The sequence below is a fragment of the Anguilla anguilla genome, chromosome 9 (genome assembly GCF_013347855.1).
Source record: "Anguilla anguilla isolate fAngAng1 chromosome 9, fAngAng1.pri, whole genome shotgun sequence".
NCBI classification, from domain to species: Eukaryota; Metazoa; Chordata; class Actinopteri; order Anguilliformes; family Anguillidae; genus Anguilla; species Anguilla anguilla.
In genome coordinates, this window is record NC_049209.1 from 4,816,699 (window position 1) to 4,960,877 (window position 144,179).

Here is a 144,179-nt window from a genome sequence, read left to right on the forward strand (position 1 = left end):
CGCTTCCGTGTGGCACAGAAGACCGTTTTTTTTTCTTCTCCCAGTTCAGAAGCGTAGCAAAAACCTTATTCAAAACAAGCGGGCCAAATATCTGTCTGCGCGCCGCGTTCGCCTCGGATGCATGTTCTTCCCTCTGACTGCCTTTGTCTAATCGCTCTCAAAAACAGATGTGTTAAAAACAACACATAACGTGTAGTTTAAAAAAAAAAAAAAAACACCTCCGTGTTCAGTTAAGGACAAACACATTTTATGTGACTGTCTGTGTTAAATAGTCTCCCTTTGTAATACATATACTGTATATTTGTAAGGCAAAAGTAGTAACTTTGACGCAAAATGTGTTGAAAGTAACAGGAAAAAGTAGTAACACAAAAAGAGTGCTGGATATCAATACATCCTTTTTTACAGTGCAGTTCAACCATGCAGGCTCCAGTTTCCCAGCTCCAATTTAAAGGCTCCCATGAATCACTCTCTGTCATGAGTAATGACCAGAGGTGGAACTGTTTTGAGTCACTGCGGTCACTGAACTGCGATTGCATCTAAACGAGGTTGCAGGTTCCATTCTCAGACACGGGGGCACAGCCACCGTATCCTTGAGCGAGATGCCTAACCCGGTCCAGCTTCCATAAATGCCCAGCTCTAGGAAAAGGGGTTACGTGTAATGGGTGTACCCCTGGGCGGGAGCGTTAGCCGAGCGGCGTAATAAATAATGCAAAGGGGAATGTGGTGTCGATGGGAGCGTTCTGCAACGTGTATATCTCCACCGCGCTCCCCCCCTGGAAAACCACGTCCACCATCGCTCATTCTCTGGGAAAACCTTCTGCTTTTTACTTTTTGCATTTCATCTTTCATCTTTAAATAAGCCATGAATGATGAATTATGAAGTATCGCGCTTTCGATTTTAAAAGGGTGCGGTAGTGGGCGAGAACGAAGTGAAGCCTGGGGAGGGAGGGGGCGGGGGAGGGGGCGGGGGAGGGGAGAGGAGGGTAGGGGACAGGAAGCGGTGTCAGACGAACACATTGAGACCAAAGTAATCAAGGCCAGATGACTGATGGCTTTCGGCATATTGAGCTGTCCTCATGTGCCCTCAATTTCACGGCCATCTTACGTAGGGGGGGGGGGGGGGGGAATGCTGGGGGCGGGGGATACACGACTGTAGGGCGAGACGTTGCACTGCACACTTCATAGTTTCCACTGGGCCTGCGCCTTAAACAGACACAACCGTGTGCAGTACTGACCAGAACTGTGGCAGTTGCTTTAGCTCAGTTCCAACTATCAGCACCGAAAACCAAAAGCCATAGGACTCTTCGGACCATTTGTATCCTTCCACTGTTACTTTTGGCAAACAGACACAGATACTTGTCAATCAAATATAGATCTATCTATCTATCTATCTATCTATCTATCTATCTATCTATCTATCTATATTGAGGGTGTTGTGTGTTCACTAACCGGGGGATAATTGCAAATGAGTGGGTGAGGGATGTGAATTGTAAAATGGAACATTATTAAAACAGAACGTACTCTTTAACCACGTGTGATTTCTTTGATCACAAATCTAAAATTGTGGAGTACAGAGGAAAATCAAGAATAAATATGATTTTGTCCCTAACGTTATGGAGCTCACTGCATATACGCACATACGTATTTTATAGTATATAATAAATATCAATTTCTATAGCTTTTCCATAGCTCTTTTCCCTCTAAACACTGGACACTGAAAGCAGGATTTGATTAGCTCACGAAGAGCAGGTTGTAGCACCACCTAATTAGATACTTGCTTATTTGTTGAGGCAATTTGATGAAGTTATTAGAGAATATTAGGTGTGCCTGGTTTGATGGGGAATTAGAATGCATTGCGGGGGATGTTCACAACCCATTTCCCAGTGAAAGCAGCTGGCCCGGCGTCGTATTCAAATCAACAATTTTCTCTCATTTGAGAAACTCTGGAAGAATTATGCACAGAGAGGCCCACTGCAGACACTCCAAATATTAGCACAAGTGCAAAATGAGGGGACGCTTTGCATTGAATACACATCATTAACGGCAATCAGGGAGGGAAGATTAACCGTTTCCAGTAATGAGAGAAAAACGATCTTCGGTCAACGCTAGGCGATTTAAAAAAAAAAACAAAATGGAGGAGACGCTTTCGTTCCATTAAGGGTGCGCGCGCCAAGTAGCAGCGGTCGCCGTGCCTTTGAAATGCACTGCCCTTCGGATCCTATTCCATAAAAAAACAAGAAGAAGAAGAAGAAATAACTAAAAAAACAAGAAGAAGAAGAAATAACTAAAAAAACAAGAAGAAGAAATAACTGAACAGGCAGAACCTGCACTTTACACAAAAAAGGGAACATAAGCCGTCCTGTGGTAATGAGGACGAAGATGGTGATGACGACAAAGATGATGATGCTGATGATGAAGGCAATGGTGATGAAGAAGATGATGAATGATGAAGACTATGATAATGAAGAAGAAGAAGATGATGATGATGCTGTTGATGACAATGAAGATGATGATGACGATTACGATGACAATGGCGATGATGATGATGGTATTGGTAATGATAATGATCACGACGATGAAGATGATTGTGATGATGACACCGGTGCACTTGGACGCTGTGAGCGGGAAAGAGTTGGGCTGTAGGAGAGGCTCAGAGAGAGGGAGAGAGTGGGAGAGGGCTGTAGGAGAGGCTCGGAGAGAGGGAGAGAGTGGGAGAGGGCTGTAGGAGAGGCTCGGAGAGAGGGAGAGAGTGGGAGAGGGCTGTAGGAGAGGCTCGGAGAGAGGGAGAGAGTGGGAGAGGGCTGTAGGAGAGGCTCGGAGAGAGGGAGAGAGTGGGGGAGGGCTGTAGGAGAGGCTCGGAGAGAGTGGGAGAGAGTGGGACAGGGCTGTGGGAGAGGTTGGAAGAGAGAGGGAGAGAGCTGTAGGGAGGAGTGGGAGAGGGCTGTGGCCCACAGGGGAGGTGCAGTTTTAACCCAAGCACTGCGATGTGTGCAGGAAAGAAGCCTCTGATCTCACATCCACTCTCAGTTCGGTCATATAGTTCCTTAAACTGATCGCACATCCTCTCTCTGTTTAGTCATACAGTTCCTTAAACTGATCTCACATCCTCTCTCTGTTCGGTCATACAGTTCCTTAAACTGATCTCACATCCTCTCTCTGTTCGGTCATACAGTTCCTTAAACTGATCTCACATCCTCTCTCTGTTCGGTCATACAGTTCCTTAAACTGATCTCACATCCTCTCTCTGTTCGGTCATACAGTTTCTTAAAAGCTCTGTAAAGGTTGGCCAAGTTGGCATCAAACAGCAACTTGGACTTGCCTGCAAAACAAATTTAAAACAAAAAATACACCTACAGTAGCTGCAGAGTGTAGGTTCACTTTAAGTAAAACTAGGAACATTTGTAATTCGCTTCAGTGAATGACTAATATTTAGTGCGTCACTTACTTAAGCCCTCCTTTTGAAAAAAATCCCTGAATTTAACACTTTTTTTTATTTTGATTTTGCCTCTGGCAGTGAGAGAGGTCAGGATGGTAACATTGCACACATGACTGATGGTGATGTGGCAGGACCTGCAAAAACAGCTCCATGATACCAAGAACATTCAGAACCCCAAACCCCCCCATCCCCTGTCCCCCATCCCTCATCCTCCACCCACTCTCCCCCCTCCCCTCCAGATCCTGAGACGCTTGTCAAGCTGTGGACTGAAGACTGTTCTCTTTTATTAACGCCGGGTCAGGCTTCAGTGTTTGAACCCTGTATTCTTTTATTTATCCTTTATGACCCTGACAGTAGTTTCACTGGGGGTGAGGGGGAGGTGGGGGGGGGGGGGAATTCAGAGGAAACCTGACCTTTCTTTCTTGGAAGAGTAAATCACTTTGAGCTCTTCTGTCACACGCCCATGATGAGAAACAGGGACGGCGTCTCTCCGTGTCGAGGGGGGGGGGGGGGGGGGGGGGAAGGCATACAGAGAGAAAAATAGGCAGGGCGGTACATTCTGCCGGTCATATTCCACACTTATCCCGACCGCCTGCTTCCGCGTCGCAGCGTCGAGCTGCGGGGGCGTAGCCGCCTCTTTTCTCGTCCGAGGGGTGACGCGTCGCGCTGAAACGGAGATGCCAAAATATTCGGGGCGGCTTACGTAACCGCCGTCCGCGCCGAAATATCCCGCGCGGTTCGTCGCCCGCGACAGCACGCGCACCCCGCACCCCGCACCCCGCACCCCCGCTCGCTCCTCCTCTTCAACCGCAGCGCGTCCCGGAGCCGCGGTTACTCACGCGATAAAACGCAGATCTTCAAGGTTTACGTTTGTGTTTACGAGGCAGAAATTGATACCCAGTTTCCTCGGTGCGCATATACGATAAAATGAAAATCTGTCTCCCCGGTGGCATATTCAGCCGGAGCGATTTATTTATTTTTTTTTTCTTAGCGTATTACATCACATTAGATTACAGTCACCTGGCGGAAGCTTTTATCCAGAGTGATGTACGGCTGAGAGGAACATCGGCGTTACTCACAAGAATACAAAAATGTCAGGGCAGCCCGCGCAGAGACCTTTCGAGGGGCATGCGCTCGGAGCGGGAGGAAGGACACGCCGACCTAGAAAAAATGTTTTACCACACTCGGCTAATGCAGAAAACATATTTTACCAAAACGAATTAACGAAAAGTAGTGACAGCGGCTATAATAACACCAATGTCTTTTTTGTTTAAAAAAAAAAAAACAAATCAAAGGGGCACATTGGGTACTTGGGGCAGTTGCTCGGGCACCCCGAGCCTTCTTCCCCCCTCTGTGGTATCACCAAGAGGGGGCACATCTTCCTGGTACTGGTTACCGTTTGCATTCAGGGTTGATTTAAAAAAATCATAATGATTTCGCTTTTAAAGCTCTCCGCGGTTTGGCGCCTCAGTACGTATCGGAGCTTCTGTCTCCTTACAGGACCAATTGGCCCCCGAGGACATCAGACAGATCACCGCTGGCTGTTCCCGACGCCAGGCTGGAGACGAGCGAGGATCATACTCTCTCAGCTAAGGCCCCAGGGCTCTGGAACAGTCTCCCTCCGGACACTAGAACAGCTGAGACAGTGTCGTCTTTTTAAAACCGAACAGAAGACACATCTTCACGGGCCAGCTTTTCATGTCTTTTAATTAAATTTACTCTCTGTAGGCAAATTGTTTATAGATTAGCTTTTTAATTGTCTCTTCATGTCTTTTCTGTTTTCCTTTTTGTCACTATCTGCATATTAAAAAACTGCTTTATTATTTATACATTGCTTCAACTTTTTCATGTTCCTAATTTTTGATGTTTTGCTCATTGTTTGTGAAAACACCTTGTGCTTTTTGCTTGAAAGGTGCTATATAAATAAATAATAATTAAAAAAAAGCACAGAGACTCATTTATAATTAAGAACTGTAAATGTTAACCTAACAAACAGCAATTTGTGTAGTAGCTAAAGAAAATACCACCATAACATAGTATAACTATAATATTATCCAAAATGGAATCCAAGGAAAGAGGTAACAGTGGTTATCTGAAGGGGGTCAGGGAAGCCGTGGTGGCATTTGCGGGCAGTCGAGTTTGAATCCCACCTACAGCAGTATCGACTTTGGCCCGCAGTGCTTCAGGATGACAGAAAACTTCACACAAAAGAAGATGTTAGGGGTTTAACACGTGAACTTGGGTTCATTTTTTGTGTAAATAGACTAAAACTCAACCCTCAACAGCTTGTTCCTTTTCACTTATAATTGTGTCTGATATCCTTTCAAAAAACGATTTTGTGGCAAATTAAGTGATTTTTTTTTACAACCTCTGAAGGTTACAGTAAGTAAAAAGCCAACACAAGCATAATAATTGGCCTATCAAGATGGCAAAAGCAGACATGTTGAACTCAATGAGTACACCCAAGGGTCTCAGGAAAATAGTGACTGGAAAAAAAATTGAAACCAAAAGGTTTTAACGATTTTTAAAGTATGTATTTGTCATGGAAACACAAATGAGGACTAACATGGCAGTAGTCCGTTTGCGGACATTAAACAAACTTTTTATTTTAACAACTGTTTATCCCTGAATTTCTTTTACTTAAAAAAAAAAAAATCTAATCAAAGGGGTACATTGGGCACTTGGGGCAGTTGGAACAACATACCACTGAGATTGACAAATCTGAGCAACAGTGTCAGACGTGATCCAACCTCCCGAACATCATCAGCCATCACTTTATTAACTCCTGTTTGTTAAACTCAAATCTGCCGCTGCTGGCCATTCGCTGGCATGACTACGAGCTGTGAAAACGCTGAAAAACACGTGCAAGAAGCGAACTACGCGCCACTACGTGCCGTCTGACATTCAACCGCTCCTCCCGCGGCGGGAGTACACGCGTTTGTACGTGTTTGTGAACTTCATTTGCGAGCTTAATTGAGAAACGGATTTCTCAATTATCCCCGATGCAGGCGACCGCGGCTTCAGAACGGGATTAGCATAAAAACAGGAGAATGCATATGCATGCAACCTAACAATTATCAACACGCTAATGCTATAGTTGTATATTTGGTTAAATGGTTAGGGAGGCGGGGGGGAGAACTTCATACAGCTTGGTGTAGGAAATGTAATATCAAAATACAACACAGGCCAAAAGTATTGGGACACCTCTTGTTAACATTACTGCCCATCAGCTGGACCCTTTTGACAGTCTGCTGAGCACTGCACCTGAAGTCTTCTTCGCAGTTTCTCACTGGAAATAACCCTGCCACAATATGTTTACTTAGCCCCGCACGGCTAAGCCTGCCTCCTCCTTCTTTGCCATATTACCTGCAACATCAGTGCCAATTTTACTTCCACTACAGGCTGAAGGGATTAGGCTACTTGGGGTTTAAAAAAAAAACCAAAGGTAGATAAGATTTCCCTTAATTTAAATTTTCTCAGATTAACAATTCTGTGTTTGGTCCATCCCATAATTGACACTTGGCTCCACATATCAACAATTGCAATCCCACCATAGAAAAAGAAGCTGATTTCTAAGCTGATTTCTTATACATATCCTATAGAAGCCAGTCTTCTATTCTTTTTATAGCAGACCTTTGCCTGAACGAGTAGGCAGATATGGAAAATACATATATATATATGTAAAAAATATAATTTAAAGCAGTGATGGTGATGTCAGGAGGTCCTCTTGCACAGCTGAGAAGAATGGGTGTTAGAGGTGGAGAAGAGTGCTGATGCCCTTCAGAAAGTACGTTTCTATAATAATAAATAAAAAAACTGCTCGATGTAGGATGCGATGTTCCGAAGAAACGGCAAACAGAGTCATTATTCCCCGTGCATTCTCCAGTCTCGCGCCATTTTGTCGAATCAAGCCAATCTGCGCAATTAGAGCCCGGCCATTTTGGGCTCGGGATGTGGAGCGGTGCAGCGGCCTGAGCCAGAGGATTTAACCCCCCAGCTCAGGTCACGCTTCTGTCTTTATTTAAACCCTGGCGGGAACCGCTGTCTGCTCTATTCGTGGTAATCAATTGACATTGCGGCAGGGAGGTGGGGGGGTGGGGGGGTCGGGGGGGGGGGGGGGGGCCCGGGCGGTCTTTCAGATGGCACGTCCATCTAAGGAATTAGTCCTTGGTGCGCCGACGTGGCCCGGAATCAAACACTGACCATTCCAGCCGGAGAGAGAGGGAGAGAGGCGCATGTGTCTTACTGGTGACAACCGGTCACCTGACCTTCGGTTGGAAGGAGTCCGTTGAGGGATGACTGGGCCGACCTAGACCCCGCCCCAAAATTTCGCTGCACAGAGCGATGTTGGGGCGTCCTGCTGTGGACGCAGTGAAGGCTCAAACAGTCCACGGCTGGGCTACAGGGCCCAAACCAGGGCGTGAGATTAGAATGCTCTCAACTGAACATTCTAATGATGATGTCACAATCACTGCTGGTGATTGGAAGCGGTGGAGTTCTAGAACACTGGCTCACAATTTAGAGGGTTAATTGCTTTGCTTGGGCTTGATTTACTGAAGCAGAGTCAATACTGTACACTGCACACCACAGTACAATATCGACAGAAAACATTGAATATTTACCATGAAATGCCCACAGGCATAGGCAACCCCCTTTAATAAGCTATCTTTTCATGAGATAAATACTGTATTTTGATATTTTGTATACAGAAGCCATATACGTGGTTATAAATGTAAAAAAAACATGCTATTTTCAAGCTTATTACATTTGTGTCCACGATGTAAGGAATGGGGTCAGTCCATTAATCTTTTCATGTATTAAAAATGTACAATACCACAAATATACTGTATTTCATATGAACATTTATGTAAACACTGATGTCTACAAATACCTAGCTAGATTAAGAAAAAGACACATTGTACAATGCGTAACATGTACATTGACTGACTGACTGACTGACCGTGATGATCATTCAAGCTGACAACGAGCCAATCAGAGGAGGATTGGCTCGCCCCTCGAGCCTGGTTCCCTCCAAGGTTTCTTCCTGTCTGTTACCAGGGAGTTTTTCCTCGCCACTGTTGCCTTAGTCCTGCTCCTGTGGCGGTTTAGCCAGGGTTGTCTGCGAAGCGTATTTGTGAACATTGTTTGCGAAATAAATAAATACATAAAAACGATTTTGATTTGTTTTGATACTTTCTTACTATAGAAAGTCGCTAAACAAAAATTTGCATCACAATGGTTTCTGAATGATACAAATATCAACAACTCCTGCTGAGTCAATTTTAACATATTCTACTTAGCTAAAAGCTCCCAACTAGTTGTTCAAGATATAGATGAAAGAGGGAGAAAACCACTACTGTCTCGACTTAAACATGGTTCTTCGGATACAGCATGCGGCGCCAGCAGCTGAATTCACTCCTCGGTCTGAATTTCGAAAATACAGCCCTTGATCCATATGTCAGATATGACATGCTTCATCAGGGATTTTACATATCAACTGTACAGTATGCATGTGGGATGTCAGCGTGAAAAAATGTTATGTGAAATGAAAAAATGTGACCGTGCATGTGTGAGATAATGCGTTACTACACACACAAGCCAAGTGCGTCTCATATCAATAATAATAATAATAATAATAATAATAATAATAATAATAAAATGGATCGCGTCTAGAAAACTACAAAGGATGCCACGTTTCCCTTTTTTCACCTGGGTTTTCAACAGGGAGTTTGCAGACCCCCTGGGGGTCCTTGAAGGCATTGTAGGGTCCCCTGGGCAGACTGGACATGCAATGAGACTATATACAGTTCTTGAAAATCTTTTGCAAAAATATAAATAAATTTAAAAAAAAATATATAACCCTTTTTAACTTACGATGGGGGTCCCCTGGATGCCTTTGAGTCTGGGTTGGGGGCCCCAGGGCCAGCAAACCCCTGATGTAGAGGAGCGTATTGATTTTTTTGTGGTCGGTGGCTCTGAGGGCCGGGGTTGGCTGTTCTCCGGGCCATATTTCGCCGGGCCGAAGGGGAACTCAAAGTCACGCGCTGCTTTCCGCGGGGGGGGGGGGGGGGGGGGGCGGACACATTAGCGCCCCCTCCTCCCATCTCATTTGCACCTCGGTTCGGCCCCCAGCGGGGCGACCGTGCCACCCTGCCGCTTGGCAGCGAAGGGCGCGGCGTGGGCCCGTGGCCGATGCCCGGGGAGCAACAGCGGGCACGGACAGGATGGAGGCCGACGGGGGCCTGCGGGATCGAAGCCACGGGCCAGTCACATGACCCGCTCGCGTCTGCGTGCACGCTCCAACGCACACACACGACGTTCGGCCCGATGCTCTCTCACACACATGTCCACGGCCTCACATTGTGCACAGACATGCACAGGTGCACACACACAAACGCCGATTCTAATATGACAATTGTATGCGCGCGCGCGCACACAAACACACACACACACTCACACACACGCACGCACGCACAGACAGACATGCAAGGAATTCCCTTGTGTCATTACGAAAAACCATGAAATTTCAATGAAGATCACATAACAAGGAATTAGTACTGTAACAGACTCCTTATTAATAGAAAAAAAATCGCAAAAATAATTGGTTTCCTTGGTTAGTTAATAATGTGAATTTAATTCATTTCGAGACATGAGGTCCATCATAACATGAATGAGGGAAAAAAAAAAAAACAGTATTTTTCTAACGCCATTAAAGTATTACTTCATAATAACTCTGTTCCTAGGATACATGTTTCCAAGCAACACAAACGAAAAACAATTTGAGAAAATGCACTGAGAGATTTAATTGTTACTGCAGGGCTTTTCACAAAAGATCTTAGTCAATTGCTTACACTGGCGAACACATTATTTTGATATTGTTGACATAGAAAATTAAACAATTTGGGAAAGACTGAGACATTTCTGCGTTTTTGGGATCATGAACGCCACGTACACAAAAAAACCTGCCGCACACACAAAAACACGTCTTCAAAAAAGAACTTGTAAGTGTATGCTACACTTTTCACATGCTTTTTAGGAGGGGGGGGGTGTGCGGAAGTGCGAAGAACAGCACAAGTAGAGATGGGGGGGATGTTGCAATAACAGTATTCTCCCATTATTCTCACATGAAAGGCTCCTTCTTACTTTTCATCCCTTTTTACACTCCTGCCTGACAAAAATCCCGGTAAAGTGGTATTTTGGTCAATTTTGAGCTCTCTCTCGCTCGAATAATTACCCGGAGAAATTTACGAAGAAGAGCGGCCCTCTTAGGACATCTGTACATTTTCTCCCCCGCCCACCACCCCCCGACTCCTGGCTGAGTCTAAATAATGCATTTCCATTTAACCACGGAACCGCACGCACCTCCTCCCCGTCCGCGCTAACACTTCCACACATTACCGCTCCTTTACAGAACATGTGTCTCCATGGTTATACGCCCGCTATTGTCGTTGTTGTTGTTGTTGCTGCCGCTGCGATGTACAGGCTCGGATCCCCGCGAACCCGTTCTCCGGCTGGCCTCGATGACCCCCCTCGCCCCCTTCCACCCCCCCCCCCCTCCCTGCGATGTTCCAGCTGCGGCTGGGGTCCGAGGCGCATTAATCCGGAGGCCATACTGTTAGCGAGTTGTTCGGCGCGTTCGCCGCAAGAAACTCGAAGCCACTTGAACCGGAACGATCGCATCAGACCCCTGTTGCGGCGAGGGGGGGGGGGGGGGGCGGGCATGTTCAACGCATTACAATGCAATGCAAATCAGTAAAAAATAAATAAATAAATAAACCTAAAATATTGCATTAAACGGGTGCTAAATTATTATTAAAAAAAAAAAAAAAAACAGCCAATGAAGTTCTTTTACAGCATTAAAACGTATGCTCCGGAAAGAAGGCTATCCTCTAAGGTCCTTCTTCAGCGGGCTACACAAAGCGTCCATTCTCGCGAAGACCTTGTTAAGAGCCGAGCATGAAAGTAAATCAATTCTGAAAGCAATAACAAGGCCCGAATCGGAGCGCGCTGTACCCCTCTTCCCTTTGAAACCGCGCTCGCGCCGTCGTCAGAAATGTGACTCAGAGGGAGAAGAAAGAACGGGGGGATGGATTTGCATGCGGCAGAAAGGACGGAACCCGCGTCCGGGGGGGGGGGGGGGTGGGGGGGGGGGGGTTTTCTTTTGGTGAGACCTCATCCTGAGACCCATCAGGAAAAAGAAAAAAAAAAAAAAAAAAGTAAATTATTTTGACATAATACGCAAGTGGTCTTGGAAGTCGCCGAAACACGTTGCACTGAAAACATTTTCAGAATTATTATTATTTTATTTGATTTTTTTTTTTGTGAATGTCCCTCAGTATAGCGTAGGTTTCTGCACAGTGCAGTTCTGGAGATTAAGACTGGAGACTCATGGGGCGGGGGGGGGGGGGGGGTAATTAATTGCTGAGTCTTAGGAGGATATTAAAATGTTACCAAGAACCCATATGCACAGCACGAGAAGAAAGACAACACACCGCACTGTACCGTGACAGATATCTCATTCTGTCTCTTTACAACCTTCTACAACGTACACAGCTCACAGTGCAATCCCCCCATTACCCAAATTAGGGATTGATGCTCACCTTTTCGTCAGCTAATCAGGGAGGGGTCCATTAAAGTGGCCTCAGCAAGGGTGAGTAAGGTCATTACGGTTCTTAAATAACAAACAGGGGTTATTTGAGGGAGATGGGCTAACCCTGATTTCAGAGGGGCCGGAGGGCGTATGGAGCATGTAAACTACAAGCTGGGAAAATCCCGTCTAAGCCAGCTTGTATAGGGCCTAAGTATGGGCTTAAAGCACAGACATAGGCCTCCCAACACAGTTCCCCTGTCAGGTCCTAACTAGGATAGAACAGAAGCAGAAAGGAGAAAGGCTTCTTTCTGTGTTAATATACCAGGGAGCGAAATCTCAAAGGTTTCCTGTCTGTGTCCAGGGGGTCTCTCTCTCTCTCTCTGTAATAGACGGAGTGATGAAATGAAAGACTATGGTTAATGGTAAATGGTAAATGGACTGCATTTATATAGTGCTTTTATCCAAAGCGCTTTACAATTGATGCCTCTCATTCGCCAGAGCAGTTAGGGGTTAGGTGTCTTGCTCAAGGACACTTCGACACGCCCAGGGCGGGGTTTGAACCGCCAACCCTCCGACTGCCAGACAATCGGCCTTACCTCCTGAGCTATGTCGCCCCGACGATTGAGGGGAAAGATGCCCTGATTCTGGATTCATTTGAATGACAAGAATAGACCTCCTCCATGTTGGGTTATATGCTCTGTACAAAACATTCTTTAAAAGAGTGATGTCACAATAGGGGGAGTTTGTGTGCCATAAATGGGCGGGGCTATCGTATGCCATCGGCGACCTGACGGTTTGACCTAGTCGTCGTATTTTTCCTGCGCAGAACCAAGCCTTACTATTTGTCCAGACAATCGGTGATTGACAGGTCATTGTAGCTCCACTCATTCCGGGGTTTATGAAACCCCACTTTCCCTCTCTGCTTCAACGGTAATGAGGAAAAGTACAAACGTGAAAAAATGCAGATGATTCAGATCAAAGAGTGATGACTGAGGGGCCAAAAATTTGTACAAAATGTTACCACTTATTTGCTCAGTATGCTGGCAATTCCTTAACCAAATCGACCTTAAAAAAAAAAACCTCACATTTTATCCCTTATTCTCAGCTGTCCATCTCCACATATTTATGAGACACATTTGGGTTAGGTATCTGACTTAAGGGTACTAATGCAATGGCTCCATTGGGAGACTGAGACCCCATCTAGCTCATGCGCCATTGCTCTGTCGGTGAAGTCCTCCCTTGCTGGATGTGTTGGACTCACAGTCTCTCCCAGAGTTCCCCATGGGGGGGCCACATCATTATGCGTCCAACGACCGGGACTAATCTGCAATCAGCGTTAACCGAGGCAATAAAAACAAACTCCCCAAACGACGTCGGGGGGCGGGCGCGAACCGATGCTGCCGCGAAAACGAACCGCCCCGCCGTCAAAAAAGCGTTAAACCGCCTCTCGCTCAGCCGGGCGCGTTATGCCCGCGGATAGGCAGCGTAGACGCGGGCACGCTGAGCGGGGCCCCTCTGAGCTCCACGGGCGAGAAGCTGGCGATGCTAGCGATGCTAGTGATGCTAGCGATGCCAGCTATGCCAGTGATGCTAGCGATGCCAGCGACGCCAGTGATGCTAGCGATGCCAGCGACGCCAGCGATGCTAGCGACGCCTGCGATGCTGACGGTACTAGCGATGCTAGCGATGCCAGCAATGCTAACGATGCCAGGGATGATAGCGATGCTAGCGATGATAGCGATGATAGCGATGCCAGCGATGATAGCGATGCTAGTGATGCTAGCGATGCTATCGATGATAGCGATGCTAGCGGTGCCAGCGATGCTAGCGATGATAGCGATGCTAGCGATGCTAGTGATGGCGGCGATGCTAGCAATGCTAGCGATGATAGCGATGCCAGCGATGCTAGCGATGATAGCGATGCTAGCAATGATAGCGATGCCAGCGGTATGCCGCAGCACGAGCGCTCCGCAGTGGGTGAGCGGACCCGTGCAGACTCCCCCTGTCGAGCGCTCGTGCGTCTGCGCGTCTGTGTGGCGCGAACACGCCGAGAAGCAGCACTCATTTATCTGCACGAGCTCGACGCCCTCTGCCCTGCCCTGCTCTGCTCCCCGAAGCTGTTCTTGTCTCGCCTAGTGGCCAAACGAGGTACTGCAGCCCACCGCGGCGGGAGCCGCTGAGCCGTGCGCCGGGGGCCAGCGCTCGCCGAGCGGGTCCTAAAGGGGCCGTTTCCTCCAGCCTCAGGCCCCGATGAGATCCCCACAGAAGAGGAGGAGGGACGGAGCGCCACCGCGCGCGACTAAACGGCGGCCTGGCGTGCGGCGGCTTGACCCCTCGCCCGGATCGCGGCGGCCGCGCGGCAGATTGTCCTCGTTAACCCTGATCAGCGTCACACGCTCCGCCCCCTCCGCACACACACCCCCACCCCCCCCCCCCCCCGGGCCAGGGGTTGGGCTGAATTTTTTCTTTTTTTTTTTTTTTTTTGGCCACGGCGGTTCATTGGGTTCCGAATTGAGAAAAAGAGTCCGGTAATGAACGCGGCAATTAGCCTAATGAAGTGCGGGAGCAGCAGGAGCGCCACTCAGCGCACAAGTGACGGGCGGGGCGGTGAATATTCATGAGCCTCGGCCCGGCCCGCGTCTAATGGCCCGCGGGGTGAATACCAATCGCAGCATTTGCAGCGAGCCGCCGCTCCCGACGTGCCCGCGGCGCTAATCGATTTTATTGGCGCTATTATTTAAGGTTGGCTTCTCTCGCCCATGCAACACCTGGCGTGCTGCTTGCGAAAAAGGCCCCAGCCCCCCCCACCCCAGCAACGCCCCTCCCCCCCCCCACACACACACACACAAGCTGATGCCATACATCGAGCAGACCGCGCACGCAGTAATACGTCAACATCTTATTTTTGAAAAAAAAAAAAAAAAAAAAAAAAGAAATAGCGGAAAAAAAACCCCTTCAAAAACGCGATGAGAAGGCCGGCGTTCTTCCCTCGCCGTGACTCAACGGTCGCTGGACTGCAGGCGGGAAGCCGGCGTGGGCGCACGGGGAGACGCGACAGCACCCAGCCGCAGCCACGGCCAATCAGATCGCTTCCACCGCCGCGCTCCCGCTCCAGATTCGAGACGCCCCGGGGGCCTGTGGGGGAGGAGAGAGACGGACGCAAAAAACCAGAAGACGAGGACGAGGAGGAGGAGGAGGAGGAAGAAGAAGAGGAGGAGGAGGGCAGGAGACGAAGAGCTGGAGAGCGAACACACAAAACCTTAACTGAACCGCGATCGTCTTTTCAATGAGTCAACGCTCGGGGGAGGAGTTTGCGTCGGCCCTGGCGCGGGATTGGCCCTGGCGGTTTGTTTCCCACCGAGCAGCGAGCTCGCGGAGGCGCCGCTGCTCGCCGAGCGACGAAATGAGAAAAAAGGGGGTGTTGACTTTGGTCTGCGGCCCCCCCAAACCCCCCCGCCCCCCGCCCCCCGCCCCCCCCCATGCGAGACCGAGAAGGAAACGCTGGCTACGGAGGGCAGGAAGATAAACAAGCGGCCCGGCTGCGGATCGCCGCGGCGATGTCCAGCGTTCCTATATCACCGGAGCGGTAATTGTGCGGATGTTGACGGCGGGCTGTGGCATAATTCCTGAACCCTGCGACAGCGCTGCCATAAATTGCGCAGCGCAGAGGAATGAAAGATGATGTTAGCCTCGCGGTGCCAATTGGAAAAGTGGCCGCAGACTGTAGGACGTGCGCGCCCCCCCCCCAACAACCCGACCGCCCGCCCCAGCACCCCACGCACTAATGCAATGTCCTTCAGCCATTAGATTCAATAATGAATAAGTTTAACAACATTCAACATACTGCATCATAATGAGAAATCCGGATTAACTCTGTGTGTGCTATCACAAATACGCTCCTCTACGAACCAGTGTGTGCTATCACAAATACACTCCTCTATGAACCACTGTGTGCTATCACAAATACACTCCTCTATGAACCACTGTGTGCTATCACAAATACGCTCCTCTATGAACCACTCAGTCACTGCGCATCTTCTGCTGTGATCTGATGACGCATCTCTTCAGACTACCTGGACTAACTATCACCACTCTGCGGGGGCACTCACAATCTAGGAGCACTCTTATCACTTGTACCCTTCTACCTAGGCACTTTTCCTGTCATGCATGTACCTCCATCCGGCACTTACAATCCATATGTAACAATCGCTGCTGGTTATTGTGGGAAGAAAAAAAAAAATCAGTGTTCTAAACGGAGAACACCGGTGTTCTAGAGCACTGACTTGGAATTTTGAAGAAGAAAAAAAACATTCCAGATTCCACTCCTCAAAGGGTTAAGGCAACAAGACAAATGCGTGCAAAAAAATGACAAAGGAAAGTGCAGTAAGACTCGTTTGCAGTGTCACATTGCCGTCCCGCGTGAAACACGTACAGACTGAGCAAGCCGTCGATTTTTTAACATTTTTATTTTAAAATCCCCTCGCTGCTTTCCAGGCCAGAACGAAATTTTTAGGAATTTTTTTTTTGGTCATAGAATTCCTGCCGGAGCCTTCGATTACGCAACAGGCTTTTCGTCTGAGAACCCGTCCCCCGGCCCGCTCTCGCCCGAGCGCGACCCATTCCCAGCTCAACAGCGCCATCTACGGGCCGGCCTCGTTCGCACACCCCGACGGCGGCACTGAAGGGCCTCGCAAACAGCACTGAGGTGACGGGCGTCTGTGTCCGCAGGCCCCCCGTGTCAAACTGACCGATACCTCCCACCTGCTTTAAACGAGGAGGCGGGCTGCACAGGACAAACTCTGACGAGGGCAAACAGCCTTCCCCTTCACCCATCTCTTCCGCTCGGGAGAAAGCGGGGAGATTATTTTTTTTTTACTAAGCCAGCCCAGATGTCGGACATCTGGCGCCGCGCATCGGTGCCATGGCTCGCCACGGGCAGATGCGATAGGGACGTGCCATCATGTGACCGCTGACCACCGTCCAATAGGAGGCCTCGAGAGCGAGTGCCAATGGGACAAAATGGCCTCCTGGTCTTTGAGAAGACCGTACACGGCCCACCCTGTGTTACCACGTGTTCGGTACTGCAGGTCTCCCTCACACTGAACAGACCTTTCACCGACCTGCACCACCGGGACAAAAAGCCTCATCACAATTCACCTCGGAACTTTCCGGAACTTTACTCTTTTTTGGGTGTGCACGCGTTTGTGTCTGAGGCAAATATCTTGGGGTGTTGAGGGCAAACCACAGGACACCCCCCACCCCCACCCCCCTGCCCCCCCGATACCCCACAAACAGCACCTTTCTGCCCCAGACCCCTCCAGGTTTAAACCAGGCCATGACCTCACTAGTCAGTCTCGGGACAGCGGCGAGAACACGTGAGACAGCGGCGGATGGCGGTGATGGCAGTTTTTCCTTGCCACTGTTGCTTTAGGCTTGCTTCTGCGCGGGTTTAGGCCAGGGCTGCCTGTGAAGCGTAGCGTGACAATTGCGCAACATAAATCAATTTTGATTTGATTTGACACATCCCGTATATCGGTATGTCCGTCAGTAAATATACCAAATGGCTCATTTTAGATACGCTCATAAAGGGTCCAGTACTCCAGACAGTAGACTTCGCCGACTGTGGCTGTGGTAGACCTTCTGCCACATCGGGGGACATCAACAACAGATTTAACATGCCAAATGCTCTGAGCAATGGCGCCCTCTGCTGGTCAGTGAACGCATGACAGCACCACTCGGTGGGGGGAACCGTGCTCCAGTTTAACGCATCCCCAAAGCTCCAGATCGCTAACGGCGCCGCATCTGCTTCTGATCACTGCAAGACGTGGCCTTAATATGACTATAAATGGAAAAGGAAGCTGCAAAGTATGCGGGCAACAATAAAAGAATCACGAATTAAAATGATGCCGAACACATGAACCTATTTATACGCACGCGCGTGCACGCACCCACACGCACCTCAGATATTACTGCCCCAACTTATTTCAAATTTCAAGGTATTTGAGAACAATTTTCAGGACTTTTAAGACAAATCATACAAATATATTTGTAATACAAATATATATATATATATATTTGTGTGTATACAATAAGCTCCATGTTTGGGGATTTTTTCTTGATTTGGCTCCGCACTCCAGCATTTTAGATTTGTAAACAAACAAATCAGGTGGTTAAAGTGCAGATTTTCTGCTTCTATGAACAATATTTTCATGCACTCTCGTTTCCCTGTTTAGAAATGACACGGCCTATTACAGGGCACCATTCAGGTTTTTTTTTTTTTGGTTTTTTTTTAATCTTCAAAAGAAAGAGTCACGCTATAAATCACTTGCAGCACTGAACACGAGAACATTTATGCAAACGACAGTTAACTACAAACCGCTAATAACCTCACAGGCTATTACACGTCGGCTGCGAGCGGTTCTTCGCTGAGTCATGTCCTCGCACTGAGCACGGGGCTGGCGTTAGGAGTTCAGAGACAAATTCACACTCGACTGTTGGCATTTGCTTTTTTTTATTTCTATAAAAGTCCAGAACACACACATCACAAGTCTCTGAAAAACGTTTTTTTTGTTTTTTGTTTTTTAAGGTGGAGCGGGGCTGCCCTCCTCTTCGTGAGTGCGCCTCCCCTCCCTCAGGAACGGTCTGAGATTCTACCCGGTCTCCCACGGGGCACTCTCGCGATAAGACCGGCCCTCACCGACCGACCTGCTTTCCACAACACAAAACCTGCGTGCGCGGAGAGCGGAAAACACCCACACCGCTCAGCCCGCCGACCCTGCGCTGCTCTCGCGAAGCGTGAGGAGAACTCCTGCTCCTGAGCTTTCCAACCAACCCAGCTTGTTGTGGAGTTTTTTTTCTTTTTTTTTCTTCTTCTTCCAAATCGAGCCTCAGGAGTCGAATCTGGAGCTTCCAGCGGAAACTCAGCCGCTGAGCAGGACCGATTCTCACGACACAAACACACACACACACCCTTCCTCTGGGGATCTTGTTAGCGCGGTGAAAGGGATCATGGGATATTGGAGGATAAATGCTGGAACGCTTGGCTATAATTCAATGGGAGCCTAGAACTGAACATGTGACGAAGGCGTGAGGACATCTCTACTGTGATCAGCCACTGGCCCTTCTGTACAGAGGACCCCTCTGGTGCGTGTAGTAAAATCAGACAAAAATCCATGCTAAAAACGACCAAGAACGTGTCTTCACAATGTGTCTCTTTAATACAAACTCAAAGTGAGGTCGTACAGTTCGCTCCCTGTGTGTGAGCAGCCCGATCCTCTCCACCTCCAGTAAACTAACACACACACGCATGCACACAAATGTACACACACACGCGCACGCACACACATGTACATGTGTGCGCACACAAACGCGCGCACACACAAATGCACACACACACACACGGACACACAAATGTACACACACACGCACACGCACACGCACACACAAACACGCGCACACAAATGCACACAGACACCCGCACACACACGCGCACACACATGCACACACACACATGCACACACAGGTCTCATCCTACCAGGCTAAGGCGGATAAACTCCAGAGAAATGAGGGACACTGTAAAAGGAATGTTCATTTGAAACATTGAGCATGAACACTGAAGGAAAGGAGTATAAAGAAATTAGAATTTGGTTAATTTGTTTTGGGTTGTTTCGCTTCTTGCGGAACATTCCAGGTCATGCTAAACCCCAAATGAGAGAAACAGCTGTCAAACATGACTATTTGCTTCGACAGTAAATAGAACAAAACTTGTTATCCTGCAATGTTAACAAATTCTCAAAATTAACTCAACGGCCAATTTCGTCTAACCACCACAAGAAGCTGTCTTATTAAATATTTTAGGGTCTTGTGCACGGGCTACCAATTTCAGATTCTGATACAACTATGAGCTGGAATTACTTTTTGGAAAACAAAAAGAAAAAAAAACGCCAGGAATGACTAAAAGATAAAGCACTACGTTGGCGAGAGTGAACACCACCCCTGGATCTCCAGATGTACACAGCACAGGTGGAAACCATTACCGCAGGCCACATCGCTCCAAGCGGACATAATTATACAGTAACGTACGCTTTCATACTGTACGTGCGATACGGCGGAGTTCACTCTGACGTTGTGTTACGTTGTGTTGTGTTGTGTTACGTTGGGCCCCAGAAACACCAGGGAAAGTTCGTGACGTTGGAGCGGCCAGAAAAGCTGGAATGTGTGGGACAGTTTTGGTGCCCTCCCCCCTCATTTTAGGGGTGGTGGAGTGGAGTGGAGTAGGGTGGGGTGGGGTGGGGGTGGGGGCACACCTGCTCTTCCTGTCCTACAGTTTAACCGTGTCTGTGGGTCTGTGGGCTGTTTCCCGGTCCTGGTCCCGGTCCCGGTCCTGGTCCTGGTCCTGGTCCCCACCCCCGCGCCCCCTGCCCCCCCCTCAGAAGACGGAGATGAGGGCGAACACCCCGTACAGGAGGGCGCAGGGGTACGCCACCAGCAGCTGCTGCCCGTCCATGGCCAGGGCCGAGATGAAGATCTTGGACGCCGATTGGCTGCACCAGCCGATGATGAGGGCTGTGAGGACTATTCCCAGCATGCCTCTGGAACACAGGGGGGAGTGGGGGGGGGGGGCAAGGGGTGTTAACACCACGACTCGCTGAGGATCCACACGGCACACTTCTACAGTTCATACCGAAGCCCTTACTGGGGAAATGGAGTGCATGGGAGGGAGTGACTGAGGTCCAGGCCTGGTTTATACCTGGGGGGTCCAGTCTTACCTGAAAAGGGCCGGTGTGGGTGCAGGTTTCTGTTCTAGCCCAGCACTACCACACCTGATTCTACTCACTGAGGTCATGACTGAAGACCATGATTAGTTAAACACTAGAATCCGGTGTCTCAGAGTTGGGCTAAAACAGAAACCTGCACCCACACCGGCCCTTTTCGGATAAGACTGGACCCCCCCAGGTCTAAACCAGGCAGAGACCTCAGTGAATCCCTCCCAGGCACCATTTCCCCAGTTAGAAGGACTTTCAGAGCAAGCCACTAAAAATCAACCCCATAAACTGAAGCAACAGCAGGCATAAAAAAATACATCCTTATATATTTTTAATACAATTTTCTTCCCCATGACAAAGCCTGTTCCGTCCGTTTGCCCGTACAGACCGTAATGAATAAAAAGCCTGCTCGATTCGCCCGGCGTTTCAGATCAATCCGGGGAGCATTTCAGCCTCATTTCCCCTTATTGGTGATGTCATTCCCGCAGAGTTCCGCGCTAATATCACCTTAGACACCGTTGCCAAAGAAACATCATCGGGAAACGGAGCCGTCTCACGCCGCTGAAGTCCCTGCCTTGAACGGCCAACCATAACGCTCTTTCAGAGTCACATGGTACACATAATCTTATACATGCTGGGGATGCTTAATTAGTGAACTCACCACTCCCTGGCACCCCTCGTGTACCCAGGTGCGTCTATTGTCTCCATTACTAAATGATTCAGGCGCTAATCCTCAAAATGGAGGAAACGATGAATAAAAGTAACGGAACAGCACGTGGAACCTGAGCTGGTTAAGCCGGCCCGGATCCTGCCGGAGAGGGGGAGGGAAGAGGGGGGGGGGCGGGGGACGGGGGGGGGGGCGAGTACTCACTGCAGGGAGAAGACCACGCCGAAGCTGGAGAGGAGGATCATGGGAAGCAGGCAGTAGCCCAGCACGCTGGCCACGCAGCCGAAGGACACGCCCGTCATGCTCATCAGGTTCAGCAGGCAGTACATGCCCAGGCAGCCCATGACACTGATACCGTACACATAGCCAAACTGGATCTTCCCCGCCTGGGACAGACGCGCACACACACACACACACACACACAAACAGACGGACAGAAACACAATTTAATTTTTTTAAATATTTCCAACTTTTACCCCCATTTTCTTTATTTTAACTGCATTTTATGGTTTCATCATTTTTTAGTATTTCCCTCCTTCATAATAATAATAACAACACTAATAATAACAGAACATTAAGTAATATATTGTCAAAACAGTCACACAAACTTCCACATGCACGTCTCTTCTTAGTGTACGCTACACAATGCTAACCGGACTGGAGAAACACCACTGGCACTTCCTGTGCTTTCAGGCTACAATTGGACACCAGCACACTTCCTGTGCTTTCAGGCTACGATTGGACACTGGCACTTCCTGTGCTTTCAGGCTACGATTGGACACTGGCACTTCCTGTGCTTTAAGGCTACGATTGGACACTGGCACTTCCTGTGCTTTCAGGCTACGATTGGACAGCTGATCAGAAACGACAAACTGGATGATGATCCTGGCCAATCACAAACCAGCGGCTGCAGAGCAGATTTAACAGGCGCTAATGAGATGAGACAGTACGCCCGACCGGAGATTTCAAACCGTCCTGTAGCGTCCACCAACCCTCCATGACATTTTAATTATAAATATATAACTCCTCAGGAATAATTTCTCCTCCGCAAAAGTCAAATTCCTGTTTCATACCTTTTGCGAGAAGTCTCACCAGTTCGCTAGCAATGCCTCCTGCATGCTGACACTGCTAGGCTAGACAGTAAATAACATTAAGCTAACCAGTTCAAAAGAAAATTGTATATCACCATCTAAAACGAAAAAAAAAAATTATTTACTCTATTTTTTTAAAACAGAACCGGGAAATATGCTGAAGCTTTTCCGTGACTTTCCAGGAGACTCTGCTGAAGGACTCTCGGGGCCTGTGGGGGCTCGGTAAAGCTCTCCCTGCTCGACACCGACGCTCTGTGACACACGGCTCCCAGCGGACATAATTAAAGCGCTCGAACCGTCCGCCGCGCGGCTCGGGCTGCGGGGGGGCAGCCGGGGCGCTGAGGGCCCGGCACCTCCGTGTCCCCGCTTCCGCTCAGCCGCCAAAGTGACCTTCCGCGTCTTTTAATGAACTACGGTGATTCAGCGCGAAGTAGCCAGCGTTAGCCTGTCCCTGTGCGTCTTTAATGAACTACGGTGATTCAGCGCAAAGTAGCGAGCGTTAGCCTGTCCCTATGCGTCTTTAATGAACTACGGTGATTCAGCGCGAAGTAGCCAGCGTTAGCCTGTCCCTATGCGTCTTTAATGAACTACGGTGATTCAGCGCAAAATAGCCAGCGTTAGCCTGTCCCTATGCGTCTTTAATGAACTACGGTGATTCAGCGCAAAATAGCCAGCGTTAGCCTGTCCCTATGCGTCTTTAATGAACTACGGTGATTCAGCGCAAAATAGCCAGCGTTAGCCTGTCCCTATGCGTCTTTAATGAACTACGGTGATTCAGCGCGAAGTAGCGAGCGTTAGCCTGTCCCTGTGTGTCTTTAATGAACTACGGTGATTCAGCGCGAAATAGCCAGCGTTAGCCTGTCCCAATGCGTCATTAATGGACATGATTCAGCGCAAAGTAGCGAGCGTTAGCCTGTCCCTGTGTGTCTTTAATGAACGTGATTCAGCGCAAAGTAGCCAGCGTTAGCCTGTCCCTATGTGTCTTTAATGAGCGGGATTCAGCGCAAAGTAGCGTGCATTAGCCTGTCCCTATGTGTCTTTAATGAACGTGATTCAGAGCAAAGTAGCGTGCATTAGCCTGTCCCTATGTGTCTTTAATGAACGTGATTCAGAGCAAAGTAGCGAGCGTTAGCCTACGCCTGTGCATTTTTTAAAGGGCGCCCAAACGCATTCGCTCTCAAAACCTTGCTTAGCAGTAGTCTTTGGCACTTTTTTTATTTATTTATTTATTTTTATTTTTTTTACCTTCCCTGGTGCATCTGTGGCAATTACAGCATGTAAAGCCTGTAATTTATTTTCTTTAGTGTTTTATGTAAAAACCCTGTTCTGACGCCATTTTCAGAGCACAAAGTGGCGGCTTTCTCGCCCCTGGCGACGGTTTTCTTGGGCCCGACAACGGCTTTCCCGCCCCAACAATGGTGGGTTTCTCGCCCCGGCAGCGGCTCCGCCCCTCCCTCCTCCCCCCCCCCCCCCCGGTGGCGGGTTTCGCGGCAGTGGCGGTAAACGCAGCGTACCAGCAGCAGCGTGGCTCCGAAGGCCAGGCAGAAGACCATGGGCCCCGCCAGGTCCGTCTCCGTCATGATGCTGCCGTCCGCCGCCTTCAGGGGGTGCAGCACCGTCAGCGTCTTCTGCCAGATGTGGTCAAAGTTGATCCCCAACTCTGCCCCGGGGGGGAAAAAAAAAAAAAAAACACATCTGACCAAACACTCCTGAGACACGCCCACCACCCGTCATAATACTGTGTACGTGCTGACAAGTCATTAACTTATTTCAGAGACTGGAACAGGAAAGGAGAAATTTACACACACACGTACGGAGGACGGAGTGTGGCACAGTGGGTAAGGAACTGGGCTTGTAACCGAAAGGTTGCAGGTTCGATTCCCGGGTAAGGACACTGCCGTTGTACCCTTGAGCAAGGTACTTAACCTGCATTGCTTCAGTATATATCCAGCTGTATAAATGGATACAATGTAAAATGCTATGTAAAAAATTGTGTAAGTCGCTCTGGATAAGAGCGTCTGCTAAATGCATGTAATGTAACACACATGCACACGTACACGTATGCACGCACACACATACACGTGCACAGACACACACAGACACACACACACACACACATAAAGCAAACCCACTTACTAGCGCATGAGGCCATGACAGTTCCAGACAGAACTTGTTTCATTTACCCCTAGCGTGAGATTTGCATTTGACTTGCTCTTTGGATTAATGCACGAGCGTCTGAATCCTGGAATGTGTGCTCCAGTCCTCCAGTTCTCTCCATCTAATGATGCCTTTCCCTCATGCTGACATCATCTCAAGACACCACTGTTCGTGAAATATCAGCAAGTCGAGCCGCCACAAAGTTTCTCAAAGTTAGCGCAGTTCCAGCCATGCCCCACAGTAACCCCTCTGCTTCCAAAGTCATCGGCGTCTCCTCCCGCAGCCCTGCTAGCTATAATTACAGCCACCCAGACCAAACTTTTTTTTTTTTTTTTAAATAAATGAACCAGTGTCATTTGCTTAATTACTGGAGGTGCCATACCCCGTGTCATAGCCTCTGCTTTGTGTGTATACACGAGGTGCCCCGTTCACCCAGGGGATTCCACTGCGCGCTCGCTATCCGCATTAATGCACCTCAGATTACTAAAGCACTGGACGTGAAATTGAGTTAAAGCCTCACTGAATATTCAACGCGGTTACTGAACACATTTCACCCTGGATAGTGTGGAATCAGCAGTTAAAAGAACTGGGCTCGACAGGTCTGAGGCCTAACCTCACCCTGACCCATGCAAATGCCTACAGCTGCACATACGACTAGCATGTACGGTGAAATTAGCATTAGCGTTCATCATCCCGGACGGGTCCAACGGAGTCCACAGAGCAAACACGCAGAGCAAATAAGCCAGGCAAATGAACAGGCCGACTCAGTGCAGTTCAGGGATACGTGATTATAATGGGCTTGGATGAGAAAGGCCTTTCAATCTCATGAGAGGGACCTTTCAAAGCTCTTTTGACTCTGAATGGAATGAATGAGGTCCCATGGTGCATTCTGAATAGGGAACGGAAGAGTTCAACGCACGTCATGTTAATGTTAATATCAAAGGTCATTTTATTACGCTGTACCTGTGCAGTTGAGAAGAGAAGCCAATGCCTCTGATCCATCTGCCCACAGCACACACACACACACTCACACTCATATACACAAACACCCACACACACACACACAGACACCCACACACACTCACACTCATATACACAAACACCCACACACACACACACACACAGACACCCACACACACTCACACTCATATACGCAAACACCCACACACACACACACCCAGACACCCACACACACTCACACTCATATACACAAACACCCACACACACACACAAACAGACACTCGCACTCACACACAAATATGGGGTGCGCACAAATTTAAGTAGGTCTGCCTCTCTCATGGGGGATGGGGATTTTGAGGCTAAGTCCTGCTTCAACTCAGGGCAGGCGAGATACAAACTGTCCAAAAACACTGCTGTCCCTGTTCCACTTATTTGCCATTAGAGAAGCGAGAGCAAGTTTTCATCAGCCCCAAAATGGATGACACTAGCTAACACCAGCTAAGAGTGACTCACCAATCTGAACCAATCAAAGTGCTTTGCAGCAGAGTGTAGCATTTTGATTGGTTAAAGAAAGACAAATGTTCATTATTACCTAACTCCGCTAAACTAATTATCACCCCCCCCCCTAAAAAAAAAATACAGTGCTCCTTACCCTCCAGCAGGGGGGGCTCCTCGTCAAAGCTGCTGCCGTAGACGGACTGGGTGGAGGCGGGGGTGAAGGCCGGCGTGGGCTGGTAGATCTGTCCCGTGTAAGGCTGCTGGGGCGGTATCATCCCTGGGGGGGGCGCAGCGTACCCCCCTTGCTGGGCGTACTCATACTGGTTGTAGGGCCTGGGGGGAGGAGACTGCATTCAGCACAGCTGTGTGGCTGCGCCACACTGTACTGGGTGCGCTAATGTGATAGCCTCTGTCACCAGTTACTGCACGTCAGACATGGAAAGATCCAGGGTACAGAAAGTAGAAGTCCTGCCATGTGTTTCTTCTACCCATAGAAGGATTATTAGTTGTTCTACCTCCTGGCTAAAGGACTGTGCTAATTTAGCAAATCCAGGTTATTAGAAAAAAATACTGGGGAAGACTTTTAACATCCTGAACCTGGATTTCTAACTCCGCTGCACATATCCTCTGCAGGACTCAAATGACCAAAAATCCCCTTATTTGCCCTAGCTTATTTACCTCACCCACCCTGGGGCAACATTAAACCAGCACGCCAAACTACTGTCACCGGAATTTTAAAGTGTGGCATGCCAGCGTGCAGCTTAAGAGCAGAAATATCTGTGGTGTAAACCAGTCTGCAATGACACTGGCGATTAAGCGAACTGGAGAATGTGGTGTGTTCAGCCCACCCTGCGCATGGTTTGTATGTAATGTAATGTTTGTTCACAATCAATGCACAGGTCCCTTTGTAACACACTGTACAGAAATCTAGTGGTCTGTGCACCTATGCTTTGTACGTTGTACTCCAGAAAAGCAGACTGACAAAAGAGAAAACGCGTACTTGTTGTAGGGATCTTCAGCGTTACTGTAGCCATACGCGGCTTGCCCTTGGTCATCTATGCTGTAGCTGGTCTGGTAGAAGTCTGTGTTGATGTTGTCAAAGCCTGACATTGCAGAGCCTGGAAGAAGAGAGAGTAAATCAGAGGCAGAACTTCTCCGGTGTCTCTCAATCAATCTCATATCAATGGACTGCTCTTACGTTAAGAGAAAGTATGACAGAAACGTTGTCAAGAAAAGCAACCAAAACTGGAGGAAGTGGGGGAATCAATTCCTATTAAAACGGATCTGTGGCTCTCGACTAGAAACCACGGGCGCTTGCTAGCTAACGGTACGCAGTAAAGCAAGGAAACCAGAAGTAGTGTTTCTAGAATTTCATATTACTGAGTACAGCATAGCCAACTGGCTTACTTGCATCAAATACCATAACCTGCATCAAATTCTTATCTAGCTGCACAAGCTATTACAAGGTAGACTCAACAGCTAGTTTGCTGGTCAGATATATAGGTACACAAACAAATAACGTTTTGTTTGTGTCATTCAGTAATTAGCTAGCTAAATCAGTTTCAGTGGGTGGTTTTACTTGGAATGCTCAGCAGTAATGAATATTTGCATTGTGGTAACAAAATGAGAAAACGTGACAGTATTGGCCAGTTAAAACGTTGTAACGGTATAACATATGACATATTGCCTGATCTCGTTCACGTTAGTTATTATAGTGGTTAGCAAGCTGTGCTAGTTTAGCTAGCGGGATAATCAGCCATTACAGTTAAGTAGACAGCTAGCTTAGCATTGTGGAACAACGTAAAAGAGAAATACCACATATTAAGATTTCAAAATAAATAAAAGGCAAATACACGTGTAATTACCAACGTGACACGATATCTAGTAAGCCATTACGCGACAATTCTGTAAGATTTCTTACCCGTCTAGACCGTTCCTCTTTACAGTACCAACCTACACTTCCAGCTTCTCTGCTACGTGTCAACAGAAAGTAAAAAGTACTGCTTCCGGATCATACACGTAAACGTCCAATGTAGGCGGGGCATGAAACTGGTGTGTACGTAGCTACATCAAAAAGTATACCCTGATACCAGCGATCTCCATTTAAGTACGTTTGCTAGTTATTTGAACACTGAATTGTAAATTTGAGTCAACGACTAAGACAGTCCAACTGGTTACCATTTTTCATGCATGTAAACACCGCCGGCTAACTCACTTCTGTTGTGGAAAATTCAGAATTTTCATAACGTAACTTCTTTAGCATTCGTTGTTAAGTTAATCGTCCTTGCCATTATTAGCAAAGGCATAAAAACAGTTATTTGCATAAGAAAATAGCGCACCAAATACAAAGAAATCTACGTTCCAACACTACTGCGCATGCGGTATGATCCTCAAAATGGCTTCAACGTTGCCCTGAATGGCTCTCCGTTTGGGTGTAGGTTTGAATGGACTTTCTTATGGGGAAACAGCGTCCTCTAAAGTTTCGTTTAATAATGGACTAGGACGAAAGGAGGAACAAATAATAACTGCAGCAGACAAAAACGCAAACATCAACGGAATTACTTCAGTCGTAATGTCTTTAAAGCTTAAACGAATCAATACATGCAGAATAATGAGTTCTTCTTGTTGTGCAGACTGTTGTGTTTAATAATCGACTACAATTAAAGGAGGAATAGATAATGTTATTAACAACAAATACGAAAACATCAAACTACTTCAATCTTGTCTTTAAAGCTTAAATCAATTTATTAATGCAGAATAATACATTTTTTGTGCAAAGTGTCGTATTTAAGAATGGACTAGAATGAAAAGAGGGATAAATAATGTTATTAACAACAAACACAAACTAACAAACAACCAAACATAAATGGAATTACTTCAAAATTATTATCTATAAACCTTAAGTGAGTTTATAAATTCAGAATAATACTTTTTGTGCTAACTGTAATTCTAGCAATGGTTATCACTTGGCTTGTTGTAATTCCTTTTTTTCACATTAAACTTTTTTTTCATTCTTTTCGACAAGATATCGGAATGTATCTCAGCCCGGTATCGGGAACAGCAAGGAAAGGTAACGTATTTTGAGAATATAAAAGGATAGTGGAGAAAATGACCGGCAGTGATTAAATGAAGGAGAACAACTTTTATTTCGTTATGTGGAAAAAAGCATACATAAAAATGTAACTAGGCCTTTCTGACGACATGTAATGAGGACATGCTTCCCCAATCAATTAGATGCATCCCACAGCTGCTGTAGCGACACATGAGCCAGGAGCAGAGTCACGCACAGATGCTCTGAGATTTGGGACACTGTGGAATCGTTGGCTTCATATTCTGCGCGTCCTATATGTGAAAAATGAGGAACTTAGTCGATTATCTATTTTTAGAAACACAGTGGCCATGCAAAAAATATTGATGATGATCCTTAAGCACTTAAATAAAAGTGTGTGTTAATTTAATAGATGCTACTGAACTGCTTAAACAGCTATACTGTGTCCCTGACCTGGACGTCATTTCAAATTTATGCTGAAGTTCAAGAGTCTGGTGACTTGAATCGATGCTATGTGCATTCCAATCCCACGCTCTTAGAAATGCACTTTCCCTGTGGAATAAAATAAAGCTTGAATTACCTTTGTACATAATGAGCAGAAACTTCCTAGAACCTGCTTTAAAGATAATCTTGACTCAGATATTCCAACCGGGGGTGGGGTGGGGGGCGGACTTGATAGCAATATCACAAATAGAGTCCGGATGTTTTGGTGTCAGGTGCCTCTAAAAATATATCCCTGTTGGGATTCAATTGCATTGGGCTGGAGGAGGTGTGTGTGTGTGTACGTTTGGATGTCTACGCATATATGTGTGTGTTTGTGTGTGTGTATAGGTGTGTGTATGCGTGTGTGTGTTTGAATGTCTATGCATGCATGTGTGTGTTTGTGTGTGTGTAAAGGTGTATGTATATGTGTCTGTGTGTGTTTGGATGTCTATGTGTAAAGGTGTATGTATATGTGTCTGTGTGTGTTTGGATGTCTATGCATGCATGTGTGTGTTTTTGTGTGTATGAGGGTACACATACATACACACCGTCGTACACACACACACACACACACACACACACATCCACATGCACACACCCGTACACACACGCACACGCACACTTGCATACACACACCCGTACACACTCACACACACACACACACACACAGTGCACAACCGGACGACCCCTCCAGCGGCACACACATTTAAGATGTTGTTTCTAGGTCTACACATATGGAAAATTCAGAAAGGCAAAATGAACCTGGTTCACAATTCAAAAGCAATTCATCAGTCTCTGACATGATCCATTTATTTATTTATTTATTTAGCGATGAAAGATACAGTAATTCAATCAGATACACCTCGGAGGATTCTTATTACACACACTCTTGTCTAATTTCCCCACCAAAGCGGTTTGAACCCCTCAGCACGTTTAAACTTCTCGTACACGGTTCTCCCTTTAACCGCGTAATGAAATAAAATTGAAATCTGTCAGAGAATACCGCAAATCTAGGTCATTGAATTGCCATGCAGATATAATTACGCGCAGCGAAAGTGTTTGATTTAATGCTGTATTGCTGTGAGGGAGGAGTGGATTACACAGCCTTTTTACACCTACTCATCCTCTTTTCCTCGGCATAGGAGTCGCATTTTTATTAGACAGCACAGTGTGAAAATATGGCAGCGTTGACTCGTTAGACAACGTTCTTTTAATGAAGGAACGCAGCACCAGGCAACGGAACGCCGATCAACTAATAAAAGGCAATTAGCTGCTATTTATAAAGAACCTTTGTTCCGAGCATTTTTCTCAGAAAGACATAAGGGTGAAAAAATAAGTAATTAGTGATAATGGCGAGACCAAGATAAATAAATAAATAAATAAATCAGCGGTCTGTGGCAGTGAACTTTTCCTGACAGTCTCCGCCTCCCGTCTATTTGGCTGAAATCATCGCGAAGGCAATGTACCATCTAACGTCCGGGTCTCCCTCGCGCTCCGCTTTCTCGAAATAACGGCCCGCCGGCGTCGAGAAAAAATAATTAAAGCATTACTATCGCTGTGGGTGAGTTTTCCCTTTGACCGAATCACAGCTCGCAGCCACGGAACTCCGCTGTGAGACAGCCCAGTCTCAATTAGACATCCCCGTCATGGGCAAATGTCGCGTTGGCTTAACGGCGAACAATTCATCCGTGTGGCCAAAAGCAGTTTCTTCGGTTTCTGAGAAACCGAATATTAAGGCCACACGATTGAAGCTGTCATAGGTTATAACCCCATCATTTGTTTGCCAGTAAATTAGGCCTATGTTGTGTTGTGCACTGGGAGAGGTGGGTTAGAACACATAACAAATTTCTCTTAGATATTAGACAAAATCTCGGCAGCTGTGATACAGTTGGTAAATTCTGCATATGCCATGAGCCCCTCGCACAGGTGCATATTCCTTAACATTGGAAGCCAGCCAACAGAAAATTAGACTTGTTAATATTCAGTTACAGAGACTTCCACACGGCGTGCACGACTGAGTCTATCTGGAGAATATCAGGGATCGAAAAGCATCTTGTGGAAAAATAAATCACAGGAGATGAAAAAAAAAAAAAAATTACGCCTTTAGCACCGATGGCAACAAATCCCCAGTGTTAAAGTTCCCATGCCTTCTCCCTCAGCGCGAGCAACACGCGCAGGTGCTTAGCAACACCTTACCAACACAATGAACCAAATTACCAGGGACAGCGCGGCCACATCCATGTTGTGACAGGCTTTTTCTAAACAACGCGAACCATTCTGTAACGCAGAAAGGAGCACAGATACAGCAGGGGGAAGAGGAGGGAGATTACTGGGGTAAATACCCTGCTATTTGTCTGATAAAGCAGGGCCCGTTTAAAATAAATAAATAAATAAATATTTTCTTACACACGCAAGGAAAAAAAAGTGTTACAAAAGCCGAATATCCACAACATCCCCAGTGCTTGTATCTGGCAGCGCGTAATAGACATGAAAAAAGCTAACCCCCAAGAAGTATATCTTCTTTTAATGCAGAAATCTGGTCCAGATCAAATATGGGACGCGCTAAGGTTAACTGCGGCCAGGAGTCACATGACGATGGCATGATTTTAATTAACAGAGTACACCGCAATTCATTACTAAACAGCTCCTCCTCCGTTGATCAGGCGTTGGATCACGTGATCTGCCTGTGCCGGTCGTTTTTCGCTCACGTTGCCCGGCTGAGGAGTGAACAGAAATGACAACTGGCGGCACACATTTTGGAGGTGGCAAGTGCTAGAGTGCATGCACCCTTCGCGACTGGCCAATGACATGGCTGTAATGGCTTTTTCATTTTCCAAACGGGTGAATGAAAAAGAACAGTGATAATGTCAATAATCTATATCCATCGTACCCACAATACCCTGAGCAATCAGAACCAAGGTCACTATACTATGAAATGATCGCAAAACCTTCTGCAGATTATATGTTTGACAAGGCCTTGGTAATTTCAAAGCAAATCATATAGACATTTGGAGATTTGTCCTCACCTGGTGTGTCAATGCAATAATCATATATTTTAAACTGTATCGTGAATACATGGTACACTGCAATTCCTGTGTTTCCCTCACCTTAGGTTTTCATTTTTCATTTTTCAAGGTCTTTACCTATTCTGTATTAGAGATATTGATAAATCACTTGATCAGAACAGTGTTTATAACGGAAAATTGGAAGACAAGTTTTGCTTAGCAATGCAATATCATAAAAAATGAAATTGGTCTAAAGTTCATGAAAATGTATTACAATAGATTGGGTACATATTAGCACCAGAATAAACTAAAATAAGCAACAACACAGGCATTCAGTAAAATGGGGTGAATTTTCCCTTTAATAGATCCATAGCTCTGCTGTTTATTGACAATGGCAAGGATAATGACAAGAAACCACTGCATACAAGACCCTTTCAAAGTGCAAAGGAGCAAGGGTGAACTTTGACCTGAAATGACCTAGTCAGCATTTCCTACAAAATCGCAGAGCCATGTGACATTCAGATGCTGCGCTTTTTAGCGTGCGGCTTACTGTACATTTAGAACATGATATGAAGTTTCAGTGCTCTGCATTAATAATTAACAAACAAATCTGTAACCGGAGATACGGAACACAGAATGCAGCGTTCCTGTGGAGCACGAGCGCGTGTACGCTGTGGCGAAACCTGGTACAGCCGAACGGGAGAACCTTATCGGCCATTCATCAAATATGTCAAATGTGCGTGTAATAAATTACCCGGGTTCTGGTTTTCAGATTCCCCGGTCTCACGGGACGCAATCAGACAGAGCCCTAAGCCCCTTCGAATCTTTCATCTTCTTGAAGTTCAGCAACAGGAAAAATAATGAATAAAATATTTTTTAAAAAACAGAGTGACTGACCCAGGTGCACAAGCTTTATGGCATAAAATCCATGAATAAAACACATTACCTGCAGAGGCGCAAAGTTCAGGGGTCAGAAAGTACACTACATGGCCAGAAGCATGTGGACACCTGACATCCAACATCTCATTCAAAATTATGGGCATTAATATGGAGTTGGTCAACCCTTTGCTGCTACTGTATAACAAACTCCACTCTTCTGGGAAGGCTTTAAACTAGATGCTGGAGCATTGCTGCAGGGATTTGCTTCCATTCAGCCAGAAGAGCATTAGCGAGGTCGGGCACTGATTGGGCGATTAGGCCTGGCTCACAGTTGGCTTTCCAATTGACCCCAAAGGTGTTGGGTGAGGTTGAGGTCAGGGCTCTGTGCGGGCCAGTCAAGTTCTTCCACACCATTTTCGGCAAAAACATTTATAGATGGACCTTGTTGTGTGCCCGGAGGCACTGTCATGCTGAAACAGGAAAGCGCCTTCCCCAAACTGTGGGGGAAGCACAGAATCTTCCAGAATGTGATTGTAAGCTGCAGCATTAAGAACTAAGGGGCCTAGCTTAAACCACAAAAAAACAGCCCCAGATCAAGGGGTGTCCAGATGCTTTTAGTCACATAGTGTAAAGCTCCTGCCATGCGTCTCCCTCCACCCATGAACTCAATCAGCTGAATTCACTCATTAGTTACACCCCCCTGGCTGAAGAATTGTGGTAATTAGCAAATCCCTGGAGATTGGAACAAAATACTGGGGATGACTTTTACTTTCCGAAACTGGATTTTACTACCGCTGATTGCCAGTGGACAGAGTTATATACAACGTGGTATCTGATTGCTCAAATTTGAAGTGGACAAGACAAATCAGTGAGGCAGCCACAGCACGGTATTTTTACTCTGTATGAGGCGGGACGAGGCGAGAACAGGCTGTACCGCCAATCTGGAAACGTCAAATAGCAACAGGTTGTTGAAATCTACGATATTAATAATCGTAAGTTCCAGCAAAGTTGTGATAGAATGAGGAGAAAAAAAAAAAGCATTAGCAGGATTGGCTGCGAGCAATTTTCTGTGGCAAAGCACGTTTGACCGTCCAAAATGTTTTTAAGAAATATTGGCAAGAGAGTATTTTACACTCTATCAAGCCTGGCCTCGAATCCCCCATGGGCTCCTGTTTCTAGTACTGGTAATCTATTCAGTTCATTAACAGCCCTGTGTGGGGAAAAAAAACAAAAAACAAAAACACTTCCTTGTAAGTGCGAAATTAGCCATTGGCAATATTTACCATCTGGGCATCCGCTAGTACTTTACACTAATTTCTGAGTTCTCCTGTTGTTATGCTGATGGATCAGTTCACAAAAAAAAGAACCCCAAGAGAGAAGGTAGCCCAGCAAGGTGCCTCACACTCACAGGCAGGTATGAGCAAGGTGCCTCACACTCACAGGCAGGTACGAGCAAGGTGCCTCACAGGCAGGTATGAGCAAGGTGCCTCACACTCACAGGCAGGTATGAGCAAGGTGCCTCACACTCACAGGCAGGTACGAGCAAGGTGCCTCACACTCACAGGCAGGTATGAGCAAGGTGCCTCACACTCACAGGCAGGTACGAGCAAGGTGCCTCACAGGCAGGTGAGTGACACGGTTCGCCGCCGTGTTCCCTTCAGCCGACGCGCATTGGGAAAGGGACTCTGTTATAGGCCACGGGCTTGAATGAGAGAGAAGCAGAGGCGCTGGAAAACCCGTCCAATCCCGTGGGGCGGGAGAGCAGAGCGCGTAGCTCCAGCGCCGTGGCAACCACGCGTCACCTGGCGCCGCCGCCGCCGCCGCCGCCGGCGTTGGAAAACCTCGAGGGGCGAACTTGTTCCATGTTGACTTTCGGCTCCGTACGAGCACCTTATAGTCACTGTGGCCCAAAGGGGTGGGTGGGGGGGGGGGGTGGGGTGTGGAATACAGAGCATGCAACGCCCACCAGGGAGGCCTTGGGTACGTTCGCTGAGACCCAACAATACAGAGGACTGTCCCACTCAGAGCACCCACAGGTGCAGCCTGGGATAGTTCCAGGGGACACCCAGGAGGCCGTCCCGTCGAATCACACCAAGCGGCCAGATTTACGTCCATAGAACTCGCAGCCCAAAATCGCGGGCTGACGAGGGTGCGCTGGTGCGTTCGCCGAAATTAACGTCTTATTTACTGAGGCTACAGCTGATTACGCAATCAGACAGTGTAATAGTGGAATGTTGCAAGGAGCTTGACTATTGCCGGGATGGAATGGGAACGTTGTGGGGAAAGTTCTAGGTCATTCTGCAATGGGACAGGTTCTACTGCCCCCCCCCCCCCCCCACCTTTCAACCCTGAGGTCAGATAACAGATGGATAAAAAAATAAAAAAATAAATAAACAAGCATGATGAAAGATCAGTATTGCTCAGAGCTGCCTCACACGACTCAATGTCAAACTGGTGAACTGGTTTTGATCAGGTAGTGGGGAACTGACCTTTGCACAGTGCATCTCCAAAGAGACACAAGAGAGAGAGATTGGTCTGCAGAGCAAAAGCTTTAGTGCCGAACACCAATTAGGCTCATAAAACAAGAATGCAACAGCTAACAAACTGTGGAGACATGATTTTCCTGTATGAAGCCACACATATAAATAAAAAAATGGAATGTTGGATATAAACAGGAAGAGTTAACCATTGTGATGTCATCAATAAAGCACAAACACTGTAGAACGCAAGGCCGTTCTTTTTACGGAATGTTTATGAACGCTTGCAACAACAGAACACAGTCATGTGTCAGCAGGAATTCACCAAGTCTGCCAGTGAACTTTGAACCCCTGAACACAGTGTGAAGAGAGACTGAGTGCGCAGGGCAATGGCCGCCTCTGACAAATTAATCATGCCGAATGTTTCGACTGTCAAAGGCAGCCAAATGTCTCGCAGAATGTCAGACTGCCCTCCGGCAATATTCGTCGATAGCGGAGAAAAACAGCAGCCACTACGGCGAGAGCTCTGGACCTGTTCTTCCGTTCAGCTCTCCGCGTTACCATCGCTCTATATTTCAGCGGGAGTGCCTTAATTATAGGCTATCGCGCTCAGCTCGCAGTCGTCCGTTTAGCCAGTTACACGGCCGGACGGTTTTTCTCGAAGCGATTTTGGTGAGCGACGGTCGCCAAAGTGTGCGGAAAAAAATCCTGGGATTCGCAGCAAACGCCGACACATACAAGGCCCGTCGCCCCCCCCCCCCCCCCCCGCGGCGCAGCGATCGCCCCTGTTTACCCCTCATTTTTTTTAGGGCCACGGTCCCGCAGAGCTCCGGGTCGCGCCCCACCAGCGAAGGGCCACTGATGTGGCCACGTGGGAGGAACCGCGGGACGGCGGCCCGCCTCTTAATAACCGGAGCGCGGTTGGCACGGAAACAAGCGCTCCGATGCCTTTACCCGTCTGGATTCGTCGCTTAGCGCAGCTCCGAGATTCCGCCTGCCAGCCCCTTAATGTGCGCCGGGCTCCATGTTAAAGCTGCTCAGCTCCGAGGAGGGGGGGGGGAGAGAGAGAGAGAGAGAGAGAGATGAAGAGAGGGGGAGAGAGGAAGAGAGAGAGAGAGAGGGAGAGAGGGAGAAAGGAAGAGAGAGAGAGAGAGAGAGAGAGAGGGAGGGGGGAGAGAGAGATAGAGAGAGAGATGAAGAGAGGGGGAGAGAGGAAGAGAGAGAGAGAGGGAGAGAGGGAGAAAGGAAGAGAGAGAGAGAGAGAGAGGGAGGGGGGAGAGAGAGATAGAGAGAGAGAGAGAGAGGGAGAGGGAGAGGGGGGAGAGAGATAGAGAGAGAGGGAGAGAGAGAATGAGTGAGAGAGAGAGGGAGAGAGGGGGGGAGAGAGAGCGAGGGGGAGGGAGAGAAAGGGGGAGAGAGATAGAGAGATGGGGGAGAGAGATAGAGAGAGAGAGGAAGAGAGAGAGAGAGAGAGGGAGAGAGATAGAGAGAGAGAGAGGGAGAGGGAGGGAGAGAAAGGGGGGGGGAGAGAGAGAGAGAGAGAGAGAGAGAGAGAGAGAGAGAGAGACAGACAGGTCTACTTTAGCCGGAAAATCTCCACCCAGAGTCTACAGAGTGGGTCTAATGCAACATTAAGGAAATTATGATCCGTTGCGGCTAATAGACTTTCCATAACATTCTTCCAGCGAACGCTGATGGGCTTTTATCACGATCGCCCGAGACTACAAAAAAGCATTTTAGCTTTTTGTGTTTGTTTGGGTTTTTTTTTATTTTTTCAAAAAAGGAAAAATATGAAAGTGATTCAATTTCCTGATTTCAATAGACTCAACCTACTATAACAAACAAAAACAAAACTGTTGACCTGCTCTCTAAGACAAAAACACACAAGGACCGCCAGCGCCAGTTAAATTAATGAGCTTAGTGTAAACTGGGGCAGTGGACTGCTGCCGCTCGAGTGTGCTTCTAGAGCGGCATGTAATCTGTATTACAAGCATTAAAGACTGCATACGTTGCTATAGAAACCCATTACAGGCATTCATGACTAAACAGAATTGGACAGCGTGAGGCCCTATGGCTGGAGACAAATCAACACATAGTAGGTTTCTCAAGTGTCAATCATACGTAACTGCTCATGGCCGGAGGTATCCCAACACAGTGTGCACTCACTCTGTCCATACTTCATCTCATGTACACTTTATCCATCCTCTCAGTGGGACCACGACCACCATCATCATCATCATCATCATCATTTGCATCACTATCATCATCATCACCACTACCACCACCATCATCATAATCATCAGCAACATCATCATCACCACCACCATCTTCATCATTCTCATCATCACCACTACCACCACCACCACCATCATCATAATTATCACCACCACCACCATCATCATAATCATCAGAAACATCATCATCATCACCACTATCACCATCATTACCACCACCACCATTATCACCAAAATTATCATAACCATCATCATCTATAAATGATATGTGAGCTACACTAGATTCTCTGTCCAAGAAATAAATAATAAGATGCACAGCCTTAGCAGACTCTTAATTCTTTATTCAGGTCAAAAGATGTCATATTTGTATTTAGAAAGGTCCAAGCCTTGCCTTATAAGGCCAGAGTAAGTCATGTGTGGTCTCGGGGGGTGGGCAGGGGGGGAGGCCAGGGCAGACACAGCAGTCCTAAATCCTCTAAAGCTCCCGTATATCAGCACACAACTGCCAATCAGTCCGTTCTGAAAGCACATCCAGACCAATGGCTTTCATCAGGCCTGGCAAAGAGAGATGGAACCAAAAAAAAAAAAAACCCTGCCAGTTCTTTCATCTACAACTCCAGTGCCCCTTCATTGATATCCCCCAGTGATTTCCCCCCAGCAATCTGAATAGCGTCCAAGCAGTTATGGCACACGCTGCCTTCGCGGTTAAGCAGCTGCAAGAAGTCACAGCGGAGAGGGGGAGTTCATGAAACAAAAAAAAAAATAGATGGAGCTGTCACAGGCCGGCAGCGTGCCTCTGATTTCAGTCAAACTCTTTTGAAGCAAGCCGACGGTTGGCGGCTCGTTGAAGCTCCACTCATTACAAGGTTCATTAAATCTCCGTCTCCGATTTCCGGGTCTAGGGCTGCCAGTTTTTTTTTTCGAGAAATGGAATGAGTCCTCACATGGCGGGCTCCGCGCAGAGCCGAGCGGACGGGCCTGCCCACGCGTCCTCCCATGAGCGATTAGACTCCAGGACCGAAAAGCTCTGGAGAGAGCCGGGAATGTGGGGGACGTTCCCCTTCGCCTTGTGATTCCATTAGCGCTCGGCGCGGCCGCGGCTTCCGACGCTGCGGTCATTATTTCTGAGTCCGTGGTCGCGCTGACAAGCCTCGGGGAAAAAAAAAGAAATAAAAAAAAAAAAGAAACGCGCAGCCCCGGAACAGAGAGGTCCGTTCTGTCGAGCAGAAACACAAGGAGCCCGGACTCGCTCCGCACAATTTTCACATTCTCGCAGAAGACGCTTAATTCGTTTCTCCGAACGTTCCGAACCCCTTTAGGAGAATAATATGCGCCCCGAGATAGCTCGCCGCGGTACGATTTGAAGCTTAAACGGTTGCAGGGAAGGTTATCGTAAACATGAGACAATAACTGCAGCGAGACTCCACGAGATATACATAATGCAATTAACCTCTAATTAACCTGCAATAAACTTAAAAGCGGTGGCTGCCAATCAACATCCTCGGTCTCGCGTTCAGCTACTTGTTTAATAACTTCTTTGGTCGATCGCGCCCATGGCACACGAAAGTATGGGGGGGCGGGGGGATGTCGGAAACAATCCGTGTTCCTTTAACAGGCAGCACGTGCGCAAAAACCGCATGCATGTATTTATGATTACAGCTGTGGCCTACTTACAAAGGACTGCACGGAGACGTATGCATCTGTGCATTCTGTGCTCAATGGAAGTTAGAGACGGACAAGGTGCAAACTAGTGAAATGTTATCAAAATGGGAATCGAGCTTACTGTGTCTTCATGACTGCGTCAAGTTTAAGAGTTAAGAGGAGGAATTGTTCTGATATGTATATATCATTATCTACAGACATTAACATTATATAACATTATTCGGGTTATTCTGAATTTTTTCAGTTGCTATTTAATAGTAATTTAAATGCAGTCATGTAGCAGAAGCAAGACTTACATTAGGTTTAGGTATAAAGTTAGTAGGCCTACTTTCTCATTTATTCAAATGGAGGGGGATAACAGGGATGAAGCCATCTCGGACCATGTTATGAAATACATAATTCACTCATTCCTTTGAGGCAAAGATCTATACTCCACTGGAGACAGAGGATGCGATCCACTCTGGTGTGAAGCTTCTCACAAACGTGGAGACATTTTCTCTGCCTACTGCCGTGACTGTGGTGTGACAGCAATTACTAACTGTTACAAATGAGGTGTTTGATAGTTTGTCACATCATTGAATAACAGGCAGAGCTGCCTCCTGCCATTTATTTAAACCAAGAAACCACAGTTCAGTCCAGTTTAACATTGTACCCTTTCTTCTTTCTGATAGATAGATAGATAGATAGATGGAGCGAGCTACATAATGTTTGGGAAAAAGACATGTTTTTTTTTCTTTCTACTTGATTTGGTTCTGTCACAATTTTGTATTTGTAACCAAACAATTCACATGTGGTTAAAGTGCAGATTTCTCAGCTTTTATTGAAAGCTTTTAAAATACATTTTGGTTTCACCATCAAAAAATCACTGTTGAGTGTTGATTCTAGACTTTTGATTGCCTGTAGAGTCTGTTAAAGGCTTTTGTCAACACGAGGACAAGAGTTGTGCCAATGAAAGCCATTATAAGACTGATAAATAATAATAAACAAAAACAGTCAGAGACATAGGCCAAAACTTAGGCCTTCCAAAATCAGCTGTTTGAACATCATTAAGAAGAAAAAGAGCACTGGTGAGCTCAGTAATCACAAAGGGCCTGGTAGGCCAAGGAAGACCTCTGCAGCTGATGGCTGACGAATTCTCACCATAACGAAGACAAACCACCAACAGCCTGGCCGACAGATCGGAAACACTTTTCAGGACGCAGGCGTGGATGAGTCAGCAACTACTGTCCGCAGAAGACTTCACAAGCAGAACTACAGAGGCTACATCGTTTTTGCGGCTAACTACCACTAGTTAGCCACAAAAACAGGATGGCCAGTTTACTGTTTGCTAAGAAGAGTGTAAAAAAAAGTGCCTGCAGAGTTCTGGAAAAAGGTCTTGTTGACAGATGAGAACAAGAATCCCTTGTATCAGAGTGATGCAAAGTATGGAGGCCAAAAGGAACTGTCCAAGATCAAAAGCACCCCCCCCCCCTCTGTGAAACATGGTAGTGGGGGTGTTATGGTTTTGAGCAAGGAGATGGGGGGACTATGTATAAAAAAGCCTGTCATTTTGACACGGTCAAACCAAAATGTACATAAACACCCTTAAATGAAAGCTTAAATAAAGCCAGACATAATAAGGCTTTTTGAAGCGAATTACATAGAAAAACAAGAACTATGACAGAGAGAAAAATTAATGTGACATTTCAGACACCCAGCCTTCTATTGGTAAATATTTCTCAAAGCATTATTTTTCATAGCCGTAGTGACAGTTTAATAATAGAGATTGATATACACATTATGTGAGATGAGCTTGCACTGATTACCAGAGTACAGCGCAATGACCTTTGCAGAAGAGAAGAACAAATTACAGCATTTACAGTTAAATTCATTTCGCAGTCATCTACAGCAAATATGTCTGCATGAAATAAACAATACGGGCAGTGAGCTATATTCTATGGCCAAAATTGAAAAAAGAAAAAAGACTGGAACCGTACGCAATGGTCAGACGAGTGTAAAAGTGAGCTTTTTGCCCTTGCATTTGCACCAGCAGAGGCGTCAGAAGAAGAAGGACACTGATGTTGAAAAGGACAGCGCACTTCACACTTCAGAAGATGACTCAGTAGTGTTATCCTCGTAAAGGAAGGGTGGACAACGTGCTAAAAACATGAAACATTACAGATACGGTTAAATTTGTAAATTTATTTTAGCAAAAAATAATATGATTTTCCAAAATTTTTTAAACATACAGTATAGGTGATTACCTATTCAAGAAGGCACTGTTTATTATATATACTACATATTTTAAGAATTTGCTTAAGAAATACACAATGATTGCTTAGACACACAATGACCATGACAAAATCATTTATGTCGAATCAGGTACCACTGTATAATCACAACACTCAGTGGTTCAGTGCTTGCAAAATCCCCACTCCATCTCACTTCAACACATGGGGTGATACATGACGAAGTCAGGAATGTTTCCCTTTCATAGAGACTAACGCCCACCTCAAGACGCATTGGTAATGCCGGGCGACATAATTGGCGGCATAATTGACGACGCAATTACGCGCACGTTGCCACGCTTACGGCCAATGGAACTGTCAATTCAGGAGAGCGGCATCAGGAAGTGACGTCAGCCCGCCGCTTTGGAGAGTCTAACTAGCACAGACAAGAGTTGGGGGAAGTGCAACCTCGGTGTATCTGAAAAGGCAAACTTAGGCGATGTCATTGGCCCGCGGGGGTCACCCTCTCTTGGGCATGGCTCTACATCCAATTGTGTGTCACCCTCTGGGGTTGCTGGCATAGTCCAGTTATGAGTACAGTGCCTTAACAGGATGAGCCACCCAGCAGTACCAAGGATATTTAATTCTAACACTAAACATTACTCAGTAATGACTCATCTTTCTCCATGTTTACCACGCTGGATATGCATTTGACTTTCTTCCAGATTATACAGAAATGAGCATTCCATACACAATTGTAACGAAACAGTAATACTAGATACCATTGTTAAATGCGGATGGAGGGAATAATAATAATACTAATAATCATAATAATAATAAGAAGATGAAGAAGAAGAAGATGATGAAGAAGAATAAATTTATGCAGTTTAAAAGTACCTTGGCACCCTCACAACTTAAAAATGTACGACCAACGATTTAGCAGGTTGAGCGAATTCGCTGTCCATGGTGCTGGAACTAGGGTGCTGCGGTCAGCTAAGCGGAAGAGCAACGGTAACCAAAACATATGCACACGCTTCTGATAGTGCATTGCTGAATTCGCGGTCATATAGCAAGATAACTATATTTTCTGCAATAATTTTACATTGAACCATAAATTACCTATCATAAAAAAGTAGGTATATTAGCTTATCTTGTTAACGTATATCTCGTCTCACACGTAATATTAGGGCCTGAACTGAGTTGAGTATACAGGATTAGACCTGTTACTTATGAAACGACATTCTATTATATTTGTTTAAAAAAAAGAAAAAAAAAGAAAAAACATATTTAACGCGACCCCCTCTTCATTTTGCAAACCAACACCATGAAAAGACAGTCTTACATAATGGTGCAATACAGAATACGCCTGTGGGCGTATGGTGTGAATGTAATAAGACAAACGATCAACTCCTTACTGCTGTTCATAAAATGGGCGCCAGTTAGACTAACTTAAAGGAAGAAACTTATTACTGGACGTCTGAACGTTAAATATAAGAAGGGGCACAGCGTTAAATATGGCAAAGTAAACAGGTAAACAGTGTGTGAAGTTCTTAAGGGACGCTATCTGCGCAGACAGACGTTGTGCATTTTTTACATGGTCTTTTCCTTTAAGATGATGTAAGCCTATATTCCCAGGATGGCTCCCCTGCACCGTCTAAGCAGCATCAGCAGAGACGTTTTTACGCGGTACCACCCTGTTCGAAAAGCAGCCGGAGCGTCCGCGCAGCTCCTTCTACAGTCGTGGCCGTTCACCCGCGCGACGGCGTGCACACCTGTCAATTTCATTCGTGCTTCAGACCACGAACGGCACAGGCTGCACCCTGAGAATTGTCACAGATGGAGGATAGGTGAAGTCGTATTATTATTTTTTCTCTCGCTTGGGAACAGGTGAAGGAGGTGTCCTACATAAGCTGGAGATTTATTCTTGGTGAGCCGCGTTAATGGTCTCTCTTTTGAAGTTATCGCGGACCGCGTTAAAATATATAATTCACTCGCTCATCTACTTCAAAGAAGTTGGAAATTATCCGCAGGAGATACAGCGCTCTGTTTTTTTATGGACTGCTGACGCCGTTGTAAACTTGGGTGTTTTTTTCCCAGAGAAGGGATAATGTTAAGAGAAAAGTGTTTTTGAATTTATTGTACAGAGGTTCTTATCGAAATACCTCCAGCTCTTGAGGTATTTGAACCGAACAAACACTGGACTGAAATTTGACGTTTTCTAGCAACCTACAGTAAGTTGATATCTGGCTGCAGAGTACTGTCATATATCTACGATATTTTCACTCGCTATTTTAATAGTGAAATCGATGCAGGGCAGTCGAACTGTGTTTGCACGGATATATGCATTTTATACATCCACATATTTTCACACATCCATGCATGAACACATTCTGAAATAACCCACACATGTATATTTATCAACTCTGCAGCTGTCGTTTTCATAGATAAAATAAGGGTTTTCATTTTGTACAACTAATCGCGTCTAAAAGTCGGTTTTATTTGCGGGTAGCTGGATGTTTTTTTTCCCCCTTTATGTATTACAGTAATGTTTATAAGTGGATTCTTTCACAGTCGCGTTTCGTTTCCTCTGACATAGCCTATCCGTGACAATTTATTTCGTTTACAGAAAATAAAGCGCTAGAGGGGAGGGGAAAAAAACAACAACTTTTGGGCCCAAATCAAGATTTCTGTGCATACCACGGCTCGAGGATTTGTGTATGCATGACTGAAACGATGGCACTGAGTGGGAACTGCAGGACTTACCCGCCGACCAAAGAGCAAGGGTCTGTACAGAATTCTTTCCCTGACGTTATAGAATTAAATGTAGGGGGTCAAGTTTATTACACGCGCCACGCCACCCTAATTAGCACCCCGAATTCCCTGCTGGGAAGAATATTCTCCCCTAAAAAGGATGCCACTAATGACCTGGCGCGGGACCCCAAGGGACGATACTTTATCGACAGGGACGGGTTTTTATTTCGCTACGTACTGGACTACCTCAGAGACAAGCAGGTCGTGCTGCCCGACCACTTCCCAGAGAAAGGGAGGCTAAAAAAAGAAGCGGAATACTTCCAACTGCCGGAATTGGTCAAAATTTTAACTCCGGAGGACTTGAAACAAAGTCCGGACGACTATTACCACAGTGATTTCGACGACGCTTCCCAGGGCAGCGATCAGCGGATGTGCCCGCCGTCGTCATTAGTGCCAGCGAGCAGGAAGTATGGGTTCATCACGGTCGGGTACCGGGGCTCGTGCACCATGGGCAGAGAGAGTCAGACCGACGCAAAATTTCGAAGGGTACCCAGAATTTTGATTTGCGGAAGGATTGCCCTCGCGAAAGAAGTTTTCGGGGAGACCTTGAACGAGAGCCGAGATCCGGACAGGACACCCGAGAGATACACGTCCCGGTTCTACCTCAAGTTCAAACACCTGGAGAGAGCTTTTGACATGCTGTCGGAGTGTGGATTCCAGATGGTTGCCTGCAACTCGTCGGTCACCGCGTCCTTCGTCAATCAATACACAGAGGACAAGATCTGGTCCAGCTACACGGAATACGTCTTCTACCGTAAGTCAGCTTTCCTTTAAAAAAAATTCAGAAATCAATAAATATTTTGCTTGTGCGTTTTAATAATTTGAAGTGGAAAACAAATAATAATAATAGTTGTTATTATTATCCAGAAGTGACTTATGTAATCTTCTGCGTCTCTATGCTTAAATAGTGCCAGGACCAGTATTGATTGACTCAAAGGTTGTTTCTGTATTCACCACTAGGAGGCACACTTGGTATGTCCGTTATTCCACTTGAATTTTGGTTTTAAAGCTGTTCAGACATGACTGGGACGACGCCATCCTCACTATTTTTTTGTTGTTGACATTATGTAGGTTACTTGTGATTGTCTGCCAAAATTACGCACAGTTGGAAATGATTGTGTGAAATTCAGAAGATTATGACCAACAGAGTTGCTAGTTGTGACATAGACTGCTGCATTTTGTTTTTATTACGAGCTTATTCTGCTCTACAGTACTGGAACTGTGACCAGTCATCGATTCTTTTTATAATTATTCTCATATTACACTATGACCACACCTAATAATCAACACAACTTTGCATTAACAAAACCACATTACTGCAGTGTCTGAGTAAATAGTTTTGTTGCTTGGATGGTTGTTCATGGTTTTCTTACTGAATATTAACAGCCATATATATATATATTTAAACTTAAAATGTTGATTCCATGTGCTGACACATGCTTTTCAAGGCGTTGGAATGTACACTGCCAGGTATGGTCACATCAAGCCAATTGGGTTCAAGACAAATGTTTTCATAGGCAGGACATCATGCATGCATTATGCCATGCACAAACAACAAGCAAGCACTGCACTACACAATAGTCCTGTAATGACACAAATCAACAAGAGGAGGACTGCAAAGGCTCATGGGAAAAGTAGTTTCAGGGGGCGGTTTTGGATGTCCACGCCCAAAATAATAAAACATTGTTTATGCTCAGTCCGGGCACTCAAACTGCTCAAGTAAGGTAAGACTCAAGTTTTATGGACGTGAAGCAGTTAACTGTGCAAGCAAACTGACTACAGCTTGTCATAGTGTGGTTTAACCCTTATTGTTCCTGACTCACGACCAAACCAACGTTTGCAAAATGTCCCACAAAGGTAGTGCATGTTAGATTTGGCTTCGATTTGAAAGATCGTCGACAGTCTTATCCCACGGATAACCATAATACCGTACAGTGCTTTTCTGTCATTGATCACTGACTCCAAGGTTCAGTGCTTTACTATGAAAAAGTAGAGCAGTTTATCATGTAAAATTCTGTAATATGTAATGGAATATGCATTGGAACACAGATGAGGACATATTTTCATAAAACTATTAGAAAAGCATTCTTTTGTTAACTGGGGAAAAAAAGAAATCAAGATATATTCTATTTTATAGCAGATCCAAAAGCCAGTTAACTTGTGTTGAAAGTCTGTTATTGCTACCCCAATCAGAGACATGAGCAGGGTATTGGAACGATCGCACATTGGGCCCCACCTCCCAAAGAAAAAATAAATAAATCATATGTTCTGATACTTTTTGAGGGCCCCTGTCAGTCAGGACCCTTGGAATCGTCCAACCCCCGCAACCCCCTCCCCTCCCCTCCCCTCCCCTTTACGCCCGCCCATCTCCCAACCCTGGCATACAGAACCGTCGTCTTGGGGCTGATAACCGGTTGCTGCATTTTCTATTTGTTTGTCAGCGCTGTGGTCCAGTGAAGCTGTTCTTCTCAATCGGGTTTAGCGATCTCACTTGTGCAGAAGTTTGCGGTTGAGGGGGCGGTTGATGGGGGTAAAAGGGGGCGGGGTGGTGGTGGTGGTGGCGGTGGTGGGGGGGGGGGAGGCAACGGAGAGCTACGTTCTCCTCGGTTTCCACGATTTCTGCTCCTGTGGGAGCGGTTCTCCGCACTCACTTGACTCCATCTGTTCCCGCAGCCGGTTTAAAAGCGGGAGCTCCACCCTGGAAGGCCCGTTTCCTGGCTGCCTGAGCGCGGGCGTCAGCAGCCCACGCCTTAGCCGCCGCCTCCGTGCTAGCCCGGGATGATGGCTTTTATAATGGGCCTCGTAATGTTTTATGGTGCAACAAAATGGCGCAAGCTCAAGAGCTGACAGTTGATAATTCGTGTTCGTTCCCTGTGTGTTTCCCCAGACGAAAGGCAAAAAAAAAAAAAGGGAAGCACCTCATAAAAATGAATTGCAAAAGATTTGTCCTCCCTGATTTTTCGTGTGGAAAAATAAAATAAAATAAAGGGCTAGCAAGTCACGCGCTAGTAAAAAAAAAGGAAAAGAAAAAAAGTAGGGATATTTCTTTCCCTCTCACGGCTCCACTCGGTGCAGAATGTCAAGGTGATTTGATGCATGGGCTGTTTTTCCAAAGATAGTGTTGAAATTGGGTTTTGACTAAGGTAGGCGAATAGTGCCTCTGTCAGGGACTTGGGAGACACTTCTCAGCAGCCGTTTGTTCTTTCCGTGGAGTGGAACCAAGTCCCTGTCACCCGCATGTTTCTTAGAAAGTATTGTTACAGTATGCAAAAAAAAGCTTTTCAAAAACACCGCAATATCGCCATTCACGCCCTATTCTGAAAGTACGAGCACACAAAGCGTTCATGTTTTCATGAAACATCCTCAGAGTCAGGAGAGATGTCATATATTACTGATTGCCACCACTTTTTAAAATAAATCTTTTATTCCCCCTAGAACCAGGAAACGACAGGCACAAGCCTGCCTTGTGTTTGCCATCCACAACTTTTTTCCCCACGACCCGCTGGTAATGTAGCAGTTCGGTAACGTAGCCTTACCGGGTTCTTTTCAAGCTTGCAGATGGACCACGCAAATGCACATCCGTGATCTGTTGGTAAACCGAGGAAGGCGTGAGTAATTTAGCACGCGACTTCAATTACTGTTTACTTTCAACTGGTGCTCGATATGCTGGTGCAATAACATGGATTCTGAGTCGCGGGGATAACAAAGTTTGGCGCGCGGCGCCCCTCCTCATTAGCCCCCTCGTTTGGCTGTCTGCTGTCGCACATGAGATGCGCGCGCTGCACCATATGGGCAATTAAAAAGCACTTTGTCGGTGATTCCAAAATGGACCCTTGTGTGAAACCTAAAGAGACAACAGTCGGTGGGTCAGGGCGGGGCGCCGGGAGCTGGGGAGGAGGTAGAATCACAGTTCGTTAATGATTCGCTCTCCGTTAAATGATCTTAAAACATAAATAAATAAATAAATAAATAAATAATACTTTTTTTTTTACACGAACCGGTTTATGAGCAGGCAGTTTTCTGGCGATAGCGTTATTAATTTACCAGAACGCCTTGGTGTTTATTTCTGCTGGATATCTAAACCGGAACCTCTCTGCCTTGCTCGTGCACGAACCAGATAAACACCCACAGTATAACGCACACTCCCGTTCTATGCTTCATAGACCTGCGACTCTAATAGGCGGCGTGCGTTCGCCCCAATATCCCCCATTTATGCGTTTGAGCGCGTGGGGAGGTAGGACTGTAAACTCGACGGGAGTAACTGGATTGTAAAAATAAAACTCAGGCTTGACAAAGTGATCTCATCCCGAACGCTACATAAAACTACTCGAAAACAAATTCCAACAAAGCGGTGCTGTTCCTAATTTATTTATTTATTTATTTATTTAGCACCATCTTGTTCAGCACTGACTTTGAAAAGCAGATCGCACAACAAACCTCTGGAAGAGAAAGAAGTTTAAATGTGTTGTTTAATGAGGTTTAGGGCACCTGATTAAGTCACAGACGAAAGTGACAGGTACTTGTTTTCCCGCCATTAGCCTGTTTGCTTTGCCCCCGGTAGAGAACATAAATTTCCTGCTGCAAGGCTTCAGCGCTCTCCTCTCAGCATCTGTTGGGGACTACAAATCCCAGGAGTCAAATTTATTTGCAATTTGTTGCTTGGTTAGAATGGATTGATAATTAATCATTCGTAGTGACAGTCAGAAGACTGGGTCCCCGTGTGCGGTAAATCGTGTCATCATCGCTTACCAAATAAGAGTGAGCCCCAAATCGCTGCCTCCTCCTCCTCCTCCTCCTCCTGCGCTCCACGCCAAAGTATTTGCATGAAATTATTTGGGACAACATTCCATCATGGCGGATGCTGCCCTCACGTGTGGGGTTGGAAATTCATGCCTGAAAAATGGCCCCAGGATGTGTTTTAATGCGTAAATGTCCAGCCATTACACATATATAGTTACCATTGTATGGTGAGGTTGGGGGTGCGGGGGGGTATTAGTGTGGCTCCAATACTGGTGTCCTGACTGTAGAAGGTTAAAGGTCACAGTGTGGCAACCCAGTATGACACATGGTCTGTGTTTTTTTTTTTTTTGCAAGCTTCTCTAAATCTCCTCCCGGACAAAGATCTGCTCAGAGATATGGTGAAAAAAAAAAAAAAAACACTTTTCTTTTCCTTGAGAGAACTAAATTACCTTAAGGAAAAGACATGGACAGATCTTTGGCATGGATTGGATATTGTTGCATAGAGAATCTGATAGGGACATCTGCTCAGAGTAGATCATTAAAAAAAAACAATGCACGGCTTGCCTAAATTTCATCAAACCTAAAAAAAAAGGAAAAAAAAAGAGATGTCACCACCCAAGCCCCCCCCCCCCCTTCTCTTATTAACCTGATCTGCTTAATTGGCAGTGAGCAGTGACAGGTCTAACACTACAGTCAACGCGAGCAGCTGCTTCCCCAGTTTAGGGCACCAGGGGACCTGCCGCCCAGCCCGGAGACCGCGTTACCCAGGGTGCCACGGTCACGAACGCGGAAGTGCGTCGGGCGCCACCGAGGTCTCCGTCTGTCGCCCGCGGCGATCGCTCTTTCCGCAAACCGGGCAGTGTTCCGGGAGAAAAACCCCTCTCTGACTCGGTAATGCACGGAATGCAAACTTCCTGTTTTTTTTTTTTTCCCGACGACCAATCTATTTTAATATTTTAGGCCCTTATCACTTAAGTCTCACCAGGGGCCGGGTGCATTTGAAAAAAGGGCAAAGCACTTCGTGCTCGCGGAGTATGGGAAGAGGTGCATCATGGGAGAACCGATAATGGTGCAAAGATTTCAGGGGAGGAAGGCTGAGCGCAGAACTACCACATTAAGGTCTGATCTGCGTTTGGGTATTCAAAACAATGCGAAAAGAAAAAAAAAATATCATGCATTAAAATTCAACTGGTGCATCTAAAGAAGTCTGAAAATGGAAGTCACCCTCAGTAAGCGTATGGACGTCCATTTTTCTAATAAATAATACCTAATACTGTTCTTTACATTGGCGAGCTGACATACCTATGTAGGGCAAGCTGCTTTTTTTTTTTGTAATGTATACGGTCCATTTATATAACGGAGTATGTAACAGAGTATTTATGGAAGCCATTCAGGTTAGGTACCTTGCTCAAGGGTGCATTAGCTGCGCCCAACCTACGGATAAACCCTGCTGTTTGCAGACCTGTATCAGGAGGTACCTCCCCTGAAAGCACTCCTCTCTGTCCCCACTCAACCACAGCGTGCAACTAACGACGAATAACAAAAAGAAAGCACTTTAAGCACAGTGCTGATAGGCATCATTTGTAAAAAAAAAATGACCTCAGACCTCAGGCACTCAGATGCGTCTTTTAAAATATAAAAAATGGACAAAGAAAAAAAAAAAAACACTTCTGGTTAAATGTAGCTTTGTCGGACCATTATCTTCATCAACTTACATTCGTGAGCGGATCTGAATCGCGGGACAGATTGGAAGCCCGTGCATATAATGGTCTCCTGCAGGAATGCTGAAATTCACAGGTGGCGGTACGCATGGAGACCTCCCGTCCGTGCGAACAACACTGATCTGTCTGCTAGTGTTGGCTTGGAGCCATGCCTGCACAGAAAGGGGGAGAGGTGGGGAGGGGGGGGGGGGGTGGGAGGGGGAAGGGGGGGGGAGGGGGTAATGGGAAAGCTTTCAGGGGCCCTGTTACTAGATAGGGCCCAAGAGAGGGACAGCAATATTGGGAAGGTGTGTGTGGGTCCACGTTTGCAATTTGCCATGTGCCAACCCCCCCCCCCCCACCCCACCAGTCCCGTCTCCATTCTGCAATAAAAACCACTGCCCCCTCCAGCTTGCTATGATAACTATGATCATGTTAAGCCCAGTGCCGAGTCTGAAACAGCTTGCTTGCCTACTGTTGAGCATACAGGTTGAATACAACTTGCATACTCAATAGTGGGCAAGTAAGCTGTTTCAGACATGGCCCAGGTCATACTTAAGTCATTAATTATCTCAAGGCACTTACTGCTGAAAGTAATGATAACCCTGTCTTCCTGGTCACATGTCTAAAGCAACATAGCATTCCAAAGCTTGCAAGCCGATCATTCCTCCTGCTATAGGTGACATGTTCCCTGGCAATCCCCGCCCACCTCGTTTCCCCAGATCCCAACCATCAAAGAAAAATGTGTTTTCACTTTTTCCTCTAAGCTTGTACTAAATAAAAAGTCGATAATGTGTTGCAGAAAGTGTTTGCCTTGTAAAAAAAAAAAGCGGCACAGTGTTTGGCTTGGCAACGATTTCTGGTTTTTGGCTGTTAAAACTGAGGTCGTGTCAGGTGACATCTGAGGAAATATATATATATATATACTGTATATATATATATATATATATATTTGTTTTTTTTCTGAAGACCTGCAGGATGTTAATGGGGTCTGCTCCAGAGGGTGTTTAATTGACTGCGTTCGCGCGGCCATTGTTTCCGCTAAGCGGGATACGGCGCCGCTGTCTGTTCCGCTATTTCCCGCTATTGTTTCTAGCGCGTCGCGGCGGAATGGGCGCTGTAGAGCGGGCCCATTAGGGAAGACGGAGCAGATCCCATTATCTTTCAGAGGAAATCTGTGCGGCACGCCTCGCGCGGGAAAAATGAAGCGCGTCCGGGAAGAGATTACCCTCCCCCCCCACCCCCCCCCGCCCCCCCCGCCCCCCTCTGCTCACGTTCAGAAGTTTATTTAAATGGGTCGTTTTTTTTTTTGCTTATCGTACGGCCGCATTAAGGGATTTAGGCCTGTGAAGGAACATTAGCGGCATCGGAGGGGAGGGGGGGGGGGGGGGGTGGGGGGTGGAGGGACCAGGAGATTTGGTCGCAGCACTTGGATGGGGCGTTCTGGGGCGTGTGTATCGGGGCACGATGATGACGGTGTTGAAGGTTGTGATCTGACTGTTGATCCCAGGGTCCAATCAGGTCTTAGCTGAAAAGGGCTTGTGTGGGTGCAGGTTTTTGTCTTAGCTCAACAGGGTATCAAGGTGAATTGATGTTGATACTTGATTGAAGATCATGACTAGTTAATTAGTTGCATCAGGTGTCATAGTGATGGGCTAAAACAAAAAAAACCTGCACCCACATCAGCCCTTTTCAGAGAAGATTGGACACCCCTGGTCACGACCATGGACTGCAGCACACGTGGAGGGGTAACAGAACACAGTGACCAACCACCCCGCAGACAGGACTGCCATCGGACTGGAAAGCGAGCTCGTTCATCAAAACTCAGAGCGCTCAGATCTAATTTAATGCTGCAGTCAGGAGGAAGGGGAATGGATGTCAGATTCCAAGGTTTCAAGGATTCCAAGTTAAAAATAAAAAAAAATAAAAAAAAACTAGAAATACCGCCTCGCGGGTGTATGCCTCTGCCAAGACAAAAACGTGTTTTGTGAGGTCACAGTGACCTTGACCTTTGATCTTTGACCACCAAAATCTAATCAGTTCATCCTTGAGTCCAAGTGGACGTTTGTGCCAAATTTGAAGAAATTCCCTCAAGGCGTTCCTGAGATATCGCGTTCACGAGAATGGGACGGACGGATGGACGGACAGACAACCCGAAAACATAATGCCTCCAGCCACGGCTGTGCCTTCGCGGAGGCATAAAAAAGACGCTGAAAGTGCATGTCCATATTGCAGGGCCAGAGAGGGAAGAAACGCGGCCCACCTGGAACCTTTTTATCCCGGAGAAAACCACTGTAAAATTCATGGAGGTTTTATGGTGCTGAATTTCGGGAAGGTTTGCGGTCCTCGGTCTCCTTTCCCCCAGCTGGTGAAGTCTCCCCCTCCGACAGCGTCCCGCAACCTCTTCCCTCTCTTACATCATCGTGCCGGAGCGCGTTTTTACAGCCTCCGTCCTGGAATCTCATCTCCGCGCCCTCGTCGAGTGGGTGGCCATGGTTTGTAGAGCTCACGTGTACTCCTCCACATTTCCTCACTTTGATAAAAAACATATTGACGTATAGAATATGGAATTTCTGCAATTTCATCCTGTGCATTCTGTATCCAGACCTAAAGGCTGCCTCCTGGGGCATATGGCAATAATGTGATGAGGTTTGAAACACACTCTTTTTTTTGGGGGGGGGGGGGGGGGGGCGTTGGTATGCAGAGTACTGCTACAAGGGTGGGGGAGGGGGTGTATGGTATACGTTGGTATGCAGAGGGGCGGAGCGAAGGGGCGGAGCAAAGCCTGCAGATGGAAAAAAAAAAAAAGAAAAAAAAAAGAAAAAGCAGCTCCATCATGGCCGAGTCCTCATTCCTGCCAATTAGCGGCTTTCGCAGGCTGAGCTTCCTGTCAGCGTTGTTACGGTTACGGCCCCTTGCTTCGGCGGATCTGATATTTCATCATGCGGCTCCACCACTTCCAGCTCATCAGCGCGGAGATGCGCTCGCGCGGAACACGTGATTATTAGAAGATGAAAATACGAACGTGGAAAAAAAAAACAAACAAAAAAACTGTGGGAAATATAAATAAATGCTCGCTCGGAATTGTCGTCGGTTCCATTGCGAAAGTGTGTTCAGCAGGGAGTGAGTTTAAACCTCTAGACCATTAAAAAAAAAAACTAGACAGCTAATCCTGATTTTGCAGACTTGGATAGCTGTTCAAGTTGTAGTGCAGCTCTGTGGTCCAGAGGTTCAAACCTGAGGTTTAAAACTCCAGCTAAGCACGCTGTACTCGACCATATGAGCCTTATCCGAAGTTCTCGATATAATTAATCTGTCAGGGGCCGTTGCGCAGATGAACAACCGATACACAGAAACAAAATGATTTTGGAGTGAACTGTATGTCTACACATAAAGTGCACTGAAGTCATAAGATGAAAAGTGCTACAGTGTGTGAGCACCATTCAATAGTGGATGGGGACACATAATATATAGGCCTTTGTATTAGTTTCCAGGCTTTAGGCTTTTTGTAGATTTCACCTTAAAAATCCCTGCAGGTGTTTCTCTGCTGCAGTGGAATTGTCTTTCCTTTTGAGAAGGGCTGCATGCTTGGCTAATTTTTAGAGGGAAGTTAAGAACCGGCTCAGACACTTTAATGGGCATTAAGGCCCGTTGGCTTCCGGGGGGGGGGAGGTGGGGGGCGGGGGGTGGTGGGCTGGGGGGGGGGGGGGGGGGGGGGTTTGGTTACTTGATGCCGCGTGGAGGACAGAAATTACCTGCGGCAAATTCTCCGGGGCTGTCACCACCGCGAGGAGCGACATCGCTGTCGCTCCCCGCGACCCGAAAATTTCCGCGGCGCTGTCAGAGGTGGGACACCTCGCCCCCCCCCCCCGTTCCTCCCGTTGCTAACAAGCGAGGGGGGGGGAGGGGGGGTGCTGCCGCGAGACAGGACTAGCGCCGCTACCTGATAATGGATTGCTTTTTACAACCGGGGGGAAAAACTGAGAGCGAGCGATTGCGGTTTGCGAGGGTAATCATGCGTTGTACAGGTTTCCCTTAATTACCACAGCCCGCCCTTCGTAACCAAAACCGCAAAGCGAAGGGAACGAAATTGAATTAAAATCATATCTAAAAGCCAGAACGTTAATAATAATAAAAAGAGGTCGCTCTTTCGGAAAAAAAAAAAAAAACAGCAGGAGAAGGCCCAACCCAGGATCCGTCTGTACGATTGTGAGAATGTACGCCATGCCTGAGCGAATCACTTAACGCCGCCCATTTTGTCTCTGAAGTTTCTGATAGCCTTTTGTGTTTTTTTTTGCCTGCCTCGTTTTAATTGCCTTGCCTCTAATATTAGCGTGGAATGAAATCATGTAGGCTGGGTTTCGCGGAGGGATGTATAACAGGAACACAGCTCGGGACGAGGAGCGCGCTGGCTGCGCTTCCTGAGAGCACACGGGTGCTTGCATGTGCCCGTGCATGTGTGCGTGAGAGAGAGAGAGAGAGAGAGAGAGAGAGAGAGAGAGGGAGAGAGAGAGAGAGAGAGAGAGAGAGAGAGAGAGAGAGAGAGAGAGAGAGAGAGAGAGACAGAGAGAGAGAGAGAGAGAGAGAGAGAGAGAGAATGCATGAGAGAGATAGACAGAGAGAGAGAGAGAGAGAGAGAGAGAGAGAGAAAGGGGGGGAGAGAGAGAGAGAGAGAGAGAGAGAGAGAGAGAGAGAGAGAGAGGGAGAGAGAGAGAGAGGGAGAGAGAGAGAGAGAGAGAATGCATGAGAGAGAGAGACAGAGAGAGAGAGAGAGAGAGAGAGAGAGAGAGAGAAAGGGGGGGGAGAGAGAGAGAGAGAGAGAGAGAGAGAGAGAGAGAGAGAATGCACGAGAGAGAGAGAGAATGTGTGCATGTGCTGTAGAGCTATGGCACTGAACTAGTTTCTCTGCATTTGAAACAAAAAAAAGGTCTAATTCGAAAATTCAGTTTGTCACCAGATATGGAAAAAAAAGAGGCAAAGATTGGACTCCTAGCTGGTTGACAGAAACCTCACTTTCCTCTCATCAGAGCTTACACCTTTTTCCGAGTGTTCCCCCGAAGTGGGACTCCGCGGTCAAAGAGCGGTCAGTGGAAAGGAACAGAGGAGAGCACCGTGTGGGACCCAGCACTGTGTGGGACCCAGAACCACGTGGGACCCAGAACCGTGTGGGACCCAGAACCTTGTGGGACCCAGAACCTCGTGTCTGCGGTTCAGTGGAAAGGGCTTTGGGGGGAATTGAGCTGTGACTGGTTGACAAGGGTCACATGTCCCTGGTGGATTTAATGAAAAAAAAACAAAACTTTTTTTATTTAATTCTGACAAACCGGATCTGAAGTGGACGGGGTGGGGAGACGGGTTCCTCTGTGTGGGGAGTTCTCGCCACCAAGTCAGCCGTGTCGAGGCGGAACAACAAGCCCTCAGCACAGCATAGTGTGTTAGCAGCTGCACTCCCTGTATATTTCTCTCCAGGGCTACAGTAGTACCACAGGCCTGGAGTTACAGTAGCTCTACGCGTCTGTGCTGAGAGCGGCGCTACCGTTCTGCTCGATCATTTACATGAGTGGGCGGCAGTGTAGCGTAATGGTGATAAGGAACTGGAACTGGTTTTGTAAAGGAAAGGTTGCAGGTTTGATACCCAGGCACGATGCTGGCTTTGTATCCTTGATGAAGGTACTTAACCTTTGCTTCAGTGTTTATCCTGCTGTATAAATGGATGCTGTGTAAAAAAAAATGTAAAAGCTGCATAAGGGTAAGAGCAACCACATACATATCTGTAAGCCTGTGTCTATGCTGTATATTGTCTGTGCTGTGCATTGTCTGTGTCTGTGCTGTATACTGTCTGTGCCTGTGTTATATATTATCTGTGTCTGTGCTGTATATTATTTGTGTCTGTGCTGCATATTGTCTGTGTCTGTGCTGTATACTCTCTGGGTCTGTGCTGTATATTGTCTGTGTCTGTGCTGTACATTGTCTGTGTCTGTGCTGTATATTGTCTGTTTATGTGCTTTATATTGTTGGTGTCTGTGCTTTATATTGTCTGTGTCTGTGCTGTATATTGTCTGTTTCTGTGCACTATATTGTCTGTGTCTGTGCTGTATATTGTCTGTGTCTACTGTACATTGTCTCTGTCTGTGCTGTACATTGTCTATGTCTCTGCTGTATATCGTCTGTGTCTGTGCTGTATATTGTCTGTGTCCGTGCTTGTCTGTGTCTGTGCTGCGTATTGTCTGTGTCTCTGCTGTGTGTTTACACTGTGCCCTCCTCACACTCGGTCGAGAGCGCTGAAGAGAACGCCATTACGCGTAATGGTGCTCATCACACTCAAAGTCACGGTGTCATAAACATGGACGGATACACAGCGAAGGCTCTGTTGTGCTAAATCTGCAGTCAGACTGCCTGCCTGCCCTAAACTGTCGTGTTGCCAATCTCTGCCTTCAAGCAACTGCAAAATGTACGCTTCTGTTTGGCAAATGAAGATAGTGTAGGAGGAGAGTGCTTATGTGCATCACCTGCAATGTAATAGAACTATTTGATCATTGACTCCCCGTTTATTAAAGCTACAGTATCAGAATTTTTTTTTTCCCTGATGTGCATTGGAATATCTCAGATATGAAGGTAAAGCAATGAAACTGAAATAATTGGTTTTTGCTCCATCCAGTCACCAAAAATCGTCTTCTTTGTTTACAATGCAGTTTTTCAGAGTCTCGGAGAATGTACTGTATGATGTAACGCCCAGCAGCATATACAAAGAGCATATCCTTAACTCTATACACCTTCTTCCCTTTGTTTATCATCCATTTCATATTTCGCAGTTTCCAGCCTGGCTGCTGTGTGTCTGTGATCCGCCGTTTCTCTCTCTGTCCTGCGCAGCACTGACATTGTGGGCCGTCTGTGGGCTGCCGACAGCCAGCTCTCTCGCAGAGGAGAATGTATCTGAGCTCCATCTAGGTTGTTATGAATAATAAACAGCCGATGGGACCGTAACGCACCGGTCTGAAACACACAGCTGAGTTTCTCATACGGTCACAGGCCTTTGTGAAAGTGGAATTTAGGACTTTATGATGAAACCGTGATGAAAATGTTCGAGATGAGGGTCAAAAATGTGACTGTTTGCGCAGGCCGTTAAGTAAAGATGTTATGAGTTTCACTTGCCAACCAGCAAAGGATAGACAGTGACTCTCTGGGGGTTCCTTTAATGAAGGAAATCAGGCTTTTAAGGTGCTGTCTTGATCTAAAAGAAGAAAATACGTAATTTATTTTGAATGATTTTACCTTTTATTTTTTAATTTTATATATTTTTGGCTTATCGAACATAGCCACAAAAAAAAAACGTGTGTACTTGTGAGACTATTAAACCAATGTTAAGTGCCTTAGAAATTGGGTGTCGGGTGCTATGTCAAGCTAAAGCATTAGCGCTCGGAGCAGCGATGCACCCAGTGATCCGTATGGTGTCCAAGTCCAAGTGTGGACTGTGGCAGGGATGTCTGTGGCCGGCTGCCCCCGCGTGCTGACCCAGGGAGGGAGGGGCTCGGTTGCCAGGAGCATCCCGAGCTCACCTGGCCTAGAGATCGAAAGCTGGCCGAACTGGAAATCTGCGCCCCGCTTGTGTCCACTGAACATGAAGCGCAGCTCTCCCCCACAGCGACTCTCACACTCGCCAGCTGGTGGGTTGCAGTGTGAAAACATATCAGACGACGGCAGCTCGCTCTTCAGAACCGTGCCCAAACCTCTCTGCGCTCTCCCACATTTGTGGAGGATGGGGTGCAGTAGTGAGATTAGCCTTTGAATACGGCTGAGCATAAAAAACTGTAGAGTGGAGGGTGGGGGTGGGGAGGGGGGTGGAATTAGGTTTAACAAGAAATTAGCAAAACAGGAAACTGTGGAGTGGGCCTTTGAAGAGTAGGTTTGTTTTGGAATGTTTTATTTTCCAAATAGTCAATGTTCTAGAACTCCATCGCTTTCAGTCACCAGCAGTGATTGTGACATCAGCGTTAGAATGTTCAGTTAAGAACAATCTCATCATTTGTGATGTCACACCTTGAAGGGTTAAAATGGAAAAGGAGTGCCTGAGGACATTGTGTTTGCCAGAGAAGTGACAAAGCTGTTTGTTTTCCTTAGCGCTCAAAACCTGTCACATCCATCACTCAACCATATCCCCTTCCCTTCCCTCCATGTCCCCTTCCCTCCCCCCATATCCCCTTCCCTCCCGGCCTGGTCTTACTGTAATTCCAGGGTGCTGTGGAGCTCCTGAAAGCCCCTGTGGAAGAGACGGTTCATCTCGCCTCATCACGCTTGTGTTGAGATCTGGTTGCCTGGGGTGTGTGTGGGCGGGGGGACGGTGGGGGGGGGGGGGGGGGGTGTTTGGAGGGTGCCCAGGGGACCGGGGCGGACTAATGCACCTCTCCATAGCAGCAGACAGAGAGAGAGAGAGAGAAAGAGAGAGAGAGCTGGGGAGAGATGGAGAGAGAGAGAGAGATAGAGAGAGAGAGAGAGATAGAGAGAGATGGAGAGAGAGAGAGAGAGATTGAGATGGAGAGAGAGAGAGAGAGAGAGCTGGAGAAAGATGGAGAGAGAGAGAGAGAGCTGGAGAGAGGTGAAGAGAGAGAGGGAGAGAGAGAGAGCTGGAGAGAGATGGCGAGAGAGAGAGAGAGCTGGAGAGAGATGGAGAGAGAGAGGGAGAGAGAGAGAGAGAGACTCCCAGCCGTCTGACTCCATCGATGCCGCTGATTCCTCCTGACACCAAGAGAGGGCGCCGCGTTTGTCGTTCATCAATCCAGAGAGGAAACCGTCGCTGTGTTTTTGCGTGGGGTGGGGGTGGGGGGCGGGATTTGCGGGCGGGGCGAGCGGGCAGTTGGGCGGGAGCCGGCCCAGCGGCAGGGCGGAGGGCGGCGCAGTTTATCCACAGTTTCCGGAATGTTCCGCCGCTCCTCAGGGACAGGGCGGAGCTTTCTCCCGCACCACGGCGGCGTCTGACCAACGCACGCTTCCCGCCGCTGACGGGCCGCGGAATCCGAACTGACGTTTCAAGTCGCGTCCGCCGAGCGGAGCCGGGCTGTGGGTGAGGTCGAGGTCCTTCGCAGTACGGGTGTGACGTCAGAGCGCGTTTTTTGGGTGGACGTCTGTCCTATGATCTCTTAGCCCCTCCGCTTAATAAACAGAAAGAAAGACTGAACACACACACACACACATGCACACACACACATACACACACATGCTCACATGCACACACGCACACGCACGCACGCACACACACACAAACGTACACACTACACACACACACACAAACATACACACTACACACACACACGCACAAACGTACACACTACACACACACACACACACTACTCTGTGTACACATGCCGCTCTGGACAGAGGCCACCCATTGGTTGAGATGCCTCAGTGATGAGGCTTTACCCATCTGCCCTCCCTGGCCACGTTCCGTTCTGCTGTTGTTCCAGGGCTGTGATTGGCAGCTCAGCAGTGTGTAAGTAGACTGCTGTCTCCTGATTGCATTGATTGTCTGGGCCCCTGAGATGACTTCCTGTAAACTCATTTCAGTCTTCATTTTAGCTTCCGAAAAAAAAAAAAAAAGAAGAAGGAAAGAAATAATCCAGCTCACGTGTTTTCTCTTTTGCTGTACTGTGGATTATAGATTAATTTGCTTGCATTGGTAAACAGTGTGGCCGACAAGATAAATAATTACTGTTTTTTGATATTTATATTTTGCCCAGGGGTGTTGCAGGTTTGAACACAGGGTGGGGCACACATGTGTTAATAGAGGGCGCTATTGAGCAAGAGGCTTCAGTTCTGTCTTTCCCTAGTGAAACACCTGCGGAGTGAATGGAGGCCTCTGAAATATGCGTTAATGATACATGTCAAAATACTCAATAATAATTATTAGATACGTTAGCCTTCTGGTTTTTATTTTCTACTTGAACCTGTTTTTATTTTTATAGATTTTAACCCCCTCCCCTGTCCAGTTTGGGGATACCCTTTCATATTCATTGGCCCGTCCCATTATTTGTACCCATGTCCCGCTGTGGCACTCAATTTAGGAGGGCTCACCTGGCAACCCACTAGTCAGTTACACCCCTCTGTACGGGACCTCCAGCCACAGTCAGGATTCAACACCAAATAACACAAAATGGCGTCTGTTCATCGCCCAGACGAGTGCCGCACACTGTCTGTGGTGGTTGAGGCGAACATCTCCCCCTTCGATGAAAAAGCCCTTTGAGATCCTGAGGACAAAGGACACGATATAATGACTCTATCCATTTCTCTGTAATACAAGGGATATCAGGCTCTCTTCCCACAGTAATTTCTCATATTTGCACCTAAAGCACGGCGTAATAAAAAGCTCTTTGTCACTTTGTCAACAAGTTTTTTAAACTGTAACGCGTGAGATCCATCGTGAGTCGAGCGTGCGGAATAAACATTGCACTTAACTGTCACAATCTTATGATGTAACATACGTACGTCCTGTCTATTTATTTGTTTTAAATCTTGCCGAGCCTAAGCTAAGCCCACACGGCATGTATCAAAGAGATATGATAAATGTTGTCGAAATGGACGACTTATCCCACTGTAAAAAACAATGTTGGAAAAAAAACAAACAATAACAATGTCAGTCCTTCCAACGCCTCAGTTCTGTTCGGGCTCTGTTCTTTGCCTTTTCACTGCAAAAAAATCTAATTATTTCTGTCTGTGTTGCGGCGAGAAGACAATAGCTTGGCTCGTCATAATGTGCAGGCTAGCGCAGTATGTGGCCATTTGCTGAAAAAGCCTCATTTTGCCCTTTTAGTGTTATTGAAGCTGCAGTGTAACAAAAAGCTCATTTACAGATAAAGGTTTTGCAACCGTCAGCACAGCGGCCACTAGTCCATTACTCTGAACTCTACTCTGATTTCACACTGAATTACCAGTCCAACTATTTTAACATCAACACGCGTAATTAAAGCATCTCTTAAGACACTTCGTGTGTTGACATACTGTAGATAGGCTGGCAATTCAAATCATTAATCATTTATAATTAACAATGTCAATAACGTAATGCATTTTTTTGCTGTATTTTTTTGAATTACATAACCGTATTTTTTTCTCGTGGAACACGACAAACCGCTACGTTTACCGCCAGGGTTCTCAAATCGACTGAGCCGTCGCAGATTCTCCCCGCATTCGTGCGGGAATGAGCAGCCGGGGGGACGCTGACCTTTCCCTAAAACCGCGTCGACTTGAACAACACGCAGCTTTAATTAAAAACGGCGCGACAGACTCCCTCCCCCCGTGATGAATATTTATATTGGTGTGAAGGAATTATTTTTTTGTTTCTCCCACTGCAAGTGTTTTAGAGGACTTTTTTTTTTAATGTTGCCATTTATGTTGGCTGCGTAATGATATTGGCTTCTTTGATTTGGGTGTTAAAAATCAGTCTGGTTACCTTGGATACCCACTCTTGGCTTCCAACAGCTCGAAACAGAGACATGTAGCCCGAAGGAAGCGAAATTCTGACACACAGATGGCCGTTAATGTACAATATCCACAGGGGGCAGTGGTAGGCGAATTTGATGATGTTGAGCAGCATACCTCCAGCCGTTGTTTTATTTGAATCAGTTTGGAAGTCGCCGGGCGCAAGTCAATTCCGTGCGTCGTTGCTTGAGAACCCCGGGTCTTCATGTTTGAATATTCTAACTGTAGTTCGTTACAAGAGTGCTTTTTTTGATTAGAGGGTCCAGCAGGGTTTTAAATATTTTGGTATTGTCAGATATTCAATTCTTCATAAATTAAACATTGCATTAATTCTTTAAATGGGAAACAGCAATGCCACAAATGCTTGCTGTTGTAATATTTTTGTTAATTACAAAAAATGACATGCTTATTTCTTCTCTGCACCGTGGCTCAATAAAATATCTAATATTTTAAGTTCATTACATTACACTGGCAGATGCTTCAAAACACAGGTTGATCAGGTGCAATTCTCATTACAGTATGTAACAGTTATCCATAGTCATGAACCATCAAATCCAGTTCACACAGTAAGAATAGGCTGGGTCAGAAGGTTATGACAAGTCAAACTAGGACGAGGCATGAAGGCAGATGGCATATGACAAAGCTATGACATCAAGATGAGGATACAAGTGCACACACTGAGTGCCTTCAGAGTAGTCTGTTAGCACAGTATGTTGCCACAGTATCAGCCTTAGCTGTGCTCAGTCAGTAGCTATGCCTGTGTGGCTCAGCTGTGCTAAGTCAGTAGCCATGCCTGTGTGGCTCAGCTGTGCTCAGTCAGTAGCCATGTCTGTATGGCTCAGCTGTGCTAAGTCAGTAGCCATGTCTGTATGGCTCAGCTGTGCTAAGTCAGTAGCCATGTCTGTATGGCTCAGCTGTGCTAAGTCAGTAGCCATGCCTGTGTGGCTCAGCTGTGCTAAGTCAGTAGCCATGTCTGTATGGCTCAGCTGTGCTAAGTCAGTAGCCATGCCTGTGTGGCTCAGCTGTGCTAAGTCAGTAGCCATGTCTGTATGGCTCAGCTGTGCTAAGTCAGTAGCCATGCCTGTGTGGCTCAGCTGTGCTAAGTCAGTAGCCATGTCTGTATGGCTCAGCTGTGCTCAGTCAGTAGCCATGTCTGTATGGCTCAGCTGTGCTAAGTCAGTAGCCATGTCTGTATGGCTCAGCTGTGCTAAGTCAGTAGCCATGCCTGTGTCACTCAGCTGTGCTAAGTCAGTAGCCATGCCTGTATGGCTCAGCTGTGCTAAGTCAGTAGCCATGCCTGTGTCACTCAGCTGTGCTCAGTCAGTAGCCATGTCTGTATGGCTCAGCTGTGCTAAGTCAGTAGCCATGTCTGTATGGCTCAGCTGTGCTAAGTCAGTAGCCATGTCTGTATGGCTCAGCTGTGCTAAGTCAGTAGCCATGCCTGTGTCACTCAGCTGTGCTAAGTCAGTAGTCATGCCTGTGTGGCTCAGCTGTGCTAAGTCAGTAGCCATGTCTGTATGGCTCAGCTGTGCTCAGTCAGTAGCCATGCCTGCGTGCACTGTGATGTTCTTAGCAAACAGCAGCGAAATTGAAACACGAGCTCAACCCGTCCATTAGCGGATTCTTCGCCCCAGTCCAAACCGCCATTCAATTTTTTTTTTTTAAACTGCAGAGTCAGCACATAAACCTCTATAGATCCTCAGCCTTGCCAATGCTAGCTGCAACGTGTATATAATGGGATTGTTAAGACAGGCTGTGGCAGTCCGACCAATTTAAAACTCTCCAGGCCCATCATCCTATAAAGCAGGGGAATTCAATTCTCTGCCCCAGCTTGGAGTGGAAACGCACATTATTTTACTGACCTGCGTACTACTGATAAACTTTGCCCGTGAGGAAAGTTATTATCTAATTGATGCTTGTTTTGTGCACAAAGTTGTAACCAAACATTGACACATTATGTATTTAAGCACTTTAAAAATACAAAATCTTCTGAACACATCACTTGCTAATTGTGTAATTTTTTCGGTAAATGAAATTATTCAACTGTTGAATTTTGATGTATTTTAATGACGTCTGATCTGCACTAGAGATTCTGTTTAATGTGGATGGACTAAATGTTGCTGCACTCTGCTGCATTCTGTTTAATGTGGCAGAACCCTGTTTAATTATGTTTTTTCCTGCTTTATTGTTTTTTTCACGTGTCTCTGGCTCAAACGTGTTTTGTGTGAGGTCATCAGCGTTGTCTCTACAGTGTTCTGTGTGAGGTCATCAGCGTTGTGTCTACAGTGTTCTGTGTGAGGTCATCAGTCATCATTGTGTCTATGCTCAGCTGCTGTAGCTGGCACAGGTATGAACAGGTAGTGCATCCACCTGAGGAGTCTCTGCTGTATTAGCGGTGAGATGGGGGGGGTTTCTGCTCACTGAATCCACCCCTCCCCTGGTGATGCTATAGTTGATATGGCATCAGCCCCCAGGTTGGTTATTACTGGCAGGATCTGAATTCACAGAAATCTAAAATCTGAGCCGAAGGCCCAGCCCTGCACTATGCACCAGGGCCTGCAGAGCCGCCCCCCTGGAGTCCTCCATATCTATTACTTATAAGCAGGAAAAATAAACCGGCATCTTGACCCAGCATATCTCACTCTCTACGAGAGAGGACAGATCACACAGACGAATTCACACGTTTGGTGCTAAAGAGCGGTCATTGCCATGGCGATGATGTCAGGATCTAAAACAAGGAACGAAAGAAGCACGCGGAGACGAATGGCGGACTAGCACGAGCGCTCCCGGAGGCTCAGAATCGCAAATTAAAAAAAAAAAGCTTTTATGAGCAACGTCATCTGCGTGAGGTTCTGGCGAATTTCCAGCTGTCTTTAGGAGCTAATCCGTATGCTCACTGAGGGTGGAGAACCGTTGAGCGCTCGCAGGAATTAATTAGGGAGCGATATCAACGGCGCATCACGTGTTCGACCGGTGATTAATTAGTTTACAGCGACTCCCAAATCAACCGCTCTTCTCCGCGATTCCGTCTCGTTTCGCGGGTTTTGTTCACGGAGTTAGGGCGTAATGGTTTTAAAAAATCGGCAATGTGGGACACACGCACGCCGTTTGATGCGCTGTGTGAGAATTTAAATTCTTTTAATCCTTCTTTATTTAACATGGGAAAGTCCACTGAGAACACGTTTCTCTTTTTCAAGGATGCCCGGGGAAGAAATGCCAGAAAGAACAGTTGTAAGTGGGGAGGGAGAGAGAGAGAGAGAGAGAGAGTGAGAAAACAGGGGTAAAGCTCCTGGAGGGGGGGCGGGGGGGGGGGGGGGGGGGGGTTAAGGGCCTTGCTCAAGGTCCGAATGGAACAGCTCTTTCTAATTTAAATGCAAAGCAGGGAATTTGATGCCTGTTCACTGGTGGGGAATTTAATGCCAGTGTGTACTGGAACACCCCTTGCCCTGTCTGCTGCTCTCAATAAAAAGTCATCGGCTTGGATTGTGGTCATATTAAAGAGCAATAAAGCAAATGTGCGGGAAATAAATTTCAGGCTTCACAGAAGAAGGCAGTCGAGAGGGCAACTGCTCTATTGACGTCAACGGTGAAAACATAGATATAAACAAAAGAATTAATTTGTATTTCGTTAGTGACATTAATTTTTGTTTGGATAAGATACGAGTGTTTTTACAGATAAGTGCCACGTTGAAAAAATATTGGGCTTTGGAAATTTCCATACCGGATGTAAGAGGACAAGTGGATCAATAATCCTCAGCAATGCGCCCAATAACTTCAACATTGGAACTTAAATATTATGAAATTTATCAGTACATTAGCATGTAAATATTATGAAATTTATCAGTACATTAGCATGTGTACTAGATATTATTCATAGTAGCAAAATATTATTTAGCAATATCCATCATTCCAATAGTAACATGCAAGCATCTAGGCAAATTTGAATACAGCCACCACACGCTATTAGCTTTTGGAAAAGGAGGTTAGCCTATATTTACTGTATAGTTACTAATCTGTAGACAAAATTACAAACTTCATAAGCTACAACAGCAGCTAGATTAAATGAGTACACAATGTACTTATGTGCTTGAGTTTGTATCGTTTAGTGCAAATAGATCGCAATTCATGTAAAGGGATAAGTGGGGTTTCATGTTCAGTTTTATTTGTCATTCGCCTATACATGAAGAAACTGTGTGCAGCTGAATGCAGTGGCACTCCTCTAGGGCCACGGTACGAAAGAATGACACTGCAGGTACACAAAACAACAATAACAATAATAATAATAATAATAATGTTGATAATAATAAACTTTATTTATATAGCACCTTTCATATCATAAAATGCAGCTCAGGGTGCTTTACAAGAGAAACAACAGAAATCAGTACCACAGGTATTGAGATAAGATAAAAATAGAAATAAAATAAACTGATAATGATAATAGCAGAAATGACGTAAATTAAAAATAAAAATAACAGCACAATACACACAACATAAACAATGACATAATGTGAGTGGAGTTCCCCGAGCGTCTGTAATAAAAAAGTGCTTGTGCACATTTACATAAAAGTAGACATGATAAATAAGTAAAACCCAGTCAAGCTTGTGAAACGGGAAAGATTGAGTAAAAGACAGTCGGGTGTTTAAATTCAATTTCATCATCGGGGCACACCAGTTAACTTGTGGCACAGGCTTTGTTGCTGCAGTGAATCACTGAAAGAATCGGGCCTGAATGAATCCCAGCTGCATGTTGGTCCTGGGTCATTTGCATGCCAAAGTGCAACTGAATGAATCGGTGAACGAATCAGAGAACGAATCTTTATAGTGAAACGAATCAAACGACTCTGAGTCACCGAAAGCAACTGAAATGTCCATCTTATTTACGGAGTCAGCGTCTAGTCCTATGCTTGCTAGATGATACTTAGCTATTATCAACGTACCTCGGGTACCTATAGGATTAAATAGCCTATAGTTAAAGTTAGCCGCTGTTACCATGACGCTGTTCCCTTTTCATTGCTTCCATCTGATTCTTTCTCTTCTATGGCTCCGGAGCCTCAGGTGCATCTCAGGTGTATCTTTTTTATTTTTATTGCAACCGACAGCACAGCATCTACTCACCACATCTTATTTCCCCCACCACACAAGTCAAAGAATGGAATCCTGCGGTTTGGTTCCTTCTCCCAGGGTCTGGGAGCAAAGTTGTCTGGACCACCCACTTCCTCCACAGTGTGTCACTCAGCAGGAGCAGGCAGTAAATTCAAAACTCAAGTTACAGGTAAGGGAATGTGTTTGTGCGACATTACAAAACAAACAAACAAACAAACAAACAAACAAACAAACTAACTAACTAACTAACTAACTAAGTAACTGACTGACTGACTGACTGACTAACCAACTAGAAACCTGACATATTAATATTGCCATTTCAAGCCCTATATCTGTGCCTCCTTGTAGTGTGGGTGTAAGCATGATAGAATATATGGCTCTTGGGATGAAGACCAGAGGCTCAGGTGCCCTACAGTGGACAGAAATGAATTGCCAGTTCTCCGGAGGATATGGTGGAGCTGACTTATGTACCTTGGACTGTAAAGTGAAAAAAAATTCTATAATACAGTCCTTTGGGCTCAATGGATCAAACGACTGGCATTGGTTTTACATTAAAGATTTGGGAAAGAAGAAAGTTTACAGGGACAGTTGTGTACGGTGCACAATGTGCTGTCAATGCAAGGAGCTCAACGGCTCAAACTGAGCATGAGCTGAACCCGGTAATATGCTTACCATGGACTGCGGCATAGGGGTGGGAAGGTGGGGGGAGGGTTTTTTTTTTCGTGTTTTTGGCATTTATAGCAATCTTCCCCTTTGAAGGCTCTGCAAACTGGAGCACACACGCACTGTTTGGAGGTCGACGAATCAGCACACAGCGGCACACCCGAAGAAAACATGATTTGAAGTCCATGAAAAAACACACACAAGTAATTATCACATCACTCTTGGTTTTTTTGGTGGAAAGCCAGTTATGCTCCAAATCCAATTAAAACAGGAAATACTGCCATCTGTGGGAGCTCAGAGCTCTGTCCCCGTCTCTAAGAAGCTCTTCTCGCTGCTAGCCACACACAGATGCACACACACGTGAGCAGACACACACACACACACACAGGAACACACGCCCGCACACATACATACACACACCCGCACAGGTGCACACACACGTGCCCGAACACACACACACAAATGCACACATGCACATGCACACTCACCCAAACACACACACACGTGAACACTCACAGACACACACACATAAACGCACACACACACACACCTTTGTGATGTGCAACAGAAAAAAGGTTTTTGGAGGTCTTATCATTTTAGATGCGCAAAGAAAAAAGTAGATCATAATTTCGCAGAAACATTTCTGCCCCTTAATCTCCTGAATTTAATATACATGAAATCAATCAATAAAAGGTCAAAATGAAATATGCACCGTGACCTCATTGCAGACCTTAGGATGTCATGTTTTCCCCCAAACAAGGCCTAAATTTGATATACTTTTAAGATTGAGGTATTTATTGCTGTTTATTTTAACCACAGAATTCGGTGAGCACATCAGGACAGGCACTTTCAAAATGATCTACTGTAAGGGTGAACACATGAAGGTTATATCCAAGCATTAACAAGAGACCTGTGGCAACAAGACTGAGAATTTGTTAAAGACATAAAACGCCACTTCTCCCAAGGACAAGGAACACGCACCTTTCCCACACAAGCTGGCTAACCTGAGGCACAGTGATCTCCTTGGTGGTTATACGGTTAGACATATAATATGTCTTATCCCTTATTACAATCTGGTGTAAAGTAATCTAAAATTGATTTACTTCTCTTGCGCCTGAGATTAATCTCTGCCTCCGGCTCTCAACCCTGGGTCCAGCTGTTTCTGGTGCCTTTCTCCCGCAAAAAGCCAAAACAAGACGCATCCTCTTCCTTACCTCAGGGCAAAGCAGTGCTGCAAGGAATTGAACTCGCAACCCCTCTGCCATGTGCCCCTCTCTATACACTGTCAAGATCTGTATGTTGTTTCTTATGTTTATTGTGGCAGAAACCCAATCAAATATAGCTTTATTATTGTTTTTAAAATATTATTATTATTATTATTATTATTATACATATGTACATTACGAATCGTACCTTTTTAAAATTATGTCATGCTTGACAGAACCAGTTTTATGATTTGCCGTTGTAATCCAGTTCCCATCAAGAAGAAAATCTCACAGGCATCGCATATAATGATTTTGCAATTAACTATTAGGAGCTCAGGGCTCAAGCAAAACACAGCCCTACATGCAGAGATGATTGATTGTGAAATTGTAAAGACAATGACAAGTTGCTGAGAGCTTGAATGCTCACATGTGTACATGTACGTTTAGTATTGAATGCTCCTCCAACCTATGTCATTTGACCGCTGTTGTAAATTGTGTGCGTGCGCGTGTGTGTGTGTGCGTGTGCATGTGCATGTGTGTGTTCACATATACAGCTGCGTTAAGGGAAGAGATACAGTGCAATGCACTTGGTTTATGGACTAATTAAAGGGGCATTCGTCCAGCATTACACAAGGCCCATTTCCCGTCGGTTCGATATTTCCCCAGGACCTCAGGCGTTTGCAGTGTCGAGCTGATTGTGGGTTCTCTCTGTTGGTTGATGGGAAGATTGGTTGACAAATTGCCTCAACCCCCCATGATGCAATTTGTCTCTGGTGGGCATTCCTTTGAAGAAAAAAGGAGGTAAATAAAGGAAAAAAAAAAAAACCCAATTGAATGGAATTCAGTAAAGATGGTAGACCTCCTGGGAGACATAGATCCTTCACTCAGCACGTATCTGTTTTTTTATTTCGTTCACCTTCCTCCCTTTGCCACTATCCCCTCTTATTTGTTTTTCTTTTTCAAGTGATGCTCCTTGGAACACCGCTTAGAAACGCGTGGTGATTTCATTTGCCCCTCTTGTTTGAGAGCATGATGTTTTAACGGGTGAAACCAGTGAACTTTTAGACCTTCAGGGGCACAGTTATGTCTGTAGACCAGTGCTGTGTGTAACATGGTTTGGGTTCTGTTGCCATGCTGATGTGCATGTGATCAATGAACTTGACTTGACTTGACCACTTGACCAATGAACAGACAGGGCAGCTCAGAGGTCCATCAGAGAATGGAAATCAAGGATATCTCCTTCTCTGTTAGCTCGCTGGGTAGTGCGTCTGCCTGTGATAGTTTTGGGGTGGCAGTGTAGCACAATGGGTAAGGAACTGGGCTTATAATCTAAAGGACACAGTTTTGATTCTCGGGTGGGACATTGCTGTTTGTGCCCGTGCGCACGGTACTTAACCTGCGTTGCTTCAGCGTATATCCAGCTGTATAAATGGATACAATGTAAAATGCTATGTAAAAGTTGCGTAAGTCGCTCTGGATAAGAGCGTCTGCTAAACGCCCGTAATGCAATGTAATGTGTATTGTGGAAGGTCTTATTATAATCTGCGCACGCCATGCCAATGGGGTGTCAAATGTGCAACACACCCCTGTGCAGAAAAGCTCCAATCTTTTTATTCTGTGTCAGCATGCAGTCGCTCACAAAATGGTTCTGTGCAGTTAATGGGTGACGCTGAGGGAACAATTCTGGGGTTGGTTCAAAGAGCCATTAAAATAATAGTCGGCGCTGTTTCTCATTGTATTTGGCCACTGAAATTATGATCATTATAGTTCATTACCGTTGCCATGGCACTGAAAACACATGCTAAACCGAAGCAATGAAAGGTCCACATTCAGAATGGTGCCTATTTGTGCCACAAGTGCTGCATTTACAGTTTGTGTTTTAACAGTTTCCCCCCTATTTTCTCCAATTGCGGCAACTGCCACTGTAGCTTATTCTTCTGCCTAGTTGGCTTTGCAGAGGTTACATTACATTACATTACATTACAGGTTAGGTCAGAATAGTGTTCACTGTGTGAACTGTGTTCTTGGCTAGAAATAGCTGTACAAAATAAGTATTGTACCTTACTGAACCTGTGTTTAGCAGTTGTCTATGACCATGAAATGCACTTTTTGTACGTCGCTTTGGATAAAAGCGTCTGCCAAGTAAATGTAATGTAATGCCACTGTGCAGGTGAACAATGTGTACTCTCCAATTTGACCACCTTTGAGTCGGTTTATGTCGTACACCCTGGTGGAAATCCAGGCTACCAGCCTAAGATGGAATCGAGCTGGAGCGCGCTTCTGCTCCAGCCGGGTACCATCTGGAATTTGGTGATGGTCTTTTCGTCTGCACCAAGCCGACCCACCAGCTGGACACGGTCTTGCCAGCGTGGTTGCCATCTCAACCGTCTCCAAGACAGCTTCAAACAAGCTGGAGCAGCTTATAACCAGCTGGACCATCTTAAAATCAGGCTGGAACCAAACAACTGGTTATGCAGCAGAATTGGATCAGGTAGCGTCAAGTGGTGAAGTGAAGGATGCTTGACCTCTGCATCCCCCCATTGTCCATTCTCTTTCTAAGAGATCCATCCACTATCAAGGCACCTACACACTTCAAAGCTTTCATATTAGTATGCTTAACCAAGAGGGATATATTACCGAATTGGAAAGACAGAACAAACTTATCCATAACCCTTCTGGCTCAACTTACTTATGAAACTAATCTCAGTAGTTAAGAAGAATGATAAAACATACTGGGATTCCTGGTCTCCATTTCTGAGAGAGATGATTCCTCTCCATGTATGTTTCCAACATGTGCACAATAATCACCATAAAGACAGTAATACAGTGCATTTAAATGTACAATGCACTATACAGCACAACATGCAATCCCCTGTCATATATTAAGTGCACTATATGACAAAAAGGTATCTGGACACCCCTTGGTCTGGGGCTGTTTTTCATGGTTTGCGCTCAGTGTCTTAGTTCCAGTGAAGGTAAATCTTAATGCAATGACATTTTAGATAATTCTGTGCTTCCAACTTTGTGGGAACAGTTTGGGGAAGGCCCATTCCTGTTTCAGCATGACGATGCCCCCAGGCACACAATGAAGTCCATATATAAATGTTTTTTTGTTGAGATCAGCATGGAAGAACTTGACTGGCCTGCAAAGAGCACTGACCTCAACTCCCTCCAACACGTTTGGGATCAACTGAAAAGCCAACTGCGAGCCAGGCCTAATCGCCCAATCAGTGCCCAAGCTCACTAATGCTCTTCTGGCTGAATGGAAGCAAATCCCTGCAGCAATGCTCCTACACCTAGTATAAAGCCTTCTCAGAAGAGGTGAGGTTGTTCTACTGCAAGTGGTGGATAACCTCCATAATAATGCCCATAATTTTGAATGAGATGTTGGATGTCAGGTGTCCACATGCTTTTGGCCATGTAGTTTATGTATGCATGTATGTATGTATGTGTGCTTGCATGTACTGTCTAATTCAAAGAGATGCAAGTTAGACTTCTTGGTGGGGCAGTAACAGGGTGTTGCTGTAAAAGAGCATGCATGCTCAGTCAGCCTACCCTGTATAAATAAAGGTTAATAAATAAAATAAATATGGTTAAAGTAGTAATTGAAAAGTGGTGGCGAGAGCTGTTCGGGGTGCTGAAAACAGTAATTGAACGAGCTGCAATTTATAAACTTCTGTGTTAAATATGTCTGCAGTTTAATTCAGCCTGGCAATTTAATTAATTTTTGGAAACTCTTGTCACACACTTTTCATGCTCATTTTGAACACCGAGGAGAGACGGTTGCCTGAGAGACCGCTTGTGTATGAAGAGCTCTTGCGGGACTCAGTGCCGAACTGGAGATTTGTTTATTTAAAAAAAAATTTTTTTTTTTTTAAATGCCATCGCTGGGGCTGTGCCGATCTGACTGACATTCAATTTTCTTTCGGTGCCGAGTTTGTCACTTCAGCTTGCGCCCAGCTTCTGGACGGACGCAAAAAAGCTACCCCGCGTATCCCGGCATAGCGCCTACAACTTTTCATCTCAAAGGAATGCTGCCAGCCTCCATTTTAAAAGGGCAGACAGGCTTCCAGAATGTTCCCTATACAATTACCCTGACCCACAGTTTACTCTACTGCAGGGCCCGGCTGCTGTTATCGACAGCAATTAAAGGGCCAGTAATGCAGCGGACCGGCTCGTATCTGACACCAGCCCTCCGCTGAGAGACAGCTCAAATGCCACGTGGCATGATGGTTCTGCTTCTTTTATTGCTCCTCCATCTCCCTCTCCTTTTCCATCTGCTTCTATGCCTTATTTTTCTTCTTCTTCTACTTTTTTCCTTCTTCTTCTTCTTCTACTTTTTTCCTTCTTCTTCTTCTTCTTCTTCTTCTACTTTTTTCCTTCTTCTTCTTCTTCTACTTTTTTCCTTCTTCTTCTTCTTCTTCTACTTTTTTCCTTCTTCTTCTACTTCTTCTTCTTCTTCTTCTACTTTTTTCCTTTTTCTTCTTCTTCTTCTACTTCTTCTTATACTTCTTCTTATACTTCTTCTTCTACTTTTTCCCTTCTACTTCTTCTTCTTCTTCTTTATCTCCTCATTATCATTTTCATGGAGAGGCAACCTAAAACAGAACTCAACTGCCAAATGGAATGATGGTTCTTCTTCTGCTTCTTCTTCTTATTATTATTATTATTCTTCTTCTTCTCATTATCATTATCACTGAGAGACAACATAAAACAGGAACCAAGGTTAGCTGCGCAGGTGAATTTATTTCACAGTCCAATTAAAAAAATTGCAATACTGAGGGTAGATGCCCCCTCAGGGGCACATGTAGGGGCATTGGGGGAGGGGGGGGGGGTGAAGAGTTCAGGAAGGAAAGCCAGGATTCAGGGCTTCATAGGCTTGCTCAAACAAACTGCCCTTGCCTGGGGCAGATTGCTGACTAACTGGAGGCTGGCCCTGGCTTAATTGCCCAGAGCTGGCAGTGGACATCAGTGATGCCTCACTCCCAGTGATTGAATATACAATATATAAACATCTACATGCCCATATACAGAGGGAGGGAGAAAGAGGAGAGAGAGTGTGTGTGGAAGACAGAGAGGGAGAGAGAGAGTCAGACAGAAAGAGGTAGAGAGAGAAGAGAGAGTACGTGCGTTGGAGAGAGAGAGAGAGAGAGGAGAGAAAGAGAGAGTCAGACATAAAGAGAGAGATGAGAGAGTGTGTGTGTGGGAGAGAGAGAGAGAGGAGAGAGAGAGTCAGACATAAAGAGAGAGAGGGAGAGAAGAGAGAGAGAGACAGAGAGAGAGAAGGCAGTGTGTGTGTGTGTGGGAGAGAGAGGAGAGAGTCTCAAACAGAAAGAGAGAGGGAGAGAGCAAGAGAGAGAGAGAGAGAGAGGGAGAGAGGGAGAGAGAGAGAGAGAGAGAGAGAGGGAGAGAGAGAGGGAGAGAGAGAGAGAGAGAGAGAGAGAGAGATACGCATGCTGCATCTGCTGGAAATCATTTACGGAGCTGGAGCTTCTTAATTCTGCCGCCCCGCTGACCTCATTTTCCTGCGTAAACTCCTTTTCTCTTCAAAGGAGCTTCAGACGAGGGGAGAGCGCATAACACATAACGCATAACACGAGCGCACATAAATATAAATATCAGCGTGTTTATTCAAAGAAACCAGACAGAAGATGCAGTGGGTGTTCATTTCTCCCTCTGGTCTTTGCCGTATTCACTGAAATCCCGACCGGCGCTTAAAATATATATATATATATATTTTACATTACATTACATTTATTTTGCAGTTGCTTTTATCCAAAGCGACATGCAATAAGTGCATACCGAAGGTCATTGGAACAACTACAAAACACAGGCCCAATAAGGTACATTAACTCATTATGTAACAGTTATTCATAGTCATGAACACATTAAGTCCAGTTGAACTAGGAGGCATGGCAGCAAGCTACAGCATCAAGATAACGATACAAGTGCAATATACGTGCTGGACGGAGGTACATACAACATGAAAGTGGTACAGGAGGTACAAAATTTTTCAGTTAAGTGCCTTTTTGGAAGCCTTATTCAGGGTAATAAATTATAAACTATAAGCAGCCATACAAATGAAAAAGCCCATCATAACTGAATATGAATATTGGTTATTCAGCGTTCACACCATAAATTAAAACCTGTAATTTAAATGGAGCGACTAACCTGCTCACAATGAAGCATTGATTCCTGTGTGGGGCACTACTGTTGCACCCCTGAGGCACCCCTGTTGCCCACATTGCCTCCCAGCTGTAAAAAAACCGGGGATATGTACAATATAAGCCACACAAATCATTCTGAAAATGTGATGTCAATAACAAAAATAAGTACATCCCGACTCGTTGTCTTCAGTAAAAATTAATAGGTTACTCAATCAATTGGACAAAACTGTAGGTTTTTCTCCATGTAAATTATTGCCTGGGCCAAATCCTACCCATTAAAGTAGGCTACATCTGGTATAAATTATTTAGGAATACTTATTTCTCCAGGGCTGGTCTGTCAGTGGCAACAGCAATGGATACACACAGGAAGATGGAACATGTACCTTCATGTATTTCATTTTCCCAACTGTGCACTGGCTAATATTCTAAGTATAACATGAAATAATAATAATAATAATAATAATAATAAAAAGAAGAAGAAGATGAAAAATAATAAAAAGAATAAGAAGAAATGAATAAGACACATAACACACAAGCCATTACTGTACTGTAACTTTGAAATAACATTGGAAAGATGATACAATGTTGGACAATCAAATCTATCACGCTTTATAAATGAACAAACAAGTTACTCTGAAACTCTTGTCTTTCAACTTTCTGTGATGAAGGCAGGCGTTGCCTTGAAACTGCACAGGCGAAAGAAGAAGAAGAAGAAGATGAAGAAGACTAAAAAGAAGGAGAAGAAGAAAAAGAAAAGGCATTTTGCCTTAGCGGGGATGAGGATCATTTCTGGTCTCCGGAGGTTGTTATTTACGAGCAACGTTCCCCCGGAGCTGACCCACCCTTTCGCCTTTCCATCTCGCCGAGCTCGGCCACATCGATCTGAATTTATGAATCTCCTCTCGCCGAGTCACCTCCCCATTAAGAAGCAGCAGCCTTCTTCTTCTTCTTCTCCTCCTCCTCAGCCGAGCGCTGAGCCAGTGTAATTACCCGCAGAACTCCGCAGCAAAAATGGGCGTGTGTGCACCCCGGCAGTTAGCGCCCGGGAAACCTGGAGACCACGCAAAACTTCGCGTCCGTTAATAACTAACAGAAAGTTTTTTTAATTCTGCGGTACTGAGGCCTGGGCTGTTTCTGAACATGTATTTTGAGATGCTTTATTTTTTGTTGTTGTTGTAGTCTGCCGTTAAAACCTGACAAACTCCAATATCCAGCACTCGCTGTAGTGCTTAACTTGAGGAATTAAATTAGGCAAGTGTTCATTTTTTGGTTTATTTCTCTTTTTGAATAAATGAATGAATGAAATGAATGAACTTTGTCAAAATTTTTTGTGGCTGCTTACCTTGTAATACAGGATTTAAAAATGGGAAAATCATTGTAGTTAAGGGCAAAACACAACAAAACAGCCTTTGACAACCGTCCATCCGTCCATCCATTATCTATACCTGCTTATAATGGGCAGGGTCACAGGGGGTGCTGGAGCCTATCCCAGCATGCATTGGGCAAGAGGCAGGAATACACCCTGGACACTCACACACTCATACCCGTGGGTAATTTCGAGTCTCCAATTAGCCTACCCTAGTCATGTGGACTGTGGGAGGAAACCCACACAGACACGGGGGAGAACATGCGAACCGAACCACGCCGAAATTCGAACCCAGGACCTTTCTAGCCGTGAGATGTCCCCTTGACAACCGAAAGGGGGTTATATATATAGCTCTCGGTGCAGAGAAACTGTACTGTCCCATAGCCAGAGCTTGCTCAGCCTGAGCTTGTTTATTTGCTTCAGAGCAAAAAAAAAAAAACATAGCGTGCTTGAAGGGCGCTGTTGTTATGTCATGCTTGTGGAAGCCAAGCTCCTGTAATTGCCTTCTGGAAATCCCAAGGAAGTGGACCACACGAACCATGAAACATGAGACAAAATCCATACGGACCGGCCGGATCATCCGTGTGTGCGGCGAGAGCAAACGCAGGCCCAGGGCCATTCGCTGGAGCCACCGGCTCAGTTACACTGGCAGGCAACCTGTCCTCCCTGCATTCCAGCTCCAGTGGAAAATCCGGCTCCAGAGAGTAAAAAGTCCTCCCCGGGATTTTGTTCCCGTCGCCTGGATTAGCGCAGTTCTTCAGCCAGGAGGCTGGAGCTAATTAGCGAAATCAACCGGCTGGAGGCAAAAACTGGGCTGGACTTTTACTTTTATGACCCCCTCGGACTTTCCACCACTGGTAACCGGACAACTTGGGTGTGGGGGTGTTTTAACATGTTTTATGGTTTTTTTTTTCCCCCCCCTCTCTCCTCATTTAGGAGTCCCCAAATGGGCCTTTTTAAAATTTCTACCGTTCTACTTCCACCCATAGTCTACCCTACTAACAAGGGTCTGCTTTACACCACTCTGGTGATCCAGTATTACCATGACGATCCTATTTATAGGAGAGCTGTATCACTCCCTGTAGAAACCTAGCAACCTGTTGGCATGAGGTGCATTCTTGGGAGTAGGTGCCAATATGTAAAAGAATACAGGCTGATTTAAACCCTCCTTGCACCTTATCGAATGGTGCTATTGATGTCCAACTGTCGAGGTATGGCCTTCGCCAAGTTTCGAACCCGAGGCTAAAGAGCTCACTCGGCATTTGCGATTAGTACCTTTTCTTACAGAACCACACATAAGCCAGCGAGAGTTTTATTTATGTATTTGATAGGGGCAGTGGGCAGCCACTTCTGACTGTCCCAGAATTACCTGTCAAGGTAAATTTCTTTCATTGTCCCTGGGCAGGTAACAGTAAAATACAGTGAGCATAGAATGTCAACGTTAAAAGACAGACAAACGTACGAATGATTCACCATTATTAGTAAAGAATAACAATAAAAAAGCAAAAGGAAGTAGCGCAGTACTTACTACTTACAGCAAATCAATAGATGATTGATGTTCACCATGACTGATTTGATTTAAGCCATGATGTACTGCCAACTGTGGCGCCAGTTCTGCAGCCATTTCCTCTTCCTGCTAATCGCACTTCCTGCTATTACCCGCTCGCCAATAGTAGAACCGGACCTCCGGGATGGCGGTGGCGGTGGCCTGTTATTTTGAGTAGATCCGTAAGTAGGCCTCTGCGTGTTTTGGAAGTTCCCCTCCTGGCATTCTCGTGCCCTGTTATTGGCAGTTGTGTGGCAAACGTGGGTATTACTCTAGGAATGAGTAAGAAGTACGTCTCCCGGTTGGATGGGAGGGAAATGCTTTTTTTTTTTTTTTTGTTTTACAATCGGAAGCCAGAGCTTGGAATTACGGTTTTTTGCCAGAGCTCGGAAAAGGCCCACTGCGACATTCCGAGCTCCCGGTGTTCAGAAGACTTGCGTCTGAACCAAATTACACCAGAATTAACCATGAACAAACATGCAGATTTGAAAGGTTTTTCTTTTTCTTTTATCATCAAAAAAAAAGCTCAGAAGCACATTCCCTCTTTGCATGCGTATCATCAAAGTGCCGGAATGTTTGTTCTTCAGACATTTTTTTTCCGGCTCTTTTCACTGCACGGCTTTGGAATAATGTGCCTCGAAAGACAGACACGTTACTCCCGGGCATCAAAGGGGAGGCGAGTTCCGGGAGAGCAAAGACCTGCAGCTGTGATGCTGCTCTGGTCTGGTGCATAAGGAACCCCACAAAGAAACCAGAAGCCCCATTAACCCTTTAAAGCGTAACATCACAAACATGCGATTAGAATGTCCTTAACTGAACATTCTGTTGCTGACGTAACAATCGCCGCTGGCGACTGAAAGCAGTGGAGTTCTAGAAGTCTGACTTGGAATTCCAGAAATCATTCGTACCCCTTCAAAGGGTTAAAGCAGTTCATAACGCTGAGCTCGCATGCGGTAACTGAATTAGCTTTGCAGACAATGACGCCAGTAATGGTGGGGATGTGGAAAGATGATATGCCCAGGGACTGGATGAGCTGTGAGCCTCGATTCACAAAGAGCCAGTTTTTGTGGTATAGGGGGACAAGAACCTTGGAGATAACTTTACTCCAGACTATGCCATGAATGAAAACCCATGTCACGTGTGTCTATACCACGTCATGGACCAAGATACATAATGTACATAGGTGACAATAAAAAAATGTTCGAATAGTACCCGCACACTGCTAGTCCTCCAGAATCAAATGTAAATATTTTACTGTGCAGAATCACTCCCAGAATTCTGCATATAGTGAACTATTTTCTTGGAGACTATGATGATATACATTAGATATTCTAGTGGTATATTCTTCACAATTTAGCCATATAAATATGTCAAAAGAAAATTGTTTCCTTCCATAGTAGTATACAGAGGTTGGTTAAGGCTGTTACCCTTTCCCTCACACAGGTCTTTTTACAAAACATTCTTCGTATTTAACAGAGGCCAGGGAACAATACAACAACAGTGTGAATGCATTTCATTTCCCCGAAACAGATCAGGCCACGCTCTTAAACCTGACACTAAAGAAAACATTTGCTCAGGCAAACATTTCAATTATCGGTGTCCAAACTGGAAACAGAAATTCGCACCCTCTGAAGAGTAGATGTTTTGGAATGTTTTCATTTGGTTGTTTTTCCAGCATTATCGGCCAGGGTTCTAGAACCCCATCGCTTTCGGTTGCCAGTAGTGATTGTTACATCAGCAGTGTAGAATGGTCAAGTTGAGAACATTCCAATCGCGTACCATACGGTGGGATCTCACACCTTACCTCACAAAGGGTTAACGGAATGTTCTCGTCACGTCGCTTGCTGTGTGGTACAGCACATAAAACACACTTACGGTACGCTCCTAACCCAATTGGGTAATTGCACTGACAATTGAAGCTCCGCCCCCCTACCCCCCCCCCCCCCCCCCCAATAGCCCCCGCTTCCTCCCTCAGCCTGCCTCTGAGGCCGAAATCATGTGGAACCTGCTAAAAGCCCCTGACTCACATCCCCTCGCCCGCTGCCCCCGAAAGTTTTCGCGATGCTATTATTGGCGATGGCCACTCCCAGCCACTGGCGAGCCGCGCTCTGGCCTACTCCGCGAATCAATCGGAAAAAGCGACGGATCAAGAGCCTGGAATTCTGGCTCCGTGGGAAAAAAAAGATCCTCCTCTCTCCGCTTACCACACATCGGGGAGAAAAGCGGATTGAATTTCTCGGAAAGGCGAAAAAGGGGGCTGGCCCGATTCTGCTCTCTGGCTCTCCAGGATTAGCCAATTAGAAGCTGTTAGGCTTCCATTATTGCGGTCAGCAGAGACCGGGCTGCTGCTTCCTGTGAAAAGGGAATCCTTTTTCATGCGTGCATGCGGGCACACACACACACACTCATGCACACACACACACACACACACATGCATGCACACACGCACGCACGCACGCACAGACACACACTCACACAAGCACACACATGCATGCACAAACAGACACACACTCACACACACACACAAACAGTCTTGCGCAGAATTGTTCGTATTCACGTCTCCAAGCTGTTGATTTCTTCCCAAATCCCCTCGCTAAGATTTGTCCGCCTCCTTTTGAAGTGAAATTGATTCTCCTCTTGCGTTGGGGTTGTGAGCTCAGCGACCTTTTGCAGTTCTGTTTTACTGGGGCCTGCCTGAGGTTGTCTGTGCCTTTAGTGACTGAAGCTACGCCTTATCCGTTCTTTCATCGATGCTGCATGTGCTGTCATTTGCTGCATCTGCCCTGATTTTCATGCTGTCATCCATTCGCCCTCTCAGCTTCACTACAGCTGGTTTATTGTTTTCATGCGTACTGTGCATTCGCAATGTGCTGGATATTTGGGTGGCGGTGTAGTATAATGGGTATGGAGCTAGCCTTGTAACCTAAAGGTCCCAGGTTCGATTCCCAGGTAGGACACAGCCATTGTACCCTTGAGCAAGGTACTTAACCTGCATTGCTTCAGTATATATCCAGCTGTATAAATGGATGCTATGTAAAAAGTTGTGTAAGTCACTCTGGATAAGAGTGTCTGCTAAATTCCTTGTAATGTAATATTGACCGGATGGCTACATTTCTCACGCTTAGGCAAATCTCAGGCAATGCACCTGGAGCCCCTGTTGTCTAGCATACAGCCTGATGGGAGCTACGGGTGGGAGGGGAAGACGATGTGAAACGACCAGCGATACAAAACACGTTGAGCCGTTTAACAAGTGTTTGCTTGTATCTGAATCTGTAATGCGGTGGCCCATAGCCATGAACAAGATAAACGCGCTGATGCATTCTGCTGAAGAACACAGCTCTGTGGCCTGGGACGTCTGTGCTGTACGCTGTAGCTTTTTTTGGTGCAGCGATTACCATTGCAGTGAACACTTGTAAACGAAACATTGCAGACTCAGCTCCCCAGATGTGAATGTTCGCTGCCATGCCATTGCCAAAAAATAGCCCTTAACTCTCACAAACAAGCAATCAGAATGTTCTTAAACGAACATTCTGCAGTAATAGTGATGTAACAATCACTGCTGGTAAATGAAAGCAGTGGAGTTCTAGAACACTGATTTCGAATTTGGGGGGACGACGACAAAACATTCCAAAAAAGTGTTATCTTCAAAGGGTTAATCTGAAGTGCCCCAGCGAGCAGTCAGCTGGGCAAGCTTCTCGGAATGTGCCCGCGCGGATCCAGAGAAGGGGCCTCTGTCTGCCAAGCAAACAGGCAGAGCAGCAACGGCGCGATGAGTTCTCGCACCGCGCGTACAAAAAACTCAGCACAGGAAACTGACTCAGACGCACAGATGCGCTCGGAACAGTCCGATCCGACAGCGCCGTGGCCCGGACTCGCCGCCTCACCGACTGGCAGAAAATTCCGTTTTTTTTTCGCGTGCGACAGTTCAATTTGCGTCGAGCGCTGGAGAGAAGACCCCCCCCCCCGCTTCGTAAAAATTGATTGCGGGACGTGGGGATGTGGGAAAACGGTGGGCCTTCCCGCTGGTAATGAATGAGGTAATGCAATAATGCCGGAGTGACCTGCAGCGACGTGCAGCGCGCGTATCGATACGCTCGCTCGTGTTCCTGGACCCGCCTGATTGTACAGTAACGTGATGCCATGACAACCAGAGATCAAAGCATCGCTCGCGGCAGCCGTTCAATGGCCACTCCGTAAGAAGCACCCTTGACCTTTGGAAAATCCCGTAACCGGGCATCTATAGAGAACTAGAAGCACTCACGTGCCTGACGTGGGTATTTATAGTGAAGAAACACATACTTCAGCGAGTCGTAATGCGATTGGAAAAAATGACATCCGCATGCCCTGGCGCCGACCTTTCTCAGAGGTGGAAAATCCAGTTTCAGAAAGTGAATGTCTACCTCCTCAGTATTTTTTGTTCCAATCGCCTGGATTTGCTAAATTAGCACAGTTCTTCAGCCAGGAGGTAGAGCTAATTAGTGAAATCAGCTGGGCTGAGTCCATGGGTGGAAGAAACAAATGCCAGGACTTTTACTTTCTGACCCCTGGACTTTTTCCGACAGTTTTTTTTTTCCTTCTTTCGTTTGACGGGTCGAGGTTTTGCGTTTCGGCGACTCGCGCGAAGGCTCGGCGGCCGAAATCATGTGACTGTGTCCCTCAGCTCGCCGTGTCCCCCCGTTTTTTTTTTGTCTGAAACGCCCGCTTTCAAATGCCAGGACAAACGCAGGCGACCGCGAGGGACGGCGAGCGCGCCACCAGCCCGCCTCCGGACCCTGTCGCTGGCACAATAGCCAAAATGTCAGCCGCGGATTTCCGAGTCTCTTTCTCCCCTCTTTTTAAAAAAATTTTGGTCTGGAAAAAAAAAGCCGCTTTGTTGAACTCAAACAAAAACCGGTTTTAGACCAGAAGATTGAGGCCGCCACCGCTGACTTGCTTGCTTTTGAGAAAACTGTTCAAACTATTTTTTTGGGTGGGGAGGGGAGGGGGGGGGGGGGGGGGGGGGGGGGGGGTCATGTTCCAAAGGGGTGAAAGAGCGAAATGAAGAAGCGTCTGTAGTGTTGGAATCTCTGCTCAGACATTCCGGGGACAGTTATGAGAGGTTCGCGATTATGAATTATGGGAAGAGGACATTGGAGTGACAGGCGTGACACAGTTATGAAGCATATTAGACTAAATAAAGATCACCTCACTCATGCTGATGGCTGCAAATGCAAATCCTGTTTTAATCAACCAGATTATGTCTGTACAAGCTTAATTTTGGGAGAACATGCATCAATTTTTCTTCTTCTTGTTATTATTATTATTTTAGCTTTTTTATTATGTTTAAAACTATTGTACATCAGAATTGCCCTGCGATGGACTGGTGCACTGTCCCAAGGTGTAGTCCTGCCCCTTGCCCAATGCATGCTGGCATAGGGTCTGTGACCCTGACCAGGAATAAGCAGGTATAGATAATGGATGGATGGATAGATGTCCATGAGGATCACAGAGCTGTGTTTTAATGCCCTTGTCTTAGCGGCGTTGCTGAAAGGTAGACAAGGTTATGCTTCTGACGGGAGGAGTTAAACTGACTCAGCGTCAGAGTAAGCCCCTCTGCTGGATAGCCTCATACACAGAGAGACCTCCTTCACCACACTCTTCACAGTCTACCTGCACCAGCCCTCTCCTATAGTCCTGACTTTATTAAAAGCATCATTTATCTTATTTTCTGCCACTCGCGCATAACATCCATGCCAACTAGTCACGCTCATTAAAACATTCCTGATGACAGGATGCTCCTAATTTGTCAATGAAATTACATGGGTGCGATCCTTAAATAGTTTTAATTATCGTTCTTATTTTTTCCCACAAACTTTTTTTTTTTTAATATAATTTTCTTAAAAATGAAGGCTACTTGCCCACTATGCTCAAAACCAGCTTGGTACATTTAACTATAATGAGGGACTCCAAACTGACTGCGACTCGTGCTCCAAGAAAGCAAAATCACAGTTACATGTTTTGGCATCTCCGACGATGGCTTGAAAGCTAAAATGCTTGTTTACTTGCTTTGCACTAATAAATAAATAAGGAAATGAAGAAGTTTAAAGTGCTTTTCTCTCCAGTTTCGAGCGCCCAATAGTTTCTGCAGTGCCCGTGAGGAGGACCACGGTCTCTCCAAAAGCCTGGGGCTGGGCTCCACCACTGCGCGTGTGAGGTCAGATACTTGGCGTCTTGTAGCTGTGATTCGTTAATCGCATTTGGGAGGCGGATCATTAATCCATGATTATAATTACACAGGGTGTGAAATGTGGATTGCGTGATCTCACTGTGTGTGAGAGAGAGAGAGAGCTGACGGTGACAGTTTGTTTACTCATTCTTCAAGTCTCTGCATAATTACCATAGCTTTGGTTATTAATTTGTGTCCCCTGTATGGGGACATGAGTCCCTGGACTTAATCTCGAGAACCATATATTCTACTATGCTGAAATGTATGCTGCGAGGGGACATTCAATAAAAATAATATGATATTTATGAAAATATTTTAACTGTAACATGTTTTGTCGTCTTATACACTTGTATTACGTAAAAAAAAAAAAAAAACTTGAACTTTATTTTCTGTTGGGTCTCAGGAGTGATGGGTCAAAATGACAGAACGCTATTGGGCAGAGGTAACACTAGACCGGTGTTGTTTCAGCTGTAATTGGTATTAATGAATTCTGCAAATGCCCTTACCCCGAGTGACATACAGAGTGTTAAAAAATTACAGCGTGGAATAAAAATGAAAAGTAAGCAATTGAAATATGTCCTAGTAAAAACTACCTTAACGGAAATGCAAAGCACAGAGCCGCCTTGGAGAAATCAAGCATCGATCCCAGGATGGAGCAACTCAGGTACAAGTCATTATTAGTAGTTTTTGGCAATCGGTATTTAAAAAAAAAAAAAAAAAAAAAAAAACACTACCAAAAGCAACATTGGTTGAGTGTATTTGAGGTCTCAAACAAACTGTCCTTGTGCAGGGAAAAGCCGAGAAAGATAACACATTCACCCTCAAGAGACCCAGTCTGACGCCTTCACATGCTAAAACGCCTCAGTTCTGACCTTAATTCTGTAAGTTTTTACCTTTCTTTACCTCCTTACACCAAAAGGTTTAGAAAAATGACTGGAAACAGGAAGAGGCTAACAGTAATCTGTTTACGCAGAAGCTGTCTGCCTCCTCGATTTTCAGCTCAGCAACCGCCACTGACCAAAAAAATAATTAACATAAATGAAGTAATTAATTGATGGACAACCTTCCGGACGTTGTTGCCGTCCGACGCGAGCAGCATTTTCGGCTCTCTGTGGCCGCCGTCTTCCGTTTGATGTCAAGCTAAAGCGGTTGCCCCCGGAAACGCCACCGCTGGGGCGTCGGCGGCGGGCTCCCGCCGGTTCCCCCGCTGGGGATTTGGGATGTGCTAAGCCCCCCCGGTATCAGAGGTCTCCAGCTCCCGAAAAAAACACACACACACACGCACACACATACACACACACCGGCTTTGCGGTTCATCCCAGCTGAGCAAAAGCATGCCTTGCATTCATAACAAAAGCCCTCTCAGAAACCTCTGACTGTGTAGGTGGAGGAGAGGCGGGGGGGGGGGCAGCGATTAAGGGGGCGGGTCCGTCCTCCCGTAGCCTGTGTGGGCTGTTAGGACGACTTCCACCCCCCTCTGTCAGGGAGGCCCGTCCGCGGACTGCTAACGAGATGAAGGTCAGATTAAAAGACTGATGAGATTCTGAGGAGGCCGAATCTTTGCTCTCTCTCTCTCTCTCTCTCTCTCTGTCTCTCTCTATTTAAATTTCAACGTGCTTTATTGGCATGACAAATATAGGCACTTGTGTTGCAAAAGCAGACAATGAATGCTAGACCATGAATTAGTTATTTGCAAAAAAAATAAATAAATAAATAAACAGGCCAAGCCTATGACAAACATTTCTGTCTCTCTTTCTCCCTCTCTCTTTTTTTGAAAGTCAGCTAAATGTGAAACAAGCTGCCAGCATAAATGCCAACAACTCCCGGCACTTTGTTGGCGTCGCTGTAAAAAAGAAAAGAAAGAAAAGAAAAGAGAAGAAATCGGCCTCCATTTCACAGTTGAAACATTTTTGTCCTCTATTTCATGCCATTTTCTAGAAGGGAAGATTCTGTCGTCAGTTTGATGTGAAAGTGGGCAAAATGTTTTTTTTTTATGCATTGTGTAATGTTTTGTTATGACCATGTTTTGTAGACACTGGCAGACTGTTCTAGTGGAACTGCACAGCTTGAGAAGATTTATTTATCATAACCTGGGCAACCATTATCCTCATTTTTATGGATGTTTTTGATTGTCATTTCCATAAATGTCACCGCTCATGTCAACACTACACAACAAAAGGCCACATCTGCGTATTTAGATTTATACTCAAAACATGAACACACGGTTGCATTTTCTTTTTCCCCCAGAATATTTTATCTGGTGGAAATGGAATTCAGTGACAATGTCAGCATGGCTTTAAAAATTATTATTTATTTTTTTTGCCAAGGATTACATGGTTTGGTGACATGTCCTGATTTGGTATTTTATCACTGTCTGTTATTGACTGCCACTGTGTTGTGGAGATGGTATCATGAAGTCGGTTCTCTCTCTGGTATTTCTGATCTGATAAATTAGGGCCTAGATTTGTTTGGAATATCAGACTGGCGTTTTCCTTCCCCTGGGTGTACAGTATCACCACCAGCAATGGTTATAGGCCTAGTGCATTTCCACACTCTTCTTCAGGTAGGGACTGAAGCAATGGTTTCTTCCCTACCGTGGAAGCGCGCGATCACGACGGATGAGCCACTAGACGTCGTGCATCATTAACTCTGTCTGGTCTCGCCTGATGGATACAGGGCACTTTTCACAGACAGGAAGCGCGCTGCTTGTTATGAAACACATGCGTGGAGAGGTTGCCACTCTCCAGATCTGCCACCGCGAAGCAGCACTGTAAGCCCCCCCCCCCCCCCCCCCCCCCGGCAGGTGCTAGGATTTGGGGTTGGTTGAAAAAAAGAAAGAAAGAAAGCGAGAAATGTTCAGATCAGCACCGAAAGCCTCGCGGACGAGCGCTGTGACTAACGCCGGAAGCCGTTGCCTTTTTCGGCGTCTGCCGTAAGCCGGGAAAGGAGAACATAAAGCCGCGGCACAGACGGCTTCAAAGCCTGCGTGAAATCTTTTTTTTTTTTTTTTTTCCCTCTGAGTTCTTTTGATGCAAACTACGCACAACGGGACAAAAATAGAACGAGAGCAATCCTATTTTAGATGTTTTATAATTGACCCAAACTTTGCATAAAAAAAACGTGGTACCAGCTGAATACACAAAGACAAGGAAAACACATTTGGGAAATGGCACACGCAATATGAAGTTCAGAAGTGGACTGCTGCCAGAAAGTAAGGCAAGCGGAAGTCAAACCTGCAGCTAATTACTCCCTCTGTACACTGGATTAGTTTTTTTTTTTTTTTTTTGGCACCGAGGTCTCGTCCTCCTTGTTATAATTTATTATTATTACTGTTTTATGGATCTGGGAGCAGAATGACATGTCAGTCACGTTCAAACAAGACTCTCTCTTTTTGATTGACTTTGTTAATAGGATTATACTGCTGCTCGCTGTATTTTCAAATGCACATTGTGTCAATACTATTTCTGGAGGGAGTTCGCTTGGGTTCAGTTCCCATGTGGGGTTCTGACATTCTCATTAACGGCAAAGATATTAATCATAATTACTTAAGTAATCACGCAGTTGTCATCGGTGTCAAAATGACTGGTTACAAATGGGATGCTATTTTTTAAAAAAAAGTTTACTTGGATACGGTTATCAACTTAATGTGCCTCATAATAACAGCCTAAAAAAATGTTTTCCACACTTACAGAGGATGGCCTGTATAGTGTGGAACAGATTTTTTCCCCAGTGATTATTACATTTTCCCATTTCGAAAAACAGCTTTACGGTCGTGTTGCCTTCGCGGACGGCCGTAATCATGTTGCTTCAGTGCTTCGCCCGGTCTCCGCACCTCTAAACATAACTCATATTCTACCCGGCGAGGTAAATAACCACCCAAACAAAACAGACCTTGAGATGAAATTGGAAAGGTAATTCAGGCCGCCACAGTGACAGCATCAGATGAAATTATTTCGCAGAGCGAGGGCGGGAAAAAAAAAAAGAAACGGCCGGCAAAATGGAAACATTATTTTCTGTATTTTCCCCTCATTTAGGCTCCCTAAAAACAGACCGAAAAGAAGAGCCGTGTAATATTCTGCTATGTGCGGAACGACGGTAATAATGCGTATCGCTGTTGTTTGCCATTTTGTGATTTGCCTTGAGGTCAGGGATAATTTGCAACTCAGTCAACGGGAAGATTATGCCAAACAACGCGCAGCTATCAAAAAATGCCGTGATGGGCCCTGCGTTACGGCGAACAATCTCTAATATCCGAGACGCGCGGGGGAAGCTTCAGGTGGGTCTGCAATAGTAAGGTGGAAATAATTGCGCAATTTACTCTAATGTGTCCAATTTGGACATCGCTAACATGAATAATTATGATTTACATGCCGAGCAGTACCCTTTTGTGGGAATAAAATGCTTGCATCTCGTATCTTATGCATATTCAATAATTCATTTATTCAGCTCAATCAAGTGAGGAACTAAAATACCTCCCTTATATGCGAGGCTGTGTGGATTTTGGCATCGGTCCCAGTTTACCCCGCCTTGGGGTTTGTGATAAGGCTGGCACCTGTTCAACTCTACTCCAGACTCCTCTTTCCTGTGAGGGAAATATCTGATGCGCAATGCAAGTGGAACGGATTCTGGACAGGCTTTTATTGCGGTTCAAAATTTTATTGGCTTTCATGCTCAAAAATTTGGAATAAAAATAGGAGAGTGGCATTGGGAACTGAAAAAAAATATGCATTTGCGTTAATGCATGCATACTCATTGGGTGCTGAACAGCCAAGAATCTCATAATGACAAAGCAAAAAAAAACAAAACAAACAAACAAAAAAACAAACAAACAAATGGCTGTGGCTTTATCTGCAACCGCAAACCACACAGTGCACTCGCGTGCATGTTTCCTTCAGATGCCATTTGGAAGTACGAACTTGTTGAGAATGAAACTCTTGACTTTGGGGAATGGGAAAATTAATAATAATAATTAATAAAAAATACAATGTGGCGATAATTTTCTGCGACTCACCATGGGAGCCGGTGACGGAAAGCAATTACTGGGAATAACTTGCGTGGTGTTTTAAAATACCGTATTTAAAATAATTTTATTCATCCCCATGGCTGTTGTTATATTCTACGTATCCATGTGTGTCTGTTGTTAACTCGGCTGCAAGTAATTTTCCCCTCAGGCATGGGGAAAAAATGAGTTTAATTGAATATCACTACTTATTTAAGAAATTTTTATATGCATATTAATATAATGACACCGACCCACATCAGTTGCCCAAGGGTTGAAGAAAGCAGATACCCATCTTGGTACCCAGCAACATTTATGGGCACAGGTGCTAATACAGAAAAATAAATAAATAATAATGAAAACAGATATCAGATGATTATGAAATATGATTTAGTTCAGGCGCTTAAGGGTAGGTTATGGCAATGGGGCAAAATGCAACCAACCACAATTATGTCAGAGAAATACACTCTGTTCATATAAGAGTAATAAGCACTGTTCACATAAGAGGAATAAGCTTTGTTCACATCACAGTAATTAGCTCTGTTCATATAAGAGGAATAAGGGAAATACGTTCTGTTCATATAAGAGTAGTAAGCTCTGTTCTTATAAGAGGAATAGAGGAATTCCTCCTCTTACAGAAACCACAGGTAAGGTTTTGGGCAGCCTGTCAGTTTTGGGCCACTTTAGCCACTGTGACCGGCCGCTCGGCAGTTTTATCACGTAGTTTGGGTCCTCGGCCGAACGCGGCGCAACTGCATATCACGCCCGAGACATGGCCCCGTCGAGGTCGAGCCGTGGCGGTGTTCTGGCAGCCTGGACCCGGACGGGTTCATCGCCGCCATTCCACAGCGGTATGTGGGCCGAACCCAGGCGGTAAGCGCTGGGCCAGCGCTGGGCCGTCGCTGGGCCATCGCTCAGTTGCGACAGTATCTGGGACACCCTTAGATGTACTATGACAGCCTCTAATATGAACGTGAGGTGCTCGATCTTTACTCGATTATCAAATGGTGGCCCCAGCCTAAAGGCCCAGAGCGCCCCAGTCTCACAGTGTGTTGCAACTACTACTAAAAAAAAAAGAAAGAAACATTATTCCAGTCCTTCCTTAGCCCCTCCTCATCAGTCAGAAAGCGCGTTTCTTTGTCCAGGGAAATTATACCCGCTACGCTACGCTACGCGCTCAGTTTTTTTATTTACTCTGCTTTGACTGGGGAAGGGCGCTGGGAATCGCCGGGGGGCCCGCGCCCTCGTTCCCTCCCCTCGTTATCCGAGCGCGACTTCTCCTCCTCGTCCTCGTCCGCGGACGACACGCGCGAGAGCGACTTCTGATTCGGTGGGGGGGTGGGGGGGGCTGATTGTGATGGGGCGGGTAGCGTCTGGTCCTCCGCGACAGGGGGCCGCGTCTCTTTATACACGCCTGACAAATCTGTCTCGGGGGGGGGGGGGGGGGGGGGGGGGGGGGGGGGGGGGACACTCCACACACACACACACACACCCACACACACACACGCACACACACACTCACACACACACACACAGCCTTGGACCGTGAGCTGTCAAATCCCTGGCAAGTAATGTTTCGCTGTGCTGTTGAGCATATTACCCCATGCAAGGATAGTGTGGATTATAATAATAATAATAATAATGCTAATAATAATAACAACAACAACAGCAACAACAATTATTATAATTAGTATTAGTATTATTATGGTGATGATGATGATAGTGATGATGATAGAGTGATTATTATCATTTTTAAAACTTATTAGTACATGATGTTACATTAGATTATTTGATACGAAATGTATTCATAGTGACGTAAAATGCAGGAGATATATGGGAAAGGACAGGCAGCGTGGAGAAATGAAATGCGATATGAAATCCGTAGCATTGTCTCTCGATTAGACGGATATTGGTAATGACAGTTTAGAAACGTGCGACTGTCAAGTAACTCATTTCCTGTGGCTTGCATCATACTTGTGGTGTGATCTTAGGATACGCTTTTGTCACCGGTCAAAATTCGGTCACAGGCTGTATCGCTTGTAGTTAACAACCAAAAAAGAACTTTACAGAACTATAATTATTTATTCTGAGTGAATGCCCCTCAAGTAGATTTTTTAATTCAGGTTGCAAAACAAAACCAGCAGGTTTAAAGTTTAATTCTGTTCTGGTCTAGCCAAATGTGACTAATTGGGTGAAAGCTTTTTTTTAAAAGACATTATAGTGCACAATAATTTGGTTTGCTGTTTAGCAGTCTGTTCTGCTGGGAGGGTTGGGAAATCTGATGAACCATGTGATCAGAGACCAAGGAAACGTGAGGAAGTCTGGATGGGCACCATGCATGCAATACTTTAATAAGAAGATTGGAGAGGATATCATTGGGGGGGCGGGGGGGGGGGGGGGGGGGATAGCTCAAAATTACTTTGGCACAGAATTGAAACCTGCCGTGAATTCCGTCGAACGCGCACCTCGCCCGTTCCCTGTTTGGACGCCAGGTTTCCTCTGGCAGGTCGGGTGGAGAACAGGATCAGATCAGACTCACGTCGCTCGATTTTGGGAGCCCACGGGGCTACACCGCGACAGAGGAGCGGGGGGGTAGATACGATCCGGGGTGTCGGAGCTGATGCATCATGGCCGCTGCAGTTGCACTGGGTGGTGTGGAGTCTGGAGATTTGTGTTATTGGACACGTGTCGGATGACGAGACTCTGGTCAGTGCGCCCCCTTGTGACAGCTTTTGCAGTGGCGGCTCAGGGTCTGTCACTGAAACTGTGCGGGCTTACTGTGTTCAGCAGGGCTAGCAGACACTATCTAACAGATTGAAGAAAGAAAAGAATTAAAGCTGTATGCAACCTTGCCGCTTGCGCACACTTTTCAGTTTTTCATAAGGTCTGTAAAACCGATGTATTTTTGCACTGGATTTGTTGCAATGCGTTTATGTTTCATACTAAGGGTCTTTTCTGCGAGTAGGTACTGCATTCATGTTCTGCTGCTTGGGAAAACTTGGTAATTTATAATGCAATAATGCTCGACGGATTTAACCTTGTGAAATGGGCAGATTCTTTCAGATTCCAAAATGTCAAATGCCATGTCAAAGTCATTGTCATGCAAAGGCAGTTTAGAAAGGCAGAATGTGCCTCCAGAGGAGCAGTTAGGCAGCCCCACTAGCGAGATGCTACATTATGTACCCCAGGCAGGTTTTGAGTCCAATTTTTTTTCAAATTTAAAAAAGCTTTCAGATCTTGAGGCAAGCACTTTGACAATGGCATTTACATGATTGGTATCTGTACCTCTCATGGCGTCTGCTTTTTCCACGTGAAATGTACCTCTGCAAGTTGCTCTGGCTAAAAGCACCTGCTAAATGACTCCTCGGTTGTAAATAGCATTTATTCCATTAAGACATTAACGTTTCAAGGTCGCTATTTCCGATAAATAATGAATTACCTGCTTAATGCAGCTTTGCTTGTGCTTAAATGGAAGCTGATCGTGGAAGACAGACCAGACCTGCTGGGGCTTATGGGTAAAATGTCCAAACTGCTTAATGAGGCTGCAGTCAGCTCAGTCAATGTGTCATCATCACCCTTATCGACTCTTTTTCTCTTATGAACTCTCTTTCCCTTATGAACTCTCATTCCATTATGAACTCTTTTTCCCTTAAGATCTGTCTCTCCCTTTCTCTGTCAATCTATCAAATTAGTTTGATAAACTAAACATCAGCAGGCTGTTTACATGTAATCCATGTCTGGAAAAGTGTACAGATTCAAGATGACGAGATTGTCTTTGTTGAGTCTGAGACAGAACTCAAATCTAGATGCTACAACTGACAAAACGACGAGCTGCTGTTTGCCGAAAGGTAACGTGGATGAGAGGCTACGCTTTCAGAAGAGAGGGTTCCGAAGGGCGTCTCAGTGTCTCCATAGAGGAACCCTGTCTAGCTCAAGGGTTCTTTGTTGGTCGAAATGGTTCAGTTTGGCAGCTTTTGCACTTTTATCAGCTACCATACAGGGTTCCAGGAAGAACTAACAAGGGGTCCCCTATGGAGACAAGACCATGAACCGTTTTTTTTTTCAGAAAGAGAAGCTTGTGAGAAATGGTCTTTATCTGAAGTCCCACTGTTGTCTGTCAGGACAGGCACAGTGTTGCTTGTAGGCTTCAGGGAAGGAGGGCAGTCTGTCCCTGTCATAATTAAGGTACAGTTTAGTGCCAATTTAGTGGTAAAGGTTAAAGACTACACCTCTTAGTTTAGATTCATGATTACTGTATATGGACCAATCACTAAATCACATTACATTACAGGCATTTAGGGGACGCTCTTATCCAGAGCGACTTACAGAAAGGTACAATGGCAGTGTCCCAACCGGGAATCGAACCTGTGACCTTTAGGTTACAAGACCAGATTCCTTACCCATTATACTACACTGCTGCCCCACATATCACTGCATGCCAGCAGTAAACTTCTGTACCCTTCCTAGTTTTCTAAACAAGGGATACTGCCAAACCGAAATCCCACATGCCCTTCCAGTCGAAAAAAACATTCCTTTTGAACTGAGTCGATGCGGGCAACACACGCACAGGCGCGATTTGGGTGGTCCGTTCCCGGTTCCTTAATGGGGGCTCGGCGTGCCGAAATTAGCCGAGATTGCTTTGGATTCCTCTGATCTTTCTGAGACGCGCGCGTCTTAATTACCTGCTTCGTTTGCATAGAGCGCTCGCGCGTTTTTCGAGGTGTGGCAGCGGGCCGCTATTTTTTTGAATTTATGGTTACGGATCTTCAAAATCCTCAAAGCCACTCGTGTTTCCTGCACAATGTGGGCTTATTATAATGGGCCCTCTGGGAACGCCGGCTCTGATTTATGAGTTCCTTTCAGCTCTCTTTGAAATTCGCCGGCGTTTGATAGGGAGACAGGCTGACGGCGGGGGGTGGGGGGGGGGGGGGGGGGCGTTGGCGCATCGTCACACACGTGGGCTGTGTGCTAGCAAACCGACCCCCGTCTCGATTTCCGTAGGGTTGCAAAGGGAAGGGCCCTGTGCCAAGCGCTGCTGTAAAGCGATGCCTAGACGAGCTGACATCTCTGTCTTCTCTGGGAGAATAGGGGAGGTCACCCCATGTGAAATCCACCTCTCGTGTGTCTCTTAAAGGATTCGGTCCTTTTGATGGGGATTGGGGGAAGAGGGGTGGGGGGGGGGAGGTCGGGTACCGCTACAGAGAGACAGAAGTGTCGCACATGCTATTCTAATTGAAATGAAAATCCGGGAGGACTTGATGTCACAGGGATCTTTCGTAAGTGTCCGCGTCTCAGCGTGTGAAGTGCGCTGACTTACGAATCGTTCGCCTCAGTTAGACAACAACTGCAGAGTGATCGCACATCCAACTGACAAAAAAAAACAAAAAAGAGAAAAGGTTGCAAAAATGTAGACGTTTTGGAACGGGCTAGTCGCGGAAGTGCACCTCTGTGCCACTCTGTGGGCCATTTCCACGCTGCTGGTTGGACGAATCCGATCACGTCTACGAACCCCGAGAAGCAGCGGTGGGGGGAATTTGGGTCAGGGCCCAGCTGCTGATAAGGGAATTTTGGTGTAAATGTGTCCTCTTTTTAGGGATCGCTTCGTTGCGCAGTGAAGAACCTGTCCCCCCCCCACCATCCACCCCGCCTCCCCCTCCCCCCCTCCACCACCTCTCCTCCCTGGTTCCCCTCTCACGGCGTGTGTTGGTTTTCCTTAATGAATCCACCGCTGCTTCGCTTGATCACTTCGGCGGCTGGCTAATTGCCTTTCTGCGCAAGCGGCGGCTGCCGGGACTAATTGGCCAGATTCGTTTCGGGCGGTATGACATCACTGTACCCTCAGCCGAGGACGATTTCGCGAAAGAGGACACGAAGAGAAAAAAACGATTAAAAAAAAAAAAAAAAAAGGAAAGCCTCTCATTTCAGTTGAGGGCAATGGGGTTAGGTACATATTTTTATAGCTACGACCCCCAACGTGACCTCTCAGTCAGCTGACCATCTTGAGCGTTGACCTCAGGGGTGGGAGTGCGGTCGAGGGAAGGGAATGCTGGGATAGATTTTCTGCCACGGCGCAATCAGCCGCACTCCAGGAACCCTCCTCCGCTGCCCGTGTTAGGAACAGCTGCTCTATTGTAATGAAGCGAAAACCTCGTCAGTCGGCAAAGCCCGGTCAGTCGCTCAGAGTTTCGGCGAGGGTCTCGCGGCGCTCTCTTTGTTTTGTTTTTCTCTGCTTTTGTTCTCCTGCCCAGCTCCTGTCAGATTTATTTTATTTTATTTATTTATTTAGTTATTTACTTTATCGCAGTTCGCTATCTATCGTCGGTGTGGCGGGAAAAAACGGTCTGTCAGGCGGAAAGCGGTCCGCCGGTAAAACGGATAAAGGGTCTAAACAGGAAGTGGAGCAGAACGCCTGGCCGGTTAAGTGCAGCTGGTGCATGCTGGGAGCGGCGGGCGAGCATTTTGAAAGCGGGGTTTGCGTGTGGTCCTCGAGGCGGGGGGGAGAGCGGGGGAGCGGGGGAGCGGGGGCCAGACGGAGATAACGGTCTGACAGATCTCTCGTATCAAGCGGCTGACCGAGCCTCAGACCCCTGGTCAGGCCTTGTTAGCGGAACGCTGGGCCGGCCAATCACACGGCTCGGGGAGAGAGAGACAGAGTTACCCTTCATCTCGCGAATGTTAGCTCGCCCCCTTTTGTGATGTCGACAGGGCGTTTTTTGAGCAGTTTTTTTAACGGTTTCGTTTTGTTAACGGTTTTTAACAAAGATCCTCTGATTCTGGTTCTGTCGGAACGGGTCTCAGGTGGGACTCCTGCTATACGGACCCAATTAAGGACCCAATTGCACGCGAGCTCTTTTTGTAGTTCTCAGTGCTCCCTTTATTTATTTATTTATTTATGATGTTTTATTATTATTATTATTATTATTATTATTTAACCTCAGCAGTGCTGTAAGTGATATCTCCGGAGCAGATATTTGTATTTGCCAGTCCGTCGCTCTCCCGGGAGCCGCGCGCGCATCGGAGAAACGTTCATGCGATCAAACACGGGATTGATGCGCCGGGCGCCTTAGGGCAGTACATCAAATCTTACCCCCCCCCCCCCCACCCCATCCCCCCCCCCCCCCACACATGCACCCCTCTTGCTCCACCCCGGCGCGTTATCGTCTCTCGAAAGTGGATTACGCAGATTTACCCGGCGACAGGACCATGGGAGTGGATCGCTTACGCGGCGGGAAGTTTACACAAGGGGGGGGGGGGGTGCGCGGAGTCTTAAGCCGACCTCAAGGGGTCTCCCCGGGAGGAACGCTTTCATGGGTTTAGTGCTCTCGCAAAAAAAAAAAAAAAAAATGTCCTCCTTTTCTTCATGGGAATGAATAGGCTGTAGAAGGACTCTCGTGGGACAGGGGATCGCACTTAATGAAATATCGCGCCAGATTCCAGCAGTAGCTGCGCGGGAGCCTTCGGGGGGCTTGCTGTAGTACGGCGGTAATGAAGGGAAATCTCGCAGGATTGCGGCAAAATCGATACGACCCCCCCCCCCGCTCGGGCTCGGAGGCAAATACCGGGAAGCGATTCGGCACGTCCGCTCCCTCAGAAGGTGGGGCGGCAGTGTAGTATAGTGGGTAAGGAGCTGGTCTCGTAACCTAAAGGTCACAGGTTCGATTCCCAGGTAGGACACTGCCATTGTACCCTTGAGCAAGGTAGTTAACCTGCTTCGCTTCGGTATATATCCAGCGGTATAAATAGTATAAATAAAGATTTGTAAGTCGCTTTGGATAAGAGCATCTGCAAAATGGCTGTAATGTAATGTAATGTAGATGTACAAAGAGGAATCAGCTTCTGAGCTGACAGTATTTTCTGCTTCATTTGTGTGCGGATTGTGGTCAGCAGCAATTTGTTAGCAGAATGAATGTTAATATGAGGGCTCTCCCCCCCCCACCCCCCCATAGAGGGTATGTAATGTAATTAACTATGTGTATAATGCATTACTGCAAAGCCCTAATTAGACTACAGAGGGACGTACAGTATGAGTGGTCTGGTAGGATGACATTCAAACTATAGAGAAATAATTAACACGGTTTAATGTGTGGCGCAAGGTTGACAGGATGACAGTTTGGCATGCAATTATATCATCTTTACTTGTGGTCACTATTCATTATCATATTCATTGTTCGCGTGGACACATTAGTTGGCCAGTTCATAAGTGACTGAACAGCTGTCCTTAATGGCAGCGATTAACATATTTATTTGTGTCATTTCTCACTTCTTGGACTCTCTGTGCATCTAATGCAGGCCCTTCATGCACCCTAATGGGCATTCGCTTACAACAAAAAAAAAGTTTATAAAAGCACACGTCTTTCTTAAAAGATTTTATCCGTAGCTATATCCCAGGTAGTGTGCTTTCACTTTACTTTCCAGAAGTAAACTCAGATTATGGTTTAAAATGCTTGAAGTCTACCGATCTAGTATATTAAAGCTTAGAAGTAGTTCATAAATGCCCTAAAAGTTCTGAAATAGTTCCAGGAAGTACTTTAAGTATACTTAAAAAGGGCCAATTTAGTTTTATAAATGTATGTGATGCTCTTAAATAAAGAATGTCAAAAGTGGAGGGACCGTTTCCCAAACCCCAATGCTCAATGCTGAAAGATAATAACGCATCATTTGTTAGTTTTAAAGAAGTGCCATGTCACTATTATTTAAATGCGAGAATAATGTGAAAAGTTACTTTGTTTACCATATTCACTGTGAAGTTCTGTCCTTCAAAGTCATCATGGTTTCTCCCCAGCACTCATAAGGACCAGGTCTGATTCCCATTCTTTTTGGGTCTTTACGGTACTTAGATAATTATCCCCTTTTTTTTTTGTTTAGAGCAAGAATAACTCTTTGCTTAGTGAGTGCTATTTAGCTACCTGCATTGTTAGCTGCAGCTGCTGTTCCCCTGACACTGACACCCCAATTTTCCGTGAGTCATGTCCCATCCGCAGCAAATGATGAATATACTCGAGTGCATTATTTTCATGCGGGAAGAAAAATAGAAAGAAAAACAGAAAAATCAGCCCAATGCTTTCGTCCCAACACAATGAGAAAATAGCCCAATTTGCTGTGAAATAGCCCAAGTTAGCAACACTATAATTGCTGATACAATTGTCTGGCGTTCTGCAAAGCTGTAGTACCGAGTACAGATTGTGCCGTTTTGAGCCGAGAAGAAGCAAAGAAGTTCTGGATCCATATTAAAAGTGCATTTTTAATGTTTTTTAATGCATAGCATCACTGCACTAGCTGATTTGGAGTTATATGAAGTGTATTCTTTTGCTTTAAACCACATGCACACATTCGTTCCTGTAGCAGCCATTCTAAATTAAAATTTTCTTATGTAAATATACATTTTCGAGACAGGAATGATAATTGGATGGATGTGATGATTAATAGCAGATTGTTGCATTTAGTCTGAAGTGATTTCTTTTTTCGTCCGAACTGCAAGAATGTTAATTAAAATGGAAATTTAAATTGATTGCAATTATCTGAATTGATGCAATGTAGTAATTTCAGAATTGAGGCAGCGTATTATATTCAAATTGGCACGTTGATACAGACATTGTGCACTCTATTTAAAAATAAAGTTTCAAATATAGGGACATCATGAATTGTTTGAGTGACAGAGGACACTGCCCACATATTGCATGTATAGATAATTGTGAAATTACAAAGCTAATGACAATGTGGCTGAGGGGATAAATGTGAATGTACATATTCTCCTGTAGAGCAAGACTGAAGGTCTTGGTCTTACGTCACCTACGTCATCAGGGGTACTAAATCTAAGGAATCTTATCTTTTCAAGTCTGCTATTGCATATATTGCGCTGTGAATCTTTCCTTTACAGATCTCAGTGGACTGCAGAATTCTTTAAATTTCCTTTTCTGAAATTGTTTTGCAGATTTTAAGAACGTGCATTAAAATCCCACATGGCTTTCTCTGTCTTAGGACGGAGTACCAATGCTTAAATTAAGTTTTTTTTGTTTGTCTCTTTAGTTTATTGTTTTGCCATCTTACATCTTTAACGCTCGATGAAGCAGAATTCATCTTACATGCTGAGTCTCAGATGTGAAATCGAAGCTGTCCCTTCACAACCGATCCCATTTATGACCCCATAAAAACTGTCGTTTGTTCTGGCAATAAAAAAGGTCACGGAAACAAACATGCCAATGTTGTGTCTTGAAGCAGAGTGTCTTGAATTTAGCTGCATACACAGAACACGAACATTTGTACGCTAACATCTAAGCACTGGATCCTGTAAACCAGTGGTCTCCAACCCTGGTCCTGGAGAGCTACAGGGTCTGCTGGTTTTTGTTGTCACCTTAAAATCAGCACTCAATTGAGACCCAAGACACCAGGTGAGTTGAGTTAACTGTGTAATCAACAGCTCTAATTGATTCATGAAGTGCAGAGTCACTATGAAAACCGGCAGACCCTGTAGCTCTCCAGGACCAGGGTTGGAGACCACTGCTGTAAACTCAGTTACATAAACACAGTTGCCACTGTCACTCATGTTTTATAGCTGTTCAAAAAAAAAAAAAAAAAAAAAAAAAAAATATATATATATATTGTAACACATCGCGACACACCCCTTTTCTAAAAAGTTGGGCACAGGGAGATACGAGAATCCTGGAATATTCCGGTCTTTATTTCGTACTTTAGAGAGAGAGAGAGTTACTACAAAACAAACAAAACAGCTTAGCCCTTCACCCTCACGGGATCAGGGTGAAAATAATAAAGCAACACAACAAACTAAAATAACAAAGACAAAATAACAAAACTAAAAAAACACTTCCCAGCCTTTTTTTCGTGCTGGTACGTTTCTCTCTCTTTCTTCATTTCTGTCTTCCTTGGTCACAGACCCCTACTGGGCAGAAAGCACACTTTAAATACCTGGATTTAATTAATGACGCACTCCAGGTGTGTGTGCCTACTTAACCAGTAGGCGTGGTCCTCAGGCTGCCCCAAACCTCTCCCACAAACCGAGCCCTGTCACACTGGATACATATATATATCCAGCCACAGTGTGCCAGCCATGTTTACATTATGCTAAGATAATCCATCTGCCCAAACAACTTCCTGCCCCCCCCCCCCCTTTCCCCCCCTCCTCCCCCCAGCCCCCTTCACCCGCATGTCATCCTCCGTTGTCAGGGAAATCAATCAGGAGGCAATCGTCCAAACTCGGGATTGACTTGACGACGCATCGATCGCAGCAGAGAGACAGACTAAAGACCGCATTGAGAGACCGGGCGGATGCAGACACATGTGTGTGTGTGTGTGTGTGTGTGTGCCTCCCCAGTCAATACCAATGGGTTCTGAGGGCAGGAAGTAATGGCTCTTGTAATGGCAAGTTGAGGAAAGGCTTTGAAGGAGGTGGTGGCAGGTTAAGCTTACAACCCCCGCACCCCCCTCACACACACCCCCCCCCCCCCCCCCCCCCGCAGGAGGGGCTGTCCCGTGGGAGAGAGCGCACACGTGGATGGACCCCCACCCCCCCGGCATGATATTCAGTCCTCCTGCTACCGGGGCGTGGCCGAGAGAATAGGGTGGGGGGGTGGCGGTGTTGTCAGACAGAGGCTAATGGAGAGGGATTAAAAATGGATAGAAGGGGTGGAAGGGATGCGGAAGATCGTCCAGAACACCCCTCCCGGGATGTCCCATCAGGCAGAGCCTTATGGAATGGTGAGGGTAATGCACCAGGACAGGCTGCGGGCTTGGCCGGCTGTAGCCCACTGTCGGGGAGATCGAATCCTAATCACGACCAGGCTCCACTGTTGCCCAGCAGCGTCACAGGCCGCTGCTGCCCGATTGGCTGCGGCTTCGCCCAGCGATGGAACCGTGGGGGTACAGGTTTAACGGCTTCTTCCACCTCGGGGTCTCCCCCCAAAATCCATTAGTGACCACCACGTCAGATGGGAGCCTGCAGTCTGTAAGAACTGCAGTCCAGTATGCAAGAAAAACCAAAATGGCTGCACAAGCTCAGCCGATGGACTGCAGAATGCTGATGTTCTTGTGATTGCGTGGGCTTACAGTGGTGATTAGCCATTTCAAATCTGAAGAGAAAAGAAACTGTTGGGTCATTTAAAAAAAACTGTTGTGTTGTGGCTTCTGGTTCTTGGGTTTGTAAACTAAACCCCGCCAAGGCGTAACTTGGCGGGATGGCATACCTGCCATCCCAATCCAGGGTTTTTATCATATCTGTCTCTCTCTCTATCTGTCTGTCTGTCTATCTATCTATCTATCTATCTATCTATCTGTCTATCTATAAACGTTTGAGAGAAATGCTCATGAGAAAATCCCTGCTGTTGGGTACTGGGTGACCACTGACTAACCCCCCGCTTTGCCCCCCAGGTCTGAAAGTGGGTCATTTCTGTTCATAAATAGCACCACGACTTTGCTCTCTCTTTCTGTCGGGGGGGGGGGGGGGGAGATAAAAACCTTGAGGTCACTTGTCAGCTCCAAAATGGAAGCCGCGAAAAAAAAAACGAACAACAGGTTCAGCCAGCGTGAAGCAGGAAGCGGCGCGAAGCACAAAGCGTGACACGCTCCTCCTCTGCAGCCGCCGATGCCACTTTCGAAATATACCGACGCATTAAAATCGCGCCCTCTCGAGTTCTGTCTCACGGGTTGTCCTCCGTTCACCCCCCGCCCCCCTCAGCAGCCTTGCACATTTAGGGACGTGATACACGCACCCTCATATACTGCAAATTAAACTCCTCAGCAGCAGCAGGGAGTCCTGCACCTCCATAGCACGCACTCACGCCCCGTTTCTCCTGCGGTCTTAGTTGCCAGTCGAGGGTTGCATCCGTGTTTATGGGGTGTGAGGAACAGATGTCGCGACAGAAATAGCTAGCAACTGAGTTGCTGGCACAACAAAGTTTATTTGTGTTAATTTTGTGTGTGCATGCATGCAGGTGTGTGAGTACGTGAGTGCGTGTGCGTATGTGCGTGTGTGTGTGCAAGTGTGTGCAATTTTAACACATTTTTATTGACACATCCTAAGGAAAAGACACATTCACTTTACAGTTGCCAAAGATCTTGGATAGTTGCTTCTCGCCCAGGTTCCTCGGTGTCATTTCGACTTTGGGGGAGACACACTGCTGGACGACCTAGTCTCATGTAGTCAAACGTCAAGTCTCACAAGCGTACAAGCTAGTCTAGGGACCCGTTCATGTGAAAGCATTGGAGATGACATGTCTCCCTGGCCTGACAGGTATGACCTAACCTAGTGTTGAAGCTTAATTTTGACACAGTAATTCAGGGCTGCCCAGCCCTGTTCCTGGAGATCTACTGTCCTATATGTTTTCACTCCAGCCCTAAAAAAAGCAGACCTCATTCAACCGCTAGAAATCTCATTGAGCTGCTAATTAGTAGAGTCAGGGGTGCCAAATTAGGGTTGAAATTAAAGCCTACAGGACGGTAGATCTTCAGGAAAAGGCTTGGGCGGCCCTGCTGCAATCGGTTACTGAAATGTTCAGATGCTTGCAGTGAACTCGGTAGGAGCGTGTGAACGTTTGCATTTTTATTAGCTGTGAATTTATGCGGCGATTTTGTTTAGGCAGTGCTACTGACGCTTCAAACGCTCCTCCGGATGCAAGCTGACGTATGCAGAGCTAACGTTGGACGTGTTTATCACAGTGCAGGGTGGTGGTGAGGGTATCTGGGGGCAGGGAGAGGGAGTGGTGGGGGTGGTGGTGAGGGTATCTGGGGGCAGGGAGAGGGAGTGGTGGGGGTCTGGGGGGGGGGGGTGGGGGGGTCTGGGGGGGGGCGGGGGGTGGCGCAGTGGGACGCACAACCCGACTTGACCTGACCTAAGATGACAGCTCATCGCAGCACATGAGCCGGGCAATTAGACTGGGTTTAATGGGCTCTGACCACAGACAATATGCCCTTTCAGAGTGGATATTAAAAAGACATTTGAATCTTTTATTTATTAAATTTTTTTTTTTTTGGTCTCCCTGGAATGGAAACATAAATTGAACATGCACAGGAAAGGGCAGGATGCATGCTGCACTCTCATGAAGGAAAGGGTTCTAAAAGGCTCCTCTGTGTCTCCACAGAGGAACCCTGTCTAGTTCAAGGGTTCTATGACAGCTCAATCTGGGAGCCTTCACTCCTTCCACACCTACCATAGAGAGTTCCATAAAAAACTAAAAAGTGTTCTCCTGTGAAATTTTTTTTAGAATCAGTCACCATTAGAATCAGTTTGGTTGTCTTTAGCTCAACTCTATTCTGATTTTCTCCACTTTAGGGTCCAGCCTATGCATGGAAGTACATTCTGCTGAACAAAACCCAGTTTGATTATTTTCAAAACAGACAGAATATGTGCAGCTATGCAGACAGAGGACAGAGAAATGGACACACTGGGGAAAACTAGGGACCTCAAGCATATGCAAATCAAACGGTTCTTGTAAAAAAAAAAAAATGGTGGGAAGACCTGGTTGCCTATAGTTACGGCTCACAAGGCTAGACCTCAGTGACTATGAAAGTTGGGTGAGTGTTGGGCCACGTTTGGCTGGAGCTTCAGTGACCAAGACAACTGTGCATGCCGGCGGTGATAATGATGATGATGATGATGATGATGATGATGACCCTAGCCTGGAACAATGAGCAAAGGGAAAGTAGACAGAGTAGTGCTGTGATGTCTGTGCATTAAACGTAAAAAGTGAAAGCCAACCTAAAAAAAAAAAAAAAACTATTTAATAAGATCCCCCTCTCCTATATTGGTTTTTGTCCTGATAACCAAAAGGTTCTCACCTGCCTGGATTTGTTTTCCGGAGTGTTTCTGAGGCAAGTAGCAATTCCAGGCCCCCCTCGACCTCCCCCTCACCCCCCCCCCCCACCCCCCCCGATAACCCAGCAGGATCTTTGAGTGAATTCCCCGGCCGCTGAACTCGAGAAAGAGGGGAAACGGAAACAGCGAGAGCACAAAGATCACCCCCAAGCAAATGAAGCCGAAAAACAGTTTCCACCGGAGCCAAAACGTTTGGGCGGCAGAGTGACCTTCTTTGTGTTCGTAAAAGGGCGCTGAAAAGCCTTTGCCAGCCTTGCCTGGTGTAAACAGAGACTGCCTCAAACATGGAGCCTTGTCTTAATCAATACACCTAGCAAGGCTAGAGTTGTGAGCAAGCGGCCACTGCAGTAAATTATTCAAGTTGAAATGTGAATATTTTCACTTAACTTTCGAAGTTTCGAATGTTTCAGAGTTCCGAACCACCCCGATTCCCGAAAGGTCTGTACTGGTGATGTTACAGTGCAGTATTTCCTAAAAATGTGGATTTATGTGATAGCAACATCATTTCAGTTGATGCGTGACTCTCACTAAACCACAATGCTTTGACTGTTTCAGCAAGCAATCCACACGATTAACAGGTGTGGAATTCCTGGAAGTAAAAGACTGCAAAGCTGGCATCTCTAGTTGAAACACTCTGTAGGTCATGGACAAATAAACAAATGAGCGAAGACAAGTAAAGGAGGAGTAAAAGAGATAAAAAGAGAAGTGAGACAAGACAGGAGGAAAACAAAACAAAGCAAAGCAAAAAAAGAAAAAGATAAGTAGAAAGTAGGATACACCAACAACAGCACTAATGAAACAATCTGCCTTGCTTTCAAATGCTGCAATTATGTTAATTTTTGGATGGGTCTACTTTTGTACAGTGATATCCCATACTGTGTGTGTGTGTGCATTTTATGGAACAGACAATGGTTATAGATATTATACAGAAAAACTGACAAGACAGCAGACCCGCGCTTTTTAAGGATTTGACATGTTGGGAAGCAGGAGCCAGATACACAACCCATAAATCAACATACAACCTGCTGTGACTCCCTAAATAACCTGAATGTAGGTCCTGAACCATATTTTCTTACTCGGGTAAACAGAAGATAAACGTGGGGAACGGTGCCATTACACCGTGCCCTTGTGGAGAGCCGAATGTGAAAAGTGAGCTGTTGAAAATCGGCCCGGATTATAGTTTACCACTCCCGGGCCAGATTGAACGCTGGGTAATTTTCATCCCCGGCATCTGTCTCCTCCGCAACTCTGCTGCGGTCGGCCTGGTCCGGCCCGGTGATTTTATGTAGACGAGGTGGGAATCGGCAGGCCCGCGGATTTAGCTGTATCACGGAGTCAGGGCCCATTTTTCAAAGCGCCAATTAGGTGTGGCTCCTTCATCGATCAGAACGCCCTCACACGCGCGGCGACACAAATGAATGGCCTGCTCAGCACTATAAGCAAAAGAGCTGGATGGGAAGAGTCTCGTCTTCCCCTGCCCCCCCCCCCCCCCAACCCCCGCCTCTCCTCTATTTATTGAGCAGGTAAAGTCTGCGTGCTGACATCTTAAGTAATTAGAGCGCGTATTTGTCTTTGCGATGCATCAAGGTTGGTCGTTCCAGTCAAGGGGTTTATCTGCTCGCGCTACGCGGCAGACCTGGGTCAAACGCGTATTTGTTTTGGATTCAAATACTTTTCTACGCTTCACTGATCTTGTCTGGTGTATTAGAACCAATGAAATACTCTAAAAAAAGTAAAAAGTAGAAACACCGCATTCTGGTCATATTGGCAGGCTCAATTACAGCAGGCAAGATCAACAGAGCACAGAAAAGTATTTGAATCCAAAACAAATATGCATTTGACCCAGGTCTGCTACAGGGTTAGGGTTTGTTTCTGCCTCGGTGTTTCACGTTGGAATCGCGCTTCGTTGACGAAACGGAGAATTAACGCCGGGCAGAGTCGGCCATTTTAACACATCTTCAGTTATCAGCTAGCAGCCCCCCTAGTCCTGCAAGAAACCCGTTTTGGTTAAGAGAGAAAATAAAGTTCATAAATGCAAATCTTGCGGTGAACCTGTATTTCTGCTCCCTTCTCAGTGGACATTTTTTCCTGGTGAGAAGTCGGTTAGACGGTGTTTCGGCATTCAGGTGAAAACCCAGCAGCATATGGCTGAAAAGTCATAGTCTTCTATGATCCCACTAGGACGTCGCCAGCCTATGTCAAGGGCAAATCCTCTGCTATATCAGGGTGAAACTTACTCCTTTTTTTAAAAACGTAAAAACATCTCTCAACCCTGATTTCCACCCCTCTAGATGTCTGTATTGCAGCTTCTGCTCGCTGGGTGGGAGCTAGGCATACTGGGGGGGTGGGGGGTGGGGGGTGGGGGGGGGGATTTGGGAAGGCTACAGATGCTATTGTAACTCCGATTGTTAAATGGAAAGGGTCGTGGGTGGGGGGGTGGGGGTTGATGACACCACTTATGGCAATGACAAGGAATTGAATAGGCTTACGGGGCCTCATTCTTCTGCAGCTCAAAACTGCATTCAATTTCTGCCCCGGATGATGCAAATCCGAGCCATAAATACGCGCCAGACGGATACGAAACACCGGCTAATCCAATCTTACTGTAATGGGCTAATGTCAAACTAAGTGAGAGACTGGTCGCATTAAAGTGCTCTCGATCCCCCCCCCCCCCCCCCCCACAAAGCAATTGGTTAGGGTATGTACATAACTTTATCAGAATTTAATTTTAAAAAACTGTTGAACGTATGTACGTAACCGCTCGGCAATTGGACTGTAAATGTGAGGGTATTCTTTAAGAAACCGGGGTGAAGGACGATAAATCGATCCTGTGAAAAGGCGGTTAATTGCGATGCGAATGTGGGAACCGCGTAGAGTTTCCTCGAGCTCGCCGACACCGGTGCACTGCAAATAAAAGGAAGGAAGACGGGCTGATTTGGACCGAAGAAACAGAGGAGGTAATTAACACCAGGATCACTTTATAGAAGCGAAGGAAAGGGAAACAGCGGAAAACAAACAGCGGATCTAGCCTGGGAAGGACTAATCTGAACTACGCCCGGGGATCAATCTTACATACGGCGGTGGAATTCCACTCGATTACAAGGCCCCTTGACTGACAGGGGGCCCACAAAAGGAAAAAACAAATGGCGTGGGGAGGGGGGGGGGGGGGGGGGGGGGTGTCTCATGGTGTAGCCTGCAGAACACTGTCCACGTGCTCACTGTGAGCCGCGATGTCGGCGGTTCGAGTCCCACCGCCGACCTCTGTCACACGTTTCTCCCTCTCTCTTCCTCCGTTCCTCCTGTCTCTCTACGCTGTCCTGTCCAATAAAGCTGGAAAAACCCATAAAAATGTTTTTTAAATAAAAAAATGCCGTAATTGTGCAGAGATGGGGCCCAAAGCAGCACCCCCTAGTGGCAAAACTAAGAATTTTGTTACTAACTCATTCAACGCCCTTGGCTTTTCAGCCATCCATCCATCCATCCATCCATTCATCCATCCATTATCTATGCCCGCTTATCCTGGTCAGGGTCATGGGAGGTGCCGGAGCCTATCCCAGTGTGCATTGGGTGAGAGGCCCTTGGGTTTTTTCACAATATCAAAACAATCTTTTCATGGTCATAGAGGAAGTACAAAAATAGAAGAGATTTTTTTTTTAAAAACACGCAAATACATCCACATACCATACTTTGCGGCGAGGCAATTTTTTAAGAAAGCAATTTCATTTTTTTGGTAAGTTGCGACAAAATCTCGTTACATCCGCAAGCACAAATCTTACTTTATTTAATGGCATCTGAAATGTCTGAAAGATTGCCCTTGGTATTTTTTGCTTTTAATGTAATTTTTTTTTCTTGTTTGCTCTGTATTAGAGAAAGTACTTATGCTCTTGATATTTAACTTTTTTTTTATGAAAGGACTTCTCAGTGATCTGTAAAGTAATTCAGTCCCACAGGCAAGCATCTCCCTTGTTCTGTAAAACCGCAGGCTGTACGGTCAAGTGACGAACTTCATGAGCCAGATCTTGATGCACGTTCAGTAAAATAGACCCATGTTTTATCTAAGCAAAATACAATTTGTTCTTAACGTAGAATGATGAATTGAAATATGTTTTTTTTTTTTTTAAAACCATTATTTCATAGATTTGAGTTTGGGGCTTATAGATAAGAAAAAAAAACAAAACAACTCCCAGGAGCCCACAGTGATGAGAATCTGTAGAGCCTGGGCCTAAAGCCTTTATTACACATGTGTCAGATGGTAAATGTCAAATGTCTGTTACATTATTAACACATAAAATGGAGTCAATCCAGGTTAAGCCGGGTCAGTTTCTCTTCATACATATGCGATGTTCGTATAAACATCTTCCCCTTCTCTGCTCAGAGAGATATCCTCACACCGATGTGGACTCAGATAAAAGGGGCAATAAAAAAAAATTAAAAAAACGACCAAAGTATTGTTTTAATCATTAACGAAACTGAACAAACAACGTTTACCGAGCCGTCTGTTCAAAGCAGGCTGGAGGTTCCTTCAAGCTATGATTAGCATAGCTTTTCTTAACAGGCGGTCTCCTAAGATAATGGTCTTTCGGCAACAGAGTGTCAGTCACGAGCAGGAGTGGTCTCTCATTGATGAGACAAAAATTAAAATAAGTCGGTTAACAACACGCCTGGAGCTAATTTCTATGTATAACAACGCCATGTGTTACCAAGCCACAGCAATGTAATGAAGTGATGTTTATAATTTCATGAGGACATTCAGTCGACTGCAAGCATTTCAGCTTGTTCAAAAGGATATCTCTAAATACAGGTTTTTAGCTGTGATTACTGATGCCAAGCACATGATGAAACTAATGTGTATATTGTCTGTCTATAGGGCCAAAATAACCCTGAGTCGTTGTGTTGGTTCTTCTGCACTGAGAATTGCTGGATAAGAACGTCTGACAACCAAATGCAATGCAACTGGATTTTAAGATTATATGATTTGTAATCTATCATAGGACACACACACCATTCACTCACCTATCCTCTCATACCTATGGGAAATTTACTGTCTCCGATTAGCTAAGACTTTGGACTGCGGGAGGAAACCGGAGTACCCGGAAGAAACTCCACACAGAAAGGCCCTGGCCGGGATTCGAACCCTGTACCTTCTTGCTACCCACTGCACCACCATGCCACCCATAGCTGCGCTGATGTTCACAGCACAACATGGGTTCCCATTCCATATCACTTTCGTGAGACAGATCCATGCACAGACATCCATGCAGGTGCAGAAAAATAATTTAAAATAGAATATGAATGTATAATGGCCAAAGGTTTGTCCTTTCAAAAGGTGAAGTTTTTTTTTTTTTTTACCATTTCTGAACCAAAACCTTGGTGCTCATTGACAGCTAAAGGGACCGGCAAAATACCCATAATTAGGATTATTTGGATTTATAAATTTGTGAACTGAACTCAAATTAATTTACTGAACTGACTGAACTTGGATTTTGAGTTGATTTAAGGAGATTGAAGTAATTTGTGATGGAAGAATAATGGATAATTGGAATTGTGTTTGTTGATTTAATCAGTTTTTGGAATTGAGATGAATTGAAAAGGAATTTAGAGGTTTTTTTTTTTGGTTTTTGGAAAATGACTTGAATTGATAGAATTGAAAGGGCTAGGGAATTTAATTGGAACTGAAGTGCTGTGCGTCGCTGTTGAATTGACACCGACGGTAATGTGTGCGACACAGCCTCATTCGGGCATTTAACAGCCACGTGTTTTAATAGCCAGACCGTACTGACAGTGAATAAACTGGTGCGACCGCATGTACCTTCCCCGGGGATTTCCAGGTCCTCGTCAAACAGAGCTCTGTAATTACAATAAACCTTTCCTCTCCTAGCGTGGGTGTTAATTTCATTTTTATCTTCGCCGCCGTTAGTCGTGCTGTAATCACTTCGCCGCGGAAAAGGCACGTCTAATTCGTCTTTCGCAGAAATCTTTAAGTGCCCCTGAAAGCATTTTTCGAACGCCGGCTTGACAGATTACACAAGAAATCTTTCCTCAACCTGCCAGACGTCCGCGCGGCTCCACTAAACCAGTCATGACTGACCCCAAACCGGAATCAAAATGGCCGTGTAATGACTATCAGCCCTGGCATGATGCTGCATATCTCCCGGTTAATGACTTCTCTTAAAGCATCTCATTCTGCCACCTCTGGGCGTCTGACATGTCCTTCCCGCACTCCTCCCCAACCCCCCCCCCCCCCCACACATGCCTCAAGTTTCCTGTTTGTTCTGCCCCCTGGTTGTAGAAAAGACCTTCCCACTCAGGTGTGTGGCACAAATTTCTGGGCCCTATACATAAGCAGTCTCTGTGGGCCCTTTTTCCTCTCTTGAATCCATGTCTCTCGCGCATCATTCCAGGCTTTTCGAGGGCCCTCCCCCCATTCGGGCCCTGGGTAGTCAGTCCAACTTCCCCCCCCCCCACTGCAGTCAGAACAGCAGAAGCCCTGCCCATCTTCTGACACAGACTGAAGACTCACCTCTTCAGATATCCCTGACCCCCCATTAGCTGTCCTGTCTCGTTCTCTTTCTTTCTTTGGATTCCCTTTTGGATCATGTGACAGATAAAGCAGTGATAAGATTACCTGTCTGGTGGTGCCTTCTTGAATTACAATATGAAATTTTATTTGTTTGGTCCACAATACGCTTATCGATTATTAACGGGCCCTCTCTGTGCCCTCTTGGTGATGCCGTATTTTTGTGTTCCTGAGGGTAACACTGATGTTCTCCGCTTCTACACATCACTCTGGATAAGAGTGACTGCCCAGTGATTGTAATGTTACGTAATGCAATGTAAAGTAATGTAACGTTATGAATGGCTCTTGTCTGTAGGCCTCACCTGTCGTTTTTTTCTCTCCCTCTCCAGGCGGCCCGTCCAGGTGGTCGTCGCCGCACTGCGACTGCTGCTGCACGAACCACAAGGGCGACCGGGAGGCGGTGAGCGGCAACTCCTTCAGCGAGCTCTCCACCTCCAGCTCGGAGAGCCAGTCGGAGGCCAGCTCGCCGCAGGGCACGGTGATCTGCGGGCCGGTGAGCCGGCAGGCCAACATCCAGACGCTGGACCGGCCGCCCAAGAAGGGCCCCGTGCAGATGCTGCAGCAGTCGGAGCAGCGGCGCAAGAGCGACCTGCTGCGCACGCTGACGGCCGGCTCCCGCGACACCAGCACCTGCAAGAAGCGGCCCGTCAAGGAGAAGATGACCATCGAGGAGGAGCTGGAGAAGTGCATCCAGGACTTCCGCAAGATCAAGATCCCCGAGCACTTCCCCGAGAGGAAGTATGTGTGGCAGTCGGACCTCCTCCGGAAGTACCGCCTCTGAGCCGCGGTCGACTCCGCCTCCCCCTTGCCCCCCCCCACCCCCCCCCCCGCCCCGGATTTCCCCCTCCCCTCCCCTCCCCTTCGCCCTACCCCGATACCAACCCCAACACCCAAACAACGATGAGACAAACGATTAATGGGGGAAAAAAAAAGAACGATAATAATAACAACAAGAACAAAAACAAAAACAAACAATCAGGAGCGTAAACACTTGTGCGTTCAGCTGTGGTCGTTCTTCTGCATTCCACGTTCTCGCGGTCTTCGGCTTGCTTTCCTAGCGATCATTTCTCTGTGGATGGCACAATTCTAAAAAAAAAAAAAGCAAAAAACAAAAAAAAACAACAAACAAAAAAAAAAATGCTTTTTTTTGTTCACTATGAAAATTACTCTCACAGGGTATCTTGTTCCACATGATGAAAGCACAATTTTTTGCCTTTTTTTTATTTTTTTTTTTTTATATTCCTGGTTTTGGTTTTTATTGTTTTAAAAAAAAAAAATCTTTTCAGACACACCCTTAGCACCGCAGTACAGGGCATAGCGTACGTGTATGAGTTTACACAAGGGTTCCGTGCTTGACTGCTTCTACGGCTAAATTAGAAAAAAAACACTGCATGAATTGCTTTGGTTCGACCCAGCGCTTCGATCGCGTCCCGTCAGTAGCTATTGTATTAAAAAATAAAGCGTCGACTGTTCACGCCACCCAGGTGAAGATGAATGTGCACCCCTGTGAATAATTATTTTTTTCTCCCGACAATGCACTTTCTATAAATATTAGCCGCCTACGTGAAATTGATAGACCTCCACGCGCACCGCTTTGTAGAGAGAGAGAGACACAGAGCTCCTGTCACGAAAGAAAAGAGAGGAAATGTCGCTTTCATTCCCCTCCTCGTTTGAACGCCGCCGCTCTGTCAGTTAGGGAAACGGCGGCCGCGGCGGACTCGGCGCTACGAAAGCCGTTCGGTCGCGTTAAGAAAGAAAAAAACGCTCGCTCGGCAGACAGAAACGATAATTTGCAGTAAATCTTTTTCTGAAGACAATCCCACGGCAGCCGCCAGGAGAAGAGAATTCGGTTCTAAAATATGTTCCCCCCCCCGCAGGGTAAACGTTGCCCCCGCCAGTGCGGCAGAGGGTGGATCGAGAGCGTGGAATTATGGGCCAACAATGTGGCACACCACGGATTAGCGAAGGCAGACTCCATTTTACCGTCAGGCTGTGTGTTTTTTTGCCTCTAACTGTATGTTGCGCTGTGTTGTGTGTGTGTGCGGGCATGTGTGGTGTGTGTGTGTGTGAGAGTGTGCGTGTGTGTGTGTGTGCATGTGTTTTGCCTCTAACTGTACTGTATGTTGTTGTTTGTGTGTGTGCGCGCGCACGCGCGTGTGTTTGTGTCTGCGTGTGTGTTTGTGTGTTTTGCTTCTAATGTTGTTGTGTGTGTGTGTGTGCGTGTATGTGTGTGTGCACACGTGCGTACTTGTGTGTGGGTGTGTGCGTGTGTGTGCTTTATTGATTTATTGAACAAGGGGTTTGCTGCTAAAATATTCTTGCCACATGAACAGAAATTTAAAAATGGGGCACTAGGTTAAGGAGCTAGTCCTGCCATAGCCAGAACAGAAAATCCATGCAGGCATATGTGTAATGTTTTTTTTCTTTTTTAAAAAAAATAATTCTGGTTGAGAGGGATTTAAAAAGGAAATGCTATTTCAGCTATGGTCCTTGAGAGTAACACTGGGTTTATCACAGAATGTGGTTAGCTTTTCCATGAAGTTTTTCTGTCATTATTGAGATTGTAGGACACAAACTATATCAAGGGAACAGAATTCTCTGTGAGACAAAGAATTCAATCACTATTAACGGCACACCAAATTTTCTGTGTAATGTACATCGTATGACAGTTACAACACAATGCATGATTTACGACCTCAAGGGTCATCTGTGTGGTGAAATATCTTTATCTCTGAAGTATAGCACAATAAATACAAATGGAGAATATTGTTTTTAATTATGGACTTACTGACTCATACATCTTAAAGCCATGAAAAATAATAACTTTAATAATACATTTCTATCAGATTGTCAGTGACAACTGGATAATAGATTTGCAATCAGACGCTCCCCAACGATTTTTGAATGTTAATTTCCTAATCCCTACCTGAAATGTACTTGCTGTCATAAGTTAAGCAATGATTTTCATTTGACTTTAGTCGAAAATAAAATTTAGTGAATTCATTTACCAAATACAAACAAAGTACTAAGATTAATCAGTTGCCTGCAATGGCACAGTTAAACATGCATTTACTGTACATTTTGGCCTCATTGGCCTAAAACAACCGACAGACATCAAGAGACATCCGGGAGTATTTTATCTGAAGCTATAGAGAAACAGAAACCGTTAAAATGACATAATTTAATTGATAAAAACAAATGCACACTTGTAAAGGTTGCTATTAATGTTTATAATAAATGTATGTCTTAAAAAAAAAGTTTCATTGCTTCAATGTTATTTTTATACAAGTTCCCCTAATAATGGAAAAACTCATAAAGTACAATAATTCCCATAGAACCATGGACACAAATGAAGTATTTAAGAGCAGTTATATAAACAGGGAAGCTAGGGGCCCAGACACAAAGGTGTTGGACGGCAAGCCGACTGAAACAGCACATGCCACTTTGCTGAGCCATTTCAGTTTTCACCATGGCAACCAGGCCAATGTCCGTTATAGTTTTAATTAATTAATTAATTAATTCATTCATTAATTAATAGTAAACTCTTGTGCTTTCATATCTCTCCATTGCCCTGGTAATCTAACCAAGCGTACATATATTATTGTCATTCACACATAACCAACACATAAACAGCTAACCTAGGGACAATGGATGAAGTTTAGCTTGATGGCTAAATCAGGGACAGCCAAGTGGCTGCCATTTGTCCCTATCAAATAAATAAATGAATAAAAGAATGAATGAATGAATAAATAAGTAAATAAATAAATAAACAAATAAATAAATAAATATACTTCCTGACAACACATTACGTCATTTGTCTAGCAGTGACCCATATCTAGCAACTTACATACTTTTTTTTTGAAAACTGAGATCAATTACCATGTTTAAGGTTACATCAGTGGCATCCTACCGAGAGACGGAAACCTCAAACTTTGGGTTGCATGTTGACATGCTGAGTTCATTAAGCGCTGCTATAGGATTTATCCTCAGTTTAAGTGGTTAAATTTAATTGAAACAGAAGATTTGCTTTACAATTGTGCATATATCAACAACCTATGCAGGAAAAAAAATTTGGAAGGGGAGAAATAAATATCTCATATGTTGAAATATTCCATAAAGCTCATACAAAGTAAGCATTAATCGCAACCTTTGAAAATAACAGCTTGAGACTTACAGTACAGTATATTAATAATGGTTCAATAATGGTTGATAGATGGCACCTTATATTGCAGTTGTTTTTTTCAAAGATAAATCCCACACAATAGAAAATAGTAGAGGTGGGTTCATATTATTTTAAATATATATATATATATATATATACTGAGTTTGGAGTTAACGTGTATATGATATTTATATCGTGCTACAGTAGCACTTGAAGATAAACAGAGTGATCTCTTCTTTATTTATGAAAATATAAAATTTTCAACATGTATTGTCCATGGTGTCATATATTTATTTTTATAATAGAAAAGTGGAGTCCACTTAAATATCTTAATTTACCTATCTGCTATGAGGGCATGTTGACAGGTTTTCTGGCTTAAATTCCAGAAGTATAACATCAGGTTCCTTATTACAGTGAGCTCATGCTATCAGCGTCATTTCCTGCAGATCTTTTTTTTTGTCTTGTTTGCTTAAATATTCCTCCTGGGAACTAATCACTTTGTTATCTCTGGCAAGAACTCGTTCTGCCATTATCTGTGAACCTTCGTTTTTAGGGTAGAGGTGAAAAGTTTGATGGTGCTTGAATATAAGAATATAGAGGAGAGAGAAGCCCACGGTGTTCACGGTATTCGCTGATCTCATAAAATTAAATTAATTAATTTTTTTAACCGTTTTTCCATTTGTCGATAGCTAAGAGCGAGGTGGCAAACGTTCCAGTCCACCCTCACGAGTAACGGTTTGATCAGTGCAATTAAAACAGGATTTCGGGGCATCTGTCAGTGTTTTTCCTGCGTCTGCCTCAAACCGCCATGCTCTCCGGCCCATCTCTGTTCTTCCGCCATTTCAAAGCTGTTGGTTTTCCGTTTGTGAATATCGTAAAACAACACACACACACACAAGCACTCAAAAATATCAATAACATTAATGATTGAGCAAAGTCCACCGGCACATCATGTAACAAATAATATAGCCACATAATCCAGAAAGGTATATATATAGTATATTTTATAAATATACACATGGAGGCATGTATAAATGTGTGTCCATATATTATCCCTCTTGCAGCAGAATGAAAGTTACTATACATTTATTTTCTACTGTGGGCACCTCATAGCACATTAAACATTAAAGAAATATTTAATGAACACAAATGTGTGCAAAGCCACAACATTCAAACATATTTAAATATGGAAACATCATCATAAATGGCTCAAGCTATCAGCATATAGTCTGGAACGTGTGTGCAAAAAAATTTTTTTTTTTTTGATACATAAAATAACACAAACTTGAGCAACGCTTTAGAAAAAGAAGGCTTTTAATTAAAAATGAACGAGCACACTGAAGCACATGCAACACGGAGCACTTGTGATATTTCCGAACACCTACTTCTGCCAATGCTAATGCTATTGCTAATGCTGCCACCACACGTGCTGCTGCTCAATTGTCCAGCCAGGAGTAGGATGACGGGTATCATCTCCTGTGTTGCCTGTGCATTAGAAAATTCACATTTTGTTCCTGAGGTAAAGCGGAGTGCATTGATTTATACTCCACCTCACACACATTCAAAAGCCAATATGACAGTTACATACCGCGAGTAGACATTCATATTTGCATAAGGGGTCATGCCATATAAACGACACGTTTGTCGACTGTCACACGTTCTTGTGTGAATTTTGTCACGGGGGCCAGTGGATTAATGTGATCACTCAAGCATTCATTTGAATGATTAATTGGGAATTGCAAATGCATTTAATTGGATTCTGTAAAGCGAAGCACAACAACATTGATGATGCTCATCTCTGTATAATGAATTTGTAAAAAAAAAAAAAGTATAATGTATGAAATTTCATGACTCTCACAATACTAAGTAGACATATGCTGTTTTCATATTTCTGTTCAGACTTAGGAATAATGCTTTGTGAGCATGTGTATTGTACATACTTATGGGAATTCACAAAGGAGATTACGTGTGCGTGAACACAGGAGATATATTAACTTGAAAAACACAGTGACTCTTCTCAGTGACTTTAGTGTTAAGATCCCATTTCAATTTTGATTAACCTCAAAAAAAAGGGGGAAACACTTTTAAAATATTCCAATGAATCGACAGGACAAGACCAGGCCAATGCACACCATACATTACTGTATATAAATAATACACTTAATTGTAAATAAATAAAAAAAGAAATATATATAAATATATATATATATATATATATATATCCTTTGGTTTTGCCAGAAAACAATATTTGTAATGTCAGTTTCATTTTGACTTGTTTTTTGTATGTGTTTGTTTGTTTAACCAGAGAATGCTTGAGGCAAATGTCTGTTCCCAGTGGATGTGTGTCCTGTGCCTTAGGCCACTGGTTCCGAAACTCCGTCCTGTGGACCCCTGTGTACACTGGATTTCATTCCAAACACAAGTCGCAATCCCAGAATTTCAACAAGCTGTTCATTTTTTTCTTAATTGGACCCCTTTTCCGTGTTTTGAGGGGTTACTTACCCTCTTAAGCCACATTTTATATCAGAAATAACTACACATGCTATGTAAAATAAAAGTCTTGTATTCACATTGTGCTTATTGTGCTATATTTGCAAACAATTACATTAAGGAATTTAACTTTTCAAGCCTGGTTAAAGCCTGAGGCGAATTAACAGGCTCTTAACTGGTCAAAGTGTGGACACCTGGCCACCAAAAATAACCATTTGCATAGATAATAAAGAATTAAACGGCAAAACAAACGATAAACGAGCCAAACCTGTATTGTGTTTGTATGTTTGGGGGAAGGTGGGGGGGGGGGGGGGGGGGGGGGGGGGGGGGGGACCAAAAATGTAAACACACGTGTTTAACAAACGTTAGTTAAACAAGAGATTGGCAGTAGCAAAAACCAGCATACACAGGGGGTCGCCAGGTTCGAGTTCCGGAGCCACTGCTTTAGGTATTCCCACCTGCTCAGTTAAAAGTGTAAAAACCACAAAAAGAAACCACGATAGACTGAAATAGCCACGATAGATCAGCGTTAGTAAAAAATCAAGGATGTTGTTTTCCCATTTGATTTCATTAGCAAAAAGGTCTGGAGCATCGTTGTGTGCATGTTGGTATGAAAATAATTCAGATAATTTGTCTGTTTTTGTGACAATGTAAAAACAAATAAAATAAGAAAGACAGTAAAAAAAAAAAAAAAGCACAAACTGTGGATTATGTCTGCTAGTGTTTCTGGACAGGTGTATGCTGGTGTTTCTGTACAGGTGTGTTCCTGTACAGGTGTATGCTGGTGTTTCTGTACAGGTGCATACTGGTAGGGGGTAAAGCTGGCACTACATTGGTAGAAATGTCTTCAGATACAAGCATAGGAATTTTGAAAATGTACAAGTCCGTAAAAATAAACATTTTATTATCAAAAATAAAGTGAATGACTCTTTATTTGGTGTGTCTTTACTTTCCCTCTGTGCCTGTGTGTCATTCCAGATCAAAGTACAGTTTTTACAGTGTGTGATCTGTATTACATATCGATTCATATAACACTCCACCAATAGCCCAGTAACATTCTATTTGACATCTTATTATTTTAAAGACATCACACAAGATACATATTCCACTGCAGGGCATGCACGCCATTCACTCACAACTACAGGCAATTTAGACTCGACAGTAAGCCAAAGATGCATGTCTTTGGACTGTGTGTGTGTTGGGGGGGGGGGGGGGGGGGGGGGGGGGGGTAACTGGAGCACCAAGAGGAAACACACACATACATGGGGGAGATCATACAGACTCCACACAGAAAGGTCTTGGCTGGGATTTGAATCCACAACCTTCTTGCTGTGAGGCGACGTTGCTATTCGCCGCATCACCATTCCACCCAACTTTGTTTATGAAAGAGAGAGAGAAAAAAACACCTTCATTCTTTTTAAAGTTAAAGTTAAAGCCTGTGTTTTCAAAGACAGTGTAGCTCGATAAGGATAATGTGTTTTTGGACAAAACAGTGACCCAAGAGAAGAATTTGTGCGATCCCAATTTCACCTCACCAACATCATTTTCACGCAGAACAAAAAATCCGCCTGAAACAGAGAGTGCGCTGCTTACCAAACCAACACGGCTCTAGCAGAATAAAGTCTGTAGAATTTGGTGGTCCACGTTGTAAAACGCCACCACTTAAGTTCAGATGTGGCACCGCAAAAACAGACTCATGTCAAAACACAGAAGGACATTGGTGGATATCTAGGTGGATTAAAAAAAAAATGTTTTAATGTAATGACAGTGCTGTCACCTTTCTCCAAGATTTCTTTTTTTTATAGGTGGAAGTCTAAAAATGATGAAAAAGGCTATTATTTCAAGGGGCATTCAGGCCTAGACAGTGTCCTACATAAATCAACAAAAAAGGTCCCTTGGTGTATATGAGAGAGCTGTAGCATTGCCTGGTATAAGGTACTACTGTATGTTTTGAATTCATTGTATTTGCAGGCAGAACTGCATGTACTATTTTTTTATTGTTACCAATCCGTCTTGTTTTGTTACTTGAATTTGGGTTTGGCAGTGAATTGTTGTGACTGACAAGACTTTATTTCCACAGCGTCTTTGCGTCTTATTTCTCCTGAGATATATTTCATAATATCTGGAAGACACACCATGAAAAAATGACACGCTCCTTCCTCATATTTGCAGATCTGCAAAATTCTGTTGGATGTCTTTTTTTTCCCCTCTTAAACCTGCTGTAATTAGTCCCTGGTTGATTTTTAAGGGTGAAGGACAGCGAAACCCCTTTTCTTCCTCTTTCTGTTTCAGACAAACATAATTATTAGTTCTTCACTAAACAGCTTTTCCTTGTTTTCATAGGGGACACAGAGCGACGGAAAATGTGAAAATGACACAAATAATAAGAGACGGAGGATGTGAGTGTGTAACGGATGTGCAGACTGTGGCATTTCTGAATTTGGGTCTTTGTGGAAGGCGTTCAGGGACTGCGGGCCAGTCAACGTCGCCACTAGAGAGACCCCAACAGCCATTAAATTCTTTTTCATTTTTTCCCCCATTCTCCAGCAGAACAGGATGAGGCCATTACACGTGCGCGACCTTTGACCTCCCCCCCCTTCCCCCACTTCCCTTCCGGAGAGTGGGTGGCCGTGACCCCTCTACCTGACTCAGCAGTCCCTTCTGAGGCAGAAAATGAACCCCCGGACCTCACGTTCTGAGGGGGGGAAATCGCCACGGAAACGGGCGCGTTCTTCTCCTCGACGACGACGACCTCATCTAGCACCCGGAGGAGCCCTGCGGGTGAAATGGCGGGAGCCTCTCTCTCTCTCTCTCTCTCTCTCTCTCTCTCTCTCTCTCTCTCTCTCTCTCTCTCTCTCTCTCATCTCTCTCCTCTCTCTCTCTCTCTCTCTCTCTCTCTCTCTCTCTCTCTCTCTCTCTCTCCTCTCTCTCTCTCTCTCTCTCTCTCTCTCTCTCTCTCTCTCTCTCTCACTCTCTAACTCTCTCTCACGCTGATTTCCACGGATTAAATCTATTAAAACAATGAGATGCGTTAAGCGCTCCCCCCCCCCCACCTCCCTCCCTCACACCCCCCTCACCTCCCTCACCCCCCCGCCCCCCCCCTCGCCTGAAATGGGCTCTCTGTTTGTGGGCCTGAGCTAATAAGCAGGGTCTGGCGCGACTGACTGAGCGGCGCGACGATAGCGGCTTCATTTCGGAAAAACGAGAAAGCCGTTATTTCTTCTCCCTTTCCCTCTTCCCCTACCATTTCCCAGGAAGAAAAACAAAACATTTTTCTCTATTTCCCCTTTTTGCTATTAAAAAAAAAAGACAAAGGACAAAACCGTGGAAAAGCCTGTTGTTTTGAACAGCCAAGTAAAGCAGGAACCCGAGCTTAGCATAAGATTAGCATAAATTAACGTGCTACCCACTCCTTGAGCTGCAGCAGAGCCAGCATTTGGACATGGATTTAGATTTTCTCACTCAAGACTTTATCTTTAAAGCCCTAAATTTGGAATTAAATTAGAAATGCAATCAACAGCGCTTTGGGGGGAAATACTGTGCATATAACAACACTTTTGCAGATTTAAAATGACCTTCGTATTTATATAGCGGGATCTAGGCAGGACTTTAAAGCAGAAAGCCTCACTTCGTATTTCAACAATGCCAACATTGTTTGGCTGTGTATTCATAATGTCATGGCTTAACAGATAGAATATCACAAAAGATCATCCTGCTGGAATGTTCCTGAAGTGGAAATGTGATGGTAAGGAAGCTAGACTTACAACCAGCAAGTCACAGACACCTCCTCATCGTTAAGACCATTAATCAGTGGCTTCAGTAAGTACTATGTTGCACGCAAAGATAAAATACTGAAAGCATAGAATGCGTGATTGTGGTCCAGGGCATCTGTGAGGTCAGATCAATGTCATATCCCCACTGACATTTTTCAAGCATAGATTGTAAGTCGAAACATGGTACAATATATAGGTGAATCTATGCGCTAGACACAAAGTGGAGCTTTATGTGTTTAACTGGCTGTGTGTACATTTTGAGTATGTGTGCATGTGTGCCTGTTTGTGTGTGTGTGTGCGTGTGTATGTTTGTGTGTGTGTGTGTGTGTGTGTGTTTATGTTCATTTATGTTTAATGTGCAATACATTTAGCCACATTCATCATCCAGGAATAGGGCCCACCAGGGTTATTACTAAACCGACAAAAACACTTTTCTGATAAATCTATCCAGTGATATAATTTCTTTATTGTCATTCCTTATATCCACTTAAATTTGATTTATTATTATGTTTTTTAATTAAGCTACAGATCAATTGATCAGGACAACAAAATAAGCTGGAGCTCACCTTGTCTTCATTACATACAGAAAGAGGGGAGGTGCATTTTAATAGATGCTATAGACACACATATAGCTGCTATAGATACACGCATAGATACTATATATACACATATACTGTATATACTATAGATACACATATAGATACTATAGATACACATAACTGATATAGATACACACATAGGTGCTATAAATGCACATACAGATATTATAGATACACATAGAGCTGCTATAGATACACATACTGTACAGATGCAGTAGAGACACATAGAAATACTATAGAAACATGTATGGTTGCTATAGAAACACGTATAGGTACTATAGATACACGTACGGCCGACGCTTTGCGGGATTCCTCTGCTCAGCTTGTGCTCCTGAGCTGGGCTGGGTCTGAGTAGGAACTGAGGGGCCATTACTAATGCATAAGGCAGATGCCTAAACAGCCCTCCCGCAAGCACACTTTAAGCGATTCCGTAAAAAACGTTTCAAGTCACTTAGGGCTCGATACGTTTCGGGCCTTGACATTTCTGGGGCTTTAATGCAGCTGGATTGCAGTCCGTTCCCTCAGTAAGAGACGCACGCTCTCCGAGAGAAAGTTTTGATTTTTCAGAAGCGATGGCGTCCCTTGCTTACGCACGAACGCTGCGGCTACTGCAAAAAAAAAAAAAAAAAAAACCTGGTTCCAGTTCCCGAGGGTAGTGGGAAAAACATTCAAACATCGGGCGCTGGAAATGCAGCCAAGAGTTTCTGCTGTCCTCCATCTTGCATTTCCAATTCTGTCTAATTTTAGAGACGCCGCCTCTCGGATTAATGCAGGGGGCTCAAGGCATGAATCAAATTGCAGTCATACCCGGCAGTTCTGGCGAGACAGATTTCAATCTTTACGCATACTGTAAGGTGGAGGAAATGTCACAGTAATGGAAACATGACTGCCAGCTTCACACACAGACACACACACGCACACGCACACACACACACGCACACACACAAACACACACCCACACACATGCTCATACTTACATGCACATGCACTCACTGACACACACACACACACACACACAAACACACACACTGCAAACACCTTGTTCAATAAAGCACACACACACACACACAAACACAGGCTCATGTGCAGGGATGTAGGAGCCACACAGCTATATACAGCATCTCTGGAGGATTCACCACTCATACCTTCTGCTTTATTGTGTTGTTTTACAGCAGCAATATGAAGCAGAATCTGATTTAGTAATGTGAAGTAATGTATGAAGTGAACCTGAAATAACATGCGCATTATAATTGTGTATAAATGAGCACGCAATAAATGACGAATAAAAAATTATAATTTTCATCCAGGTAAGGGTGCATGCCTGTTTGTCACAAGATAGCTTTCATTCATATTGGAAATTATATGTTTATATTTATTTGGGGAAATGGGGGGGGGGGTCATAGGGGTGTGCTTACATCAGTTAAAATCTTGTTAATATTACCTGATGAGATCGAACAAATGTATGGTAAAGTCAGAGTGAAAAGTCATAGCCATAGATCTTTCACCATGGCCAATTTAAATCAGCCACTTTGAGACAGGGATAAATGGGATAAAGATAAACAACAACAAACCAAACACCACCACGCACCCCCCCCCCCCCCCCAAAAAAAAGGAAGACCTGCAGGAGAAGGGATGGAAGAGGCAGAGAGGGATGAGAAGAGAGCAATTTCGCTTGCGCTTGTCTGTCAGTGGAGAGGACGAAAGGTAAACCATTTGTCAACACACAGTTTGAGGCAAAAACACACACACACACTCTCTTTTTCTCTCATACACACACACGCACACACACACATACACACACTCTCTTTTTCTCTCATACACACGCACACACACACATACACACACTCTCCTTTTCTCTCATACACACACACACACACACTCTCTCTCTTTCTCTCTCATGCACACACACACACACACACACACACGGAGCAGTTAGAGGCAAAACACACACACCCAGCAACATACAGTTCGAGGCAAAACACACACACACACACACAGCAACATACAGTTACAGGAAACGCACACACACACACACAGCAACATACAGTTAGAGGCAAAACACACACACACACACACACACGGAACAACATCCAGTTAGAGGCAAAAACACACAAACACAGCATCATAGTTGGAGGCACACGTGCACACGCACACGCACACACACACAGTACTGTAGCCTACCCTGTTTTAAAAGGGAGAGCTTGAGAGCCTCACATGTACCATGTGGTGCATACCCGTAGCAGAGCTCAAAGGTTAAAGCAGACATGGATAAAACATCAGCTTTCTCCAGCAACGGCGAGGGTCCACTACAGGCAGCTTAAGAGCACCAGGGAAGAGAACACACACCCAAAAAAAAGAGAAGACTAATGCCCCCCTTCCACTTTATCTGTTAAACCGACAAAACCCAAGCGCGCAAACGTCAAGAGAGCTGGACCGACACGAGTGCTTCCCAGCATGCACTGCAAACCTGTCGTTCGGCTCGGCGCTCAAAAGCAGTGGCGCTGCCCGGAAGGCTGGCTGTGCGCTACACGCTACGCGGCTACACACCTGCCCCAGCCTCGTCATGCGTCCTCATTCCTGTGCTACCTGTGATTTACAACGCCATTTTGGGACTTGCGTTGGTTACCGAAAAAAAATGTTGCAGTAGACACTTGCGTTTGTTCTTCATTGCCCACCCACCCACACACAAGTATTACAATACCGCATGTCACATTTCATTACAAGCACTCGCGGGAGCAGAGACACTCTCATGCCAAGGAACTTTCACAGCTTTTTGCATTTTTACATGCAATCCATGTATACAGCTGTAATACACGCCCGAAGCCATGCTTGGTTTATGTGTCTTGCTCGAGGGCACAGTGGGAGTGTCCTACCTGAGAATGAAACCTGCAACTCCTAGGTTGGTCGCTAGCCCAGTTCCCTAACCATTACACCGCTATCCCTCGTTTACTGTTTGCAGCAGAGGTGTAGGAAGTGGGGGGGGGGGGGGGGGCATATCCCTCCCAATATTGGAAACAGACAAACCAGTGATCCCCCAATAATTGCACAAAAAATTTAAAAAAACGTTTGCCATGTACTTTTGGCAAGTCCACTCGATATAGCAAATATCATTCCTTTTCCACTAGGCTTTATAGGTTGTAATCAGACGACTGAATGGCTGTGGTATCAGTCTTTAAAAATCATCCCATTCAAATCATGCACCGTGATATTTTGTGAGGAAGTTTGCAGTCGGAAGTTTGGAAGGTAACGTGTTGTAATGTTTGCTGAAAATATTGGAGCTGAGTTAAAAGTTGGACTGCCAGTGGCAGATTTGTTGGTCTTCATTTAATTTATTTCTGGCAAAAATTAGGTAACAAAAGCAGTCCAGAAACGGATCCAGTCCAGTGTATAATCTGGCGCAACACATCGTATCGCTACGATTGACACACGTAGACGTTACATATTTACATGATGTCACACTGAACAGCATTAGGATGGAAGCGAGAAAGTGTAGTTGAATTTTTAAAAGTGTTTACCACACACGTATCCACAGCGACTTACACAGTTAACATTCTTTTTACACACAATCCGTTTACAGTACAAGGCCCGATTATTTCCTGAAGCAGTGCAGGTTTAGTAAGTGGCTCTTGGGTACAACGGCACCTGGAAATCAAACGAACGACCTTGAAGTCGCCAGCTCAGTCCCCTAACTGTTATCCAGCTCACTCTGTCTTTTACATTATCCTACAGTATGTCCCTCTCCTCTTTTTCACTCTCCTTATCCAATCAATGCAACAACTGCGCCCGGTATTGTGAATTCCCTCCCAGGCATACAGGAATTAATTTTTTCCAGAGAGGGGTCAGGGGGTGGGGGGTTTCAAACCACGAAACGATCTTGACGGACGGTCAAAATGTTGCCATGGGTGGTAGAGTGTGCCTTGGGCGGGGTGCCCACCCACCCTCTCACACACATATACTCAGACACAAACACACACACACGCACTCCCACGTAAACACACACGCGCAAACACGCACACACACCCTCCACCCTGATCCCCATAACAGTCTTTTCCTCATGCAGGTGGATTTTGCTGCTCTGCCACCAGAAAGTTTCAATCTGTGCTCCGCTGGCACCTCTGTTCCTCCCGGTCCTGGTCCTCTCTCTTAAAGTGAACCCCCCACCCCCCCCCCCCCCCCCCCCCCCCCGAGATCACCACTTATCCCTCCTCTCTCTCCCTTACTTAGACTCTCTCATTCCCAGCTCAGGGCAGTGACAGGGGGCTGCAAATAATCATTTTCGACATCCATCCACACCCCCCCCCCCCCATCACCCTTGCCCCACTCTCACCCCCCCCCCCCCAGCAAGGGTAGAAGGCTGTGGGCTACAGGTGCTTACATCGCTCTCCTCAAATTACTATCTTTCCTCTCCCTCTGCTCTCTCGCTCTCTCTTTCTCTCCCTACCTCTCTATTTCCCCCTCTCCGTCTCTCTATTTATCTCACTTTCTCTCTCTGTCTCCCCTCTCTCCCTCCCTCTCACTCTCTGTCTCACTATCTCTCTCTCTCTCCCCCTCTCTTGCTCCCTCTCTCTCGCCCTCTCCCTCTGTCCCCCCTCTCTCCCTCCTGCCTCTCTCTCTCTCTCTCTCTCTCCTGTGGAACATCATGCTCACACTGGTTATTCATGCCCTTGATTGCCCTTCAGGCCTTCCTGTGAAATTCATGGAAGAGCTGGGCTTTCTCCTGGGCGAGCTATCCCAGAAGACACTGCTCCTCCAATACCACTATGATGACTTGATTGTTCCGCTGGACAACGGAATCCTTTATCCATACATTATATTGCATTATATTACATGGCGTTACTCTCAGGAACACAAAAATATGGCATCATCAAGGAGGCACAGAGGCCCATTCATAATCAGTAAGTGCTAATGAGCAACGATTTGTATTTTAATAATAATACAATGCGTATTGCTGGCAAATTGCGGATTTGTTGTTGACAAATTGTGGATTTGTCGGGTCACATTTCAAAACAAAGGAACCTACGGTATCGATTTGAATTGATGTAGTAATTTTAAAGTTTCAGGTTATTCTCATTTTATGTAATTATTGTATTTTGTATGCTTTTAACTGAAATTTTATTCTCTCTTATGCCCATGCAAAGCACTTTGAATTGCCACTGTGTTCGAAAGGTGCCATACAGTGTAAATAAACTTGCCTTGGCTTATAAAAAAGAAAAAGAAATGCAACTAGACCAATAACCTTTACAATAATCTTTACACAGCTATACCTATAGCATAGGTACAGCTCCAGCGGTGAGAAATCCTCCCATTTCCTATAATGGATTCCTCGTTAATCCCCGTGAAATCCCCCCTATTGAATCCCCGCAGTGCGAGGTGCGTAAGCGCTTTAACAAGTCCCCGAGGTGCCCCCCTGTCCCTCTCTGCTGTCCCGACCCCGCCAGCCCTCGAACCCGAGGCCCTGACCTCCTCTGCTGCAAAGCCGCTCATGAATAAATTACTGAGAGGATGATTAGGAATCACCCCAATGCCGGCTGAAAGCGGACAGCCAATGGGGACGCAGACACGGGAAACGCGCTAGATCGTGGACGCTCGGTACCGCATTCCTCGAAGTCCGTCGAACGGACAGAGAGTTACGGAGAAACGCTTCCTGTGGCGTCACGCGACCCGAATCGCAAGCCACTCCGGGCCGGAACCGCTGCCAAGTTTGGCCCGGCAGTGCCGACACTTCGGGCCAGAATCGGCCCGGATCCAGCCCGGAGTCGGCTTGCTATCTGGGAAAAAAAAGCCTGAAATATGGTGGAATATCCAATCAGTGCTTCTTTCTTATCCAGCTCAATTCACTTCTAAAATGAAGGCACAGGCCTTCCGCACAAGTTTGGAGAGGAACTGCCAGAGGAAAAAGGAACTGAAAGAGAGCATTTGCATATTTGAGTCATGTTGTGTCACAAGTTATGCTAATTTGTTTTGGAAAAAAGTGTAATGTCATCTGAGGGTGTGCAAAAACGACATCACCTGTATCTATATTTGGATAGAACAGTGGGTGTGTGTAGCTTACACTGGACGTTTTTCTATGGGAGAAAATGCTAGTTTTCCAGTTAAGGCATATTGTCATTGCAATTGCTGTGCTTTCAAAGCACTCATGATTTAGCACTGACACATCATTAATCATCAAGTATAATAATAGATTATTACATTTTCTTGCTGTACTTTATACGAACAACAGTAACTTGGATGTCAACGTCTGGGAAAAAAAAAAGGAAACAGGGAGTAAACTGCAAGCTCAAATAAATCCAAGGATCGCTCTTGCCATGCTGTAAAAGTCACATGTCAGTGTCAGTGAGTTTTGTGAGTCAGTGAGCCAGGAAGGACAGTGAGTTCAGTGAGTCAGTGAATTCAGTGAGTCAGTGTGTTAGGGAACTAATTGATTTTAGATGGACCCAACACAGCAGTGGGAGGGCAAGTATCTCTAGTCATTTTAGTTTAAAGATCACTTTTTGTCAGAAGTTATCACAATCACAAAGGTTATTTAACTTTTTGCGGTTTACACGGGATTTCTTTGTAGCAACACGAGATGTCATTGGTCAAATCTGGGAAGAAAGTATATCTGCATACCAGTGCATAATCTACGCTTTTTCGAACAGACACATCCCTAGCTAGCAGGCACCGCATGTCATGTCGAACAACTTTCTAGACGTTTTCCACTTTTTAGGTGTTTTTGGCAAAAATTCAAAATGGCTCCAGATCCAGTATAGCAGTATTATGGACAATTCTTCAGTGTTTTTAAATGGAAGAAATGAACACGTCTTGGCAAATGCCACCCTCACGCAGGCGAACCACCCGGACAGGAAAGCGAGCCGCCTCACTTTACGGCAAAAGCTTTCTTCTGTTTCCTTTTCGTCTGGGCACCCGGCAGTACCGGAAATTGCATTTAAATAGAGTTAGAGAGCTTCGGTAATATACAGTAAGTGCTTGGCTCTTTTTTTTCTTTCTTTTTTTTTTTAAACATTAATTTTAATGGGTCTTAATGGTATCGAATTGTCTTTTTTACCAACGGGGGCCAGTCACCGCAGAACAGCTCCACACTTAGCGGAAAGAGAGAGAGAGAGAGAGAGAGGGAGAGAGAGAGAGAGAGAGAGAGGGGGGAAGATGGAGAGAGGGAGAGAGAAAGAGAGGTAGGAGGGAGAGTGAGGGAGAGAGAGGGGGGGAAGACGGAGAGAGGGAGATAGAAAGAGAGGCAGGAGAGAGAGAGAGAGAGGGGGGGGGAAGATGGAGAGAGGGAGAGAGAAAGAGAGGCATGAGGGAGAGAGAGGGAGAGAGAGAGAGGGGGGAAGATGGAGAGAGGGAGAGAGAAAGAGAGACAGGAGGGAGAGAGAGAGAGAGAGAGAGAGCAAGCGTTTCCGGAGCCTGCCCTTCTCGGATGTCGAGCCTTCAGACGCAATTAGGCTGTTTATAGGAGCGCCCCGTACGCATCCCGATAGCCCTCAGCGGGACCCCCCCCCCCCCCCCCCCCCCCCCCCCCCCCCCCCCCCCCCCCCCTGCGCTCACATGAACCCGAGAACGAAAAGCATGAACGGGATCGACACAGCGAAGAAATGATACGGAAGCGCGATGACTGCGCCAGAAACCGCCTGTGCTAACTGCCAATCCTGTGTCACAGGAGATAAGGGGAGCGGCTAACTGAATATAGTCCAGGAGACAAGGAAGTGAAGAACCTCCCCTTGACGGGTTATCTGGGTGATAGATGACCTGCAACAAATCTGAAGATCTAGAGTTTTATGAAGAAATTAATTAGATTATATTTAATAAATTATGAATTATACCTCATTCCGGCCTCCTAGGGCCAACGTTGGCTCCTCGAAAACCCATTTGTGTTATGAACACTGGATTTGACAAATGTTGATTTGTGTAGTTTAAAACATACTACATCACATAAAGGATACTTTTAACAGAAAACATAAATAAGCAAAGGATCCTTCATATTGTAACAAACTAATTTTACATTATTTTCCTTCCCCTCCCTCTGGTCAAACATATTCGTAGGTGTGTGCCAAATTTATAACATCCATATCTAATATCAAATCGATAAAATACGATAACTATTGTCGCTCATGCTCACACATACACCAGCGGGGAGTGGTCACTGACATGTGCAGACAAGGCCCTTGAGACGAAGGGGGAAAAAACGATGCGTTCTGCATCTTCGGAAAGATGAAGAAAGATAGGTACGCTCCAGGTACGCTTCCAGAATGCTGCACTCGCCAAAAGGGCGGCCTGGCAGGACATCTATTTTCCGGCCGACGTGCACATTCTAATTTCCCAAAAATAGTCCCCGACCAATAAACCAAACGCGGGAGAGACGTCTGGAGCCTGAGGCCAGGGCGAGTGATGGACCGGAGGAGCCTTTCCCAAAAAAATAAAAAATAAATAAAAAATACACTGACAGCACGACATCCGGCCGGCCTATCACTGTGCCACGACTGAAACCAAAGAGCTCATGCACAGAGCTAACGCAACAAACTGCATTCTTCCTCACATTGACTAATGCGTTTTCATATATATTTTATACATTTTTCACTTTATTTTTATAAATGTGCATATGCAGGTTTGTGTTTGCTTTCCTATGCATATTTTATGCATCTTTTTCACTTTTTCTTTATTTTATATATCTATACAGTATATGCAAGCGTGCATTTCTGTATGAAGCGCATTGGATTTCCCTGCGTATGAAATGTGCAATATAAATAAATTTGAACTTGAACTCCCTCTCTCTCTCTCTTTCCCCCTCTCTCTTTGTCTTTTGCTCTCTGATTTCTCCTCTCAGCAGAAACACAAACTCTGCGGGCTTACGTTCAAACAGTCGTCAGTTAGAAAGCAATTTACCCCCCCCATGCTAATCAGAGGGAAGGAGGGAAATGGCAAAGCAGGTTTACTCTTTGACAGCTTTTTTTTTTTTTGCACATTTACTTTTTTTGCTCTTTATCTGTCATCACTGTGTTCCCCGCTGAACCTGAGAGTAACGAGACGTGACCTTCCCAGGGTGCCCAGGCACAGGTTACCTGGGCGGCAGTGTAGTATAACGGGTAAGGAACTGGTCTTGTAACTGAAAGGTCGCAGGTTCCATTCGTACTTAGCCTGCATTGCTTCAGTATAAATCCAGCTGTATAAATAGAGTCAATATAAATGCTATGGAAAAGTTGTGTGAGTCGCTCTGGGTAAGAGCGTCTGCCTAAATGCCTGTAACGTAATGTAATGTAATGTAACGTAATGTAATGTTACGCAAGCGATGCATCGCAACACGTGACGGACGTTTATCGTATGAAGTTTCGGCTTCTCGGCGTCGGCGTCCGGCGCCTCCCTCCGCCTGAGCGATCCGGTGAATCCGGCGGGACCGCGCGGCCGTAACCGCTCTGAGGTGCCGCGATGCGGAACGTTACGCGTAAATCATTACCGCCATAACGGACGAAAAATAAAAAAAAAGAGAGCGCCGACGTAAAATGATTTTAACGAGTCAGGGGGTCGTAAAAGTCACGCTTCTTTTATGTTGTTGGTTTAAAACGTTTAATTTACGGCCAAACGAGAAGCGTTTCCTCCACGGTGATGACATGTGGTTAAGAGTAAATAAATAAATAAGTGTAACGAACAAGTGCGTGGGTTTGATTGAAATATGGCGAAACGCTCGGAGATTGATGCCTCTAGAGCGGTTTTAAACGTCGAGTGAAATCGACGGAAATGGAAATGAGAGAAGCCCTTCTGTTCCGTTTCTAAAGATAGCTTTGTGGTTTGCTGTAAAAAAATAGAAAAAAGGAGACAAAATCGAATCACCCCTGTGAAACTTTAGCCTATAAGAGAAGACCAGAGCGTTTCCCCAGAAACACTTTTTCTCCTTCAGCCGCTGCCAAGCGAACACTTGAAGAAATCCTAGATGACCCCACTATTTGTTTCCTGTGACGACAGGTACTTTAGTTTACATTGAGAGGGAGCTGTATGACATTTCCGGAAAGGACAGACGAAATCCGTATGACCACAAGAAAGGCTGAATCTACCCAGCGCTGGACAAAGCTGTGCCGTTGGTAGATCACATTTCAGCATGTCGGACGGGTCCTCATATTCCCAGTGAGCCAAGAAGCCAAAAGCCAAAATCTAGATGTTTGGAGGAGTGAAATTCCAGGTTGAGAGTTAGGATATAAATGTACGAAGTTAACCCCTCAGTGTAGTTCAGGTTTCACCCGGTTATAGCCGGGCTGCTTCCAAGTTGGCTGGAAAACTTTCGCTTTTCAATCAAATACAGCCGGATTTTCACCTGAACGTCTAGACTGCATTTCACCGAACTTTTCATTAAAGAGAAATGCTCACTGAGTTGAGCCTCGCCCCCCCCCCGCCACCCCCTAACCCCCCCACCCACACCTCCACCTCCACCTCCTTCATTGAGTGACTTGCTTCCTTCCTGCTTCCTTGATCCTCACCATAAGGTCCTGAGTGTTATCTTTTGTGTTCAATGCTTCTTCTTTTATTTGGACACACCTTGAAAACCTATGCAAATAAAATATTAATAATAAGCCATTAATTATTTACCTCTTTCTGAATTCCGTGTTTAATAGATGAATTTAGTAGTACCCTCCTCTGAGAAAAGATTAATCATATAGGGTTCGCAATGCTATACCAGCACAACCTATCTGTCAGCCCACTACAACCATCCTTGCTGTCAAAAAGCCCTGAACAAAATGTCTTCAAAATCTCTCCAGCCTCTCTCTCTCTCTCTGTACTTTCTGGCTCTGATTGATTGGACCCAACAGTGGAAACAGTGTGATATCTTCAAAAAAAAAAGTTTAACCACCACATGGAGCTAGGTGAACACAGGTGTTCTTCACATTATTACATTATCACTGAATAAATTCCAGAGCTCCTTTTGATCACAGCATAACACGTTACCACATTAACAATTGCTGCGGCATTAATGTGTGACTTCGACAGAGAAATCTGTTAGATAGACGGTTTCATAAGTAGCCACCAGCGCTGCCAGACAAGTTCTGCCACAATTAAAAAAAGAAGAAAGAAATAATTAAAACAAATCTAAACGCACAATGTGGTGTGTCATTCAGCGCCACATCTTTCCGTGTACGGGAGGGAAATTAATTTTATGCTTCGCGTAGCAGGGGAAGGGTCATTCGTCTGGCCTGACTCAGTTCTGTTGCTTCTGGGGGGGAGAATTACAGTGCGTTTTTGACAGGGATCTGATGAAGAGGTCTTTCGGTGTCTCTCTCTTTTCAGAATGGCGAAACGCACACACTTTACGATGTCAGCCAGGGAGAGGGCCATTACTCCTGCTTAAAAGGGCTGGCTTGGTGCTCGAGAGGAAATGACTGATGTCCTTCCTATTCATCTGTATATGAAGCAGCATTCATGAAAAACAAACAAACAAACAAACTGTTTAAAGTACGTTTTAAGTCATTTCCCCGATCCTTAAATTATTTTTAAGATTGTCTCTGGCCTGGCCCAGTATCTGAAAGAGACAGATTCTCTCCCTGTTACTTATCGTTATTTGTTTTATCTTAGCCTTCATTCTACCCTCGGAACTGATGGAATTCATGGCAGCCTGGTGTTCATTACAGCCCCATGTTCCTGCTGAATCTCTCTCTGCTTTCTGTTTCTGTCCTTTATATCAAATTTATAGTTGCTAAAATTATCCCTCTGGCAACTTCTGTGTGGAACAGGGAATTTCATACTTTTCATGCACATTTAGGTAAGGAATTATTTGAGAAAATATTTATTTTTCTTCTGTAGTTTAGCTCACAACTAATGTATATACCATTGTACTGTGTATATCATACATTCATACATAGGGCCTATTAATGAATGAACAATGAAAAATGAACAATCTAGGTGCTCTGTTGTTGTGTTGGGTACCCAAAGACTGGTCTGTTTTAAGGTGTTAAAATGTAAAAATTTGAAATATGCTTTCATCGAGTATTTTGCTCATGTGCTTGGTGCTACTCCTCTTTTGGGGATATTAGCCAAATTCAGTTAAATCCACATCAGATGAGTGGGAGACTTGATATCCTCTCTGAAGGACTGGAGGGAGTCCAACATTAATCTGAGAGAATGTTGGTTATCTTGATTTAACTGTCATTTTGGTTTTGGGGAGATTGATGAGATGAGACTGGACAATGGGTCTGATGCTTTGCACCTTCTTGCTGACCTCATTTGCCAGGTTTCACTGTGAGCCCAACCTCTATGCCACATGATGCCATCTTGTTTTCTGTTTTTTTGTCTTCTCTGTCTTTGGTTCTCTTTTCATTTCGTTGTTTCTGTTTTGGTCAAACTGACTACTTATTTTCTGTTGTGAGGCCTTGTCTAACCAAGGGACCAGGTTTTCTCAGAGTTGCCTAGTCATCAAAAAAAGTACAGCCTGGGGCCTGTACTTTAAACAGACTCTAGCCTGGACCACATTTTCTGTGGACCTTGACTAGTTTGTAGCACAGGGGTACAGCAGGATGGATTTTAAGTGTTCCCTGGGATACAATTGTGCTAACTCCTTCCAATAACATGGCAGGTGCCTACAGCCAATCAGCTCTCACCCGTGGGAGATACCCCCCTCTTCCAAATTATCCCTTTAATACTGTGTTTGGCTCCTAGCCTTAAAAATTGTCACAGGACTGCAGGTTGGTAACAAAGATAAGTGCACATATCAAGCAGCGACGCTCCTGGCCTGCGTGCGGATGGAACAGTGACGTCTCTGAGAGGCATGATGGGTAAGTCAATATTGAGGATGCCATTTCTTTTTAAGTAAACCTGACAGATGTGTTTTGCTTTACAAATTAGCCTTTCCTTACCGAGGCTAAATCTTCAGGCAGGTCGGTGTTTCTTTCTGAAAATAAGGTTTTTAAAAATGAAAAGATGAATAAATATAAATACTCCAAAGAACTGGCAATTTGTTTTTGTCCCCTGTAGGGGAGAGTAGTCTCTGGTCTTGATCACAGGAAGCATATTTCTACTTTGTTAAAATCTGCACTACGGGCGACTTTAAATAAAAAAAAAGATAATTATTACGAAAATTCTTTCGCTGCAAAGTGTTTATGCTATCCAAAGACACTTGTATTATGTCAAAAAAATATAATACTTAAACTTTTTTTTTTTGCCGGGTCTCAGGATATAAGTTGCTTTATATTGTCTTTTAATAACAAGAAGGTATTTCAAATATACTGTAGGCAGGGCTGCAGCTATGAACTGTCAGGCCCAGGACAGAATATATTGGGGGGCCCCTCCCCCCTGCTCAATATATTTTGTACCAAAACAGAATTAGTTACACCCCATATCTTGGGCCCTGTGCATAATGTCCCAGCTGAACCCCCCCCTCCCCCCCAACCCCATCTGCAGCCCTGATTGTAGGAATTTACTATTTTCACAGTGTGAAATGAAACAGCACGTGTTGAACAAGAGGACCGTTTCTGTTGTCTTGGTTGATGGCCCGACATTCGTCTCATTTCAGATTCATGACAGGATCAGAAATGCCTTATGTTGGCACGACATTATGCTGGCAGTTTGTAGGGCATCCGAATCTGAAGGCACTCATGAATCCACCTGCGAGGGGGTGGGGGGTGGGGTGGGGGTGGTGGTGGTGGTGGTGGGGGGGGGGGGGTGTACCTTCAACAGTACCTTCTGAGCTGTCATCCCATCTCTGTCTGTTACCCTCTCTGCATTCGCCCTGTCTAAATAAGGGGGGAAAACAAATCTGAACAATCTGAGGTTGAGCCTGTCTGCTCTCAATCTCTCTCTCTTGTTCTTTCTCTCTTTCTTTCTTTTTTAGATGGTTTATATTAAAAAAATATATTTTATAGAATTCATGAAATTCGATATATTTTATGATTACTGCCATGTTTGTCGTGATGATGACGGCATTGATGATGATGATGATGGCAGTTATTTTCACCTGCCATCCACACCCTGTGTGCACAAATAAAAAAAGACAAAAGATATATGCTTTCCAAAAAAATAAAAATAAATAAATAAATAAAACTCTCCACACTTTTAAACCCGGATTCCAGGCTCACTCTGGCCTCTCTGCGAAAAAGGAAAGGTCGTCAGACCCGGGAGTCACGGCCGACGTCCCAATCAGACTCCGGCAATCTGGCCGTCTAATCACGCCCCACTTGGCTAATCAAATGGAGTATGTAATCGGCTCGTGATGATCCTCGCCTCTCGAGCCGCCGCTGCGGAACGGGCGAGCGCCCCGTCGCGTACACGCCCCCGCCGTGCGGGGCGTCCCGGACGGGCACTTTGCGCGGGCGGAGGACCAGACGCCGGCGCCGCGAAGCGCGCTGGGGATAGATTGTGCCCCGCGAAGCCTGACGAAACGGCCTTTTAGGACGCGCTGCTGTGAGATGTGCTCCGAAGGCGGGCAGTGCGCCGATCCTGTTATCTCTGAAGCTGCTGAACTCGTTTCCCAGCAGCCCCGGGGGTGGGGGGGCGGCTATACAAAAACAAAAAAAACAGCAGCATGCTATCTCAGTAGATCATTGAGGCTTCAGTGAATAATAATAATAATAATCATCATAATAATAATAACAATAATCATCATCATCATCATCATAATTATTAATAATACTGTTAGAGTAATAGTGGCAGAAATAGTAGGAGTTGTGTTAGTAGTACACAACTGAACAAAGCACTAAGTAGTGTTTTGCAGTTGAGGTGTATCTCTGAATTCTCTGTTTTTTTTGGACCTACTGCCTGCACCTCAAGCAGAGACCTCAAGGCATTACTGGAAGCAAGGGCTCATGGGATTCGAAGTTCAAGAGTGGTTCATAGTAATCAAGTCCCCCCTGGAGTGATGTGTAGTTCTGGTCTTGTGTGACATGAACAAAGGGGTTTCACTCTCATACTATAAGTGGAAAAAATAAGATGTTAATGCTCACATATTGCTGAATGATATGAACCCTTATTTTTAATGCTCTAATGGTTCATTGTAATGAGGAAAGTTCACAATAAAACTTCAGTCTAAGTTACCAGATGAAATATTTATTTGGAAACGTGTGCGTGTGCATGTGTGTGGGTATGTGTCCCTATGTGTATGTGTAAAATTCTACATTGCATCTTAATAAATACATAAATACTGTGTGCTTACTGAGCAATTATTGAGCAGAAATTATGCTAATTGCATTTCCAGTTGGCAGCTCTAAAGAACAATAAAATAGCAATAAAAGGTAATGCATAACAGTAAGCAATAATAAGCATAAATTTGGCCTGTACAAAAAAAAAAAAATCTTTTGTTCACTGGATGTATTTCTTTATGAAAGAAGAAAAAAAAAACTTTTTATTTGTTGTACAGGCCAATTCAACATCCATCTTTCAAAAAATATTAACCACCACACAGCAAAATTTTCATTGTTATATCAGCTCTTTCAGGGTACAAACAGTCCCAATTGGACCCGCATGTACTCTGTTAGAGCAGACATTTTGCTGTGCGTTTCGCAGTGACATTGAATCATTTGAGCATCAATTATTCTAATTATAAAATGACATTTTTTTTTCCTCCAAATTAATATAGCCGTGAATCCCTCCCCCTCCTCCCCCACCTCCCCTCCTCTCCCCTCCACCCCTGGAGGGCCCCATCGCTGATGGGGTGACGTACGTTCATTAGCATTTAGAGTCCAAAAATATCCCCAGACAGAGCGGGCCAGAAAAGTCTCCAGGGGAAAAAGAGCAGGAAATTCAGGGTGACAGTCTTCTTCTTCATATTTTCTTCTTCTTCTTCTTCTTCTTCATCTTGCTACAGGGGCTGTTGAGGACAAATAGCTCCGTTTCTAACCTGCTGTCTCCAGTCAGGCCCACGAGGCCTCAAAGCATCACTTACTTATGACCTCTCACGGCTTAATCATTAGTGCTCTGATAGAGACGGAGGGCTAGCATTGGACAGATTTATTTTTTCCTTTTTTTGTATTTTTTACTGGCCTCTGATAAAATATGGAAATGTTCATGTGATTAAAAAAACCCAAATCATTGAGATAGTTAATTTGTCCATTTAGCAGGAGAAATGAAAGGGTGATGCAGAGCTGGATTGAGGGAGGGGGGCAGGGCACGCGGATACTCGGTGTTAAAGGATGCAGACATCTTGCTTTCTCACCACAGATGCAAGTGATGTCAGAGGAGAGATGCAATTAGTCAGCAGTTCTCGGTTTTCTGCTAAAAACTTCCCCCGGCCAAGTTTCACAAAAGCAAAAGCAGCAAGCAGAGCTTTCAAGCGCCCCCCCTTCTTTGTTTAATCAGTTCCACCCCCGAGAAGAAAAAAAAAAGGAAAAAAGAAGAATAATAATAAAATTCACAAACACCTTCCCTGACCCAGAATCCCTCACTCTAGGCTCTCTGGGGCCATTAGGAAGCGAGCAGAAGAGCGGAGCTTAAAATAGGGCAGAATCTGCAGGTGCGCGATGCTTCATGAGGACCGTGCCTTACAGTACACTCGCAGAGTGAAGGGGGAAGAGCTGCTCTAATTGCTTGTTATGTTCACGCTCATACTCCAGAATAATGCATCTGCAGCCCCAGGGTGGATGGATGACATCTCTTTCTTTGTTTGCATTTTTTTTGGGGGGGGGGGGGGGGGGGGGGGAGGGGGGCAGGGCAAGGTGACCTCAACCTCAGGTTTCCTTTCCCCCCCCCGGTCGCGCTGGGATCCCAGATCTCCTCAGCGAAAAAAAACAAACGACCCCGCGGGTGACTGACCTCCAGAATGGGGAATAAAACACTCCTGGAGTCTACAAGAGGAGGTGTCAGCTCCGAAAATGAATCTTCATTGTCCGGTTCCATGGAAATTTGCCCGCACCCCCCGAGGACAAAACAAACAGGACATATTTCCTGATAACTAAAACGCATCCAGAACATTCCACATTTACGCATAGGCCTGCAGTCGGGGAAATGATCAGGATCGGGGTGATTTAATCTATGTATCTTTGAATCAGAAAGTGTTATAAAAGCAATTATGATTAGTTTTAGTTTCTAAACAATCCCCCCATACAAACATACTGACCATTGGACCACTTGTGCGATGTGAGCTGATATATATCAAGGTGGCCTGTGTGACAAGGTCGTCTGCTAAGCAAATCGACAATCTAATTAAAAATCTGAATCTTGTGAGTAAATTCACTTAAAAAAAAAAAATACAGGATATTGACAACATGCCAGCTCTCTCTTTCCCTTTCGTGTCACTCTTTTTATTTTTTAGAAGCAGTTAGGATTTGATTTTCCCCAACAATGATTAATTGTCACATGTTTAGGGTGTTTTGAGTCCACCGATTGGCCGAGGGAAGAGTGTTTAATTGGCTCTGCCCGCCGCAGACGGTGGCGCCGCCCTGTCAGCCGCACCTTCCCCCGGCGTGACCCCATTAGCCCGGTTCCACCTCATTAAGGCCCGGGAGGAGTCTGCCATCGCCGCGGAAACCTTCATCCTGCCGTCCAAGGATATCTATGGTGGCCGGTGGCTCGGAGGTGGAAAAAGTCCTGGGGTCAGAAAGCAAAAAAGTCCTGCCATGTGTTCCTTCCACCCGTGAACTCGGCCAGCTGATTTCACTAATTAGTTTGTCCAACCGCCTGAAGAATTGTGCTAATTAAGCAAACTATTTGGGGGGGGGGAGGGGGGATTGTTATTTTACTAACTGAACCTGGATTTTCCTCCTCTGATGGTATCCAATGAATACGGTTGTGGAATATATCTATGGTATGATTAAAGTGTCCATAAGGGTCTAGTAAAAGGGCTTGCTCTCAGTGCTGTGTGGTGCCACATATCCCTGAATAGAAACTGTAACCAGCAGACCAATAAGGAAGCTTATATTGATAAGTAGCAATAGGACAATATGACTGGGCATTGGGAGGGAAAGAAAAACAAAAACCTGAAAAAGATGTAAAATAAAGTCCCACAAGAGTATACATCATATTTTAGTAGAACAATAAAATGGCCATACTATGACATTTAAGATATAACGTGGTGCCATAACGAAATATCTACAGCTGGGTTGGTTGCATGCTCGTGAAATGTTATCCGCACAGAATACATCATGGTATGACTACAGCACCAATTACTTTTATCGACTGACGCTTTGATCCGACGCGGCAACTAAAGGAAGTTCCCCCTTTAGGTGTAAATATCCACTGTTGCATGAAAAGACCCAAGTGGCCACCGTTAATAACAAGGCCTTGATTAATAACGCCTGAGAAGCCCGGTCGGCTAACGCTAAAGGTTTCCCAGAACGCTGGGGAACATTCCGGTTAAAATGCCATTTGTCCGCGAGACAAATATCAAGATGAGAACCTTCAGCCGAACAGTCTTAGAACTGAGGACCCCCCCCCCCCCAAAAAAAAAAAAACGGTTCGCCTGGTACATAACCCAGGAGAAATGAGGTGATATTCACTCATCTCATGCCCAGGGATGCTATGAATACCATTTACATTTTGTGTTAGAAGCTGAAATAAACTCAGTCAACACAAAAACCGTGGCTGGGAAAAAAAAAAAAGATGAAGGCCTGTGCTTCGAGCCAAATTACTCCTCTTTTCTTCCTCTTCTTCTCTTCTTCTTCTTGTCAAGGTCACCTCTGGCAGAAGACCTAATTTGTAATAACGGGGAACTGGACAGGAATACACAGCGAGCTCAGCCTCTGGCGTTCAGATCCGTTTCACCTCTGAATTCGTGCACGCGGTCCCACTGCTGAGGTTCAGCTGATGCAGGTTAATGAAAACGTGAGATCCCCCCAGTCATGACTGATAGAAGATGGTTTTTTAAATGCTGTATTAGTCATGTGTTATACAATTTGGATTGAAAGTACACTGTTAATATGTGCACTGTAAATTTAATAATGTTAGTATAATCACATTACATTCCAGGAATTTAGCAGATGCTCTTATCCAGAGTGACTTACTCAATTTTTCCAAAGCATTTTACATTGCATCCATTTATACAGCTGGATATATGCTGAAGCAATGCAGGTTAAGTACCTTGCTCAAGGTGACCTACCCAGGAATCAAGCCTGAGACCTTTAGGCTACGAGACTAGTTCCTAACCCATTATACTACACTGTCGCCTATACAATTGCCCAAGCTCATTGCGTTCACCAGATATGAAGTGGTGTCACAATAAAAAAAAAACAATAAAAAAAACAATAAAGAAAATCTACACCGAGGACCCAAAATGGCAAATAATGTTGAAAAGACTGCAATGAGAGTGATTTACTTTCAAAGTTTCAAAGTGGCTACTTATTAAGCCAAAAATAAACCTGAGACTGTCTCAGAGCTGCAGTGTGCAGTGTCTGCTATTTTCAGACGACAGAAACAGATATTTCTGCGAAGGGGAGCTGCCAAACCCTTTTTTTTCCCCCCCGAGCCGGAAGACAAGGTCATTAAGAGCATCCCGCCTTCCTAACAGGCTCAGCAGCCCCATCTATTCCATAATTTAATACACCGGTGAGCGGCGGCCATCTTAGGAGATGAGTCTCTGGGATGCTTCTGAGGCTGCAGGTATTCTGCTGAGTCATCGATTAAATCTCAAAACAAACGCATGCGAGGATTCGCTTGACTCTTCCTGTTTTTTTCCCTTCTTCTCCCTGTTATTGTCACCGTGGGCAATGAAGCGGAACAAATTGGCAAAAAAAAGAGAGAGAAAAATTCTGTTGTTTACCAAACAAATATACAACAGACTTTTAATGCCCAAACAGAAACAACGTTTCTGTGAAATGTAGATTCGGAGAAGAGGCATTGATTGGCGGGCGATGATATTTCGAGATTTTTTTCAACAATTTGATTATGCAAAATGTTAATGTATTTTCTGACCCCCCCAAAACAATCAGTTTCAAGAAATAATGGTCTTTGTTTTTAATTTCTATGATTAAATGAACAATAACAGTGGGAGAAGGACACAGTGAGTCTTTTTTTAAGGAGCCTGACCAGCACATTCACTCAAAAGGGTCCTTAAGGGGATTTCAGGACAGCAGGATCAAAATGACATCAGATAGGAAGCTGGCTATAAATCCTGATTGCAATCATTCTGTCTGGGCTCACAATTTGATTTTAAGAGGGGCAAAAAAAAAAGCTTTACTTTCCAGTCTTGCGCAACGCAGTGCAGGCACTAAAACACACGGGAAGGAAACAGCACTCTGCAAGACAACAGACAAATCTCTTTTTTATACACCAATATATTTCCTTTCCAGATACTTATTTTACTCGGTGCCTAATCACAATTTTCTTTAACCCTGCGGGTATTCGCCAGGATAAGAATGATCACTAACTAATTGTGCGTGTGGGGGGGGGGGGGGGGGGGGGGGGGGGGGGGGGGGGGTAAGAACAGGAGTCTGATCGCTAGTGCGATCCCTATGCTCATGTGATGCAGGTCTTTATTTATGAGCGACCGATTCTACAAGTCAAGGTGTGGCACAAAGACGGGCAGGCAGGTGGATGGAGACGGATGCAGGCAAGGGTGGCGAAACAGACCGCAGACATATTGCCACAAAATGCAACAAATAATGCTTAAAGAGAACGAACCATACAGAATCCAACCCCCCCCCCCCCTCCCCTCCCCCACACCCCAGGGGGTGTCACAGAGGAAGAAGGAGAACAGCGTCTGTAACAAACTGCTGCTGCCGAAGTATTTCTTTCTGCTCAGCTCGAGGCGATCGAACCCGTATGGCAGTCACCGCGAACGCTCATTTTACTTTTCACCGCTCCGCTTTATTCATGAGATGATGTTGCGAAGATCATTTTCAATTTCAAATGAACAAATTATACTGTTCTGCCGTAATGCTTCAAACAGAGAGAGAGAGAGCTGAGATTACAAAGATATGGTTTACTGGCTGGTAATTATGGCGTTGCAAAAGGACAATGTGAAATTCATAATCATTTTTTAAAATGTCATCATGCAGTTTTGGCTCTGATACCTACAGTATGTGGGCCAGGATTTAGTGGAGGCTGCCTCGGATTGGCCAAGGAGGTCGTGGCTTCCCAAAACTTCAAATATGTACTCTTTAAAGAGCTCATAGTGCAATTCCCATTAAAAACAAAACATACATGGATAAAAAAAATGTTTTAATCAAAACAATAACAAATATTGTACATGTGATAGAACGGCGGATCATTATTTGAAAAAATCTTTTATAAGTAATGGAGGAAACAGCGACCTCTCTTGGCCGACAGGCATATTGCAGCAGGTAAATCTCAATCTGGCCTCTGAGGAGCTTGCCGGTCTGCCGTACGTGCATAACAACAAGGCCGGAGGCTACGGACGCTCTGAAGTGCAAAACAAAAATACCAAAACAAAGCAATGAAAACAAAAAGCTTGGGGCCCAGAGGTACAGATGCAGCATACAAAAAACAAAAAAACAAAAAACAAAGAAACAACACTTGCCAACCTGAAGTACAACGCACAAACACAAAAAGAAAACATAAAACCGTGAAGTAAGAAACATGCCAAAAAAAGCTATGGAGGAGTGCAACACGGGACCACTGCCCTCAGGAGCAGATGCAGTGGCAACTTGAAAAACAAAATGGTGGCTTAAGTGCAGAAATACACCCTACCACATCACCCTTAAACTCTTCACCTCAACCTTTTAACTTGAATTGCAGGCGCATTGCGCTATTTTTGGTGCTCTTACTAG

General features: G+C 45.3%; 2 protein-coding genes across 2 annotated transcripts; one reads left to right on the forward strand and one right to left on the reverse strand.

The window, feature by feature from the left end:
- Nucleotides 1-19,594: 19,594 nt before the first annotated feature.
- On the reverse strand, nucleotides 19,595-28,231 carry yipf5 (Yip1 domain family, member 5). The gene is made up of 6 exons (XM_035431766.1): nucleotides 28,086-28,231; nucleotides 27,165-27,282; nucleotides 26,319-26,497; nucleotides 24,064-24,209; nucleotides 21,663-21,844; nucleotides 19,595-20,617 (listed from the first exon to the last, which is right to left on the reverse strand). Exons 2-6 carry the CDS (start codon nucleotides 27,272-27,274, stop codon nucleotides 20,455-20,457), a joined length of 780 nt encoding a protein of 259 aa, XP_035287657.1. The 5' UTR covers nucleotides 27,275-27,282; nucleotides 28,086-28,231; the 3' UTR covers nucleotides 19,595-20,454.
- A 15,331-nt stretch (nucleotides 28,232-43,562) lies between these two features.
- kctd16b (potassium channel tetramerization domain containing 16b) lies at nucleotides 43,563-112,343 on the forward strand. The gene is made up of 3 exons (XM_035435026.1): nucleotides 43,563-44,391; nucleotides 44,787-45,725; nucleotides 111,862-112,343. The coding sequence occupies exons 2-3, from the start codon at nucleotides 44,882-44,884 to the stop codon at nucleotides 112,311-112,313; spliced, it is 1,296 nt and encodes a 431-aa protein (XP_035290917.1). The 5' UTR covers nucleotides 43,563-44,391; nucleotides 44,787-44,881; the 3' UTR covers nucleotides 112,314-112,343.
- The last annotated feature ends 31,836 nt before the right edge of the window (nucleotides 112,344-144,179 follow it).

Bases quoted from the DNA above. Each gene is read 5' to 3' on its own strand.
- yipf5 (XM_035431766.1), bottom strand. From the start codon at position 27,274: ATGTCAGGCTTTGACAACATCAACACAGACTTCTACCAGACCAGCTAC. The intron at 26,498-27,164 runs GTACGCGTTTTC...TCCTCCCCCCAG, and splicing joins GCTGAAGATCCCTACAACAA to GCCCTACAACCAGTATGAGT. The intron at 24,210-26,318 runs GTAAGGAGCACT...CCCCCGGGGCAG, and splicing joins GGAGCCCCCCCTGCTGGAGG to AGTTGGGGATCAACTTTGAC.
- kctd16b (XM_035435026.1), top strand. From the start codon at position 44,882: ATGACTGAAACGATGGCACTGAGTGGGAACTGCAGGACTTACCCGCCG. The intron at 45,726-111,861 runs GTAAGTCAGCTT...CTCCCTCTCCAG, and splicing joins CACGGAATACGTCTTCTACC to GCGGCCCGTCCAGGTGGTCG.